Source organism: Tamandua tetradactyla, chromosome 15, assembly GCF_023851605.1.
Source record: "Tamandua tetradactyla isolate mTamTet1 chromosome 15, mTamTet1.pri, whole genome shotgun sequence".
Classification (NCBI taxonomy): Eukaryota; Metazoa; Chordata; class Mammalia; order Pilosa; family Myrmecophagidae; genus Tamandua; species Tamandua tetradactyla.
Genome location: NC_135341.1, coordinates 41,847,655 through 41,991,833, shown reverse-complemented (window position 1 = coordinate 41,991,833; position 144,179 = coordinate 41,847,655). Strand labels below are relative to the sequence as shown.

At 42.4% G+C, this 144,179-nt stretch overlaps 2 protein-coding genes, 1 long non-coding RNA gene and 1 other non-coding gene across 8 annotated transcripts; 3 read left to right on the top strand and 1 right to left on the bottom strand.

Moving 5' to 3' along the window:
* Positions 1-22,812: 22,812 nt before the first annotated feature.
* ZDHHC3 (zDHHC palmitoyltransferase 3) lies at positions 22,813-91,698 on the bottom strand. 4 transcript variants are annotated; one of them, XM_077129579.1, is made up of 8 exons: positions 91,455-91,698; positions 73,338-73,667; positions 54,462-54,586; positions 45,788-45,884; positions 45,079-45,160; positions 44,871-44,966; positions 41,996-42,126; positions 22,813-30,727 (listed from the first exon to the last, which is right to left on the bottom strand). In XM_077129579.1, exons 2-8 carry the CDS (start codon positions 73,641-73,643, stop codon positions 30,464-30,466), a joined length of 1,101 nt encoding a protein of 366 aa, XP_076985694.1. In that variant the 5' UTR covers positions 73,644-73,667; positions 91,455-91,698; the 3' UTR covers positions 22,813-30,463. The 4 variants fall into 4 exon arrangements, with proteins under 4 accessions (XP_076985694.1, XP_076985695.1, XP_076985696.1 ...); XM_077129581.1 differs by lacking the exon at positions 22,813-30,727 and adding an exon at positions 37,930-39,638; XM_077129580.1 differs by lacking the exon at positions 44,871-44,966.
* Positions 86,184-90,771, top strand: LOC143657319 (uncharacterized). The gene is made up of 3 exons (XR_013162801.1): positions 86,184-86,573; positions 87,882-87,935; positions 90,119-90,771. It is a non-coding gene; the product is annotated as an uncharacterized LOC143657319 (long non-coding RNA).
* On the top strand, positions 86,932-87,034 carry LOC143658129 (U6 spliceosomal RNA). Its single transcript, XR_013163151.1, has one exon. It is a non-coding gene; the product is annotated as a U6 spliceosomal RNA (small nuclear RNA).
* Positions 91,699-91,733: 35 nt separating the features above from the next.
* On the top strand, positions 91,734-137,881 carry EXOSC7 (exosome component 7). 2 transcript variants are annotated; one of them, XM_077129583.1, is made up of 8 exons: positions 91,734-91,841; positions 106,395-106,496; positions 106,777-106,871; positions 120,837-121,002; positions 130,969-131,039; positions 132,922-133,045; positions 134,113-134,268; positions 137,648-137,881. In XM_077129583.1, exons 1-8 carry the CDS (start codon positions 91,785-91,787, stop codon positions 137,750-137,752), a joined length of 876 nt encoding a protein of 291 aa, XP_076985698.1. In that variant the 5' UTR covers positions 91,734-91,784; the 3' UTR covers positions 137,753-137,881. The 2 variants fall into 2 exon arrangements, with proteins under 2 accessions (XP_076985698.1, XP_076985699.1); XM_077129584.1 differs by lacking the exon at positions 134,113-134,268.
* The last annotated feature ends 6,298 nt before the right edge of the window (positions 137,882-144,179 follow it).

The window sequence follows — 144,179 nt, the reverse complement described above, 5'->3', positions numbered from 1 at the left end:
TTTGGAAGGGCAGGGTGCCCCAAATGGCTAAAAGTATCTTGAGGAAAAAAAACGAAGTTGGAGGTCTCGCGCTGCCTGACTTTAAGGCATATTATGAAGCCACAGTGGTCAAAACAGCATGGTATTGGCATAAAGATAGATATATCGACCAATGGAATTGAATAGAGTGCTCAGATATAGACCCTCTCATCTATGGACATTTGATCTTTGATAAGGCAGTCAAGCCAACTCACCTGGGACAGAACAGTCTCTTCAATAAATGGTGCCTAGAGAACTGGATATCCATATGCAAAAGAATGAAAGAGGACCCGTATCTCACACCCTATACAAAAGTTAAATCAAAATGGATCAAAGATCTAAGCATTAGGTCTAAGACCATAAAACAGTTGGAGGAAAATGTAGGGACATATCTTACGAAACTTACAATTGGAGGCGGTTTTATGGACCTTAAACCTAAAGCAAGAGCCCTGAAGAAATAAATAAATAAATGGGAGCTCCTCAAAATTAAACACTTTTGTGCATCAAAGAACTTCATCAAGAAAGACAGCCTACACAATGGGAGACAATATTTGGAAATGACATATCAGATAAAGGTCTAGTATCCAGAATTTATAAAGAGATTGTTCAGGTCAACAACAAAAAGACAGCCAACCCAATTACAAAATGGGAAAAAGACTTGAACAGATGACTCTCAGAAGAGGAAATACAAATGGCCAAAAGGCACATGAAGAGATGCTCAATGTCCCTGGCCATTAGAGAAATGCAAATCAAAACCACAATGAGATATCATCTCACACCCACCAGAATGGCCATTATCAACAAAACAAAAAATGACAAGTGCTGGAGAGGATGCGGAGAAAGAGTCACACTTATCCACTGATGGTGGGAATGTCAAATGGTGTAACCACTGTGGAAGGCAGTTTGGCGGTTCCTCCAAAAACTGAATATAGAATTGCCATACGACCCAGCAATACCATTTGTTCTAGTTTGCTAGCTGCCGGAATGCAACACACCAGAGACGGATTGGCTTTTAATAAAAGGGGATTTATTTTGTTGGTTCTTCAGAGGAAAGGCAGCTAACTTTCCACCGAGGTTCTTTCGTACATGGAAGGCACAAGATGGTCTCTGCTGCTCTTCTCTCCAGGCCCCTGGGTTCCAACAACTTTCCCCGGGGTGACTTCTTTCTGCATCTCCAAAGGCCTGGGCTGAGCTGCGAGTGCCGAGATGAGGAATGCTGAGCTGCTAGCAGTGCTACGTTGCAATCTCTCATTTAAGCACCAGCCAATTAAGTCAAACATCACTCATTGCAGCAGACACGCCTCCTAGCTGACTGCAGATGTAATTGGCAACAGATGAGGTTCACGTACGGTTGGCTTATGTCCGCAGCAACAAGACTAGGTATGCTCACCCGGCCAAGTTGACAACTGAATCTAACTAACACATGTCCACCCCTTGTCAACTTGGCAACTTCAAGCATCACCTTACACAGATGTAAAACATTCTCTTGCTGTGGACCTGTGAAACTCAAAACAAGTTGTCTGGTGCCAAGTTGCAAAGGAGGATATTCACAGGATATAGATTGTCATTTCCATAGGGAGAAACTGGAACACAGGTGTAAAACCTGCAGGGCAAGCGCCATGGGATCTCAAAGTCTGAAAGTCATTTATCCGTTGGCTTTAGAAAGTGGCAGTCCCACCCCTTCCAAGGGCCTATGCAGTGGCCGGCCTCTTTCCAAATCAACCTCGGGGAACATCGAGGAGACCACCTATGGGCTCCACTCTCTCCAGGCATCAGGGCCACCCCTGGGCTCTCTGCCATTTCTGGGGCACATGCTCAACCCCTCCACATGGTGGCAGCCAGGCTCTCCCAGTCCCCCAAGGAGCGTGCTCTGCCTTCTCCAAGGCCTGAGGCTGCACAACTCTTCCACTGCAATGAGAGGGGAGACTCATCCTCGCCCTTCAGGGTAAACTCACCCTCTCCATGCATACAGGTGGGTCCAGTCTCCTGGCCGAGGTTTCTTGGCTTCAGACCCGAACTTCCATGGTTCTCACTCTGCAAACTCCAATCTCTCCCTTTTGTGTCCTCCTTTGTCAAGACTGGTAGTAGTTCCATTTACACCAACAGTCTCTTCAAGCCCTCCAGAACTTCTCCATCAATCTCTTCACGGTTCCTCCAAAATCTTCCCTTTAGCCATCCAAAAACTGTTCCAACATATCTGGTATTTGCAAACCGCAGCAGCACCCCACTCTCTGGTACCAAATCTGTTCTAGTTTGCTAGCTGCCGGAATGCAACACACCAGAGACGGATTGGCTTTTAATAAAAGGGGATTTATTTTGTTGGTTCTTCAGAGGAAAGGCAGCTAACTTTCCACCGAGGTTCTTTCTTACATGGAAGGCACAAGATGGTCTCTGCTGCTCTTCTCTCCAGGCCCCTGGGTTCCAACAACTTTCCCCGGGGTGACTTCTTTCTGCATCTCCAAAGGCCTGGGCTGAGCTGCGAGTGCCGAGATGAGGAATGCTGAGCTGCTAGCAGTGCTACGTTGCAATCTCTCATTTAAGCACCAGTCAATTAAGTCAAACATCACTCATTGCAGCAGACACGCCTCCTAGCTGACTGCAGATGTAATTGGCAACAGATGAGGTTCACGTACGGTTGGCTTATGTCCGCAGCAACAAGACTAGGTATGCTCACCTGGCCAAGTTGACAACTGAATCTAACTAACACACCATTGCTAGGTATCTACTCAAAGGACTTAAAGGCAAATATACAAATGGACATTCGTACACCAATGTTTATAGCAGCATTATTTACAATTGCAAAGAGATGGAAACAGCCAAAATGTCCATCAATAGACGAGTGGCTAAACAAACTGTGGTATATACATACGATGGAATATTATGCAGCTTTAAGACAGAATAAACTTATGAAGCATGTAATAACATGGATGGACCTAGAGAACATTATGCTGAGTGAGTCTAGCCAAAAACTAAAGGACAAATACTGTATGGTCCCACTGATGTGAACCGACATTAGAGAATAAACTTGGAATATGTCATTGGTTAACAGAGACCATCAGGAGTTAGAAATAGGGTAAGATAATGAGTAATTGGAGCTGAAGGGATACAGACTGTGCAACAGGACTAGATACAAAAACTAAAAAATGGACAGCACAATACTACCTAATTCTAATGTAATTATGTTAAAACACTGAATGAAGCTGCATCTGAACTATAGTTTTTTGTTTATTTGCTTGTTTTTTTATATATTTTTTTGTATTTTTTATTTTTACTTTTTTCTTTATATTATCATTTTATTTCTTTTTCTGTTGTCTTGCTATTTCTTTTTCTAAATCGATGCAAATGTACTAAGAAATGATGATCATACATCTATGTGATGATATTAAGAATTACTGATTGCATATGTAGAATGGAATGATTTCTCAATGTTGTGTTAATTTTTTTTAATTAATAAAAAAAAACAAAAAAACAGCACACATGTTATTATCCCACAGTTTCTATGGGGCAAGGGAACACGTGCTGCGAGTTGGGTCTTTGGGCTCAGAGTCTCCACCGATTGTTTCGAGGTGTCATCCGGAGCCACAGTCACATCCCGACCCACGGGCTGTTGGCAGCATTCAATTCTTGGCTAGCTGTTGGCCAGAGGCCACCGTCAGTTCCTTGCCATGTGGGCTTCTCTACCACGCAGCTCGCAGCACAGCCGCCGGCTTCCTCAGGGTGAGTGAGGGAGGGCGGGCACCCGAGAGGGAAGCCACAGCCTCTTTGTGACTTAAGCTCGAAAGCGAGATGCCTCATCACTCGGTTGCATTCTGTCGGGGAGAGTTGAGTCACTAGTTCCAGCCCGCGCTCAAGCAGAGGCGACGCCACGAGGGCGCTGGGAGGCGGGGCTCGCCGGCGGCCGCGGCTCAAAGACGGATCTGCCTGGTTGGCAGGGAAACAGGACCTGGGCCATTAGAGGCTGGGCACTGCCCCCCACGGCCCCACCCCTCGCTCTGCCGCAGCTGGGCGTCCCGGAGGCCCAGAGAGGTTGCGGCCTCCACATGGGGCCGGAGGGAAACCTGCAGGGGACCCAGAGCGGAGAGGTGCCCCGGGACCAGCTAAGACGGGACTCTGTGTGTGTGTGTGTGTGTGTGTGTGTGTGTTCAGTGGGGGCCGTTGTCCCTGCTTTGGCCACAACCCTTCTCCGTTCTCCCTTCTGTCTGTCTTGATTCCTTCCGATTACTGCTGGGCATGAGGATGACCTTTGCTCGTTCTGGTTTGGGTAGATGAAAGCGCGAGAGGCCCGTTTTGTGAGACTCCTTATAAACGAAAACGGAACAAAACCCAAAACACAGGGATTGTGGCGTATTGTAAATGTTTCCATTTAACAAACCAACATCTTGAACCCTGGGGAGACTTGAGGCAGTGCAATTGTGCTTTTCCCAAGCTAGGAAGGGATTCTGGAAGACTGTCCACGTAAAGGCCTGGAGGGGCGGGGGGTGTGGTCAACCTGGACCTCCGGTTCACCTGCTTGTGCAACCTTTTTTTAGCGATTAACATCTGAAGTGTAAATACGGGCCCTTTTTTGCTAATTTATTAATTTTTAAATTATATAGCACTTACTATGTGCCAGGCACTGGTCTTTTAAGGTACTGAGCTCCTGTGGCTTTGCCCTCTCGCTGATTTTGAAGAAATGGAAAGGATTGCCCAGCCAAACTTCCCAGAGGCTGAGACAGATGCAGGTCACTGCCAGTTAATTGAAAAACAAAGATACAAAAACGGTCATGTGCTTAACCCATGTCATGAGCAGCTCTAGAAATAGGCATCATTATTATCACTATGTTAAAAGAGGAAACCGAGGCCCAGCGCAGCAGAGCCCCTGCCCCAGGTCCCCTGGCAGCGATGCTCTTGGCGTCCGGCTCCCAGCCTGCCCCGGGCAGAAGCGCCCTCCAGTGCCCCGAGGCGCTCTGTGGCATCGCGCTGGGGGCTGTGTGGCCAGCCTGGGCTGGCAGCGCCTGGTTCACGGAGCCGTCAGCACCACCAAGGTGTGCGTATCGGGAGTTGGCTGGGGAACTGCGGGGTGGCCGCCCCACACCTGTGGCTGGCGGTTCCCCCATCCTGCAGCAGTACTACATGACACAGAAGCCCGCGGCCTTCGACCCGCGCTGGGTGTTCTCCAGGATCCTGATCTCTGGTTTGCAGGAGGGGCCAAGGGGACAGGGCTCCTGGCCCCCACAGTCCCAGATCCCCCTAGTCCGGTATCCTTTCAATGCTGAGAGCCTTGGGCGTCCCAGCTCTCTGTGTGTCTGCTTCGAGGTAGCCCATGGCACAGAGGAGAACCTCCTGGCGGACACCTCCCTGAACCAGGGCAAAAGGGCATCTCCAGTAAGGCTAGAGACCGTCTGGTAGGGTCCTTCCTTCCCTTCTTCCCTCTTCCAGGAATTTTCCATCCTAAGCCCAGTCCAGACCTCCCCATCCTGAGACTCTGCTTTCTTTGGGGTTCCTCTAGCCTCTTTCAGAATGACTCAAATCATAGACAGGTGTCCACTACTCTTGAAAGTCAGGGTTTTTTTCATAATTTGGCCTTGGACACTCTGCACCAGAATCACCTGGAGGTGTTTATTAAAAATGCAGCTTCCTGGACTGGAGCCTTCACCTTTAGAGGCTGAGGCAGGACCTACATTCAAGGAAACCCCCCGCCCAGGAGATTCTGTCACAACAGCTCTTTGAGAACCTTTGACATAACTGGTACCCACTGGCCTGCATGACACTCTAACGCCTTTGTTCTTTGACCCAAAGCACACAGGCTCCTTATAAGCTAAAATTGGCCACGGGAGAGAAAAAGGAGAATGAGAAGTTGCAAAAGGAGTGGAGGGGCAGGAATATCAGGGCCTGGCTGTAAGTCCCTGAAGATTTCCGGTTGAAGTTGCCGCTGGGTAGAGGTGCCTGCTCTCACTACTTTTCTTTGAATGTTGCTCTGGAATTCTAGCTCATGCACCAAGACAAGGAAAATGAGAGTTGAAGCTATTGGAAAGGAGGCTCTAAAACTGTATAATTTGCAGAGGATATAACTGTCTATCTGGAAAAACTCAGAGTATCAACTTAAACATAGCAAGAACTAATATGAAAGTTTGGAGACAGAATTAGTGGTCAACAAAATCAGAATCCTAGCAAGTGGCAGTACACATCTCACAAAAGGATTAAAACTGATATTTCATTCATTCAGCATTTATTAGGCATCTTATCAGGCCTCAAACACTGTCTAGGCACTGCAGATGGGAAGAAAAATAAGATACGGCTCCTGCCTTAAGGACTTCACTGTACTTAGTGGTGAAAATTCTGTGGCTCTTTGGGAACCATAAGCCAGATCAGGGAAGGATGAGAGGTTCCCCAACGCCACACACTGTACCCAGCTCTGGGCCCCATGAAGCTTTCAGAGGGGAGCAGGTGGGACTCAATGATAGATGCTTGCTTGACTGTGCTGATAAAGGTTCCCCACCCTTAGAGCAGCCCCTGTGGGTTCTTGGTGATGAAGATGTCCCTGGCATGTTTATCTTGAACGGTGCTTGGGGTGAGCTGGGGTGGGGCCTCTTCCCAGCCTGCTGCGGGAATGTCCATGTGTGGACAGATGCTGGTTAAAGTGACAGGATCTACCCAAGGCTTGTGAGACCGGCAAACAGTGGATGGGTGACCAAGGTCCGGCTAGAACCGTAGCTCCTCATAGCTAGAAGGAACTTGAGAAATTTTTTGTATGGCTAGAAACAGCGGCATTGGGCTGGTCTGAGTTTACTCGGAATATCTATGGAATCAGGGCACCTTTTTTTTTTTTTTATGAAACATAACCACATACAAACACAAACGTTCTTACAATATGATCATTCCATTCTTGTTATATAATCAATAACTCACATAGTTGTATATTCAACATCATGATCATTTCTTAGAACATTTTTATCAGTTCAGAAAAAGAAATACAAAGAAAACAGAAAAAAATTCATTGATACCATACCCCTTACCCCTCCCTTTCATGATCATTTCAATCTACTAAATTTATTTTAACATTTGTTCCCCCTATTATTTGTTTTTAATCCATATGTTTTACTCATCTGTCGATAAGGTAAATAAAAGGAGCATCAGACACAAGGCTTTCACAATCATACAGTCACACTGTGAAAGCTATATCATTATACAATCATCTTCAAGAAACATGGGTACTGGAACACAGCTCTACATTTTCAGGCAGTTCCCTCCAGCCTCTCCATTACACCTTAACTAAACAGGTGATATCTATTTAATGCGTAAGAATAACCTCCAGGATAACCTCTCCACTCTGTTTGGAATCTCTCAGCCATTGACACTTTGTCTCATTTCCCTCTTTCCCCTTTTGGTCAAGAAGGTTTTCTCAATCCCTTGATGCTGAGTCTCAGATCATTCCGGGATTTCTGCCCCACGTTGCCAGGAAGGTCCACACCCCTGGGAATCATGTCCCATGTAGAGAGGGGGAGGGCAGTGAGTTTGTTTGTCATGTTGGCTGAGAGAGAGAGGCCACATCTGAGCAACAAAAGAGGTTCTCTGGGGGTGACTTTTAGGCCTAATATTAAGAAGGTTTAGCCTATCCTTTGTGGGGTTAAGTTTCATATGAACCAACCCCAAGATTGGGGGCTTAAGGGCTCCTTTATCTTAAACCATGAGTGCTAGTATTATAGGCAAAAAAAGAAGAGAGAGAGAGAGGGAGAAGAAAAAAGTCTGCCAAATAAGGGGAATTACTTTTTTAAAGTAGTCAAACCCTTTCGAAGGAAACTGCCTGACACTTGCGATTAAAAAGCAGCACCCAGGGTGCATGGGTAGTTTAGTGGTTAGAATGCCCACCTTTCATGTGGGAGACCCGGGTTCGATTCCCAGACCATGCACCCCCCCCCAAAAAAAGCAGCACCCTCTAGTTGAGAAGTGACTGAGGTGCAGCCTGTCTGCTATCGAAGTCCCTGAGGCACCTCTGCCTCCATGGGACACAGTGAAGACACCTGAGCAAGTACCTCCAAATAACCTTCTAGGAACAAAATTTTGATTGGCTGTGAATCTTTTCCCACGAATAGAAGTTTGCAAAACAGGAAGATGGAATGCGGGGACCCAGAGACATGAGCATGTAGGGCTCCCCAAGGTGGTCAAAACTAAAAATTTAAAAATAGTGTACTGGCTCCAAAAGCCCTCAGGGTGGGAGCCCTGATTCCTCCAGCCATGTTGTGAATCCCCAGGGGCCCAATGTCAAAAGTGCTGTTAACCGTTAAACCAGTCTACTCATCCCTCCAGGGATCAAGCTTTACTCTTGTAATGGGGAGTGAGGATGGTGGGAGGTGTCCTCAAGAGGTGGGAAGGGCCTGGGAATACACCCAAGCTCCTGCACTTTGTCAGAAGATGCTCAGCTGGGAGGTCTCGGAGGTTCCAAGGATCCAGGGAATCTCGGGAGCATCTGCTGAGGTGTAGCCATGGCAACAGGGTGGCCAGCCGCTGAGTCGCTATGGGCTAAGCGGCTGAGGAAGCCATGTTGCCTGTCCAGAAAAGGGCTTTAGAAGCCCACCTAATCTGCTCACTTTATAGGTAAAGCCAGACAGGTAAATGGAGTGCCCAGAGGGGTCCAACAAGTAGAGCAGAGCCAGCATTAGATAAGGGGATCCAGTCTCCTGAGTACTTTGCTACACTGGCTTCACAGGTTTGGTGATTTTAATGAGGGGAAGGAGAGGCACCTCGTATGCTGACGATTCTATAAAATAATGGAAGCAGCAAGCCTAATGCCTGGGATACAAGGGCAAGGACCCAACTACTACCTGCTGTCACCGAAGAACATGAACCAATAGACTAATTCTCACAAAGTTGTTGATAATAAAGGGTCATCTCTGTGCACGGGTCAGAAATTTAGAAGAGAGAGCTTAGAGCAGTAATGCTAAATACTTTGCATGTATTATTTCATCTAATCTTCATAACAGCCTTATGAGAGAGGTGCTATTTTTAGCCCAATTTTCTAGAAAGTAGAGGAACAAAGCTAAGGCAACTTGCTCAAGGTCACACAGCTTGAAGGTTTGAAGCCAGGATTCAAACCCAGATCATAAAACTCTATGCTCTATGGGGCCCGGTGTGCTGGGATGAGTTTAATGGTGTGGCATTGCAGTCAGTGTCACTTCTTATTACTAGAAAAGAGGTTTCCCTGGCACTTTTAAAGGTAAAGCTGAAATGTGTCCTCTTTTCAGAATAGTTAAGGGCAGTCTATCCCAGGTGCCTCTGTCCTCTGGACCCAGCTTGCTTGCCACCTTGTTTGGATTTGGGAGTTGTTGCCACTGCTATGGGTTTAGGGGTGGCTGCTGCTGGGCACGGAAAGCAAGGGATGAGATGAGGGAATGGGAGACCCTGCAAAGTCTAGGCTGGGTGGGTCAGGACTCCCCTGAGAGTGCTGCTCCCTGGCTTCCCCTTAGGAATGTCCACTGTGGGCTGGCACTGCGGACCGCCACCTGCACAGGCAACATGACACCAAGTTCATTTGGCGGTGAAGTCAGTGAACGGGAAGGAGGAATTCGATAGAGTCTCGGTGGAGACCGTGAGCAGAGGGAGAAGCAGCACCAAGGTGGCGGGCTGCAGGGCCAGGACAATAGCCCCTGTGAGTACAAGTTCCTGGAAGGTAGCCAGTGTCGCCGACCTCCTAACTCAGCCCCGAGTCACCAAGATCCTGACAGCAGCAGTAGTCAGCAAACTTTCTGTAAAGGAACTGATAGCAAATATATCAGGCTTGGTGAGCCATATGGTCTCTGATGCAACTACTGAACTCTGCTGTTAAAGCTTGAAAGCAGCCATAGACGATATGTGAATGAATGGGTATGGCTGTGTTCCAATAAAACTTTATGTACAAAAACAGGCGGCGGGTCAGATTTGGCTTGCAAGCTGTAGTGTGCTGATGTTGTCAAGATGTTGATGATGATTAAGTGTGAGAATAGCTCCCTTGATTATTATTAATAGCTGTAAATTATTGTCAACAACAGTAATCACCATTATTAACCACTTTTTATTTTTAATAATAATTATTACCAATTAGCAGTTGTTATAGCAGCTAATATGCATGAGCATTTACTAACATGCCAAGCTCAGTACTAACCACATTACAAACCTTGCCTCATTTAGTCCTCACAGTAGCTATGACGTTTGTATTCTAATTCACATTTTTTTAAATAATTTTTTTTGTATGCTGTATGGGGGGGGTCACATTTCATTCTTTTTCCATGTGAATAACCTGTTGTTGCAGCACTATTTGTTGAATTTTTCTTTGTTTATCTTTGTTGGTTTCTTTTGTTTGTTTGGTTTGGAAGTGCATGGGCTGGGAGTCAAACTCAGGTCTCCTGCATGGCAGGTGAGAATTCTACCACTCGTACCCTCTTCTAATTCCTATTTTAGGGAGGCAGAGTTGGGGTTCAGAGATGTAAGGTTACTTGTCCAAGCTCACATAGCTAAATGGCTTGCCAGGTTTTGAAGTCAGATTTCTCTGACCCCTGAGCCCCTGGTCATCACCATTGCACAATAGAACCCCCAGAGAGAGACCCTACCCCACGCAGAGATTTCTTAGGAGCCAGGTCTGTCATGGTGGAGGAGATGTGTGCATGGGGCCAGGCAGTTTGTGTATCCTTTGGCTTTCTGGCTCTGATGGACCACTTGATACATGGGGTGCTACTCACAGAGACTGCACACACAAAGGGTGTGGCATAGGCAATTCTGAGAAGGAAGATGAACCTGGTTTGGGACACATTGAATTTGGGGGTGTCTGAAGAATGTCCAGGTACAGATTTCCAGGGGGGCAGTGGATTGAACTTGACAGGTCTTAGTGCACCAGAGGAATTGGGGGCCCAAGCAGGAAGACAGAAGCCCTGGCTGTGTGCAGTCATGGGAGAGAACCTGGCTATCCACGGGCAAGCTCAGAGCCCCATCCAGAATGACCAAGGAATAGATAGGGAGTGTGATCAGGGCTGGAGGAGGGGATCAGGAGTAGCAAGCCAGGAGTTGGGGATTAAACCCGAAAGCATGATAAAGTCACCTGAGGCACAGGCAGAGTAAGACATGCACTAGGTCAGGAAATGCCAACATTTCAAGGACAGGAAGATGAACAAAGAACTCAAAGACACTAGGAAGGCAGGGCCATGTGGGTAGGAAATGAAGCAAGAGCAGGGAGGGTCCCAGAGAAGGGATTTCCCTAGGCAGGAGTGGCCACCAGTACTAGCAGCTGCTAAGAGAAGACTCAAAAAGTGCCCGCAGGTGTGTCACCTGGAAAGGTAACCTGGAGCCACCTTCAAGAATGTTGGGAGAGTGGCAGGGTGAGGAGTAAGTGAGATGTACGGAAATGGTGACACGGGTGCTGCCCACGGGTTTGCTTTGTCACGAGCTGGCCAGCCACCCCTTAGTAGGGACCCCCATCTATTCCTTGGCCATTCTGGATGGGGCTCTGAGCTTGCCCGTGGATAGCCAGGTTCTCTCCCATGACTGCACACAGCCAGGGCTTCTGTCTTCCTGCTTGGGCCCCCAATTCCTCTGATGCAGTAAGACCTGTTATCCCCATCCCGGCTGCCCTTCAGAGGGTATGCTAGTTGTTTTTGCCTTCATCTTTTCTCAGGTAGGGCTTTCAAAACTGGGGACAGGCAAACAAGACTTATGTCTCTTTTAAGAAATGCCCTAATTTAGATCTTTGTGCTGTTTGGTCATCTGATTCATCTTACTAAGACCTTCCACGCCCCCCGGTTTCCACCAGGCCACATATCAGTTTCTCAGCCTGTCCTTCAGGACCCTGCAGTGTCGGCCTCCAGTCCCCTTTCTGAGTTTATCTCCTAACCATGTTCCTGGAAAGGCTGGCTGGACCTCCTTCTCCACACCTCTGCTTAAGCTTCTCCCATCTGAAAACTTCTCTCCTGCAATCTCACTAGCCAGATGTTCCTTTTGATTTTAAGTGAATGATAACAAAAACATAACATACCAAAAATTATGGGATGAAGTAAAAGTATGCTTACAGGGAAATTTATATCTCTAAATGCATACATTAAACACAAAGATAGATCTCAAGTCAATAATCTGACCTTCCACCTTAAGAAACTCATAAAAAAAGAAGAGCAAATTAAACCTAAAGTAAGCAGAGAAAGGAAATAATAAAGATAAGAGCATAGATAGATAAAATAGAGAAAACTAATGAAACCAAAAATTGTTTCTTTGGAAACCAACAAAATTGACCAACCTTTAACAAGAAAGACCAAGAAAAAAAGAGAAGACACAAATTTTAAAATCAGGAATGAAAGAGGGAACATTACTACTGACCTTACAGCAGACTAACAGAAATAAACAGGACAATAGGGGAATACTATAAACAACTGCATGCAAACAATTAGATAAAGTAGATAAAATGGATCAATTCCTAGAAACACACAAACTACTGAAAATGACTCAAAAAAAAAAATAGCAAGTTCACACAGACCTATAACAAGTAAAGGACTGAATTAGTAATCAAATCCCAATCTTTTACTTCCCTTAATTTCTCAAAAGAAGAGAATAGTAACACCTAACTTGGAAACCTTCTTTGTGGGCATGAAATAAGCCTCAGCGCCTCAGGAAGGTATACAGAGCCCCAAGAACCTTGCCAGGCTCATAGTTGGCAGCCAAATGGCACTGGACTAGGTTCTACTCTAATTCTAAGTGTGGGTAAACCTGACTGAGGCTGAAAGTCTGGAGGGCAGGCCCAGTGTACACACTAAGTGAAAATGGATCCCCCTCTCCTTCCCACATACCATGCTTCCTCTGACGCTCTGACTTGGGGTTGGGTAATCCCCCGAGTCAATCCAGACTTTCAGAATTAAAAAAAAACATTTTACACTTAACACCTTAATTTATAACAACCAATTTAATTTCGATAATATACGAAAACTTTGCTCCTATATGGCTCCATTCCTCTCTGCTTTGTGCTATTATTGTCATACAAATAACATCTTTTACACTACATGTGCATCAAGAGTTTTTAAAAAAATTTTTATTAATTAAAAAAAATTACAAGAAAGAAACACAAACATTCCCAACACGTACACTCAGCAATTCACAATATCATCACATAGTTGCATATTCATCATCATGATCATTTCCCAGAACATTTGCATCAACTCAAAAAAGAAATAAAGAGACAACAGAAAAATAAAAGAAAAACAGAAAAAAAAATTTTACATACCATACCCCTTACCCCTCCCTTTCATTGATCACTAGAATTTCAAACTAAATTTATTTTAACATTTGTTCCCCCATTATTTATTTTTATTCCATATGTTGTACTCATCTGTTGACAAGTTAGATAAAAGGAGCATCAGACACAAGGCTTTCACAATCACACAGTCACACTGTGAAAGCTATATCATTATACAATCATCATCAAGAAACATGGCTACTGGAACACAGCTCTGCATTTTCAGGCAGTTCCCTCCAACCTCTCCATTACATCTTGGTTAACAAGGTGATACCTACTTAATGCATAAGAATAACCTGCAGGATAACCTCTCGACTCTGTTTGGAATCTCTCAGCCATTGACACTTTGTCTCATTTCCCTCTTCCACTTTTGGTCCAGAAGGTTTTCTCAATCCTTTGATGCTAAGTCTCAGCTCACTCTAGGGTTTTTCTCAATCCCTTGATGCTGAGTCTCTGTTCATTCCAAGATTTCTACCCCATGTTGCCAGGAAGGTACACACCCCTGGGAGTCATGTCCCATGGAGAGAGGGGTAGGGTGGTGAGACTGCTCGTTGTGTTGGCTGGAGAGAGGGGCCACATCTGAGCAATAAAAGAGGCTCTCTTGGGGGTGACTCTTAGGCCTAGATTTTAAGTAGACTTGACCTATCCTTTGTGGGGTTAAGTTTCATATGAACAAACCCCAAGACTGGGGGTTCTGCCTATAGCTTTGGTTGTCCACACTGCTTGTGAGAATATCAAGAATTCAACTTGGGGAAGTTGAATTTCTCCCTGTTCTCACCATTCCCCGAAGGGGGCTTTGCAGATACTTTACCACTCACTGATCGAATCACTCTGGGATTCATCGGGGCATCACTCTGAACAAACCAGCAAAATCTCATGTCCTACCTGAGATTCCAAGTACTTATGGCATTCAATCAAACTATCTACATAAGTTATGGGAAATGCACTAGTCAAAATATAAATTTTGTAACTAATAAACATTTTTTGCTTTAGTCTCACACAGAAGGTGACATTTTAAAATATTAATTACCATCTATTTTCACTACCCTGCAATAATGACATTCCTTTGTTATTCCTCATGCAAAAACATTTTAAAAATTGTACCTTGTACTTTTCACTATTATTATACACTCTAGGCATTCCTAGATTATACCATCTCAATCTTTAACATCTATCTTTCTTTCTGATTTCATTTATGTCCCCAGCCCTCCTCCCTCTATCATTCTCACATGCAGCTTCATTCAGTGTTTTAACATAATTATATTACAATTAGGTAGTATTGTGCTGTCCATTTCTGAGTTTTTGTATCCAGTCCTGTTGCACAATCTGTATCCCTTCAGCTCCAATTACCCAACATCTTACCCTATATCTATCTCCTGATGGTCTCTGTTATGAACAAAATATTCCAAGTTTATTCACCAATGTCAGTTCACATCAATGAGACCATACAGTATTTGTCCTTTAGTTTTTGGCTAGTCTCACTCAGCATAATGTTCTCAAGGTCCATCCATGTTGTTACATAATTCATAAGTTTATTCTGTCTTAAAGCTGCAAAATATTCCATCGTATGCACATGCCACAGTTTGTTTAGCCAGTCGTCTGTTGATGGACATTTTAGCTGTTTCCATCTCCTTGCAATTATAAATAATGCTGCTATAAACATTGGTGCGCAAATGTCCGTTTGTGTCTTTGCCCTTAAGTCCTCTGAGTAGATACCTAGCAATGGTATTGCTGAGTCATATGGCAATTCTATATTCAGCTTTTTGAGGAACCGCCAAACTGCCTTCCACAGTGGTTGCACCATTTGACATTCCCACCAACAGTGAATGAGTGTGCCTCTTTCTCCACATCCTCTCCAGCACTTGTCATTTTCTGTTTTGCTGATAATGGCCATTCTGGTGGGTGTGAGATGATATCTCATTGTGGTTTTGATTTGCATTTCTCTAATGGTCAGGGAATGTTGAACATCTCTTCATGTGCCTTTTGGCCATTTGTATTTCCTCTTCTGATAGGTATCTGTTCAAGTATTTTTCCCATTTTGTAATTGGGTTGGCTGTCTTTTTGTTGTTGAGTTGAACAATCTCTTTATAAATACTGGATACTAGACCTTTATCTGATATGTCGTTTCCAAATATTGTCTCCCATTGTGTAGGCTGTCTTTCTACTTTCTTGATGAAGTTCTTTGATGCACAAAAGTGTTTAATTTTGAGGAGCTCCCATTTATTTATTTCCTTCTTCAGTGCTCTTGCTTTAGGTGTAAGGTCCATAAAACCGCCTCCAATTATAAGCTTCATAAGATATCTCCCTACATTTTCCTCTAACTGTTTTATGGTCTTAGACCTAATGCTTAGATCTTTGATCCATTTTGATTTAACTTTTGTATAGGGTGTGAGATACGGGTCCTCTTTCATTCTTTTGCATATGGATATCCAGTTCTCTAGGCATCATTTATTGAAGAGACTGTTCTGTCCCAGGTGAGTTGGCTTGACTGCCTTATCAAAGATCAAATGTCCATAGATGAGAGGGTCTATATCTGAACACTCTATTCAATTCCATTGGTCAATATATCTATCTTTATGCCAATACCATGCTGTTTTGACCACTGTGGCTTCATAATATGCCTTAAAGTCAGGCAGCATGATACCTCTGGCTTCGTTTTTTTTCCTCAAGATACTTTTAGCAATTCGGGGCACCCTGCCCTTCCAGATAAATTTGCTTATTGGTTTTTGTGTTTCTGAAAAGTAAGTTGTTGGGATTTTGATTGGTATTGCGTTGAATCTGTAAATCAATTTAGGTAGAATTGACATCTTAACTATATTTAGTATTCCGATTCATGAACACAGTATGCCCGTCCATCTATTTAGGTCGTCTGTGATTTCTTTTAACAGTTTCTTGTAGTTTTCCTTGTATAGATCTTTTGTCTCTTTAGTTAAATTTATTCCTAAGTATTTTATTCTTTTGGTTTCAATTGTAAATGGAGTTCGTTTCTTGATTCCCCCCTCAGATTGTTCATTACTAGTGTATAGAAACCCTACAGATTTTTGAATGTTGATCTTGTAACCTGCCGCTTTGCTGTACTCGTTTACTAACTCTAGTAGTTTTGCTGTGGATTTTTCAGGGTTTTCGACGTATAGTATCATATCGTCTGCAAACAGTGATAGTTTTACTTCTTCCTTTCCAATTTTGATGCCTTGTATTTCTTTTTCTTGTCTAATTGCTCTGGCTAGAACCTCCAACACGATGTTGAATAACAGTGGTGATAATGGACATCCTTGTCTTGTTCCTGATCTTAGGGGGAAAGTTTTCAATTTTTCCCCATTGAGGATGATATTAGCTGTGGGTTTTTCATATATTCCCTCTATCATTTTAAGGAAGTTCCCTTGTATTCCTATCCTTTGAAGTGTTTTCAACAGGAAAGGATGTTGAATCTTGTCAAATGCCTTCTCTGCCTCAATTGAGATGATCATGTGATTTTTCTGCTTTGATTTGTTGATGTGCTGTATTACATTAATTGATTTTCTTATGTTGAACCATCCTTGCATACCTGGGATGAATCCTACTTGGTCATGATGTATAATTCTTTTAATGTGTTGCTGGATTCGATTTGCTAGAATTTTATTGAGGATTTTTGCATCTATATTCATTAGAGAGATTGGTCTGTAGTTTTCTTTTTTTGTAATATCCTTGCCTGGTTTTGGTATGAGGGCTTCATAGAATGAATTAGGTAGCTTTCCCTCCACTTCAGTTTTTTTGAAGAGTTTGAGCAGAGTTGGTACTAATTCTTTCTGGAATGTTTGGTAGAATTCACATGTGAAGCCGTCTGGTCCTGGACTTTTCTTTTTAGGAAGCTTTTGAATGACTGATTCAATTTCTTTACTTGTGATTGGTTTGTTGAGGTTGTCTATTTCTTCTTGAGTTAAAGTTGGTTGCTCATGCCTTTCTAGGAACTTGTCCATTTCATCTACATTGTTGTATTTATTAGCATAAAGTTGTTCATAGTATCCTGTTATTACCTCCTTTATTTCTGTGAGGTCAGTGGTTATGTCTCCTCTTCCATTTCTGATCTTATTTATTTGTGTCCTCTCTCCTCTTCTTTTTGTCAATCTTGCTAAGGGCCCATCAATCTTATTGATTTTCTCATAGAACCAACTTCTGGTCTTATTGATTTTCTCTATTGTTTTCATGTTTTCAATTTCATTTATTTCTGCTCTAATCTTTGTTATTTCTTTCCTTTTGCTTGCTTTGGGGTTAGTTTGCTGTTCTTTCTCCAGTTCTTCCAAGTGGACAGTTAATTCCCGAATTTTTGCACTTTCTTCTTTTCTGATATAGGCATTTAGGGCAATAAATTTCCCTCTTAGCACTGCCTTTGCTGCATCCCATAGGTTTTGATATGTTGTGTTTTCGTTTTCATTGGGCTCGAGATATTTACTAATTTCTCTTGTAATTTCTTCCTTGACCCACTGGTTGTTTAAGAGTGTGTTGCTGAGCCTCCATGTGTTTGTGAATTTTCTGGCACTCTGCCTATTATTGATTTCCAACTTCATTCCTTTATGATCCGAGAAAGTGTTGTGTATGATTTCAATCTTTTTAAATTTGTTGAGACTTGCTTTGTGACCCAGCATATGGTCTATCTTTGAGAATGATCCATGAGCACTTGAGAAAAAGGTGTATCCCGCTGTTGTGGGGTGTAATGTCCTATAAATGTCTGTTAAGTCTAGCTCATTTATTGTAATATTCAAATTCTCTGTTTCTTTATTGATCCTCTGTCTAGATGTTCTGTCCATTGATGAGAGTGGTGAATTGAAGTCCCCAACTATTATGGTAGATGTGTCTATTTCCCTTTTCAGCATTTGCAGTGTATTCCTCATGTATTTTGGGGCATTCTGATTCGGTGCATAAATATTTATGATTGTTATGTCTTCTTGTTTAATTGTTCCTTTTATTAGTAGATAGTGTCCTTCTTTGTCTCTTTTAACTGTTTCACATTTGAAGTCTAATTTGTTGGATATTAGTATAGCTACTCCTGCTCTTTTCTGGTTGTTATTTGCATGAAATATCCTTTCTCAACCTTTCACTTTCAACCTATGTTTATCTTTGGGTCTAAGATGTGTTTCCTGTAGCCAGCATATAGAAGGATCCTGTTTTTTAATCCATTCTGCCAGTCTATGTCTTTTGATTGGGGAATTCAGTCCATTAACATTTAGTGTTATTTCTGTTTGGGTAATACTTTCCTCTACCATTTTGCCTTTTGTATTATATATATCATCTCTAATTTTCCTTCTTTCTACACTCTCTCCACATCTCTCTCTTCTGATTTTTCGTTTCTGACTCTAGTGCTCCCTTTAGTATTTCTTGCAGAGCTGGTCTCTTGGTCACAAATTCTCTCAGTGACTTTTTGTCTGAAAATGTTTTAATTTCTCCCTCATTTTTGAAGGACAATTTTGTTGGATACAGAAGTCTTGGTTCGCAGTTTTTCTCTTTTAGTAATTTAAATATATCATCCCACTGTCTTCTTGCCTCCATGGTTTCTGCTGAGAAATCTACACATAGTCTTATTGGGTTTCCCTTGTATGTGATGGATTGTTTTTCTCTTGCTGCTTTCAAGATCCTTTCTTTCTCTTTGACCTCTGACATTCTAACTAGTAAATGTCTTGGAGAACACTTATTTGGATCTATTCTCTTTGGGGTGCGCTGCACTTCTTGGATCTGTAATTTTAAGTCTTTCAGAAGAGTTGGGAAATTTTCAGTGATAATTTCCTCCATTAGTTTTTCTCCTCCTTTTCCCTTCTCTTCTCTTTCTGGGACACCCACATCATGTATATTCATGCGCTTCATATTGTCTTTCAATTCCCTGAGTCCTTGCTCATATTTTTCCATTTTTTTCCTATATTTTCTTTTTCTTACCAGATTTCAGATGTTGTCTCCCAATTCACTAATCCTATGTTCTGTCTCTCGAAATCTACCATTGTAGGTTTCCATTGTTTTCTTCATCTCTTCTACCTTGCCTTTCATTCCCATAAATTCTGTGATTTGTTTCTTCAGACTTTCAATTTCTTATTTTTGTTCATTCCTTGCCTTTTTTATATCCTCCCTCAATTCATTGATTTGGCTTTTGATGAGGTTTTCCATGTCTGTTCGTATATTCTGAATTAAATATTTCAGTTCCTGCATGTCATTTGAATTGTTGGTTTGTTCCTCTGACTGGGCCATATCTTCAGTTTTCCTAGTGTGATTTGTTATTTTTTGCTGGCGTCTAGGCATTTAATTACCTTAATTAGTTTATTCTGGAGATTGCTTGCACTTCTTTTACCTAGGGTTTTCTTGCTGGATGAATTTGTTTTCTATCTGTTCTTTGACATTAGTTCAGCTTTATCTGGACCTCTAGCTTAAGTTTTATTTAACAGAGGAGAATTTTTCAGTTCTTGTTTTCTTGTTTCTTGCCCTGCTTGTATGGTGGCTTTGCCTCCCCACCCTTAGGAGGGTCTACGTAGGTATTATAGGCCCCAGCCAGATTTTCCTGGACCAAACTGGCCTCCTACCAGGAGGAAAGAGTCACCTGCATCGGTTTTCCCTGAGGGTGTGACTCAGCAGGTTGAAGGACTTTCCTGTGAAGTCTCTGGACTCTGTTTTTCTTATCCTGCCCAGTATGTGGTGCTTGTCTGCCTGCAGGTCCCACCACTGTAAGATGATGTGGCACCTTTAACTTTGGTGGACTCTCCTTGCTGGGGGCATGGTGGAAACAGAGGAGAGGTTGTAGGCTGGTTTTAATGGCTTCAAATTACCAAGCCCTGGTGTCTAAATTCCTTGAGGGAGGGATTCCACCTGAGTTGGGCTTCACCCCTTCCCTGGGGAAGGCACAGGCTCCAGACAAGCCCCCAAAAGAGCTCACTTCTGCCTATGCCTGGGGCAGTTTCAGCCTGAGAATTCCTGCCGCTATATCCAAAGGCAGTCAAGCCTGTGTAGAAACACAGCCACAAAAACCTCTGTTTCCTTCTTTTTTTTTCCCCCTTTTTTCCATCAGCCCTGCCCCCTGCGCCGGGGCAAAAATGATCAACCTCCGCTTTGACCAGGTTCACCTAAGCTGGGGGTCTCTTTTTAGTAGTCAGAATTTGTTAATTAATTCCACAATTGGCGTCTGATTGTGCTCAGTCCCTGCTGCTGGTAAAGTTCCTTTCCTTTCCTCTCTGGGAAGGAGCCTGTGGGGGAGGGGCACTGGCCGCCACAGCTTTGGGAACTCATGATTCTGTGGGTGCTCACAGCCGTTCCAGCTGGTCCAGACTTTGGTACGCTGTGTGTCTGGGCACCGATGTGGCCCCAGGAGCTGTTCTGTACTGTTTCTGGTTATTTACTAGTTGTTCTGGAGGATGAACTAAAATGCGCACATTGTTAAGCCGCCATCTTGACCCGGAACTCCATCAACAGTTTTATAATTATCACTTAATGCAGCGTCTTTAAAATGATATAGGAGAAAAAGACTTTGAAACAAGAAATATGCTCCTATTGTCCACACCCTGTGCAGTGGGAGGTGCAACTGTGGGCCAGGTTGCTCTGTGCCTTACCAGCTTCAGCTTTCTCCCGTGAAAAAGTGGTCCCCTTACTGAGGACTCAAGAGAACTCACCAGGCTGCTACTTAGAGCTTCAGATAATTTGCCAAAAGGCATTGTCACAAAATCCTTCACATCTGAAGCCCTGGCCTCTGTGAGCGCTTGTCCTATTGTTATGGGAGGTGGGGGTGCTTGGCCTTTATCCTGGGCAGGCTAAGAATTTGTCCCCCCTTAAGACTATTCTTTGATATTTCTGTGGAGGCATGACTGAGGGCCAAGAGGGAAGGGTGGGGAAGCTTGAAACCAGTAGTTAATTGGACCCACCCTCCTCTGAAGGCAGTTAAGGCTACCACTGTCACACAAATGTCAACAGTTTCTCTTGGGGGCCTCACTCCTCAACCAAGTGTCTTAGCAAAGTATTTCTTCTAGCTCCTGTGAGTAGTTGGGGAGAATATGCGTCCCTCCAGCCAGTAGTTTTTCCAAAGATGTCTGCGGTATCTTAAAAACAGATGTTCTAATGGCCTGCCCCTTAATTGGCTCTGGCTGTATTTCAGGGATTATGAGATTTTAGAGAATCGGTCCCTGCTGCCAATGGGATGAAGAAATCATGAGGTGCAGGTGGGGATTGGGAGTTGTGTTGGAATAGTTATAGTTGATACTTGAACAAAAATTATAAACTGAGATCACGCCTGAAACATGCAGAACAAAATGGCAGTCTCAGGAATGGCTTGAGGGGTGGTGGTGGAGGGTGGGGCCACCAGCCTGTGAGGGCTATCAGGGCCTGGTGTGGGGAAAAGTGGCTACAACAGCATCCAGTGCTTGAGTCTGAACAGGTTGGGGATGGGGGCTCTGAGGGAGGAGGAACAGCCTGGCTTCAGCCCTGTTTCTTTCCTGGACTGCTCAGTGAGGCAACTTAGCTGGAAAGTGGGACCAATGTCCAAGGGTAGGGAAGGGAGCCCTGCTGTGGGAGGAGCCTGTGCTTAGCACACGTGGAGCATACACATCTGTTTAACCCTGAACTCAGGAAGAGCATCTGTGGGGACCTGTCTTTGTAAACAAGGAAGTCTCTTTGTTTCAAGGACCAGGCTGGGGAGGCTTGCTTGTCTCGGTCCTTCCTTCTAGAGGGGTTCTCTAGAAGGAAGAACTTCAGGCTGTATCTGGGATTGGACAATGCTGGATGGGCCCTTGTTTTATCAAGAGGGATCCTCACTATGGCTGCAAAGCGGGACCAGGACATGGATCAGGTTAGGATCTCTGGCTGGCATGGGATTGTATTTCTTGAGTTCCTTAAAAAGTCATTGACAAAGCTCAGGATGTGAGGCTGCTGTTGGTGCTGCTGTCCCTAGGTAGGGTACAACTCTATGAGATTTTATATATATATATATATAATTCCCAGAGCAATATACACATCAACATGGCTCTACTTCTCTACTGCAGCTTATTATGAAAACATGCATGTGACTTATGTGTTTTCTTTCTCTCTCATCCCTACCCTACCAGAGGTGACTAATACAAAGTTGGTTAGCTGCTTATCTGCACTTGTGTATTCAAAAATTCTCTGCACATCCCTTTAATGAATGCCAAGTTTCTTTTTGGAAAAAAGTCTGTCTCCCCACCACAGACTTTTGACCTAAGGCGAGTCTGCCCAAGGGTATTTACAAATAGGTAAAAATGAACTCTCTGGGTACATCTTTTCACAGGTGTGTAAGATTCCAGAATGAGATTCCCAGAATGGGACTGTAGGATCAAAATGTTGTTACATTTTGATAGTGCCAGTGTGCTTTCTCAAAAGATTGCACTGAGTTATGTTCAACCAACAGATCTTTTAAAACTTTTACTAACCAATGGCTAATTACATTGTTGCTTTACTTTGCATCTGCTTATTTGTGAGTCCGAATATTTTTATGCTAGTTGACTATCTTCTGTGAAATGCCTGTTCATATTCTTTGCCCATTTTCCTACAGAGTTATCTTTTCATATTTTGTGTGTACTCTTTACACAGAAAGAAGTATTCTGTAGCAAATAATCTGTCATAGTCTTTATTTTCTTAAACTCTAAGATGTCTTTCACCATTAGAATTTTAAAATTTCAATGTAGCTAAATTTGTCAGTCTTTTCCTTTATGCACAGTGGATTTCATGCTACCCCAAAATTACAGAAATATTCTCTATGCTTTTCTTAGATGTTCTGGCTTAATTTTCACAATTAGTTATTTATCTGGAATTTAACTTTTTTGGGCATGGAGTGATGTAGAGTTCCAAATTTACTGAATAAGATATTATTTTCCTAATCTTTTGAAATACTTTTATTACATTGTTAGTTTCCATGTATCTCCGATTTTCTGGACTCTATAATTTGCTTATTTGGTTTTTCTCCTAATGTAATACCATGCTATTTAAATTATTATAGTTGGACAGTACATACTGATATGTAGTAGGTACATGCCACCTCATTCTACCTGTCTGTAGAACTTAAATTGTCTTTATCTCATTAAAAATTATTGGAATTTTGGTGATGCATTGAATGTACTGATTTATTTTGGGGAGGATTGCGCCAAATGACAATGAGAAGACAATATTGAGTCTTCTCATTTAGAATGTGGGATATTGTTCCATTTATCCAGGTCTTCTTTATGATCTTTAGAAGCGCTTGACTATTTTCATCACATATAACTCACATGTTCTTAATTGGATTAATTCCAAGGTACGTTGTAGTTTTTGTAGCTCTTGTGAATGGAACATTTTTCATTGTATTTTTAAATTGTTGTATGCTGGATCATACGGGAATCACTGATTTTGGCATCTTGGCATACTTGGCAAAGGACTGATTGAACTCTAATGGTTCCTGGGAGGTTTATGAAGATCTTTTTCTTACAGAATGTCTGACTCTTCCAAGTAAAGAGCAGCAGACTTCTATTTCCCCTTGACCAGGGTTTCTAAAACTTTAATGTCCAAGCAAATGACCTGCAGAACTTGTTTAAATGCAGATTCTGATTCAAAAGTTTCGGCTTGGAGGTAAGATTCTCTGTAACTAACTTCCAGGTGGTGCTGCTGCTACTGCTGGTCCCTGAACCACATTTTGAGTAGTGACCGGCTAGACAACTCATTTCATGTAAATTACATCATAAAACAGATTTTTCTCTTGGACTTCATATGAGACAACTGTTGTTAATACTCATTAAGCAAGATCATCTATAAACCCAGGCAGGGCTCTAGGAGGGTCTATAAAATTCCAGAGTTGGAACTGTACTTAGAAACCAACTGGTGCAACTAATCTATGAAATGGGGATAATAGTGTTACCTGTCCTGTCTCCCTCACAGGGCTACTAGGAGTGTCAAATGGGCCAGATGGGAAGAAGGAAAGAGCAGGAAAATGTTGAGTGCCTAATGTCTGTCTGACTCCAGGAGCATGCCTGTTCCCAGTCCCACATCTTCTTCCAGTGTGAAGATGTTCAGAAAGGAAGTCTATAAACGAGGGTGCATAACCTCAATGGGCCAGCCCAGTTGGTGGTAACAAGAATAAAGTCTGGTGTTGAGGACAGACAGGAAAGGAAGGGACTATGCTGATCACTCCAGGCTGTGTGGGAAATTGGGCCTAACAGTGCAGAACCTTCTGAATTTTCAGGAGTGTGTGTGTGATTTTTTTTATAGTGTAAAGCTCCTGGAACTTAAGTGGTGGCAACTCATTCAAATTGTAAAGATCACCCTGTAGATGGGACACAAATCTGAGGCTGAACTTCATCCTTAGCCTGCCGGTTTGTAAACAATGTCGTCCACAACCAAGTAGCTACTGTGGTCCTTCATACTGGCTGCACATTTCAACCACCAGGGACCTCCAACTCCCAAACAACTGAGTATGAATATCTGGGCATGGGGCCTAGCCATCAACATTCATCAGAATCTCCTAAGGTATTTCAAACAGCACCTAGAGTTGAGGTCCACTGCCATGCCATTGAATGAATGGCCAGGTCTTTTCAAAGAGGCAGAGCTAGGGCTGGGACTCCCGGTTCCTCATGCAGCACACCCTTCCCCTCTCCCCACAGCACTCTTGACTGATTGCATGTCTGTGAATTTTCCAGGATGGTGCAGCCTGATGAGAACATCAAATTCCAAATAAAATGCACCCCGGTGAAAGCTGGACCCAAGAAATTTATCATCAAGTTTAGTTCCAACCAAATGAAAGAGGTTCATACTAAGATCCTTCTCATTACCAACCACCCTCTCCTTGATACTGTAGAAATGGAGGCAGGGGCTCTGATTGGCTCTGCTCTTGGCTGAGCATTTCAGATTTTCTACTTTGCAACTAGCTTTCAGATCATGGATGATTAGATTTGATTTTTCATATGAAGGCAGAATCAAACCAACTGGGTATAAGATCAGGAGTTCAAAGGACAACACAACTAGAGCCACAGGCAGTCAGACTCATTAGGCCAATCATATGGAATTGCCTTTTTTAGAAAGGCCCAGCCTGGGCCATGGAGACCCCTCCCCTAACCATGGCCTCAAGAGTAGGGCCATCAGTCTAGTTTTAGAACCATAAGCATCCAAAGCCATAGAGTCACATTCTGGAAGCCCAGAGCTGCGGAGCAATGTGAGAAGTTGCCACTGCTTCAGGCCAAGGGTTCAGCTAGCCCAGGAGGCAGCTGCCATTTGGTCAACATTGGTTTGAGCCTGCTGGAAATGCATTCACCTCCTCTCTGTTGCCTGCCTGAAATTCAAGGGTTTCCTTTCCTGGAAGCTCTTTCCAGGCCTCCTTGGCTACCTAAAAGGGGGCCAAGTCTGAGGAACAACAGGTGGGCTGGTGGGATGGCTTTTCCTCTGATGTGTGGCACACACACTAGGCCCAAGGCTGGGCCTGCCTGCCAAGCCACAGAAGCAGGACAGAGCTATGCTACGGTTTGTCTTCTACCTTCTACTTCAAATACCTTGAAACTGTATGGTGCCTTGAGCCTAACTCCATAGCCTGTGCTCTTCCCAAGGACTGGGTGAGCCTTTGAGACATCTGCAGAATATAGAAATTTATAACCTTCCACCTTCAAGAATCCCCAGCCCCTCAGTGGTGGTGGGTGACCCAGGTGACTGACCTGTGAGGGATGGCATCGATGAGTTAAAATCATGATCCTTCAGAGGAGTCAGTGCAGGGAAGTCGAGGGATGATACACCCTTCCTGCTAATGGTGCCCAATCTCTCATGCCTGGCCCACATGAGGGATGTTGAGTAGGTGTCCCACCCCAGGCCTGCTCACTCAATGCAGCCCTTGAACCTTCTCCAAGAAAATGCAGGAGCCTTCTCTACCTCAGTCCCAGCCAGAGATCTCACTCTTACCTGAAACATCCCATCTCCTGCAGGCAGCATTCAGTGATCAGAAAACTCCCTCCACCTTCCCCAGTCTTTGCTGAACAACAGGCCAAGCATAGGTTCTTGTCTTGCACAGCACTTCCAGCTCAGGGGCAGTGTCAGGACAGTTAGCCCTGCGCCCCAGGATATTCCATTGCACAGGGGCTTCCCTTTGTGAGGACTATCTTAGATGTGGCCCTTGATTCAGTTTGTGACTTTCTGAGTCTGTTGGTTCTCCTCCCTAACTCCATTTCAGCCCTTTCATGGCCAAGGAAGTAAAAATTTTCCCCAGTCCCACTCTGCCCCAGGATTCATCTTTTCCAGAAATAAAGCTGCCTTTGGGCCTTCCTGAGAGCCTTCACCTCAGGGCACAGAGGGTTCAGGCCAGCTAGAGGGGACCCTGACTTTGGACAGCCAAAGAGAGAAGGGTTTAAAACAAGGTACACCCCCTTCCTGACATTTGGGGTAAAGAAGGCAACTCCAAGGTGGGGTCTCTCATTTGAAGCCTCATCCTTACCACCATCTCATCTCACCAGCACTGGTGGACCCACAGTGCCGGGGGAGGCCTGGAGGACCCACAGGAGACTATTCAGGGATCCCCCAGGCCTGACTACAGGCTCTCCTCCAGGCTCAGCTCTCCCATCCAACCCAGGGAGGAGGAAGCAGAAGTGCTGCTTTCTATTCCTCGGACTTGGAAGTTCCTGAGCAGGAAGTGAGGCTCTAAAACATTTCAAGTAGGCCCAGCGGAGACCCCTCTGCCAGCAGCCTCCTCTCCCCGTGAGTAGGGGGCACATTCCAGTAGGGAATAGCATCATCCTTGTGCCAACCCAAAGCCCTTCTGTTAATTTAAGCCCCTTCTCTCTTATTTGTTCCCCAAAGATCTGCTTAAATGATCAATATGATTTTAATTAAACTCTGACTACTTCAACATGACCATGTGGTCATTTGAGTTACTTTCCTATTTTTGTGTACAAGCTTTTAAATTTCCAGTACTGGGTATCACATTGGTACTTGGGGAGCAGTTGGATTCTTTGAATCTCCCAGACCAAGGGACTATGCCTCCAAGGGGTCAGGCATCTTATTTCTGAGCCTGCTCAGGATGTCTGTAACCCTAACCGACAACACCCTGGGAGGGGCATAGAGGAGGTAGAAGGAGGGTTATTTTACATGTAATTTGCATGACATTTCCAGGCAGAATATGTAGATCAGCCATCCTTCCCCCTTGAGTCTCTAGCTGGGCTGAGTTCTAAAGTAGAAAAAATCAATCCTAGTCACACTTGCCCCAAATGCATTCAGTAGGTGTCCACTAAATGCTTATTGCACAGAAGGTGATTATATCCCTCTGCTGGATGTAGCAGACAGGAGATGAGAGAGAGGCATTTAGTGAGTAACTCCATGGTACAGCATTAAGATCCTTTGTGGCTGCTGGGCAGGGTGCCTGTGTGTGGCACCCACTCTTCCCCACACTGGTCAGTAATGGAAACAAGGTGACACTAAAAGATGGCCCTTGAAGTGATCTGAGAAGATGCTACCCAGGGCTTGGGGCTGGAATCTTCTGCTGAAAACAGGAGACTCCAGTTATTGAGGCCAAACAAAGAACTTTTTATTCAGAAAGGCAAAGGTTTGCAGCCAGCCTTCTCTCTGTAGAACCTCATCTTATTTTGACATCAGTTGCATTTTTTTCAAATGCGTTCTTCTGAGGATAACGTTCTGAGTCTGTTGGTTCTCCTCCCTAACTCCATTTCAGCCCTTTCATGGCCAAGGAAGTAAAAATTTTCCCCAGTCCCACTCTGCCCCAGGATTCATCTTTTCCAGAAATAAAGCTGCCTTTGGGCCTTCCTGAGAGCCTTCACCTCAGGGCACAGAGGGTTCAGGCCAGCTAGAGGGGACCCTGACTTTGGACAGCCAAAGAGAGAAGGGTTTAAAACAAGGTACACCCCCTTCCTGACATTTGGGGTAAAGAAGGCAACTCCAAGGTGGGGTCTCTCATAGAACGTTAGCTATGCTGTCAACAGCCACTGCAGAGAGAAAGCTACTGTGTCACTGGTGTGGGGATGCAAGGCTCAGGGTTAGGCAGGTTATTATCCTCCTGGAATGGGGACCAGTATGGCTGAAGCTCTGGCATGCAGGTGGGTCAGTAATGAGGGAAGGGAGGACTGGGGCTGACTCCTTGCAGGTAAAATGCATCTCATCTCCCACCCCCAACTTCCTTGCCAGAGCAACCAATCTAGGAAGTCAGAATTGACTTGGGTTGGTACCTCTGCTTTTAGTCCAAGCTGGCCCCAAGGAAGAATGATTTCAACCCTAAAGTGCAAGGGCCATATGGTTTTGCACACATCTCTGACTTCAGTACAGAGACTGATATTGTCAGCAGTGACCAATAAACTCTCTTCCTTTATTCTAACTACTGTTTCCTTTGGGGACTCCAAAGAACTGGCACTGAAGACTCTTTGGTATACAACTCACCATACTGGTACCATGGGACTACCTTCTGATGGGTTAAGACAACAAGTAGGAGGTCCCTAGGGTCAGAGAACAGCTCTCTCCCAGAACGCAAGTTAATAGGCTTTAGAGTCAACTTGGGCTTCTTACACTGTCCTTAATAAATTAATTGGCTCCAGAGCTGACTTGGGTTCCCCACATCATCATTAATAAATATTAAAGCTGATACAGATTAAGAAAACAAACCTGCAGTCTGGGTGGGGAGGGCAATATGACTTCTTGGTCCCTCTGTCAATGGTCATCCCTCAAAGGGTTATAACTGGAAAGCTTTGAGTAAGGAATAGGAGATAGGTGGGTTGGTAAACATAGACCACTCTCAGCAATTCTCCCCAGGCCCTGGTGGGTCATCAGTTGTTGCCAGCGGGGCTCTTTGACAGAATCACCATCTTTCAGAGACTGCCCAAGGATACCAACCTGAGAACTGGGCTGCTGCTTGGCTCCCTTCCTTTTCCTATGTTTACCTGCTCTACTTTCTCAATGACCAAGGATTGCATCTCCAAACTCTGATCTTCATCCCCATCTAATTGGGACTCCAGGCCTTTGGGCCAGGACTCATGCTCTTTAGCCCTGGAGTGGAAGGGGCCCTGAAACAGACACCTTACATGGGCAGGTTCTTCCTTAGAGCCTGATTTGGTGCCATCTGATATTGAGGAAAGGGGCCAAAGGGAAGAACAAAGGCTTAGGCTGGGGGAAATCCATTTCTTGTATCAAATTGAGACACAGGCCTTTTGGTTGGATTTTATGTGGAAGATGCTGCTTCAGTGATCACTGGAATAGGGATTAGAAGCCCAAGAACCCCTTCCTGTTCAGACCTTCAAGATGGCAGGCACTTCAGGCTGCAAATGGGGTGATCCAGGGTCCAGCCCATCCTGACAGATATGGATGTGTCTGTCTCTCTACCTCCAGGTTCATCAATCTGCAGGCTCTTTTCTTTATCATCTTTCTAGAGAGTCAAGATGGATGCCAACTTGGAAAAGCTGGCCTAATGCATGTAGGCAGGATTTCTGATCAGCTCTGCCCATGTGGTTGTTAGACTCTTCCCAGGAGGAAAAGTTATATTAAGTCCTCATGGGGGAAGGCACAAAGTCTTCATTAGCTCTAACTAGATCCTGCCAGCACCCATCTCTGAATGTCCTGAAGGCAGGACAGTTCCAAGCTGACTCAGTGCAGATTCAGGTTGTCTACGGAATGGACCACTGGCATAATTTAGGATTATCTACCTGGGCATGTCCTGCATATGTGTGTGTGTGTGTGTGTGTGACCTAGTATCGGGGCCTCTTTCAAACCAAGCCTGACCCCTTGAAGGTAGCTGTGGTAGCCATGTCTTTTTACTAATGTAGGTTGCAGGGGGAAGTCCTTTCTGGGGAGCAGTTGGAATCTCTGGAGCCTTTCCAGTTAGTCTCTCCTGAGATCAATGTCCACAACCAGGTCCTCAAGGTCAGCCCCTCCCTGTCTTTCCGTCACGATGCCATAACCTTAGTTTTCCAAAGCCAGGAGCCAAGGTGCCAACTTTCCCAAGAGAAGGCAGGCATCTTAAGCAATGTCTCTGGGCTGCCCTGTTCAGAACTTCCTTTGAGGGCAGAGGCTATGAATGCTGAGAAGTTTGACTAGCCTTGGAAAATGGTTTCTGAGGATCATGCTTGGGGCAGACTCTTCTTAGATGGACTTATTTTCCTTTGCTATCACCAGTCCATACCCTACCCCTAGACTTGGCCCAGCACAGAGAGGGAGAAGGGGGGATTACCAGAGAGCATGTTATAACCATGAGCTCCCCTTTAACCAAAATCCCAGGATGAAGGTTGATAGTGACTTGAGTGTTTGGTTCCCTCCACAAGGAAGTATCTATTCATTTACCACCTCCACAGAGTCCTTCTCCTCCTCCTCCTTCTCCTCCAGTTGCTCCTCTGTCGTTTCAGTGTTGTCCATATCTGACAGGGATGTCACCTGCTGCACCAATTCCCTCTCACTGGGGCTCTCTGGCTGACATGGTCTGGAGAAGGGGTTGAACCAGTTCAGGGAAAAATTCCCGCCAAAGGTCTCTTTTACTGACTTCCAGCTGCCTGTCCGTTGCCTGGGCTGATTCTTTCGTTTGAGGCGCTCAATGGTCTGGAGGGACAATGGGATAAAGAGGGTCAGCATGGTACTATGCTGTGCACTCTTACACCTACCCCCCCAGTCCTGGCACAGCAGAGCAGTTAGGCCCAGGGGTGGGGTAAAGATGGGGCCTAGGAAAGCACAGCTTGCTGTGGGCCAGGTCAGGCCCGGGAGGCCCTTCAGAGGGCTGGTGGGGGCACATGGGATATGTGTGTGTAGCATGGAGAACAGCAAGCAAGGCCTTCACATGGAACTGGCCCATGTTTCCAACCCACCTCCCAGGCTTTTCCACCTCTCCTTCCACAGGCACAAGGGTATGCCCAGCCTTAACAAGGGAAGCTTCTGGACAAGGTCAGGTCACCAGTGGCATGACTTGGGTCACCTACCCACTGAGACCACTAAAAGAGGTGACCCCTCCCTAAATATTCTGGATCACTCCTCCCATGGGAAGGTGCAGCAAATTTAGCATGAAGGATGATGGGTTAAGAGAGAAGCAGAGGATACAAAAAACATGCGAGGTAAGGAAGCAGATGTGTGTGCAGCTAGTGCCAACATGCAGCATGCAGCTAGGTGGTGCACAGGATCATCGTATGGAGGCGAAGGCTGGAGTCAGGCCTGGCCATGCACTAGATGCACCCTGGGGCTCTCCCAAGTGGCCCACTCACCTGCTTCTGGGTGCCAGCTGCAACTCACCTGCCAGGCCACAGAAAGAGTGATGGGGTAGGGGGAGAAGCCCAAAGGAGTTAAAGGCACAACCAGGCCAGCTCTCCAGGCCCACAACACCCTCCACAAAGGCTTTTGACTCCCCAGTGGGGCCTCCACCTTCTCCATCTCTTCTGGACGTCAAAGGAATTTGCTGTGGGTTTGTCAGGCCAGAATACTGCTCATTTGCATAGCTTAAAACTATATTGGAAAGACTCTGTGTACCTAGGTCTGGGATTCCTCTTCTTTTCCACATAAGATCCTTATATGGCTGGTGTAATCCTTTCTGATATGCAGAAAGGGAAACTGGGTCACACATACAGACTGAGATATGATTGTACCCTGGGCCAATTCTTCTCCAGTACTCTTTTTTCCCATACTATCTCAGAGGTTTAAGTTTCTTGGCTTTGAAAAAATTGTAGGCTAGAGTTACAAAAAATTGTAACTCGTTAATTACAAAAGGAAAAATATCTTTCTAGTGGAGAAACCTTGCACATACCACCTTAACCAAGTGTTGACATTAACATCACCAATAATGAGACGTAGCAACATCATGTGCTCTTGATATAGCATACTTCGGTGGTGTTCTTGCCAATCGAATCATGAGAATCCCATTGAAGGATATTCTACAGACCTCCTCCTAAGATACTTATCAACTGCAAAGGGAAAAACAGTACCTTTACAGCACAGAAACCTTGCAGATACCACCTTAACCAAGTGATCAAAGTTACCACCACCACCGAGGCACATCAACAATACATGCCTCCTGATATGGCTCTTCATTGGTGTTCTTGCCAAAAGGGTAAAACCTCAATCTAACCATGAGAAAATATCAGACAAACCCAAAGTGAAGGACATTCTACAGAACATTTGTTCTTAATCTTCAAGAGAATCAATGCGTGACAAAAATATCTTGGAACTAGATTGAAGTGGTAGTTGCACAACATTGTGAATGTACTAAATGTTGCTAAATTGTACATTTTAAAATGGTGAATTTTAAATTATGTGAATTTCATCTCAGAAAGAAAAGTGGGCAAGGTCATGAAAGTCAAAGACTGAGGAACTGTCACGAATAAGAACAGACTAAAGAGACAGGATACAAATGATGTGATGTGGAATGCTGGAACAGAAAAAGGACATTAGCAGGACAACTAGAGAAATTTGAATAAGGTGTGTAGATTAGTTAATCGTATTGTAGTAATATTGATGTCTGTTTTTTATTTACACTATGGTTATGCAAGATTTGGAGCAACTAGATTGAAGAGTATTTGGGAAACACTTTGCATCATTTTTGCTATATTTTTGTAAGTCCAAAATTATTTCACAACAAAAAGTTAAAATATAATCTGAGACACAAAGATTTATGCAATACAAATTGAACACAGAAATAAAATAATGAAAAGTTGGAAATAACCAACTTGTCCCATAATTGATGACTAAGTAAATTATTCTATAGAGCAGAATATTATGCAGCTATTAAAAATGGCATTTATAAGGATTTTACCTGATAGTGGAAAATCTTGCCTATGTTGTTATAATGGAAGAAGGCAAAGTTGTTCATAATATTATCATAGAACCTGATTATCTTTGGGGATGGGATTTTATGTGATCTGTATTTACTTCTGTTGACTTTCCATACATGCCAAGTTTTCTTGAGCAGTTGCTACTTTTCTTATCAGAAAACAAAGAAGCTGTTTCAGAAACAGAACTTGTTGACACAAATCTTGAGGGATTCTCATGTAGGTCATCTTGAGGATGCCATGCTGTTCCTAAATGGTCTCTTGCCAGCTTGCCCTTCTCAGGAGAAGCATCAAAGCCCCACCAATGTGACTTACTTTAGGGATCCCGCATTCTCTTCCTGGTTGGTCACATACAGACTGTCAGGAGAGGTTCTTTAACCTTGACTGTAGGGGAGCTGGAACACTATGTGGCAAATCAGGCTACACCCCCCTGTGGGGGTGTACACCAAAAAATTCCTGCTGGGCTGTTTCCATACTGACTTGGGCTCATTCAAAGCCATGACTGTGGGTCCTCACAAATGCCCTCTGAACAGGAGGGCGTTAATATTGACACTTGCAGATAGGGACACAGAAGTTCCAAGAAGCCAAAGCCCATCTGGCTGATCATGCATCAGTAAGGGCACAAGAACTTGTGTCTTCTCTCCGATCAATATATTTTGGTTCTACTGCAAATCCCCATCTGCCTGTAAGATCTCAAAGAAAGAGAAAAGCTGTAGAGCGGAACAAAGCAAAAGAACCCATGGGATTACTATTTTCTATTCATGTGGCACATACCCAGATGAGGACTTTGAGCACACTCAACCTCAACAAGCTCATACAAATATTCCAGGGAGAACCTGGAGCTGCCTACCAGAAGAAGTTCCTCAGCACTGACCTCTGGTTTGAAAAGCAGTTTGATAACAAGAATTCATACCACGTGCAGACATTATACTGATAGTGACATTCATCATTCTCATTTAATCCTCACAAAAACCTTTTGTCAAACAAGTGTTTGACGTAGACAAACACTTAAGGAGTGTCAACCCTGAGCCTGGAAAGAAAATATACTGAACAAATCTGATGCATAAAAGGAGGATGAAGGTCTGGATCCTCAGGTTTGGAAGCTGCCAGTAGGGCTTCTTGTTCATCTTTGTGTGCATGTAAAGGTGTCCTGAATACAAAGTTTTAAGCTCAAGGTTTGGGGAGGCAGCAGTAATATCTACCTCAGGCTCAAGAAAGCAAGAACGGTTGATTCTTGGAAAGGAGGCAATGGCCTAAACGAGCACCTCCTCCTCTGCTTGGGTCACATACGAGCCACTGTGATCTCTGCACAAACACCCCAACGCCTCAAAATGAATGCACCAAGGCTAAGGCTTCCGAGTGAGGCAGAGACCCAAGCGCATGCTCTGCACTGAGCTCAGGCTGCCCCCTGCTCCCTACCTCATGGGAAACTCAGAGCCTCAAGCTGTAGCCTGAGCAAACCTGCTCTTTTTGTATCTGGCCAGACACCACAGAATTTGTGGTCTCAGTAGTTGCACAACTTTTTTTTTCATGGGCAGGCACCAGGAGTCAAACCTGGGTCTCCTGCGTGGCAGGTGAGAACTCTGCCTGCTGAGCCACTGTGGTCTGCCCTGCACACCTTTTAATTATGGCCCACAACAGGAAATGTTTTCCCCTGGCAACTGAGTGCACACACACACGTTTCATGAAACAATACTTGTCCCACAATGTTTAATGTATTTTTTTTCCATTTTTTTAAAAAATGCTGGTTGCAAACCAATCAAAGTGATTTCATGAAACACGAACGGTTGTAGACTCCTGGTTTGAAAAGCACAGCAGACATTATACTGATAATGGCACTCATCACTCTCATTTAAGCCTCACAACAACCTTGTGATGTAGTTTATGATGCCAATTTTACAGATGAGAAAACTGAGGCTCAGGGAAGTTGTTGTCCAAAGTCATACAGTTTATAAGTAGCCAAATAGGGATTTAAAACACAGACCAAGGCCAGAGCCTGGACGTTCAGCCAGCAGACTATACTACCTCATGTGTAGAAACCCAGGGCATCCTTCAGGTCCGTATTAGAGCATGTGCTTTTCTCCAGAGGGTTTCTGGCAAAGACTATTCTGTTTTTCATTAATCCTTGGATTGGCTTCCTCAGCTCCAGTCTGTGTCCAGATTTAGAGGGATCCCTTGGCCACTTTGTTTTGCTAGGGCAATTATGCTGCTCAAGCCATTAAACACTTTTCCTTGGGGGAGAAGGTGGAGAAATAAAATGAAGGCTTCCATTTGGGAAGGCAGACTGGTGAGTGGCTTGTTTCTGTTTCACCGTAAATTCTTTATCTTCTATGAGGTGGCTCTTAGGTCTGATAAATATTTAAAAGGTATAGGAAAAAGCTATGTGGCTGCTGAGGCCCACAGATGGAAACCAAAGGTTTGGGCTGCTAAAATGTCATTGGCTCCAAATGATTCAATAGCTGCCATGCCCATCTGGAGGTCATCTGCCTCCACTACCTTCTCCCTTTTGGCCTGGTTCTTCATTCGGTGAATGCCTTGGTCCGGAGACTGGTCAGACTGATGAGATGCACATGAAGGAGTGTTAGGTAGGTTAATCATTTGGCTTTCCTTCAAACAGACTTTGATCATATTCCTCACATTCATTTATTGGGGAGGCCAAGGGCTATGAGGGGACAGGTCTCAGCAGCGTCTCCTGGCAGGAGCACTTGTGGCCTCACAGTCAACATACTGTATTCAGCATCACACTAAGTCCAGCAGTACACAGGACACACATCATCAGCAGGCATCACAGGTCACCTGAAGGGGCACTCCTGTGAGCCCCAAGAAGATTGTGTGTGTGTGAGAATTGCCTAGAGGGCTATTAAAACAGATTGCCAGGCCCCACTCCCAGTCTGATTCAGTAGGTCTGCAGGGGAGGCCTGAGAATGTGCATTTGTAACAAGTTCCCAGGGTATGCTGATGTTTTTGGTCTGGGAACCTTACCTTGAGATCCCTTACTTCACTTTTCCTTCCAACTACCAACAACAATATCCTTGAGAGGGATTCCAGCAAAATTTTCCTCTTTTCATACTTTGATGTCTAAGTGTCTCTTCTAGGCTGAGGCCCCTTTCTTCCATCGGCTAGGCCACCTTTTAAACTGATGCACTTCAAGCTTTGAAATGAGAGAAACTTAAAGCCCAATAATCTGGCTGGGAGGCACAGTCAGCCTCTCAGAGTATTTCCATGTGATGCTAACCTAACATAGGTTAATAAATGTTTGTTAACTTGTGTTATCTAAAAGGTTTCTGCAACATGATGGTGGATTTTAACTATCTAAGCGGCTTAGTCAGAATAGACAAGCACTCCTAAGACAAGATGTCTCATTTTGGACTCTTACAAGAGTCAAGTATTACAAAGATGAAATGGTACTATTAAAAGCAGACTAGCACATACACTTATACCCAAATTCACTTTTTGTGCACAGTGTCACCAAGCTCATGCAAATATGTAAAGATATGTTTGGATCTAAGCATTTTGCATCTTTAGCCTGGCTCCTATGAAAGAAAACCTAAAGTGGACAGGCAGGATGGAACCTGGGGATGACCTAATCCAATAGGTCACGCCAACTTCCTCTTTGTTACCTCCATTCCCCAAAGCCCACCTCCTGAAAGATTGTGGCTACTAATGTTTCATTTTCCCATGAGTGCATCATTCAGAGCTGCCAGAATTCTTACGTGGAAGCAAAAATATGGAGCTGCGTTTGTGTACTCTACATCTGTCATGGAAATATTGAGGAGAGTTCTTCTCATGGGTTGCCAAGCTGGAGGGCAAGCAACTATATTGCAAACAATAGGCACATTCGTCACTGTGTTCTCAGTCTCAACCAAAGTGAAAGAAGAAAAGTATTGGGTTTAGGATATTCCATCTTCTGAGTGCAGCGCTTCACTGTGGCTTGAGAGCTGGGGAAAAGTCATTCTTTCCAGACAAAGGACTTGCAATATTTGAGGTAGAATTATACAGGATGTCTGAAGGAGCCTTTCTCTCTGGGAAAGATATACATAGTATGCTCAGGTTTAAATGATTACAAAAAAAAAAAAAATCAGTACAACTTCTGCACTTTCAACTGCATTCCTAGAAATTCCACAGGGAAAAGAACCAACCTGGATCATCTTTAAATATGCCCTCAAAGATGGAATATTTCGAAGGCATCTAAATTCTTAAAAAATATTTCCCAAGCCCCACCACTCCCTCTTCCTTAGCAGCAGGACCAGAGTTGCAGCACTGTCCTTGAGACAGCCATCCTGGAGGCAGCGGGAGCAGAGCCAGATTCTTCAAAATTGCTCTACAGTTTTTTGAACACAATCATGCTTCTCTGATACACCTAAGTGAACTATAAATAACTTTTAGAAAGCATGTGAAAAATAAACGCTACAAACTAGATCTAAAATTGGCATTTACAAATTATTTAGTCTTTGGCTTGACTCTATAGCATAATAACACAGTAGAGGCTAGTACAAGTTAATTAATTTAGAAAAAGTAGCAGAGTTCTTTGGTTAAACATCTAAAAGAAGATCCTTCTCAGCTGCTCCACAAAGCAATGCTTTGGAATTGGACATGGAGCTTTTCAGTGGCTAGAAAAACCACCTTTCCTCTGGCTCAACTTTGCTTTCTGCTACATGGTCAGAGGAAAAGGGAATCCCTCCACCCCCCACCTCCAGGAGCAATATTAGCTGGCTTGATATCTTTTTCCATAGCAACAGAGAGAGCCCATCAATAAAAGGAATGCAACTGAGGCTGCAGAAAGCCAAAGGAGAAGGCATGGTGGGGAACCTTGTTCAAAAGAGAGGAACCATTAAAGGTTCTTAGAAACAACAAAACCCTCATTCAAGAGAGGAAGCATCAATATCCACTAAAATAATGAAACAAACATCAAGAGAGAAAACTCACATTGACTATGGACAATCTGCTCTCCCTTCAGGGTAAGACCATGAGAGAGCAGAGTTAAATCAGAACCAGTTTTGGAAAAATTTTATTGCATTTTGTTTCCATGTGGAAGCACTGACAGAACTGAAACGATGCAGCATGTTCCACTTACTCTTCTGAAAAATCACATATGGCTAGATTAGCTTTCTCCCTTCCCAGGATTGGATTTAATAAACATTATCCCCTACCCCCACCCCCAAGCAAAAGCTAAAAAAGGATGTTTGTGGCAACTGCTTAAAAAATAAAAACCAAATCAAGGTGTAAGAATTCACAGGCAGTCAGTCAATATTCAGATTTCTGGTGCTTGAAGAGTACTCCCTGCCTCACCTACACAGACTATCTTCAACCTTCCTCCAGGCATTGACCACTCTTTAACATGAGACTAAACATAGGAAGTCCCTCCCAAATGGGAAATGCTATTTAGTCTTGGTGCCAAAGGCGTCAGGAGTCCTTATTGCATGGAGTGGAACAGCCATCTATCAACTTAGAAAAATTGGTGGATGTTATATGCCCTGCATTGTGGTCAACCATGGCAGGCAAGCGGTCAGCCTGACAATAGCCTCCAGGTTAAAATGCAGGTAGGACATGGATATGTGCATATTCATGGGTCTAAAATATCAGAAAGTGAACCCACTTTAGTGATCTATAAAACTAGGAAGAAGGGGTTGATATTATAGCTGGCTGTGTGGGGTCTGGTGCCCAGTCTACCCAGCCCTAACACTAGTTAATTGGCAACTTGCTAGAGAAGGGTGGCAAACCGGTGGCAAGAGAGCAAAGAGATGTAAAAAAGTGTAGATTGCCTGAAACTGCTTAAATTTTTCTGCTTTCGATTGTGTAAGGCATTTTGAACTGGAAAAATTTCTTTCCTTCACACTCTTCCAAATAATCAGAGGGAATATATTTACTGATTCAGGATACAAATAAGAATGCTTTCATCTCTACCCTGACCCCTTGATTCACTCTACCCATCCCAAGCCCATAAGGAGGTACAAGCAAGCAACTGATTTCACAAATTAGGAAGGAAACTGTGTCCACTTGGGGGATGAGGCCGTTGTGTCAAGAGCCCTTCTGAAAGCTCCAGCCCTGATCCTGCCCCTCTCCAGTCTCAAGGGGTAAGGGTCCATCTTCGGTGAGATTTAAAGTCCCATCCGGGAGCCTGCCACTCTTGTTGGGCAGTGGGAAGTCACAGAACCGGGCGTCTGGGACCAGTCCATCCATGCACCAGCGTCATGTCTCACTCAGTTAGTAGAAGTGGGTACAGCCTCAGAGACAGCACCCCTCCATATTAGTCACACCTGACAGACAGCAGAGAGGAAACCAGAGGCCAGAGAAGTAATTTTAAAAAAGAAAAAGGAGAGCAGCTTCCATCACCAAAAAATAGAAAGGATGATCTTTTAAAACAAAACATGGGAACTTTTTTTTTCTCTGCAATGCTCAGCCATTTTACTTGAGACATAAAAAAAAAATTTGTTTTGAGAGTAGGTGCTCTGCTTTTTCGGTTTAAACATTCATGAGAACGGCTCAGACGGTGGTGCTGTGATGTGGTTTGTGTCTGAGTGGCAATGCTGGTCAGGGGTCCTTCAGACCACATACTGGTATGGGTCTGCCTTCCCTTGGTCTGGCGTGGCAAAGGGGCTGGCCCAGCCTAGAGAGAAGGGGTGGCCAAAAACAGCTTTCATGTTCATCCATTTTGTTTTTTTAGCCCATCTTCTCTCTTCCTTTTTCAATTGTTCTATTCCCTGAAAACAAGAACAGTCATACTTTGAGTCAAGCACTTATTGCTGTGGTTTTTGGGGGGAGTTATGTCCATTAGTTTAAGTTGAATGGAATGAATGCTTCCTTTCAGTGATCCTTAAAGCTACTTAGGTAGTAGTTTTTTCCTTTTCCTTCTCTTTTTAATAAATAAGTTATTTAAAAAAATACTTTTCTTTGGTGTGTACACATTTACAAGTCCCTTCAAGAAGGGAATGAGAAATAAGCAAAATCTGGCACCTAAGCCATAGTGCTTATTATGCTGATTCAGTGCATTCTGTTAAGTTAATGAGACCATCTATCCTGACTGAGCCCTTATTTGGGTTCTACAGAGGTACTTCTGGCCTTGAGCTGGGCTGTGTATGTGGGGAACCATGAAGGTTTTGGTGCAAGAAGTCTCCTCAGAGCTGGCAGGGAGCTGACAATCACAATAACTAGAGATGGTCATTAATTTGGGACATGTTCACAGGAAGTGTGAAGCAACTATGACCACTTTGCAGACAAAAAAAAAAAATTAAAGAAAGAAAGAAAAAAGAAAAATCAACAAACCAAATGACTGCTCTGGCGCTGTTTGTTTTGCCAATCTGGGAGGTCAAGAAACACCCCACTTACTAGAGTTGGGGAGACCCAAACTGAGAAAGTCGAACAGGAGTGAGAGGCCATGAGAAAGGGTAGGGAGATGAACACATAGGAGGAAGGAGAGAGGATTAGTATAGGTTAGAGGGGCCTTCCGGACAGACTGGTTGGCCTGAATCACAGCACAAGTCTTTCTAGTGGTCCTCTGGGGAGAAGTGAGATCAGAGGCAAGCCTGCGCCACTCCCCCTGCTAAGTCTCATAGAAGAAAATGGAGATTGTGGGAAAAGCTAGTCTTTCAACTTCTTCAGATGGAGCTGTTCAACTGTCAGGGCCTAAGAATGTGGCCCCTGCCCAGAGGGACAGGAGAGGAGCAGGAGCCCAGCCAGCGGTCAGTCTGCAGTGGTCTCTGGCAAGGTGCGGGCCTGGGCTGCTGGGGACCTCTGCTCAAAGCAACTACCTGAGGAGCAGAGATGGAGTCTGAAGGGGGCCACTCAATTTGAGTCTTCTTCACAGCCTGAGACCTGGGAAGGATGGTGGATAAAGGGGAAACAGCCTTTCCCAGGAGGTGCAGGGTCCTTGATTCTTTTTCTCTGTTCCTTCCCAACACAATCAGGAATGGCCTGGAGGGGGAGAACTAGGACTAGGGTCACTAGAACATCCCCTCGAGCTAGCCAAGACCATGGCCTGCATGGCCAGGCAGTGTCCCAACAGCGAGCAGGACTTGGCAGCGTAGCCTCTGTGGTCCCTGCGAGTTTTCCAGAGAAGCTGGTCATATTTACTGCTTGGGTGAACAGGTAGATCTACAGCAGTGGCTACTGTTTTCACAGAAACACATATGCAATGATGGTTATTTCTTACAGTAAAAGAAAAAAGTTCTTGGGAGTTCCCCCAACCTTCTAAATAGTCAGGAGTCCCCAGAGATTCAGACAGTGGTATCCTGGCAGCCGGGTAGCACCATTCATTCTCTTTCTCTGCCCAAAGGGGAGGTGGTAGTGGGAGAGCTCAGCAGCCAGTGGTAAGGACTCTGCCTTCCTATGAGTCCCCATTGAAGGATGACTACCCTGCAGGCCCCAGATGTCTACTCAGGACCCTTCAGTAAGGTGAGAAGGTGGCACAGTGGCACCAGGGGGAGTGGTTTCCAATCTGGTCCAGGCAGCAACTCTGAAGCTCCAACAGGGAGGTACAGGTAGGATGGAGGGGTGGGGTGGAGGGATGGAGGCAAGGCATTAGACTAGAAGGCAATGGAGCTGGGCCAAGGTCTACAGGCCAGGTAAGAATTTGCTATCCATTGCCCTGGGGCAGGGACACTGTTCCTAGACACCTTCCTCAGGACGTAGTCATGATGTCACCTCCCTGGGATGCTGACCTGCCTGTTAGAGTGGGTTAGGCCACCCTTTGCAAACCACCATATTTCCAGGCCTGTGGCCTCCAGAGGAACAGGGTATCCAAGTGCCTAGCACGGTGCATGGTGCAGCATAGTGTTTAAGAAAGCCACCAGGTTAGGACAGATGGAATCAGGGCAAAGGGAACCTTTCAACCAAGGCAGCTGGGCCCCATTCCTGTGTAATCCATGTGCCCGCCCCATGGCTGGGGGACTTGTATGTGCACACAGAAGATCAAGAATTACTGCAAGCAAATCAAGTAGGTCCTACATACTTGGGCCATCCATTGAGCTCTCAGGTCAGGCCTGTGTGCAGCCCTTCCAGCAGCTACAGACTGGCACCCCACAACCCAGGTGCAGAGGTGGAGGGTGGGGTACCCACTTACCGTCTCATCCGTGCAGATGGAGTGTACCTGGGTCCCAAACATCACTGATGTGAATATGAGGAAGAGTAGGCCCTCAAAGCACAGCAGGATGAGGAGGATTACCGTGGTGGGTGGAGAGAAGGAACTGCATTCTGCAAGGGAGGGAACATATGGAGCTCGGAGCTGTTGTCCACTGCCCACCTCCTAGTGTTCCCTGGGACCCAGACTTGGAGCCCCACAAGGGCTCCCACCTATCTCCAGCCCTGCAGGACTTCTTAATTCTTTACAGGGTGGGACATGTCTCCGGTTTCTGCACAAACCACTCCCTCACCAAGGACCACCCTACCCCATACCTGCCACCTCTCACTCTGGGCTTGACTGCATGGGCACTCCCTCAAGGAAGACTCTCTGGGCCAGCAAGGCCCCTGCCCGGGGCTTCCCTTTCCCTAACACTCGTCCTTGCTCATTGTCTCTTTTCTTGGCCAGACTGTAATGTCTGCATATCAAAGCCAAGCACAATGCATGGCTTTCATGGCTCATGGAAGGACACAGTGATGACTCTGAACAGAGGCATGAAGGCCTGATGACACCACAGGGACACTCCTCACTGCAGAGAGCACAAGGCAGTATCACAAGGTAGAGAGGCCTCCGTTGTCTGGACATTCCTAACTGTGAGTGCTAACTATGATACTCCCACTAATATTCTGTTTTGGTCCCTATGCCATTCCTATATCTTGTATTGTAGAGTTACCTATTGTGTTCTGTATTTATTTGATACCTACCTCACCCACTACACTTCCAGCTTTACGAGGGCAGGGGCTTTGCTTCGTTCATTTTGGAACAGTGCTTGACAATGAAAGAATCTGTGCAAGAAGTTTGAGCTCTCTGAGCTTTAGTTCTCCCTTATGGAAAGTAGAAATGGCTGTACCTACTAGTTGAGAAGTCACAAGATAATATGCTAGGTGAGGCCAAGGCACAGCACTGAGGAGGTACTCAATGGAACCTAGAGCCTTGTCCCTTCCCAGTGCTCCTTCTGAGAGGGTGTCATTCAGCTCCTTATCCATTTTAGCTACCCCAGAGCCGGAGTTGTAGACAGAGCCCAGTGGTCTGTTCTTGATCCCTGCATAGCTGCAAGTGTTCTTCCCCTCCTGGGCTAGGCCCCGTGAACTACAAATGGGGTTTGGGAAGGCAAGCACCTGGAGCTAAAGAAATATGGAACTGCTTCTCTATTCTTTAAACATAACTCAAAGTGCCCTATCCTGTTGGAGAGTGCCCTTGGCCCTGTTACACAAGCTCTCATGGCCAACCAGGGCTGAGCAGTGACACTATTAACTGTCGCATGCAGCCAACTCTCAGGCCTCCACTTTGAGGACTCTCCTGTGCCTTCCCAGCCTTCATTTAATAGGAACAGGGTGCCACAGGAATCTTGACCAAAGATAATCAAGGGCACAGCTAGGATGACCCTGGGCACTCAAGTCAGCCAGATGGGGCTTGAAAATCCAGCTTCAGACCTAGGTTTGAACTATAGGCCCTTTCTTAGCTTTGTGACCTTGGGGAACTTGATCAACTTCTTTGAGCCCTCGTTTTTATCATCTCCAAAGTGGGAAGCATCTTTCTTATCCTGAAGGCTTGTTATTAAGTCCAAACAAGGCACTGCTCAGCAAGCTCCTTTTACCATGTCTGGCTCCTAGCAGGTACTAGGTATTGTTCCAAAGACGGAGACATTTTGCTTCACTGACAGTCTGTGTTACTCCCATCTCCTGCTGGGAGTCTACTATCCAATTATTGGGGGGTGGCGTTTGTGAAGATAAAATTTCCTTGTCAGATTCCTCTATCAAATCACCAAGACTTCATCTGGAGTTGAAACAGCATAATATGTGTACTTTCAGAATGCTCTTCAAGTGATCACAGAACTTGATGGAGACCTACACAGCTCTGTAGAATGTTGCAACCTGCAGATACCCAGTTTCGCTCTCCTCCCTTTTTCTCCCTACTGTTCATCAGCTTGAAACCCCTCTCTTGCTCATGCCAGAACTGTGGTAGTCATGAAATAAATGAGACAGGGTTTCTCTCCCCTAATGACGTCATGGCATGCAGAACTGGTGGGGGGAAAAGGGCAGGTGGAGTAGGTCAAGGTAGATGGGAACTATGAACAGAAGCAGGAACAAACGCTTAACCTCTGACTGGGAGGTTAAAAGATACTATCTTATTCCCATTCTCAAGAGTTCTGAGGTAAAAATAATAGCAAGAAATTGCTTTGAGAGGAAGTTAGCCTATGTGCAGGAAGAGCAAAACTTCTAGACAATGGTGAAATGAGTAATGGGACCCACATAAGATGTTTGTCTCACAGATCGTGTGTGTGTGAAAGCTCTAGACTGCATGTGGCCTCTCTTATTTACAGCATCTATTTTTTTTTCTCAGTGTTGTGCAATCTTCTGACTGGAATTCCTCAGCATTTACTCATTTAAACGGAATAATTTTAAAGCAGAGTGAACCTATCTACAATCTTAATGTAAATGATGACCATCAGTATAAGCAGTTTAAAAACAAGAATCACGAAAATGAACAAACTCCACTAGGCAGAAACTCCTAAGCAGAAAATTAAAAATGGATCTTGGCAAGGCTGGAACAAAATGACTGTTGATTAAGATGTCTCATTTAAAGACATAGACGGTGGGCAACGGTGGCTCAGTGGCAGAGTTCTCACCTGCCATGCCAGAGACCTGGGTTTGATTCCCAGTGCCTGCCCATGTAATAAAAAAAATAAAAAATAAAAAAATTGTATAAAGACATAGAAACAAAAATTCTCCTCTCCCAGCACTTACCCCCTTGCTTGGGACCTGCACTTTCCATGGGTACACTCAGTCTAGGGGGTCTGTCAAACTCACTATTTTACCTGTTGAACTGACTTTAAGGGGCTGCTTTTTTTCATGAAGAGAGATTCGGGCCTCTGCTGCTTCTTCCCTGAAGATTCCATAGGCTTGCAGGAGATCTAATAAAATGAGGTCGGCCCCTAGCACCAGGAAGGGAACAAAGAACCCAACCTTCCCCCCGAGGTAACAACCCCATCCTGGAGCAGGGGGAGGGCCCTCAAATATACTCACTTGTCCAATCTTCTTCGAAGCAATGCAGGAAGTGGAATCCCACCATGATGAGGGCGTGCAAGGAAATGAGAGCTATGTACATCTGAAAGAAGAAAGCAGTGCAGATGCCATTGTTGAGAACCTTCTGACTGTAGACTCCCGAGGACAGGGGTACTTAGAACCTCCTACTCAGGAACACCTATGTCACAGTTTGGCCAAGGCCTGACCAGGATGTCCCAAAGAGGTCCCCCTGTCCCCAGCCCTGGGGTCTGAGGTAAACAGCCCTTCACTAGAGTATGGAATGAGAACAGAAACAAAGCCCTGATACCCAGGTTTGGGTGACCTGGGTGCTCCAGGTCTAAGATTTCTCCACAATGACTGCCAATGGCCGTTCCACTAAATATACTGCAGCTGTCTGCAGCTGAGAGAGGGTTTGAGGTCATCACCCAAATGGCCTTCTTTAGCTACATGGGTCCAACACTTGTGATGGGAGCCCAGAATGGAGCCCTTGCTGATAGCTAATCAATTTGAATCAATTTTCTAAATACCAAGTGAAAGGCTTAGGAACAGGCATCTGCTGAGCTAGGGAGGTCTATGGCAGGAGGTGGAGATCTACATGGCCAGGCAGTACTTGAACAGCAGCAAAGCACACTGACTGTTGAGGGTTTTCAAAGGAATAAAGTATTTCATTGCTTCATGGAGGAAGGGGCAGATTCAGAAGCTGACTTACTGTAAACAGGACGAAGTACTTCTGGTTGTTTTCGCCGACACAGTTATTGACCCAGGGACAGTGGTGGTCCATCTTCCGAATACACCGCTTACAAACACTGAAACGGCCCACAAGTCAGACCATCAGGGGTCTGTCATGTGTTGGGAGGGCTGGGCAGGAGTCCAGCGAGAGGTGGGAGGACCCAGAGAGGAACCCAGAACCCACTGCTCCATTCTAACACCTCTGAAACAGCTTCTTCAGGGCACTGCCACATGTTTTGCTGGGTGAGTGTTGCAAGGGGTTGGGAAGGAAGGGTCTGAACTTCTTGGGGTATAGTCATTCCAAAGAGAGAGTAGTGGAGCCATTCACCTCCAAGGTCTCTTACCTTGTTCACAATATAAATAGGATGGAAGCAACATGACTGAGAAAGAGCCTGTGCCCCTGAGGAAACACTGAGCTTAGAATTTGGCTTACCAAGAGAAGAGACTGAAGCAGTCATTTCAAAAACTTGATTGGGTAGATGGCATACAGAGAACAGCCACTCTTAATTTCCCCAAAAGAACAAACCTGAGTGCCCAACGGGAACTTCTCACTTGCAGCACAGTCTTATGCTCCCAGGGAGGGCGAGACACCCTGCCCCTGAAGAGTGAGAGGAGGAGAAAAGGTGTTCTTTAGAGTGGGATAGTACAAGGGGTCTGGGGCAGCAAGAACTTGCCCACCCCCTAACCTTTCTGCTCTATATTAATATTCACTGAGCCAAAAAAAGCATAAAAGCCATTTGAACTTAACCATTGGTCAGGTAATTTGATTAATTTACATATTACTTACTTTTTATTGGGATAATCTTTAGACTGAAACTGTTTCAAGCTTATCTGATAGGAAACTACCCTCCACCCTCCTCCCTCTCCTTTTCTGACAACCCAAAGGAATAGTATGAAACAAGAGTACGAGACAATTGGGGGCTTGAAAGCAGCTGTTTTCTAAAGCTAAAGGTTAGAATGACCCATTTGCCAACAAGATGTGCTTATCAAAAGTTGTTCTTTCTTAATTCATTCAAATAGGCTATCTAAAGTTTATCTTGGGGGCATTTTTTGTTCAAAACAATATAAAATACTATAAAGACAAGCTTAAAAGCAATACAACTAGATTTCTCTTTATATTCCTCTTTTTTGTGAAAAATAACACAAATACAAAAAACAATAAATTTCAAAGTACACTGCAACAATTAGTTGTAGAACAGATTTCAGAGTTTGGCATGTGTTACTATTCCATAGTTAGATTTCTTTTTAAAATGTTTCTTAGTTTAGGTTGGCTTTCCTCTCTGCTAAGTCTCCATAACTCAGGATTTTAAAAAATCTTAGGTTCTAAAGTTCACAGGGGGTAATGGGTGTGGTCCCTGGAAGAAGGGTGGGCTCAGCGTCCTGCTTAGAGAAGGGGCTGACTGAAAAAGGGACAGGGCAGGCGGAGCTTTTCTCAGGCTGGAACTGAGCTGTTCCTTGGGGCTTTAGAGTCAGGAAGCACAGATGTCTCTGAAGGAATGCTCCACAGTGAGGTTCATGGCCAACTCTGCGTCACAGGGCTCACCCACCCCAAGGAGGAGATGTGAGCTTTGGAGACAAGGCAGACCTGAGTCTGGTTCTGCCAACTTCCCAGCTGAGCTATCTCTGTCAAACTGGCAAAACTCTGAGCCTCAGGTTCCCTACTATACAAAATAAGTGTTGGTATAAGGAACAAATGAGAGCAGATGGTGGGCCTGGCTCAGAGGAGTGGACAATTCACACTGATCTCCCCACTCCAGAACTTCAAAGGGTTTGCCAACATGAATGTGGAGGGAAAGAGTGCATCTCAGAGATACTGTCCCAGCTCCAAAATCTCCCTAGGTGCCATGAAATGAACATGAAGGGAAATATAAACAAAAAGCCAGTACCAGCAAGTCCATTTCCCCAGCTCTTCATCTCTTCATAGATACCAGATAACCATGAGCATGAAGTCATGATCTGCATATCTCCCAGTGATGCCTGCAGCCACACGTCACCCCCACCCCACCCCTCTTGGTGTATTCTTTCCTTTAAAACCACAAGCTGTCAGAAAGGGTGCTGGAGCCATTTTTCCTTTCCTTTTGTTGGCAGGTGTTGCTGGCTCCCACCTGCCTGCTCTCCCCTTGCTCTCACTCTGTTGCTTTCTCTCTAGCAATAAACCTGTTAAGCTTTAACTTGCTGTCTCCTGTGGAATCCTTCAATGACTCCATGCCTAAAAGCCACTAGACTCCCTCAAGCTACCCACTGCAGTCTACTTCTTGCATGACCTTCCCAAGGCAGTCAGCTCTGGGTTTCTTTATTCCCTCCCTGTTTGGGGAACAAACTCCTGAGAGTAGCCACCTGCCTGCTCTAGGCACCTGAGCAGTTTCTTTTCCATTGTACTTATTTTCAAGTAGGTACTCTGAAGTAGTACTTGCTTGTTGTGTAGTAGATAAATGTCAAGTGGCTCGCCATCCTTTAAAAGCTGCCCAAGAGCTTAAATGAGCACTCACAGAAATCCAGTCATCACCTTCCTCCCAGTCTGTTTGAGCATATAAGGCGTGAACAAAGGGAAGCTTAGATTTCACAATGGGCAAAGTCACATTGGGCATCCAAGTTAGAAAATACACATCTTTCTGAAAGAAGGGATAAGTGAGAGCCTCAAGAGTTGGTCTCAAATGCTGGTCTCTGAGTTTTCTGTGTTTAAAGACATGAAATGCCAAGAGGGCACCTACCTCATGGCTTAAGGAGCTGTTTAGAAACAGGTTTCTGGGCTAGGTGGTGGTGTAGTGTGGGTGAGGGGAGGTCCAGCCCAGGTGATCCTACTGTGGTTGGAGACACTGCTTAGCAGCTGACTCATTCATGGTTTCTAAAACCCTGGCCTGAATGGCTCTGGGGCTAGGCTTAGAGAGTGCCAAAGGTAAGGCCTAGAGGTTGGACCTCGAGTGGATCCAAGAATGTTCAGGGTGGTGGCCACCCAGACACAACCTTGCCCTGCTGTATCACCTCAGGCACCATCTGTCAAGAGGAGGAAGTGTGGGTCTCCCACCACGACCCCTGACACCCCACTGGGGAATGAATCACCTCAGAGAGTGATATCCCCAGCATCCACTGCACTCCAACAAAGGCTCATAGTTCCCACAGAGCAGGATCCCGCCCAGTCTTCTAACGTACAGGCAGAGTCCCCTTCTATGTCTTGGTTGCAGATAGCCCTGATGCCTGGAGGGCCCCTTCTCCACTCTTTTCACTTGGTAAAATCCATCTTATGCTCTGAGGCTCCTTCGTAAATCTTTCCTCAGCCTCTCTTCAGAGAATGGGTTGTTCTTTCCTTTACACACTCCTTCCCAGAACTGATTCCAGGGTTTTGTGATCAAGGGTGCTATGGGCTGGCAAGCTCAATGGCTGGCTGGTGCACAAAAGAATGCAAATTATACTCGCTAAAGAAATTAAAGCCTTAAATGGAGCCTTTTTTGGTGTCCCAGGCTTCAAGGTTTCCAAAGCCCCTTCTAAGTTTCTAAATGATTGTATTACAAGCCAGATGTTTCCCCGAGCCCCTTCTTCCAGGTTCTCTACCATTTTTTTCAGGACCCAAAGCAGTTCTTTCAAAGGCTTCATAGACCTCCAATAAGTCCATCAGCTCAAGTGCATTCAGGTTCTTTTGGACTTATGCGTTCACTTCCCAGGGAAGTGAGGGCCGTTCCTTAGTGATTAGCCCCAAAGGAGTTGGTTGAGGCTCTCCTGCCCATGTGGGATGATGGCCAATCCTGGACACACAGTCATGTCCCATGAAGACTCTGTGCCTCTCACTGCAATAGCTCATATCGTAGCATCATGGGGACACGTGTGCCTGCCCTGCCTCAGGCAGGAGTCCCTGGGGTTAGGGCCATGTCTAATCTATCACCATAATCCCAGGGCCAAGGCCAAGACCTCACTTAACAACTGTCTGTTGAATGAAGGATTTGACACTACAGACGAGGGAAATTGAAAGTCTGGGAAATAAGCTCAACCACATCAAATTGGGATGCCCCATGAGGAAAATGAAAAGAAAATAGCAAGAATGTACTAAGTGGGCCACAGCTTTACATAGAGGGTTTCATTTCATGCCTCATTAGCTGTGATGAAAGTTACAAGCAGAAAAGGCATCTACACCACATCTTGGACCCCAATCAGAAATTCCTTTAGTTAAGGTAGTATAGCGGAATGAAGAAGGGCTCTGTGGACATAAGAATGGTGTTGCGGATTGCTAATGCGGCCAGAATGCAATATATCAGAAATGGATTGGCTTTTACAAAGGGAATTTATTAAGTTACAAGTTTATAGTTCTAGAGCCATGAAAATGCCCACATTAACACATCAAGAAGAGTATACCTTCACTCTAGAAAAGGCTGATCACTTCTGGGGTTCCTCTGTCACATAGGTAGGCATATGGTGACATCTACTGGTCCTATGATCCTGAGTTTCACTGCTTTCAGCCCCTGGTTCCAGCGGCCTCGTCTCTGAGCTTCTGTGGGCCTTCACTTAGCTTCTCCGGGGCAAACTCTGGATTTCACCTCTTAGTTTAGCATCTTCACATTTCTGTGTCTTGGGGTCTCCTCTCTGTACAGCTTCTGAATGCTTTCTCTTTGTGAGGTCCTTTAAGGACTTCAATAAACTAAGACCCATCTTGAATGGGTGGGATAACAACTCCATGGAAACAATCTAATAAAAAATTCAGGCCCACAACTGGGTGGGTCACATTTTCATGGAAACAAAAGATCCCACCTTACTGGTCTGTTCCCACAAGATTGGATTAGGATTAAGGCACCATGGCTTTTCTGGGGGTACATAAGAGTTTCAAACCAGAACAAACGGGTTCAAAAATCCCAGATCCCCACTTTGAGATCTGGGCAAAGAAATTTAACTTCTCCAAATCAGCTAAGGAGAATTACCCCTGAATTCTTAGGGTTGCTGTGAGTACCAAATGAGATAATATATTTAAAAATATTTAAAATTGTAATATATTATTTAAAAATAATACAGTGCTTCTTGAACTTTATCAGTAATTGTAATTACAACATCCCTACAAACAGACGAGACAACAAAAATCTGTCAGGGGACCTAAGCAGCCCAGGGCTGTCTCAGCCTCAGTTGATCACTACGTGTGTTTTAAATAATATATTTTATATATTATTTTAAAATAATACAGTGCTGCTTGAACTTTATCAGTAATTGTAACTACAACATCCCTACAAACAGATGAGACAACAAAAATCTGGCAGGGATGTTTCTTGAAGATGATTGTATAATGATTTAGCTTTTGCAGTGTGACTGTGTGATTGTGAAAACCTTGTGTCTGATGCTCCTTTTATCTACTTTATGGACAGATGAGTAAAACATATGGGTTTAAAATAAGTAACGGGGGAACAAATGTTAAAATAAATTTAGCATATTGAAATGCTAGTGATCAATGAAATGGCAGGGTAAGTGGTATGGTATGTATGAATTTTTTCTTATTATTTCTTTTTCTGAATTGATGCAAATGTTCTAAGAAATTATCGTGATGATGAATATATAACTATGTGATGATATTGTGAGTTTTGATTATATATCAAGAATGGAATGATCATATGGTAAGAATGTTCATGTTTGTACGTTGTTATGTTAAAAAAAAAAAAATCTGGCAGGGGCCCTAAGCAGCCCAGGACTGGAAACAGGGCAGTGTTAACTCTGTAGAAAAGAACTTTTGGGCAACCACAGTGGTTCTTTTCTCTCCCCTCCCTGAGCCCTTGACTGCCTCCAATGTCTGGCATTTTCCTCACTGCCACCTCCTCGCTTCCCTCCCCAGGCTGATCCAAGGGAGTTATTCTTGAGTGCTAGTAAACAAATCAGCTTGAACAAAACAAGAGTTGCTGATTCATATGAACTCGGCTGAGGATGCCCCTGAGTTGCCTGTTTCTTCCTCAAGAAATATGTGCTGACAGCTGCTTCTTTGTGATGATATGCAGTGGCCCAAGTATCTGGGGGACAAATGATTTGGGTTATGAACAGATCTGCCCTTTTCATCCTCAGTACAGTAGGCAAAACCAGATTTGTGTGTGGCTGGTTGAGCTGGGAGGCCTGCTGCCTGGTTAGAGAAAGTTGATCGTTGGTCTTACCTGTTCAGGCATAAGTATATGTATATGTCCAGCTTTTTTGGTTCCACTTCTCCAACAGAGTCCATAGAATTCTGAGACCATCTCCATTCTGTCTCATGGGTACCACAGTTACACACAGACCTGGGAATTATAGGTGTTCCTTCCAGGCCTCTAGTGTGTGAGTGAGCCTTTCCTCCAATAAAAGGCTCTCCAGAAATCCAAGCTGCTTTCATCCTGGCTTCCTGTTCATGAGGACCATGCAAGCATTGGGAAATCCTGAGCAGAGAGCCATTTATGCTAATGTGGCCACCACAGTATTGGGCTGATGCCTTACGTTCTTCTCACATGAGGAGGTGGAGACCTGTGGCCTTAATAGGGCCTCATCTCCCCATCCACAAGTCCACTTGCACCCTCATACGCACACACAAGCGACCAGCTGAGGCTCAGAGAGATACAGCAACTGGTCCAAGGTCCCACAATGTGGCAGTGTCAGTGTTGCTGAACTTCCAACACTGACATCTGCAATGTCAAAGCGGGAGCCTGTTCTAACACAGTCTGCCCTTTTAATCCAGGTGATGCTTAGAAAATAGCTAGTCCTCAGTCTCAGGGTGGCAGGAAAAGGCAATCCTGACATTTCCATTTCTGGTACAAGGAGAAAGTCTGGAATTAGTTTCTAACACAGATCTCAGAAATTAATCCAGACACAGAAAACCTCACCCAAATTAGAAGTGGGTCACCCAAAGAAGTAGCCCCCTTGACCCTTAGTTTCAAACAGGTCCATCTAGTTGTGATAGTCTCCAGATTGCTCATTCAGACAGACAGACAGACACATACACACAATTACAGAAAATTACAAGACTCATCCCTAAACTGGAGTTCTAACAGAAAGAGCCCTAGCCTGGGAGCCAGAACCACTGGGACCAAATTCTGCCTCTAGTACTCACCAGCTATGTGATCTCAGAGAAGTTACTTAATTCCTTTGAGCCTTAATTTCCTCATATGGGGAGAATCATTCCTATAGCAATACCTATCTCCAGAGGTGACCACGAGGACTAAAATAAGATGACTGATGATGAAACAGGACAGACTGAGGAGAGTGGGACACAGCAGGTACATAGTGCTCTATGAATCCGAAAGCTGGAGACTGACTGCTCTCCTCTGAGAGGCAGGCCGTGAGGACCATACAGAAATGCCACCTTTCAGATGCTCAGAACTCTCACACAACCCAAATGTCTCAATGGCCTAGACTGACGAGTGTGACCTCCAGATATCAGGAGCACGTTCATTTCTCCACAGCCCTTCCTTCACCCCAAACATACACACCAGTCTGAAATGGAGGCAGTGCTGGTTTGAAGCTGTACTTACCCCAGAAAAGCATGTTCTTAAATTTAATCCATTCCTATGAATATGAACCCATTGTAAGTAGAATCTTTTGAATGAGGTTAGTTCAGTTAAGGTGTATCCTACCTCAGTCAGGATGACTATCAGTCCTATTACTGGAGTTCTTTTATTTTTTCGCATGGGCAGGCATCAGGAATCGAACCTGGGTCTCCAGCATTGCAGGTGAGAACTCTGCCTGCTGAGCCACCATGGCCTGCTCACTGGAACTCTTTTTAAGAGAATGAAATTCAGACAGAGAGAGAGAGAGAAAGCCATGGAAGCAAGAAGCTGCAATCAACAAAACCCAGAAGAAAAGGGAGAAAAGGGCAGACACTGCCATGTGCCTTGCCATGTGGCAGAGGAGCCAAGGATCTCTGGCAGCCAGTTTTTGGGAAGAAAGCCTTGCTTTGATGATACCTTGATTTGGACATTTTTCTGGCTTCAAAACTGAGCAAATAAATTCTCATTGTTTAACCCAACCAACTTCATCTTATTTGCTTTGAGCAGCCTAGGAAACTAAAACAGGAGCTGGGTAACATTCCTGCATTTCTGTAACAGCATTGAAAGATACCCTAGTAATGATAAAGTGCATTTTACCAATTAGGTGTCTTCTAGTTGAAAAGACTTGAAATAACAAAGAAACCTCAAAACCCAAACGGAAAAATTACCACAGGTAAAATGGGGAAATTTTTGTGTGTGTGATGATTTCCACACACTGTCACAATCTCTAGAAGTTTTGTTTTGTTTTAAAGAAAAGCCTTCATCCAAGGGCAAAGCTCTTCATTTCCCAGTAAAATTTAAGTGAAAAAAGCCAAACTCTTAACTGTGTAAAGTACTAGGCACTCACAGAACAATTTTCTGAAGCTTAGTCTCACTGACCTTGTAATAAAGCTGTGAGATATGCAGAACAGGAGTTTTAAAGATATGTAAACAAAAAATGATTCAAGGGCTTGCCCAAAGTTCTACCAGGTTTGGCAGAGCCAAGTCTGGGGACAGGTATCCTGACTCCAAACTAAATGCCCTATTCAATCTAGTAAGCTCACACCCAAGAAAGATTCACAATGGTCACTAGGTCCAGATTACAGGATATTCAGAAGCTCCTTTGCTCATGTGGTACCTGTGGGGAGGAGAAGGAGGTAGGATGGCAAAAGAGGTGAGGAGGTAAACCCCAGGGTGGGTTTGTACCTGCAGTGGTGGGCTCGGTCGGGCTTGATGCTGCAGCATTTGGGACACTTGTATACCACCTGCCCGGGCTTCAGTTGTAAACTCTCAATGAATTCTTTAGTGGCATTTCCTTTGGGTACTGCCCCCTGTAAGAAAGAGGAAAGGCATCAGGGTAGGACTGGAGGATCCACTGGCTCTAACATTCCACAGTGGAGACAGTTATTTAAAAGTAGCAACCTGACACACACAAGGACAGAAAACTTTGAATTTTATGTTCAGAATTGTGCCAACACCAATAAATATTAATTGACAAAGGATTTTCCTGAGGAAATGCCATTCGGACACATTAATTTCTTAATTTTCTATACCAAAACAGTTAAATTGTTCCCATTTTCCACTTCCATTTTATTAAAATCCAAATTTTCATTGAATTAATTCTCTCCTATATAAACATACAATGGAGATTTGACTCACCTACTACTTATCTCCTGGTAACTGCTTCTGCCTTTATGAGTGTTCACTACTAAGTATTCTATCTACAAGCCCAATTTTCCCAGAAAAGAATTTGCAGCTCTGAATTTTAATGGGTGTTTAAACTGCAGTCAAGTTTTTTTAACCAGTATTATTGTTGTGAAGAATTATAATCTGTATATTGTTCTTAATGGATCCACAAACAACTGTGGGCAATCACCCTTAGACATTAGACTGAGATGTTTCCTGATTTGCTATGTAATCCTTCAAATAGGCTTGTGACTACTTTGCATTCTTGTTCTAACTGTCCACATTTTCCCTGCAGCCAAGAACAGAGTCAAATTTTTTAGCAGCTGGGTAAATGGTGACACCAATAAGCCACTAAGAGAGCAAAGAGAAGCAAACCTGGGGAAGAGCTGACCAAGTAGTTCAGTTAGGGTGTGCTGAGGAGGAGGTATCAGGAAGGTGGCTGGAAATATGGGCCCAAGAAGCCAGAGAAAAGAGGGTCAGTAACACTGCACGAGAATTAAGAGGCTGGCTCAGAAGTCACCTGTCCTGGTTTAAATCTGAGTTCTACATCCATGAGTATGTGTCTGTGGACAGGTTGGCCTCTCTGTTCTTCAGTTTCCTCACTGGTGAACCAGAACTAAACTTACCTAATTCCTAGAGTTCCTGTGAGGGCTAAACCAGACAACTTACAGAAAGGGCTTAGGTAATGCTTGTTGGCACAGAAAAAGTGTTCAGAATCTAGCAGCCTCTACTCTTGCTGGTGAGATGAAATCAACTCTGCAGTGTTTTTTTTTTTCCTTGCATGGGGAGGCACCAGGAATCGAACCCGGGTCTCCAGCAGCTTTGTAGTTTAAAAAAAACAGAGGCCTAGACTCCAATGCAGCCCTACTATGTAAAAACTGCCAGGGGGTAGGGTCCAGACACCTGAATTTTTAAAGTTCCAGAGGAACCAACTACTCTATAGCCACAGATGAGAACTACTGTGCTAGATCAGACACTCTATGAAGATCTGATGTGTTCAGCACAGGAGCCGCTGGCCTGGAATATGGTATGAACACATGGCCACAGGTAAAAGACCTAGCAGCTGCAGGCAGAGAGATGAAAGGAGCAGTGAAGGTGTGCAGAATGTAAATGAAGGGAGCCAAGGATGCCATCCTAGAGAACCCTATTTTCTTGGCCTCACTCCTAAACAAGAATCTGCCCAACACTGGGTTGAGCTATGGGATAGGCATCCACCTAACAGCTCCTATGTCAGGTCTATGGAACACCAGTCTTTATTCCTCAGCAGGCACCCACGAGACATTACAATCAGGAAAATTAATGCGACATCAGAACAAAAGCTGAGACTGCCCCAAAGTCAGTTTCTGATAGACCCAGGGTGAGTAAGAGTGTGGTTTATTAGAGTAGGGAGGTGGGGACTGAAGAGCTGAGAGCATCCTTGGTCATCCCAGAGTGGAGCTGATAGATTCTAAGAGGACAAGTGTGGAGTTTCCAGGGCAGAGGGCTGAGGCCTGGGAGTCAGACCCTTTCTTATCAAAGAAGAATGCTGGGAGTGCATGGGAGCAGTGGTTTTATATCTTGCTAAGAAAATGGCCCACAGGGAATAAAGAGTCTCGCTAAGGAAAGCACAAAGATAAATCAATCAACTTTCTCCTGAAAAACTACACTGCATAAGTGCTGCAGGAAGTACAAAGAAGTAATGGGGGCTTGGACCTCAAAAAGCTGGTAGGGCAGACCGACATAGACACAGTGAGGTGGCTGAGACAGAACATCTGGTGAAAGGCATGGCCACCAGTGCTTAGGAGCTAAGGGGATGAGGAAGGGTCGAAGGTTAGGAGTTCAGGAAGGCCAGAAAGAACCAGGGCTGGAAGGACAAGGAGACTTCTGGTGGATGCTAGGTAGGAGAGGGGCACCTGGGAGGGGCAGAGTCCAAGCACTGATTCAGAGGTGGGTCTGTAGAGTAGTGCCTTCAGGGAGGTGACTGACAGGGCAAAACAGATGGAGCAAGAGGGCATGTACAAGGGTCTCTTCCCAGAAGCAGAGAAAGAAATTCAGTACTACTGATCAGTTATGGGAAGATTTTTCAGTTTGTTACAAAAGAGGCATTGGGTGACTCTCTGCGGGTCTCCAAGCAAGCATGTACTTATGATTCTCAGTGCTCTGGCCTCTCTTCCACATCCCACCAAGTGTGCTCTTGGCTGGGTCCTGGTGAGAGAGCGGAAAGCAGAGTCCTGGCCTCTAAGAGCTTGCTGCTCAGCCAAGTTCTTCCCTTTTGAGCCTCTCTGCTACCACCAAACTCTCTGCCCTTAATTCACTCATGACAGAGGTAGCACTTGGCAGAACAATGATGCGCTTCCCCACTGGTCTGTCTTGAGGATGAGGGGCCAAAGGTTCATGAGGGACAGGAAATGGGGGGATTGAGAAAATTCAAAGGATGGTTGTTCACATGTACATGAATGTTCATCTCATTGGTGGAGGCTCAGGACTGCAAGTGGGGTGGAAATGAGGCCCCAAGAGGAAACTTCTGGAGATATGGATCGCAGGCTCCCAGGTACCATGGGCACCAAGATGCTGAAAACTATGCATGACTCAGGATAACGATACCCCTCTGCGATGGCGGGGAGGTTGGGAGAAGAAGGCAAGGAAGGAGTACACAGGGGCTAAAAAGCTTTTGTAATATTTTATTTCTGAAGCCTAGTGGTGAATAGTGGGTCCCTTATACCCTACCAGATGTTTGAAATGTTTCATTAAAAAGTTTTAAAAAGTTCAAAAAAGAAGTTGGAAAGTTGTTTCGCCTGGGGCCGGCGATGGTGCACAGCCTGCCATGCTGGAGATCAAGGTTTGATTCCCGGTGCCTGCCCATGCAAACAAAACAAAACAGAACAAAACAAAAAACCCAGTTGTTTGGCCTGCAAAATGCAATCAGATCTATGCTGCACCATAAATCAGGGAGCTTTCCATATAGGATGGCCTGAAAGTATCCAGGGACTCTGCTAAATTTACATGTTAATTTCAACAGTTTATTTTCAAGTTGCTTTGTATTTCTTTCTTTCTTTTTTTTTTTTTTTAACATAAATTGTCATTATTTGCAAATAGTGGCAGTTACATTTCCTCCTTTTCAACTCTTATAGATTTTCCCCTCAATTAACTCAAGAGGCCCTTCAGCAGAAGTTTCAAGAGACCTGTCAATTGCAGGCACCTTTGTTTCACTCAATCTAAGAGGGTAAGCCTTTTTTTTTATACATCATTTCAAACCAACACAAGTTATAAATAAAATAATGTACTTATTAATGTATGTGCAGCTTTTGTTGCAATACAAACACTAATCATTTGTTAATTTATTATTAAACCACATATTTTCCTAAGAGGGTAAGCTTTTAATAATAATAATTTTATTATTAAATATGTTTGTTGTAAATATTTTGTGGATACCTTTTATCAAGTCAAAGTAGCTTCATTCTATTCCTCGTTTTGTAAGGGTTTTTATTATGATAGGTGTTGAACTGTATCAACCACTTTTAGGTACATATTAAAGTGAGAATATCATTGTTCTTTGTTGTTAGTGTGGTAAAATATGTTGATTAATTTTCAAACATTAATCAAGCTTATACTTCTGTAATCAACCCAAATAAATATGTATTCATATTTTGCTTAAGATTTTTGTATTTTTGTTTATGAATGGTATTGACCTACTTTTCCTTTCTTATAAAGATCTTGTCATATTTTTGGTATCAAAGTTATTCTTGCTTCATAAAACAACTCAGGAAATGTTCCATCATTTTCCACTTTCTAAAAAAGTGTGAGAGAAATTCCTTAAATATTAAATAAAATTCATTTAAAGAGCCTCCTGACTCAGGACATTTCTTGTACAACTGTCCTTAATTATGATTTCAACTTTTTGAATAAATATAAGATTGTTAGGATTTAAAAAAAAAAAAATCAGTCAGATGCTAGAAAAACCTAAGACAAAATTTCAAAAGCAAGCAACCTGGGCGGGTAAGGAAAATATGGTATGTACAATGCAGTCTGGAATATAATTCTTGACATTTTGACATTAAATATGCCACAAATATACACAGCTATTGATATCTGAAACATCTATCATAGTTAAAGGGAAAAGGAGGTTTCCAAACAGTATGTATGAGCTCATCTTGGTAAAGGTATGTATATATAAATAGGAAAAGAGACAAAGATACATGCAAAAGTAATAATGGTTACTTCACATGGTAGGATCACAGGTAATTTTGATTTTTTTGACTGTATTCCTTAAAAGGTCTACTATGAATAGGAGACTTCTACAATAAGGGAAAAAACTGATTAAAACACATGCGAAAATATTAATCTCAGGAAGGAGTTACTCAAAATTGGAGTATCAGCAACTATACTTAAGTTTGTAACCAAAATGCTATTACCGACTCATCCTGAGACATTCAAAGACCTGTCAGTGAGGCACTGATGCAAGGTTAGGGTCTTGAAGTCCACGAAGGTAAGGCAGAGTCCAGCCTGCACACGAGTGGGATTTCGAAAGGGGGTTGGGGACGGCCCTGGCCTGGGCAGAGGCGAGGGTCACACAAAAGCCCAGAGGGCCTAATTTTTAATTTTCTTTAATGTAAAAAGCTGATGCATGGCCTCTTGTGGATTCTACAGTCACAGACCCACAACCAGAAGCCATTATCTTCACACGTACAAAGAAAAAGTGCAAAGGGAAATTGTTTTCCCAAAGAGATAAGGCAATGGGGCTGATTTTTCCTAAATGAGAGCCCAGAGTTTGTTCTTTGGGCCCGGTTTTTTTAATATAACATATACACAAAAAAGCAAATATTTCCAACTACATTTTAACAAGTAATTATAGAACAGATTTTAAAATCTGGTGTGGGTTAAAATTCCACAATTTTTCATTTTTTCTTCTAGCTGCTCCAAGATACTGGAGACCAAAAGAAATATCAATATAATGATTCAGCAGTCATACTCATTTGTTAAATCCTATCTTCTCTGTTATACTCCTCCTTCTCTTTAAATAATATATAGACATAAAAGCAACAAATTTCAAAGTACATCACCATAATCAAATTGTATAACAGATTTCAGAGTTTGGTATGGGTTACAATTCCACAATTTTAGGCTTTTATTTCTAGCTGTTCTAAGGTACTGGAGGCTAAAAGAAATAACGGCGTAATGATTCAGCACTCATACTCATTTGTTAAACCTGACCTTCTCAGTTTAACTCCACCATCACCTTTGATCTTTCTCCCACTCTTTAGGGGTATTTGGGCTATGCCCATTCTAACTTTCTCATGTTGGAAGGGGCTGTTATTAATGTGGGATAGGGGGATGGAACTAGTCAATGTTCAGGAAGAGCTGGCCCCTCTGTATTTCAGGACTTATCTAGTCCAGGGGCCCATCTGAGGGTTGCAGGTTTTGAAGAGTTACCTTAGTGTATAATGTAGAATCTTATGTAATGCCCTAGGTATTCCTTAGGATTGGCAGGAATGGTTTTGGTTGGATTTGGCAAGTTATGATAGGTAGCTATGTCTACCTGAAGTCTGCATAACAGTGACCTCCACTGTAGCCTCTTGACTCTATAACCCTCTCAGCCACTGATACTTTGTTACAGCTCTTTCCTTACTTTTTGTCAGGATGCAGGCCCAGTTTTTAAGAAGGCCCCAGACCCTAGTTTGCTACACACCATTTGCCATAACCCTGAGGAAATCCCACCTAAAGGGGTTCCCTGTAAGAGGAAAACTTCCACACGGTAAAGGGAAACTAGAACTCTCATTCCTTCTCATTAACGCCTGCTATTTCAGACCATGGATAGAGATATCATTTAACAGCTCAGCCTTTTTAAGTTTGCCCCTACTGTGTGATTCCGTTTGTATTAACTTGCTGGAAGGTACTTCTCCATCCAGGCAAGACTCTACCTGCCCAGCCACCTGAGCCAGAGACCAGCTGGGCCAGCCCCTGAGATGGAGGAGTCTGTAACACCCACATTTGCCCCGTCTCCGTATCAGATACATATTTTTTTAAAAGAATATGCTCTTCTGGGCTTATCTCCACAGATTTTGGAACAACCTGTTATTAGTTGATGGTAAGGAATTTTGTTCTGTACAACTCTGAGCAGATGGCAGGGAGTTGGAAGGCCTGGATACACATTTTTGACACTGCTATCCCACTTATATTACTGAGGAACATGCCCTCTCCTACCATTCTTATACATCTCACAGGGATGCCTTGAAGCGTCCACATTATTGCAGCCTAATGGATCAAAAATAACTTTTCCCCCCTCATTTCCAAAGTAGTTCTTGTTCACAATTAGAAAAAATAAAATATAGATGAGAAAATGAAAAGGAAAAAGCCCACCCTATGATTCTATAACCCAAAGTATACTAACATTTTGGAACATATTCTTTAATCTTTTCTCTGTATACAGGAACCCCAAAGCACGTTTTTAAAACCTACAGATTCATAAAAATGCCCAGATGTTTCCAAAATAAATATTAGGTGCTAAAGTGGAATCAGTTTAAACCTGATTTAGAAGAAGTATGTTGAGGTTGTTTTTCTGCTTGGGTTTAGAACCGTCTCTGGCACAAGGCTCTACAAAGGCTCAGTGGGGAAGGAAGGTAATGTGTGTGTGTGTGTGTTTGTGGGGGGGAGGGTGATGTGGCAACCATACCCCTCAGTGGCCAGCTCAAACCTCCCTCCTCACTTTCTTTTCAACTTGAGAAATTGAGGCTGCAAAGTTCCCCCTCATAGTCCTCATCTCGTTGAATTCCTCTCCCACAGCTTCTCTGGCTTCTTCTTCTTGGGGGTCCACTGCCTTTGAGGACTAGGGTCTCAGCTAATTCTGGCCCTCAGGGAAGCCACACTATCTCCTCAGAGCTTTTTCTTCATGCCCTTCGCAGACTCAGTGCTTTCTCCTTCCCTTCCCAGCTAAGCTGTTGCTTGTTGCTTCTTCTTCTTTTTGAATTGAATATATACATATTTTTACTGGAGAAGCTGGTTGTTTACAGAAAAATTATGCATAAAAGTTAAAGTTAAGCTTCTTAAAGTTGTGTGCACTTGCTGTCTTGACCTCACTGCTCTCTTGCACCTGCCCCTCAACTGCACCAGGAACTGCTCTCACCAAGTAACTGAACAATTTCCTGCTGCCAACTCTGAAAGCTGAGTCTTAGCCCTCATTTTCCTTAGGGTCTCCTCTCAATCCATCAGTCTTTCCTTCCCTTCCTGTCTTCCTCTCCTACAGCTGCTCCACAACCTCTGGGGACTCCATCCTGCCTCTGTGGGCTGTGCCTCTTTCTCTTTTGTGATTCTGACCATCTTGGACACTGGTGTTCCTCAGGGTTCTGCCCACAGGTTTCTTCTCTGCCCATTCCACATTCTTCCCTGCACAATTCTGCCATCAGCACTTCCCCTATCACTACCCAGTGATGCTAAAAGTCTAGCTATAACCCAGATCTCTTTTGGAGTTGCAGATATCCCTAACTGGTTGTCCAAAGGGCATTAAAACAAAATAAAACCACCCATCCAAATTCAATATGCAAAGGGGAGCCCATTATTTTCTCCCCAAACTGTTTGTCCTGTTCTCCCTTGCCTGGTCCATGGCATATCCATCTGTCTACACAGCCATCCAAGGCAGAAATCCAGGAATCATCCCCAACCCATCTAACCCTCTGCTCCACCCCCACATACTCTACAAAGTTTATTCTGCCCCAAACTATGTCTTGCATCCTTTGTTCTACCCTCCACGCCATTGTTGTAGGTTCTGTTCAGCCTCATCATCCCACCCACTCACTCTTGGAGAATCTCCCAGGGGGTCTTCCTGCCTCCAGTCTGTCCCTGTACTCTGCAGCTCTACTGCTATCCTTTTCTAGAGTAAATTTTCTAAAATATGAATCTGATCATGTTACCTACCTATCCCTGCCTAAAAGCCTTCAGTGGCTCCACAGGTCTGTGACAAAGAGTTCAAGTTCCTGGGCAGTGTTCTCAAGGCCATCACAATTAAGCCTTGGTCCACCATTACAGTGTCACCTCCCTCCCTCTATAGTTTCACCCTGTGGACAACCTAGAGTTCTTCAAAGCACCAGGCTCTCCAAATATTCCTCTTCTGCTTTTAGGGACCTATATAGTCATCATCCCAACCCTCACTCCCCTCCAGCCTGCCAGGCATCTCTTTGCCCCTTACAACCAAACCAAAACCTGCTCAGGGATAGCTTCCTCTGTAATTCTTCCAGATGGCCTATTTCCAAGGCAGAACATCACTTAGGCTTTGTGCTACAGCAGCTTGTATTTGTATCATAACACATTTCATTTAATTACACACTCTCTCTCCTACATAACTGTAAATTTCCTCAAGTGGAGAAAACATCTTTCAACTTATAGTCCAGTAAACTGCCTAAGGCCTAGCATGGTGCATGTATTCAATAAACCCAAGCTGGATAATAATGATAATATAACAGACATTTATTGAGTGCATGCCATACACCAGGCACAGTTCCAAAGGTTTTGTATGTATTTACCCAATTAATTCTGACAGTAAATCTATGAGGTAGACTATAATTTTCCTCATTTTATAGATAAGGTAACTGAAGCAAAGAAGTTAAGCAGCTTTTAAAAAAATGTGAAATACAACATATATACAAAGAAAAAGCAATAATTTTCAAAGTATACTTCAACAAGTAGTTACAGAACAAATATCAGAATTTGCTATGGGTTACCATTCTACTATTTTAGATTTTTCCTTCTAGCTACTCCAAAACCATAGAGGCTAAAAGAAGTATCAATATAATGATTCAGCAGTCATACTCATTTGTTAAATCTTATTTTTTCCATTATAAGTCCTCTTCTCCTTTGATACTTTTCTCAATCTATAGGGGGTCTTTGGGTAATGCCCATTCTAATTTTTTCATGTTGAGAAGGGATGGTGAAAACAAGTGATGGGGTATGTAATTAGTTGATAATCTTGGAGATGCTGGTCCCTCTGGAAGTCACAAGTTTCAGAAAAGTAAACTTAATGCATGGAACTTGAGTCTCAGAGCCCTAGGCATTCTTGAGTTAACAGTAAGGACGTTGGTTGAGGTTTGGCAAACCACAGCAATTAGTAATACCTAGCTGAAGCTTAGGTAACAGCAGCTTCTGCATAGCCTCTTGACTCTTTGAAATCTCTTAGCCACTGATACGTTATTTTGTTACATTTCCTTTTACCCTTTTAGTCAGAAAGACATTTTTGATCTCACCTTGCCAGGCCAGACTGATTCCTGGGAATCATGTCCCACATTGTCAGGGAGACCCTCACCTCTGAATATCATGCTCCACATGGGGGGCGGGGCATGATTTTCCTTGCAGGGTTGGGCTGAGAGAGAGAGGCCACACCCAAGTGACAAAAGAGGTTTCCTGGAAGCAACTCTTAGGGGTTAGTATAGGTAATCTCAGCTTCTCTACCACCGGAATAAGTTTCATAAGGGCAAGCCTCAAAATAAAGGGTTTGGCCTATGTTCTTGGGAGTCCCCAATGTTTGAGAGGGTAACAGGGGTTTTCCAGAAGGGAAAGTTAAATAGTTCCATATATATATTTTTTAGGTCCCTCAAGGGACTCTACCAATATTTCTAAATTATCAGCCCACCATAGCCTGGGATGTATCTGGATATTATATTAAGCTACGTAGAATTACAAGACCTCATTCCTGTTCCAGATAGGTTGATTTAAATTGTGTGTTACAGAAACATTATGTTGTAAACACTACAAACCTCTCTGCTTTTGGTCTCATTCAGTAAGTGAAGCTCTAGTGTACATTCACTATAATCTTTTACTATGTATTCTGATCTACCTTAGTCCTAGCCAGATTGGCTTTGTTTTAATCACTAATTGAACCCTGATCTCTTTTTCCGTTACTTTAACTGTTACTGAATGCAGCAATGCTAACTTTCAGAGCTGCAGAACTCCAGTTCTGAGTCTTAGGTGTCAAAGAGGTATTCACAGTTACAGGAAAATACCAGCTTATACACATATAGCTCAGTGTCTCAGAATCTAGAAATAACACAACTTCAGACTAAGTGTGGGTGCTATTGTAAGCTATAGCTTACAAACTAGGCTCCAATTTTCTTAAAAAATATTTTCTGAAAGAGACCATAGCATACTTGTTCTTTTTTTTTCTGACTTATTTTGTATTTTGCACAATACATTGTCCCCAAGGTTCATTCAGTTTATTGCGTGCCTCAGGACAACCTTCCTCTTTGCAGCTGTACAATATTCCATCATATATATATATATATATATATCATAGTTTGCCTTTCAGCTTCTCAGTCATTGTACCCTTTGGTCCTCTCCATCCACTGGGTATCATGAATAACGTCCAAAATAAACAAATAATGTCTTATGTTGTCCTTATTTAGTTGTACAATCAGCAGCACTCTCAATTTTAGATAATTTTCACTGGTCCAAAAAGAAAAAGATCTGGTAAGTTCAGCCTCACCAAATATCAAATCAAAATTGCCCCTAATCTCTTGTCCCTCTCCCTCAATTATTTACCCCTGGTATTGCTATGATACTATTGCCGTCTTCCTATTAACTGTTGACCATAATACGCGATACAGTTTTCTCTCCATATCCCTCTATTATTGACTTTTTGTACAAGATCAAACCTTTGAAGTAGTTCATGTGAGAACATATTTATAACTGCAGTTAATCAATGGGACACACGGCACGATACACCCCCTTTCAAGCATATTCACCATCAATATTGCAATGTTACTTATAGCCCCACTAACAAGTTACCATCACTTCTATATGTTCCCTTACACTTAAGTTCAACCTCACTGGGTAACCCTTCCCCAGTCTCTAGCTTCTGTGTACCTCTAGTCCCTTATATTCTACTACAGTGTAAACCTCTGACAGTGAAATCATACAGAATCTATCCTTTTGTGTCTGACTTATTTCACTCAGCATTATGTCCTCAAGGTTCATCCACGCTGCATTCTGCTTTGGGACCTCATTTCGTCTTACTGTTGCAAAATATCCACAGTGTGTAGATACCACATTTTGTTTATCCATTCATCTGTTGATGGACACTTGGACTGTTTCCATCTTTTGGGAATTGTGAACAGTGCTGCTATGAACATTGGTGAGCAAATGTCTGTTTGTGTCACTGCTTTCAGCTCTTGTGGGTATAAACCGAGTACTGGAATTCCTGGGTCATAGGACAACTCAAATTTAGTTTTCTGAGGAATCATCAAACTGTTTTCCACAGTGGTGCTACCATTATACATTCCCACCAGCAGTGAATAAGTGTTCCAATTTCCCCACTTCCTAATATTTGCAGTTTTCTGTTTGTTTAACAGCAGCCATTCTTATAGGTGTGAGCTGATATCTCATTGTCATCTTGATTTGCATTTCCCTCTTAGTTAGGGAAGATGAGCACCTTTTCATGTGCTTTTTGGCCATTTCTATTCGCTCTTCTGAAAAGTGTCTATTCCTATCCTTTCCCATTTTATAATTGGGTTATTTGTTCTTGTTGTTCAGTTGTATAAGTTCTTTAATTGCATAGGATATCAGAACTTTATCCCATATGTGGTTTCCAAATATCTTCTCCCATTGAGTTGGCTGTCTCTTCATGTTTTTGACAAAGTCCTTTCAGGAACAGAAGCTTTTGATTTTAAGGAGTTCCCATGTATCTATCTTTCTTTCACTGCTTGTGCTTCGGGTATAAAGTTTAAGAAATTACCTCCTAATACAAGATATTTCCGTATATTTTCTTCTAGGAGTTTTATGGTACTGGTTCTTATATTTAGGTCTTTGATCCATTTTGAATCAATTTTGTATAGGGTATGTCTTTATAGTAAGTTTTAAAGTCAGGAAATGTTAGTCCTCCCACTTTGCTCTTCATTTTTAGGATATCTTTAGCTATTTGAGGTCTCTTTCCCCTCCAAATAAATCTAGATTTTCCATGTCTTCAAAGTAGGTTGTTGGAATTTTGATTAGTCTCACACTGAATCCTTAGATCAATTTGAGTAGAACTAACATCTTAATGACATTCAACCTTCCTATCCATGAGCACGGAATGTCTTTCCATCTATTCAGATAATTTTTTATTTCTTTTAGCAATGTCTTGTAGTTTTCTGCATACTACAGAAAGAAGGTACACAGAAAAAAATTAAATAACAATCAATTATAAAGTTAAAAATAGCAATCTATTGACTTATTTTGAATGGATTTTTTTCCCTTAATTGTCTCCTCAGGTCATTACTCATGTATGGAAACATTACTGAGTTTTGTACAATTAATCTTGTATCCCACTACTTTGGTGAATGTATTACCTCAAGTAGCTTTGTTGTAGATTTCTCAGGGTTTTCAAGTATAGGATCATGTCATCTGCAAATAATGAAAGTTTTATTTCTTCCTTTCCTATTTGGATATCTTTACATTTTTTTCTCCTGCCTAACTGCTCTAGCTAGGACTTACAGTACAATGTTGAATAACAGTGATGACAATGGGCATCCTTGTCTTGTTACTGATCTTATAGGGAATGCTTTCAATCTATTACCATTAAGTATGATGCTGGCTATGGATTTTTCATATGTGCCCTTTATCATATTGAGGAAGTTTCCTGTGATTTCTACATTTTGAAGCATTTTTATCAAGAAAGGATACTAAATTTTGTTGAATGCTTTTTCAGCCTCAATTTGCTAATATACTGTATTATGTTGATGATTTTTTGTGTGTGGAACCGCTCTTGCATTCCTGGTATAAATCCCACCTGGTTGTGATGTATAATTCCTTTAATGTGTCGTTGGACTTGATTTACTAGTATTTTGCTGAGAATTTTTACATCTATCTTCTTAAGAGAGATTGGTCTGTAGTTTTTCCTTTCTTGTTGTGTCTTTGTCTAGTCTTGGTATTAGAGTAATGTTAGCTTCATAAAATGATTAAGGTAGTGTTCCTTTTTTCTCAAATTTTTGGAAGAATTTGAGCAGGATTGGTATTAATTCTTTTTACAATGTTTGATAAATTCCCCTATGAAGCAATTTGGTCCTGGGCTTTTCTTAGTAGGAGAAGTTAAGCAACTTTTAAGACCACACAGCTAATAAGTGGCAGAACCAGGATTCAGACTTGGGCAATCAAAGTGTAGAACTTATGCTTCTGCCAGAAGACAAAGTGTATATTTATCAGATATTTCTATTGAGTGACTTGGAAGAGGCATTTTTAAAATGGCTTTGATCGCATAATATTATATATTGCTAACAATGATCACAACAATTATTAGGATAATAAGACCTGTTTTGGTAAGTCTCTTGGGTAATACAATGATTTTAAAAGGAAACAAGGAAAGAAATGCGGACAGGTTCTAAAGAAACACCAATGATCTCTAGGATTCAACAATCCTACGGAGTTCAAGCAACTAGATGAAAACTTACTTAAAACAGTTTCAGGGGCTATGGTGCTCCTGTACACTTCCTGGTCTGAACAGGAAACCCTTACAGAAACCCTCTCTGTTAGGGCTCTATCAGAAACACAGGTAGCCAGGCTCCAGGTCTGCTTCTCAAGGTCACCTCGCTCCTTCACAGAAAGGTTAGAAGGTAAGTGATCCCCAAATCAGTTACTTTCCTCTTTCTGAAAATGTTTCCATTGGTTTCTATAAGTTGCTTAGTGACAGGTATATGAGGTTGCCCAGCCTGAAGGATGATGTAGCTCGCTGTTCAACTGAGCTGAGGCAAGTCCCCTATCCTGACTCAGGAAATCTGCCAATAACTTTGGCTAAGAAGGGCAAGGCTCTGCTTTGGCCATACCCAGAACCCACCTGTTAAACTATGTGGTGTGGGAGGACCCATGCTATTCCTCCTCTTAGCTCCTTTGGGGCCAACATCATGCCTTACTACTGGGCTGAGTAAATATTTGCCTACTGGTCTGCACAGAGCAAGTACTAAATAAGGGTGCCAAGACAGATTCTAGGGAATACCAACAGCACCACTGAAGTAAGCTCCATTATTTCCACTGATGAATTTTGGCAGCTGAAAGTAAAATTGGTGGCCAGCAGTAGTCTGTGATCTGTTATAGCAAGATATTCACAAGGTAGAAATCAAAGGGAGGGAGGGGCAGTGGCATGTAGGCAGTTTTTTTCTTTTTTCTTAACAATGTGGCTATACTGAATTATGATTTATATTCAAATCCAAGATTTGAGATAATTTACAATAAGTTTAATAGATGATTGGGACAGAGGAAAGGAGAGGCAAAAATATGCTTATCATAAAGGCTTACACAATAGCTGTGATTAAGTATAACATTCAGTTTTGAGCTTCCTGGCAGCCAGGACAAAAGGAAACAAGCTCTGTCTCTCAGTTCTTGGCATCCTCTGAAGACAGACATTTTTCCAGGTCGAAATCTTAAAGGGGATTTCTCACACGGGATTTTATAGGATAAGGTATTAAAAAATATTTTTAACTGGAACAGATAAGGTGGTGATCAGAACAAGGAGAAAGAAATAGGCTTCCGAGTCTGGGTTGTGTTTAAGAAGCTGCTTCCTCAGGGTAAGTGGAGCCATTCTAGATCTTTAAAGAACTGGAGTGTTTTAGGAACACAATGCTCTTTTAATGATGTGACACAATTTCAGAGCGGCCTGGGATAGGGACCATGAGATCAAGCACCAGTGTGACTTAAGTTCCTTCCCACACACGGCTCCAGCCCAGCCTGCTGGCCTGGTGCTGTGCTTCCCCTACTCCTCTATCCATCTGTCCTTTACCCTCTATTTACAGGCTAGCCCTTTTGTCTGATTTCTCAAATGGGAGTTTCCCCTCCAAGAGGGCTGCTTACACATTTGTGAGTCATTTCCCTCTTTTCTTTTCTGCTCAAGTTCCATATGGACCTATTTACTACTGCAGTGGAGTAAAAGACTGCTAAATGAGCTAGAAAGTTGGGGTCATTGCAATTGTTCTGATGTTATACTTGGAATAATAATTGCAAAGCTGGAAGCAGGAAAGTAACTATTTGGAGTGACCATATATATATATTTTTACTACTAATGGTTAAAAAGATGACATACAATGCATATGCTGTTTGTAACCTTAGGATGCATATTTTCCTGAAAAATTACGTACAGTACAAATTCTTAAGATACAGAACATTATAATCCCACTAGGGAACGCTTTAGTATCCTGCAGTGCATCCCTTCCAAACACAGACTCCCTCCACAGTGTGAATAAGGAGCCCTTAATTGCTCTGCTTTGTAATCTGGGACCAGTAAGCCAAGAGTCCCACAGTGGTGTCTCAGAGCTCCCACAGTTTCATTTCTTACTGTTTTTCAGGGTGAGTTTTGCACAAGATGTCACATGCTTGGGGGGGGACAGGGAGAGGCTGGTGGTGACCTAGAGAGTCCACAAGAAGTTTGAAAGTCCTGAGATGGGGCACTATATACTGTAGAATATATTTTGAGTTTATCGCCTCACTCATAGCAGATATTTGATAGATGTCATTTTTTTTTTTGCCCAATTTTCTTTAGGGCTACGAGCAAAACACCTCTATGTAAAGCTGACTGGTGTTTGAAATATAGCCTTTGGTTTCACCCACTTCAGAATGAAACCAAGTCACATACCACTGTGAGAAAAGTGTTCTACCACATCTGACTGCAGGGGCCAGAATGAAAGAGGCCCCTGGAGACTGTCACATGTGTCAATGCATGTGCGAGGGTAGCAGGAATGCTGGGGCAATCGCCTCCCTTCATTCAGATGCCTGGTTTCACGTGCCTGCTATAAACCAACAACCTCTGCCCTCCACTCTGATTCTGACCCTCTACAAGTTCCAGATGTAACTTAACTATCCTCTGCCCATCTGCATCTCTGCTTACACATAATGCAGACTTGGTTTGAATAAGCAGAAATCTTGATTTCTCCTCCAAAATCTATTCTTTCCTAGACTTTCCCATTCAACAAATGGCATCACTAACCCCCCAGTTGCTCACGCAAGACTCTGGAAGGCACACTCTCTGTACCCATCTCCTTTCTGATAGCTCTTCTGAACAGTGGTTCTTGGGCCTGGCAGAACATGAGAGTCACCTGAGAGCTTTAAAACATCCCAATATCCAGGTCCTGCCCCCAGTACATTTCAAATACTCCCCAGGGAATTCTAATATGCAGCCAGCTTGAGAACTATTGACCTAAAGTATACTCCAAACCCAACAGCTTCTCTCTAGCCTCACCGCTTCCACCTTGGTCCAAGCCACTACCATGTGTGGACCACCGTAATACTTCAACCTACCTCTAACTAGAGGAAAGCCTCTCTGATGGCTTTCCACTACACTCAGAATAAAGACCAAAGTCCTCGGCTTTGCACAACTAGCATCTACTGTCCTCTCCAACTATTCCAGCCTTTGGTTTAGTTCTCACCCTCATTTATGACCCAGCCTACTGCTCTTAGGAAATATGTTTCTGTTTCTCAAATACGCCAACTCTTCGTACCTACTCTTCCTCTGCCCTAGGATTGTCACTTGCCTGGATCACCCTGTTTTTATTGTCTTTAAAGCATGTACTACCTTCTGAAATTATATTGTTCAAGTATGTCTTTATGAATGGTAGATATCTGACAGATTTATTTTTTGCCCTGTGTTACAGCAAACACACCTCCCTCTACTGTCTACCTCCCTCCACTAGAAAGTAAGCTTCAGGATGGCAGGGATTGTGTCTTGCTCACTGCTTCCAGAAAGGAACTTCTCACACAGTAGGTACTCAATAAACAGGGCTGTTCATTTTATTCCATCCCCCAGGGCTCCTCCTCACCACAATACTATCCTCATAAAATGATAGTCCAATCTTGTCACTCTTCTGTTTAAAATTCTGAGGGACTCTGATCCCCACACTACACCACCACTTCAAACAACTCCTGGCTCCCCAAGACGAACCATACTCCCATGTTTTTCTGTGTCTTTGTGCCCGCAGCTCTGTCTGCCTGACACGTTATGAATTTCTTCCTGCCCTACCACCCCCTACCTTCCCTGTTACCCTCCATCTTTCTGACAAGAATTGCCTTGGGCTTTACCTCCATCAGGTAGCCTGCCATCACAGCAACTTTGCTTAAATTGGTTAATAGCCCCTCCCTTGGTCTCTAACAGCAATTTGTACTTCCTTCTGCCATAGCCTTAATCACATGGGGCTATCCTCTAGACTGAGGGCATCTCAAGGGCAGGAACAGTGCCTGGGACTTGGTAAACACTAAACTATAGGCTAGGTAAGTAAAATAATGTCTTTTACTAATCCCCAGTAGCAAGGGCACCATAAAAATTTCTGAATAAATCCTTAACTTGTTTTTAGCATGACCAACTTGATGCTGCTGGGAAAACCCTTTCATACTCTTGCGTTTTGCAGCACCTACAACTAAAACCATGGCTGTTCAGTAGACCCGTCAGGGTGCTAACGCTGGGTCAGTAGGCCATGCCCACCAGTATGTACGATCTCCCTGAGGCACACGCATGCATAAGTAGAAGCACTGTCTGGACCAGCTGCTGACATGTAATAGAGCTGGGAAAACTGCTTTCACTTTGGACAGATTAAAAATCCACCACCTGAACCAATAGGTTGCCTTGTGAGAAGGGAACTAGCTCAGGACCCCATCATCTTTACTCTGCTCTCCCTGGGGCACACAGAAATGAAATAAATCTGTGTGGCCAGTGCCATTAGCAGTGCTGGCTTGCTTTCCCTTTCTTAATTTAAACACATACATCCCACACACTGAAACAATTAAGCCACAGGAGGTCTTTATCAAGAAACATACCCAGTTGTTTTTTGCATACAAGATAATGAACAGGGATCAAGGATCTAATACCAGGGTGCACAAATATTCAAAAGCCACTTGCACAGCTTGGTATATTTAGCTAAATCATTGGGCAGAATATCACTGCTTTACCCATAGAAATCTACCAAGAGGCACTTGCTGTGGCCTAAAACAGGCTTGTCCAGCTTTTTAGGAAAAGATGAGCCTTGCCCAAACAAAGTGAAGGCCATATTAGTGCAGGTTCCTGAACTACAAAGGGCTTTAATTTCAAATCTACCTGGCCCCAGTTATACCTTGACTGGGAAATACCATTCGGACCCAACCTCACCCACTCCCCAGCATATTCTCTGCTCTGATCATTCTGGTCCCAGTCTCCATGACTATCTGACTGTGTTCTGTGTATCTGGCTGATCTTCTCTAGACCAAACCCATCCCATAGCTGCTTCAATGAATGTATACATCAGGTACATACAGTTATCACTCAACCAAGACAGATGGTTGTGGTATGGATGCAGTCTCCTCTTCTCTAGTCAGAATTCCACTTTCCCACCCCAGCTCTGGCCCTACTGTTCTGTAAATTCCCAAGGTTCAAGGGGAGCATGCAGGCTGTGGCCATAATAGGGCCAAAGGAGGAAAGTGTGGGCTGGTCAAAACAAGCCCCGACATACTCACGGGGTCCGTCAGCATGGCCCGGCAGTGCGATGCCAGGGCCAAGAAGGCCAGCAGGTTGAACACAATCCCATTGATGACGCTGTACACGTAGTCTCGGGATGGAATCAGCATGACAAAGAGGACTACAAACTCAGCATAGAGGACCAGTATCCAGGTGACAATGGCACAGGCAATGCCACAGCCATCACGGATAAACCACATGGTTCCCACAGGGCCGGGGTGGGGAGGTGGGACACACTTCTCTGGCTGGAGGTATTCTGGTTTCCGCTCAATGTCTCGGAAGTGGTGGGCGGGGATAAGCATCATAAGCTATTCTGTCCATACTGGCATCTGAAAGAAAGAGGAGAGAATTAAAAAAATTGGTAATATCTTATCATCAAAGAGACCTGAGCATTCATCCTTCCAAAGTGAACCAAGAGTATTTATGTGTGAACCCCTTGCAGAAAAGCTGCTTAAACATTTTGTTCATTTAAAATGTGAGTTCTGGGCGGGCCACTGTGGCTCAGTAGGCAAGAATGCTCGCCTGCCATGCCAGAGGACCCGGGTTTGATTTCCAGTGCCTGCCCATGTAAAAAAAAAATAATAATAAAATAAATAAATAAAATGTGAGTTCTCTTCCCCACTCATGAGAGTTAACTTGGAAAGCAGGTCCACCTTGCCCAAAGCCTTCATATGACACTTAAAAAGGGGGTCACGAGAGCAGGCCACAGTGGCTCAGCAGGCAGAGTTCTCGCCTGCCATGCCAGAGACCCAGGTTTGATTCCCGGTGCCTGCCCATGTAAATAAAATAGGGAGTCACCAAAGGCTAAATGCCATGCCCAAGGTCAGCCAGAGCAATAGTAGCAGATACAGCATGCCAACATAGAAGGAACCCTGTCCTCATTTATTAGGGATGCTGAGCAGACAGTGCCTCAATAGACATACTCAGATTTTAATTTAAAGACCAAGAGGAAGGAAGGAAGGGAGGGAGGGAAAAAAAGGGAGAGAGTGAGGGAGACAGATATGTTCACCAAGCCTTCTGGGAAACCGTCTTAAGCAGTAATACCACTACCTCTACAACGTGGACAAACCCAAAAGACTGATGTTGGGGCTGTATGGGATTAACAGGGATGAGTAGGAGGAAAATTAGCAGTTTCCTAGGCCCAGCATTAAGTAGCAACTTTAAGACATTATAATTTGCTGCTCTGTATTAGCTAATGATAAAGACAAAACAGTCACCAGAATGGGGAAACTTCTTGAAACAAGCCAGTTTTTTAGCTAAATAGGTACATTGTCCAGGGATAAGAGATACTCTGAGCTCCACTCTCCTCGTAAGGGATGAGGGCAAAGAGTAGAGAACATTGGACAATGAACGCAGAGACATTTCCCTACCACCTAGCCGTGGAGTTTTCTGAGCCTTCGTTTTCTTAGCCATGAAAATATATTCCAGCCCTGGCCACCTCCTCACCAGGGCTGGCGTTAGGGTCGAGGGAGTTAGAGGAGGTGCTCATGATGTAGATCATGACATCCTGTACACACTACACACTGTACACATGCTTGCTCTCTAGGAAAGACAGCCATTCCTTCAGAAACAAGTACTAAGCAATGCATCCTTTCTTCCTAACAGTTGCAGCTCAAGTTTCTGGAGACAGCAATGAAATAACTAAGAATCATAACTAAACCTATCTGCCCACAGTATATACTACAAGACACAGTAAGCACAGATTTCCCTCCTTTATCTTAAATTCTGTGGCCTGCTGCATCATAAACTAAGTCTCAGAAACTGTGATGGTTTAAGTTCAACACCAGCTATAGGTGTCATGGGAAAAAACTTGTGGCAGAGGCAAGTAACATCTCAGATTTTGAGAACTCGAATCACTACACAGCAGAGGAAATCATTCAAAAGCAACATTGAACTATGTGTGTTTTCCCAAAGACTGCAGCTCTGAAGGAAAGGGCAAGCTTTCAATGGTTGTGTTGGATTATCCTTACCCTTTTTGCCCAATTTTTCTTCTCCCCCTTCACTTCTTCTATTTTCCAAAAAGAAAGATTACAGTACAGTCATGGATAGTAAGGATGCGACCAGAAAGCTGAGAGAGAAGCTTTCCAGAATGACATTCTAGAGTCAAAAGTTGTACAGTCTAATAACAAAAGAATAAGGCCAGCACCTCCCTCCCAGGGAGGCTAAAGAGCATTTAAATGTATACCATGTACTTGTCCAAAGGAACACTGACTCAACAAACATTCAGAGTGAATACCACAAACTGGGCATGCTGTGCTTGGAGCTGGGGAATAAGGAGTCATGACATATACAGAATAACCATCCCAAATAGAGTCAAAGTGGTGGAACCTGATAGTCCATCAACCAGAATCTATTAATGTAGGGACCTTGTGCTCTCTCGAGGACAGTGGCAATTAGTGATGCCAGTGACAACCTAAAAGCATTAAAAGACATGGGCTTATTTGAAGCAGAAGTATAGTAGGAGATTGCAGACCAGTGATGTCTGGGACTTGATCTATGCCCAGCAAATTTCAAAACTATGAACGCTGTTCAACCAAAATCAAACAAAAGCTGAAGTTTCACAGTAATTAAAAAGATGATCCAGGCTAAACATTTGACGATCTTGAGATTCTCGTTTTATGATGCTGCCATAGATATTTGTATGACTATCACCTATGCTTCCACAATTATTATTTAATGCTCTAAACCAATAAAGTTTTATTGGCTCACAGCCAGGCCATTCAATTATATGTTGTCTATGGCTATTTTCATACAATGGCAGAGTTAAGTAATACAGGACACCTAGCCTTTATAAAAGAGCTTGCCAAATCCTTGGCCTAAACAGTTGTTTATTCACTAAATAAATAACTAAGAACCACCATAACTCCTACTTCCCCTGTGATGGAGATGTTCTGTGGCAGCATAACCTCCCACTGCCTACAGCCTGAGAGCAATCGCACCACAAATAGTGTACTTGATCAAATTGTTCTTCAATTATGATAAACGGTGTGGTTTTTATAAATGGCTGATCACCACAAATAAATTTTAAATGATTTTCCTGCTTAGATACTTTCAATGATTAAATTATGCTCACTATACATTCAAATAGTTTACTGCATTCTATCCTTTGTCAATTGCTCCTTCCTGAGTATATATGGCAATGACTTGATGAAACTAGTTATGTTTCATCACACATCTGTGTGGTTTTGCTGAGGAATAAGTTCTTCCAATAAGTGAATTTCCCAGGTAACTGTGGCTTGTTTCTCAGCAGAAACACAATATTTTAGCCATTTGTTGGAAATATTGAAATAAAAGAAAAAGGGGGGGAGGGATATTATATGGTCCCTGCCTTATGTACAAAACCATTTTTTTTTCTGGAATGATTTAATCATTACCAGGAAGATAAATTACTGGAGTATGTTATGTAATGATGTCCTCAGGTGCTACCAAGATTCACTGGGCTCTCTGCCTCTACCACCTGGCCTGCTCAGAATATTTTAATTATAACTCTGGCATCTTCTTTGTATGGCTCTTTGTTTTCCTCCTCCACTCCAAGCCACTGTCATTTCTGCATCTACAGTAACCAATCTGCCCAACACACTCTCTATTTACTATTGCTAATTAATTGGCCATGGGCTGGAAAAACAAAAACTTAAGGTCATTAGATTTGTTTATAAATAAAGTTACTTATTTTAGGTAAGAGGTTTGATATGCTCTCCTGACATGGTCCTTGTGGGCTGAAGCCTGTCTTTTTATTACCTCAGTGCCTGGCACATATTAGCCAGTCAACAAATGTGTTCATTAAATGACTGCATGAGCGGTGCAGGTGTGTCCCACCTTGGGGAGGCCTCACTGTCTTACATGCAAGGCTCCAGCCATATGCTAATGGTGGAGGGTGCAGTGAATAGGACCATGAAGTAGTTGGGATGGGACTCTCATTCCATTAGCCACAGTGTTCTGCTCTTGAACAACGTGGGTCTGAAGAGTCACCCAGAGGAGCTCTGAGTCTCACAGCCTCTCACTGGAATTGGGAAAGTTAAAGGCACACCTGTGCTGACACTTAAGTGTGACCTAAAGAGCACATTTCAATCCACAATTAAGAGTTTCAGAATACCTAAAATTAAGACCAAGAAAGGCATACTTTAAGAGTTTACTTAACTCCTCGGCACAAAAGTGACAGATTTCACTTTCCAATAAGTATTTGTTCCTTAACCTAGCTAATAGAACATCTGAGAAGTATTTTTTAAAACCCCACCCACAAAAGCAAATATAGATCCCTTTACCTTTTCTACTTTGAATGAAGGAAATTCCAGTCTTTCAGGTCGAGCAGTGGCTCTTCTGCCAAGGACTCAGGCCCACACAAGCTCTTGACTTTGTGAGGTGCTGGGCAGACCTAGCTGCTCAGGGCACAGGGGCAGCCCTAGAGGAGGACAGTGAGTCCCAGAACCCCTAACACCTCCCACCAGTCAGCTCATGCCCTTCCAGAGGCAGCTACTTCCACGTACCCTCTCCCTGCCTTTTTTCATCTGTTTCTTTGTTCTGTTTGTTCTCTAAAGTCTCCTCTCTTCAATTCAATCCAACTTCAAAAGACATTCATGGAGCAGGCATTAAGTGCAAGGAACTAGGCAGGGGGCTCATGGACCAGGGCTGAAGAGGCCAATAATGTTTGTGTACTGTCCTGTTCAGGCCCTGCTATCCCTCCCCACCCCAGCTCCTAAGCAGGTAAAGCTATTCTTATTTGCATTTCTGTATTAATCAGCACAACTGAGAGGCAAACAGTGCAAAAAAGAAAACAGAAGTGAGATAAATAGACTTTTTTGTGGTCAGATCTTCTGGACAGGTGGCATCTGAGCAAGGTATGGAGCCAGGATTAGTGTAATGTAGATAAAGGCAAAGGGAGCAGGCAGACGTGGCAGGGAGAGTGATGGGGAATGTGAGTGAGGGGCCTGGGATGTCCATGACCTTTTCTGGGAGTGGAGGTTGTGTGGAAATGAAGCTTTAAAGGTAGGAGGAGGTTATGTTTTAGAAGGTCTTGGATTTCATAGTTAGTTGGGATTTCACTGTGGAAGTACTGGGGAACCACTGAAAGTTTCTGAGTAAGTAGTGAAGTGATCAGATCCACACTATAGCAAGGCCATGCTGGCAGTGACAGACCAGAAAGATTGGAGGGCTTGGAGTCCAGAGGTGAATGAGTCCAGTGAGGAACTAAGCTAACAGGTCTGAGTACCAGTTTGGTTTTCTGTTCCTCTAAGTGGCTACCACTTCTCCAAAGAGGGATTGAGAAAAATTAAGATTTTGCAATTTTACTTATAGTAACTGTACTTTTGGGCCAAGGTTTTTATGGCATTAAAAAGAGTTAGCGCCTCCCTATGTTAGTGATCCATGTGCAAAGTAATTATTATTTACATCTGACGCAGGGGTACACTGACACCTAGCAAGGCAAAGGGATGCAGTCCTGGGATTAAGGAAGTCATAGGAAAAAGGATTCACAGGATAAGAACCTCAGAGCTAGCAATTTCAGTGGATGTGGTATCAGACTGATGATCTAAGCTCTGTGGGGAGAAGCTCGTGGTAAGGCTAAGGAGATCATCTAATCTTTCTTCCTAGAGTTTCAGAAGCAAAAATCAAGAAAAAACTGAAATTAGTGATAATCTTTTAAAAACGGCTTCTAGTCCAAAGAACCGCCTCCAGATCTATGTACAATGCATGTGCTTCATTATGCCTAACCGTCAGTGTGCCCTTCCACTAACTCAGATAGATAGACACGTATTTGGTGAAGCTCTGGAGCCCCATCAGCCCCAGGGGTGGGTTTCTGGGTCAGCCTCGAGGCATACCATTTACTATTCAATTATCATGCTGGGTAGCTCAGAGGATTTGAAAATAGTGGTGATAAACCAAGCTCACAGGCTCCACCCAACTGTGGGCCATCAGCAGATTGGCCAGATTGGACTCCTGCCCTGGCTAAGTGCTAAGCACTGGTGATGGGGAGAATTCAGTCAAAAGAAGATGCCTGCAGTTAATTACCATTTGTTGAATGAGGAGCCTACAAATCTATCACATGGCCTGAAAAACCCAACCCCAAGTCCATACTTTACAGGCTGGGGTCAAAAGCATGACTGTCACATAAACCTTAAAAGGTCTGTACGGGATACATCAGAGCCTCCAAACCCACTGTCCTCAATCTAGCGAGTCTCCCCAGGACCCCAGATACTCTCAGATTGCCAATTAGTCCTACTTTACCAGTTTTCATGAGACAAGATGCAATAAAGAAGTTAAGTTAGATCTAAAACCAAATCCTTAGAAGGACCTTAAAGTACCTTCTGAACATTACTTCCTTAAAACACCACACCCACCCACATTATCACATCCATGCAAGCATTCACACACAGTATACAAGTAGACTATGGGACCGTATAGATTAAAGTAGCATTAAGAAAGGGCAACAAACACAAATCATTAAGCCTGTATGAAATATCTGCACACAGACTGGTGTAACAAATTCAAAATCAGGTGGAATTATTTTCTCTTGACTTAGCACTAAGGTCATCGAAATACTTACAAAATGATAATAATAATGGATTGAATGTTCTGGGTCCCTACTAGTAAGGACTATAATAGTTGAAACTCAATTTCCTCAACTCTTTACCAGATGCCATGAACATCAGTAAGGTAGGAGAAACCTTTAAATAGATTTCTGACTTTGATCAAAATTCATTTCAATTGAAAATGGTGCCTAGAGAACTGGATATCCATACGCAAAAGAATGAAAGAGGATCCATATCTCACACCCTATACAGAAATTAACCCAAAATGGAGCAAAGACCTAAACATTAGACCCAAGACCATAAACTTATAGAAGAAAATACAGGGAAATATCTTAGCAATCTTATAACAGGAGGCGGTTTCCTAGACCTTACACCCAAAGCACAAGCACTGAAGAAAGAAAGAAAGAAATGGGAACTCCTCAAAATTAAACACTTTTGTGCATCAAAGATCTTCGTCAAGAAAGTAAAAAGACAGCCTACACAATGGGAGACAATATTTGGAAATGAAATATCAGATAAAGGTCTAGTATACAGAACATATAAAGAGATTGTTCAACTCAACAACAAAAAGACAGACAACTCAATTACAAAATGGGCAAAAGACATGAAAAGACACTTCTCAGAAGAGGAAATACAAATGGCCAAAAGGAACATGAAAAGATGCTCAACTTCCCTGACTATTAGGGAAATGCAAATCAAAATCACAATTAGATATCATCTCATACCCACCAGAATGGCTATTATCAATAAAACAGAAAACCAAGCGCTGGAGAGGATGTGGAGAAAGAGGCACACTTATGTACTGCTGGTGGGAATGCCAAATGGTACAACTGCTGTGGAAGACAGTGTGGTAGTTTCTCAGGAAGCTAAGTATAGAATTGCCATATGATCCAGCAATACCATTGCTAGGTATCTACTCAGAGGACATGAGGGCAAGAAGACAAACAGACATTTGCACACCAATGTTTATAGCAGCATTATTTACAATTGCCAAGAGAAAGGAAACAGCCAAAATGTCCATCAACAGAAGAGTGGCTAAGCAAGCTGTGGTATATACATATGATGGAATATTATGCAGCTGTAAGACAGAATAAACTTATGAAGCATGTAACAACATGGATGGACCTTAAGGACATTATGCTGAGATTAGCCAGAAATAAAAGGACAAATATTGTATGATCTCACTGATATAAACTGACATTAGTGAATGAACTTGGAGACTCTCAGTTGGTAACAGAGTCCATCAGGAGATAGAAATACGGTAAATATTGGGTAGTTGGAGTTGAAGGGGTACAGATTGTGCAACAGGACTGACTGTAAAAACTCAGAAATGGATAGCACAATACTACCTAACTGTAATATAATAATGTTAGAACACTGAATGAAGCTGAATGTGAGAATGATAGAGGGAGGAGGGCTGGGGGCACAAATGAAATCAGAAGGAAAGATAAACAATAAAGACTGAGATGGTATAATCTAGGAATGCCTAGAGTGTATAATGATGGTGATTAAACGTGCAAATTTAAAAATGTTTCTGCATGAGGAAGAACAAAGGAATGTCAATAATGCAGGGTGTTGAAAATAGATGGCAATTAATATTTTTAAACTTTAACGTATGTGTGAAACAAGCAAAAATTGTTTATTTGGTACAAAATTTATATTTTGACTAGTGCATTTCCTAATATAACTTATGTGGACAGCTTAATCGAACACCATAGTATTTGGAACCTTACGTAGGGCATGAGATTTTGTAGGTTTGTCTAGAGTGATGCCCAGATAAATCCCAGAGCGATTTGAACAGTGAATAGGGACGAATTTGCAGAGTCTCTAGGGGGAATGGTGAGAAAGGGGGAAAATTCAACTTCCCCAAGTGGAGAATTCTTGATATTCTTACAGGCAGTGGGGACAGCCAAAGCAATAGGCCGAGCCTCCATTCTTGGGGTTTGTTCATATGAAACTTAATCCTGCTAAGGATAGGCTAAGCCTACTTAAAATTAGGCCTAAGAGTCACCCCCAAGAGAACTCTTCTGTTGCTCAGATGTAGCCTCTCTCTCTCGGTTGGCACAGCAAGCAAACTCACTGCCCTTCTCTCCTCTCTACGTGGGACATGACTTCCAGGGCTGTGGACCTTCTTGGCAACGTGAGACAGAAATCCTAGAATGAGTTGGAACTCAGCATCAAGGGACTGAGAAAATCTTCTCGACCAAAACAGGGAAGAGAGAAATGAGACAAAATAAAGTGTCAGTGGCTGAGAGATTCCAGAGTCGAGAGGTTATCCTGGAGGTTATTCTTACACATTAAATAGATATCACCTTGTTAGTCAAGTTGTAATGGAGAGGCTGGAGGGAACTGCCTGAAAATGTGGAGCTGTGCTCTGGTGGCCATGTTTCTTGAAAATAATTGTATGATGATATGGTTGTCCCAGTGTGACTATGTGGTTGTGATAGCCTTGTGTCTGATGCTCCTTTTGTTTACTTTATCAATAGACAAGTAAAACATATAGATTAAAAATAAATAAAAAATAGGGGGAACAAATGTTAAAATAAATTTAGTAGATTGACATGCTGGTGATCGGTGAAGGGGAGGGAGGGGTAAGGGGTATGGTATGTATGAATTTTTTTCTGTCTTCTTTTTATTGCTTTTTCTGAATTGATGCAGATGCTCTAGGAAATGATCATGATGATGAATATACAACTATGTAATGACACTGTGAGTTACTGATTATATAACAAGAACGAAATGATCATATGGTAATATTTGTGCTTGTATGTGATTATGTATCATAAATAAAAAATAAATTAATTTAAAAAAAGAAAGGAAGGTATAAGGGGTATGGCATGTATGAATTTTTTTCTGTTGTCTTATTTCTTTTTCTGAATTGATGCAGATGTTCTAAGAAATGATCATGATGATGAATATGCAACTATGTGATGATATTGTGAATTACTGATTATAGATGTAGAATGGAATGATCATATATTAAGAATGTTTGTGTTTCTTGGCTGTCATATTTAAAAAAATTTTTTTAATTAAAAAAACTTTAAAAACTACAAAAAAAATCATTTCAATTGAATACTTAATATTTTAACAAATCCAGTAGTATGGTAAACTGCTGTGGGAGGGCTGACATGGTATCCTTGAATATGCCCTAAACACTGAATTGCTACCTAAATTAATTCTGCCATAGTTAAATAACTCTGCTCGTCCTTAAGCAATCACTTGCAATGTTCACTGAGAGAAGATGGCATCTCTTTTGATATTGCTATACCATTTCTGAATTGAAAATGCACCCTAATGATGATAATGTTAACCTTAGATGGTTTGTCTTAAGAATCCAGCATTTGCCTCTTTTAGGACTTCTCATATCTTAGAGTGATAGATAAAAAATAAAAATGCATTTACAAGCCAGGCCTGCAACTTCAAAGAATACACAGTTCACACCCTGGCAGCTTTAGAAAAGAATCTGATCAAGTAGGAAATTAATTTAACTGAGTTCCAATTCCCTTAATTTAATTTGTGTAAGGATTCAACAGATTTTTAATTTTATGACCATTTTTAGATGAGTCTCAGGAAAACAAAAAACAAACCATGAATCACTGTATGGTTGAAATATTTCAGAAAACAAAAACAAAACCAACAGAATGAGTCACTAAACATTTTCATAAAAGGGTGTGCTTTCAACCCTTCCAGAGGAAAGGTGCCTTATCTCCTACACCACACCCTGCTAACCAAGAAGACGCTCAGACAGGTAGAGTGAACTGGCCTGTTTTACAAGATCTTTACTAACAGGTTCACAGTTTCTCTCTCCTTTTACTGGCCTAACTGTTGTTCATCATATTCAACCTTCAACAAAATCTTAAAAAAAAAAATTTTTTTTTTAAAGAAAAAAATCACACCTCCTCCTCAAACCAAACCCCCTATATGTTAAGGTTCATTGAGGGAACCAGAAAGTGGCCACAGTAAACTGTGGCACAAATTTGTCATCTTGACTCAACTGAATATCTTTTTGTAAATCAGTGAGTAGTGCACACTCAGATTCTTAACAATGGATCTTCATTTCAGAAAAAGTTTGGGATTTGTACAGTGCAGGGAGGCTAACAGTGCTTCCATTTCCCACAAGAGATTATTTTACTATGATCAGCTATTTTACCACTCTGGACTTTACAGATCTTTCTAAAAATCATACCATATAGTGTGACAAAATATACGTCACAAACTCTGGGGATAAGAAACTACCACTTGTTTGGGTAAGAAGTTCTACTTTCCCTTTTTATGGGTGTGACTGAGCATATGGTACAATGAGGAACACTAATGAGACAGCTTTAAGAAAAGACTACACATAAGATTAACCGGTTTAAAAAGATTTACTATTGGAATCAGAATTCCAAAGCTAGAAGGAAACCTTTAAGACTATCAAATTCCCTTGTTTTGCAGATGAGGAAATCAATCACTTGAGATCTTAACTAAGATATAAAAGTTTTTGCATTGCTGTCTAGAGGAAGGGGATGGTACCATTAACTGAATGCCTATTAAGCTTGAGGACTTACACAAAGCAGTGTGTTTAATTTTTACAACCTGACACGGTGGCTATTATTCTTGTCCATTTTTACAGATGGAAGGAATGAGGCTCAGCAGTGTAGTAATCTTTGGTGTAATAATCTTCATAAGGTCCACAGAGAAAGGGAGTGGTGGAGTCAGGATTCCATCCAGCTCTGCTTGCTACCAGCGACCACACCTACAGCCATAACACATTTTTTTTTTTTTTTTGCAAAAGGGGCGTGGGGAGGAATGACCAAGCAGGAAACATGAGCTCTACTACCTGCTCCCTCACACATATCTGAGGGACCTAAAGTCACTTTAACTCACTGTTACTGTCTCCATCTCTAAAGTGATGGGAATGAACTAGCTCTCTAATCTCTGCGACTCCTTTTTTAAATACCCAAGAAATGGCTTCTAAGCACGACTTTCCTTCCATTAGCTATAGGGAACTGATAATATCTATTTTTAAAACAAAACAAGAAAACCCACAGCATTGCTTCTTCCATGAACCTTTTTACTTCTGGCCACTCCCTTTTGAACAGAGCTTCACCCTCACTGGACTAACACATCTTTTGGCCCTCAAAAATACAGCCTTTTGGAAAGAGACAGTGAGGACTAGCTGCCTCTTCCAAATTCTGATCCAGCCAGTTTTCAGATGGGTAAAGAAATGAAGGTCAAGGAATCTGTTGATCTTCAGATCAACAGAATGCTCAGAGATGGCTAATTTGCTTTCTAAGTCTGTCATATGGTACCCACTGCCATCTAAGTAGTTGCTATGTTACTACTTTCTTTCATTAACTCTTCCTTGCAGGAAGTCAGTAACCCAGCAGGAAAATCTATTTACAAAGGCAATAATAAATTACTGTCCAGCTACACATTTAATAAACATGACAGACTCATATTATGAGTAGCCATTTGTAATTAAGTGCATGCTCTCATCTGACAGTGAATTGCCTTCTGGCCCCTGTCAGGGTAGACGCTGAGATGGGCATTTTGCATGGCAGATGCCTCAGTGTGGGGCATGCTGAATTCAGGACGGGGCCTTGACTCTTCCCAAGCTCTTACTGAATGTCTGCTGCCCTCCAGGCACAGAGTTGAGTGCTAGACATGCCCCATATTGTTTGATTCTCACATTCACTCTATCTCATGTCTCCACTTTCCCATCCCCTTTAGAGATGAGGATACCGAGACATGGAAAAACTTTCCTAAGTCATACTTGCAGAAATAGTAGAGACAGGATACACCCCCAAGCTTGCTCTCATTTCAGAGCCTATTATCACTCCAACCATTAAATTTTGCCCAATAACTAGAAAATAAAAGGGGAAAGGGTATAGCTGTCTCCACCAGTGACCCTGGGTTACTTACATCTGACTTTCCCACATATGGTTATATAGAAACAGTGCTATTGGGTGACCGCACTCAGCCTTACACTTGGGACATTCATAAGGCATGGGCCTGAACTTAAGCATCTTGGATTCTAAGGTCAAGCCCTTGCTGATCACCAGCCAACAGTCAGAAGACTGATCCTGCCCTAAGCTAGAAGGCAGGAGGGCTGAAGCCTCAGCCAGAAGAATCACTCTAAGATTTAGCCCCCCATATACGCTTGTGCTGAGGAACAATTCTGTGGGACTGTCTGTGGGGTCAATTAACAGGATGCTGCTTTTTCCAAGAAACCAACCAGCTAAAGGATCCCACCTGAGGGTGTTGCAAATGGCACTTGGCCCCACATTGTGCCATGTGCAGATACACAGCCACTGTGACATCACTTAGGCAACAGTTTAGCTTTTTTAGTGACACAAAGCAAAAGTGCTTGAAGGGATTTGAAAGAGTAGCTAGGGAAGAGAAAGAGAACCTGGTACTGCAACTGTATCCAGGATTAAAAATGGGAAGCCATTAGGCCTTCAGGTCTCCACTGATTCCACTTATCCCCAGGCACTATAAGTGGCCATGCAAGAAGCAGAGACTGGGGAGGAATCTGGGACAAGGGAAACAATTCGTATTCGACAAGTTCACTGTCCCTCCCCTTCAGGCTGGAGGCTCTCTGGAATCTGTTAGAGAGCTTTGGAGATAGATGGGAAGCCAATGTTAAATGGAATGAAGACTGGACTTGGAGTCAAGAGGCCAGAGTTCTACTCACAGTCCTGCCATTCTAATCTCAAGATCTTGGGCAAGGTATTCACTTTCCCTGGGCCTGTTTTCTGTAAAACAAGAGGGATGGTCCAGCTGATTTGCAAAGGTCCCTACCAGAGCTGAGTCTCTGACTCCTCTGTTCTCAGGAGCAAATTTAACATCTTTGTTAATGTCTTCAATTTTATAATATTTTTATCAAAAGCTTTCCTTAACTTCTTTTCCCCATTCTTTGCTAATATTCAAAAGGGATATTATTTTTATAAAGTCAACAATAACTGTAAATGGCTGCTAATTTTCTGAGCATGTTCAGTTTCTTCAATCAAGTAGGGAATGAAATCTCCTTTTGCTCATTTAAAATTTCTTCAGAATGGAAAAAGCACTATTAAAATACATCAAGTGCTCGCTTCAGCAGCAAATATACCAATATCGGAACAATATAGAGAAGATTACCATGGCCCCTGTGCAAGGATGACACGCAAATTTGTGAAGCGTTCCATACTAAAAAAAAAAACAAAAAAACATCAAACACATGCCAAAAAAACCCAAACAAACAAACAAAACACTGGTGCCTGCCCATGCAAACAAGAACAACAACAAAATACATCAACTATTATAAATGGTAAACTTGAGCAGTCTTAAAATCCAAAGTTAAAACATGACCATTTTCCAGTGTTTAAATACTTGTATATCCAAGATCTACTCTGAGTTTTATAACCTGGCAAGTTATGCATTTTAGGGTAAAATGAGGCTTAGAAAGTCCAAGCGATTTGTTCAAAGTTATAAGGCAAGTTAGTTTCAAAACCCAGATATTTAGACAGACATCCCTACAATAGATTGTTACTACCCAACCAACCTGCTCTTCTAACTTCCCGGCAACTATTTCTCCGTTTAAAGATGCATGCTCTGTACACAGCAAAGTCAAAACTTATTGGAACACAACTATGGCCAAAACTGTACTTGCCCTACTAGGCTCATCTTCCTAGGACATGAAATCGATCCCACTCAAAGGCATTCCATCTCCACTGACCTTGAATAGGAGATATTCATGTCTTGGGTGGCACAGAAAATCTAGAGTTCTATTGCCAAGTCTCTTTAGACCAAGAAGACTGTGATTTGGAGGAGACTATGAAAGACAGAGTTTTTGCGGCATTTCAGTTAAATTGTGAAAAATGACTGAATTAGGTGGGACATGCAACTAATAGCCTTCTCACCTTCACAAAGAAGGCCAGGGATGGCTGAGCCATTTGTTGCTGGAATTCTCCGTTTAAAAAGAAAGTACATGATTTAAAAATGCAAAAATGGAAAGAAATAAGAGGCAGCATAGCAGTGGCTTCCTTTTTTTTCCAACAGGTCAATATCCAGGCATTTCTACTTCAGACTCAGTTACCATCTATGGCTCTCAGGGTATGTATGCATGCCTAAATACTTCCAGATTTAACAATCAGTATACGTGACCCCCTTTTCTCATAAACACTGTAATGAGAGATGTAGGAAGTATCCTACCACCCCCTCAAAATGGAACACCCCTACAGATCTTTTCTTCCAGTGGGAACAAGCTTTACCCATATATTCCTATCAATTTTTCTATCACTGCATTTCCAAGAATGTCTAGAACAGAAGACTGACACAGACCTGCCGGCCAGTCTATGAAAGGTTATTTATATTGAGTATTCTTTAAGGCAAGGTATAGGCAAGACAAATGCAAAGTGTTTAAAGAAAACAGCTCTATAAGGAAAATAGATCACTTTGCACTTTCCTGGGGTGCTGGGCTTATGGTAGAAACGCAAAGAAAAGGCCTAAAATTTGGCCATGCCTAAGACCAGGAATAAAATGTTCCCCTGCTGGACTAAGAAAGCTTTCTCCAACTACAGCACCAAGGGGTGGATGGAAGCACCACCCCATGCACTGCCCCGCAGCAATTCTATTACTGGTTTTTATTGCTTTAATTAACCAAGGCTAGGTGGGACAGATTTACTCCATCTTCGTAAAGTTATTGTTGCCCACTAGTATCTAGTAGTAGCTCATCACCTCTTACACATGATGTCTGGCCTGCACAATTAGTACCTTATTACAGGCTGGCCTCTATTCTAATTACCATGCGTCTCAATTGAGCACTTTATTTTATTGTCTTATTCATGTCCTAGTTCAAGTGCCCAGGCCCCTCAACTACAATAGATTCCTAATTCCTTTTTGGCAAGTGCTATGGTTTGGGTTTCTTTTATCTTTCTCCACACCCATGAGAACGCAAGGGAACTTGCAGGCATGCAAACAACACTTCCTGATCATTTGAAGAGTTTCTAGATGCCTACTCTGGGAGCGTGACACATGGTTGGAATCTGTATCAAATCCATCGGCCTCCTCTGCTGGTAAAGGCTCTCCGAAGCTATTTGGCTTCAAGCTCTACTTAGTTTGAATCTAACTAACCTTTTGCCTATCTAAAAGAGTGGGCTGAAACAGACATAGGAACTTCCCGTCAGCATCACATTCCATGTTTCTCTAGAGAAAAGAATTCAAGGGGATATGAATTTATGTCTGAAACAGACTCTTCACTTTTGGGATTAAAGCTAACTATAATTTATAGGGCAAGTGCCAATTTCATAATATTGGTCTCCTTTACCAAATACTCTGGTGAATAAAATGGAGCCTGGAGGGAGACCACATAGGTGATGGTTAGGAGTGCAGGCACAGGAGCTAAATTGCTTAGGCTTGAATTCTGGCTGTGCCACTGACTAGCTATGTGACCTGTGACTTTGGTAAAGACACTTAACCTCTCTGCACCTCAGTTTCCCAATCTGTAAACTGGGGATAATGATAGCACCTGTCTCATAAGGTTTTAGTAAGGTATGAATTAATTTTTGTAAAATACTTACTACAGAGTATGGTACATAACAAGTGCTATGTAAGTCTGTGTTAAATAAAATAGAGTACAGAGTTTTAGTATAAACAGACTTCAAAATGGTATGCCCCAAAAAGGGTTAATGGAACTATTTTCCATTTTTGACTTTTGATTTTTTGGCTATTACACATTCTTTGAATTGCTTTAGTAAAGTAAAAAGAACTCTGAACTTGTGAGTTTTAAAAATGTTTTATTATCTCAACAAATGTGGTAAAAATTTCTGAAAACATTTAAGTTGAAGCATTAGGGAAGATGTCATTATTTTAATATAGAACTTAAAATTAACATTCTACTATTTACACCTCTCATACCTACTTACCCTAACGTATCAGACATTGTTCATGACATTATTTAGCAAATACTGCCAACCCCTCTCCAGCAAGGAAGCTTCTGGCAGTTTATGTTCTATATATTTAACTCTATAATGAAAGACTTTTATATAAAGATGGCCACATGGTATCCAAGTTCAGATTTTTCTTTCTCTTTTTTCTGATCTGTTAATTTGCTGCCAGCTTTTAAGTCCTCAATCCCCTCAAATATCCTCGTTATTAAAATTCCACATCTAAGATCTCTCCTTTGTAGCAATATCTAGCACAAAATATTGCTTCTAACATTGTTATCTCATCACAGAGGTCCTCACATAGAATCCAGCTGTCTAACTATACAGGCAAGCATCTATGTTCCCCAACAGGTGGGACACCTGTGCCTTCACAGGGAGGAAACCCTTCCAGCTTTACCTCTTGCAGCTTTCCTGGAGGACAAAGCCCAACCCTGCAAGATGTCTTCCTTGAAGGTGAACTTGTAGAAAACTATGTATAGACATAAGAAATAACTAACGTCCAGCCTACTAAGAAGTGATCATCTATTATGGGGCTCAGCAATTAAGTGCCTAAGAATGTGGGCAGACACCACTTCTCTGTACAACCTCTTATGCACCAATTGATGATACCATCATAGCTCTAACGACCATATTCTAGGGTTATGTTGGCCCTGGAGCCTCCTGCTCTCCTTGGGGTACTTCTCCAGGCAGGAGTTGTTTTTTACTTGTCTTCATGTTCCAAAGCTAGTGCAAGGTTCATCCATAGTAGTTTCCCAATAGTAGAGTGAGAAAATACACTGAAGACAATATCTGAGAATTACCAACTATTCTTTGGATGATCAAGCTATCAAAGGTTATTTATTTTCACGTTTGAGAACAGAGAGTTTCCTCAAAAGTGGGACATCAAGAAAAGTCATCAGACTTCATCCTTCTACAATCAGTTTGGGTCAATTCTCCTCCATTTATCTGCATGACCCCTTTCATACTTGTACAGTATGTCTGTACAAGTATGAAAGTATGTCTCTGCCTGTCTTAAAGGGTTCCTACGGTGACCCCAGCTTCACCTTGCAGGTATCCTCTGGATATCCAAGGCCCATACTCTGACTCGGCCACACGGGGCTGGCTCCCACCCGTACCCTCCCGGGCAGCTGTCCACAGCTCCTAGCTATCAACTCCATCAATTTGAGGCTTTCAATCCCCACTGGGAAGTGCAGGGGGCATCCTGGCACTGCTTCCTTTGCCAGCGCGGGTTGCCTCCCCACTACTCTCTATGAGACAATGGTTTGGCGATCGCCCAGAGCAAGGGGACCCTGCAAAGTTCTAGGTTAGCATTCTGTCCCCGTGGGGGTGATGGTGAGATAGAGTGAGGATCTCTCAGGACTAATGTCTTCCACTATCAACCCTACCCACTGAGAACCATCTAAAGAAGGATTCATTGCCTCTTAACCATTCTAGGGGCCGGGGAAATGGAACTGAGGATGGGGAGAAAGGAAAGGACAGCAAGGAGACAGCCCCGGGCCAATTACGACGCCCAGCTTTCCAGACTAGGGGTCTGTCTCTCTCTCTCACACACACAACCTGCTACTTCAACTCCAGCTCTGGGCCAACCACGCCGTGCGCCTCTCCCACTGCGAGTCTCCTGGTCCCTGCCCGCGCCCTCGCCTCATCCCAGCTTCTTCACTCCAACCCCCGCCCCCTCCCAACTGACCGTGAAGCCGGTGGCAGTTTCCCAGTCCCAGGCCCCCGGGGGGTTCCGTCCGTCGCCGCCGTCGCCTCTCCCTGGAGTCCCACACCCGGGACTCTTTTACGGGCTGCGGCGATGGCTCCACGCCTCGAAGTGCCACAGCTCCCTGGACTCCGCCAGTTACCGGACAGCGCGCAGGTGAAGCCCATCGAGCTCCCGGCAGCTACGGCGGCGGCAGCAGCGGCTGCAGGAGGGGCCGCCGCGCAGGTTGATGACGCAAAAGCGCGGGGAGGGTGCGATCCGCGCGGAGTTGGCGCGGGCTGGTGACGTATCTCGCGCAGTGCAGTCGGCAGCATGGCGTTCGTGTCGTTGAGTGAGGCAGAGAAGGTGTATGTTGTGCATGGCGTCCAGGTATCTGCAGTAGTGGCGTCGGGGGACGGCCGCCAGGTTCCGTTGGCCTACCCGGAAGGAGATTAACTCAGCTGCCGCGGGTTTGGCTTACCTTGTCATTAAGTGGCTCTGCGGCCGGTCTTTGCAACCTAGAGCCTGCAACGTAGGCTTTTTTAGGACTGGTGATCCGTTTAGGACTGTTTGCGTTCTTGCCGGTTTTCAGGTCTACATGGTTCTGAGCCCAGGTGGGAACCGGTGGGCGCTCCCGGAGACTTGCTTTTAGTGAAGGAGCACTACTCCCGGGACCATCTCTTTGGCCTTCGCATGTCACTTTCCGTGACTGGGCCTTAGATTTCTCCTATAGGAAATGGATACGTGGGGGTGGGTGTTGTGGAGCACACTGAAAGAGAGACCGCATAATTCGAAACTGCAAGCGAATTTGGAGTCTTTATTAGCCAGCCAGCGACTGCCTCAGAAACTTCCAAGGAGGAAGATTGAGAGAGCAGCACCCGGGGGTTTTCAAGGTGTGCTTATAAAGGCTAAAATCTTGTTGTGGTTTTGCAGTTGCTAGCAGGCAGGCATATCACAGAAGCAGAAAAATGCCGTTAGCTGTTGCCAAAACATATCCTGTTCTCTCAGTTTCCTAACATTGGTTATTGTTAAACTCTTGGGGACATTCTGCCCCAATGTTGTGGGGACTTTCCCTGCTTGGGCCTGATTGATTGCTCCTGGCCCTCCACAGTGGGGGGTTCCTGGCCCACTTTTCCTCACCTAGTAGTTGGGAGGCACAGAGAGAGCGTGCACCCTAGGTGAATGCGCTTTGAAAATATAAGTGTCTTGCGAATAAAGGGGAGGAATATTTAGGTTTATAAAGCGGCTCTTTAAATCGATAGCATAATTGTTGCTGTTTCCCATTTTGCCAGTGGAGAGCTAAAATCCCTAGAAACAGTTAGAACCAGGCATCTTCTGTGTTCATTCATCAACACCTGCTTTTGACCACTCCAGAGGACTGGAGGACTTTGGACTTGGTAATGAGCCACCTCAGTTCCCACTTTGGCTGTTTCCCCATTTGTTATGTCACTGTGCAGCCCTCCCGTCCAAGTTCTTCATCCCACTCTTTGCAGAGTTCTGGTGTCAGCCCCTTCCCCTTCCCTTCCTGAGCCGAGGCCTGCTACTACAAAGTTAATGGTCCCGTGGTGTGGCCATCAGGTTAAGCGATCAGCTATGATCAGCTATCGTTAAAGGTCCACAACGGTGAATAAAGCTCATGATCTTTTTGAAATTGTGCCGTGCTGTTATCCTCGGTTGTTATAGATGAAGAAATGTCAACATTTGGCTTACAGGTTACATATTAAATCTGAATAATAGAGTCAACAGTTCCATGTGCTTTTAAGTTTATGCTTCAGATCAGAAATAGTGGGATATGTGTGTGTTATTTGTTTGGGGGCGGGATATATAAATCCTCACAGAGCTATTAAATTTATCCTTCTGTCTTAATTTTGTGCCATTCTTCATGTGATTTTTATTCTCAGAGATGCTTCTTGGGGAGGCATTAAGGATAACAATTTGCCTCTAAATGTAAAATCCTTTTTATTTCTTTCTTTGCTACCACAGTCATGAAATATTGATTTCACTGTGCAGTCCATTTTTTCTCACATTCCATTTCTGACAGTGGGACCAAGGGACATAGGTTCCTTGTCTGTTACCTCCCAAGGCTAGACAGATCATGTCCTAAGTTCCAATGGCAACTCATTAGCTATCCGGCAGTATATTAAGGACCCATTTTATTACACATCTATTATGTGCTCAGTGCTGTGAAGAAGTAAAAAAAAATACAAGCTATGTTTCTGGCCCTTGAGATGCTCAGGATCTAGTTTGGGCAAAATTAGTTGTTTATTTTTCATTATTGAATATCCAGCCTGTGGCATATTATGTGAGAAGCAGTAGGGGCACTAAAATATTTGTGAAATGCATAAATGAAAGATAGGTAAGACAGGAAAAATGAATAACGTATAGACAATGGCATATAAGGTATATGCCATAAGATACATACCGAGGGAGTGTAAGTCAAAAAAGGAACTGAAGATTACTGGAGGCTGTAGTGCTCTGGAAGACATCCTTAAGACAGAGGATTTGCTTCCCTAAATCCATGGCAGATATGTTTCTACAGCACTCAGTATTTATTCTTTCATTTAACACATAGCTTAACCTGACTTGGGAGATAGGAAGGAGCTTGCCCTTATATTGTTCACATGCTAGAAGTAAGATAAAGAAATTTCAAATCTAGTTGTGTGTTTATGTTTCATTAAAAATTGTATTGAGTGCTATGAAGGAAAAACCTGAGAACTCATCTAGTCTCTTCAGATTTCCCTGAAGAAATGGCTTTTGAGCTGAGCTTTCAGGGTGACTGCCAGTTAGGCAGTAGCATAAACATTCCAGGGGGTGGGATGGTGAGTCCCCAGTACCTCAGGTGGAGGAAGCATGGAGCCACAGGAATGAGCTGGGAGTAATGGTGGAAGATTGGCTTACAGAGTTGGGCAGAAACCACATCATAGGGTCATAGAGCCTCAGCCAGTCTCCCATCATGGGTCTTGATGTGTAATCATCTGTTGATTTGTTTGTATGATATCCCTAAGGCCTAGGGAGCCCTTCGACCAAACCCAACAAGAAGGCATCTAGGGAGTCTGGGTGATACATTTTGGAAGGGGTTAACCTACTAGTACACAGATTAGGGCAGAGAAAGACAAAATGGATCTGAGGAGGTGAGGGTAGGGCAAAAGGAAAGTTTGATAAATCACTATTTTGATATATGATTTGATTGCTTTCTCTTAAGGCCCCAATTAGCCTTTGAAGACCAGTATGCTCGCCCACTCTTTTTTAGGTGCATACCCACTCTTTTTTAGGTGCATATTGTATCATAGTTTTTATCATTGCATCTAAACAACTATTCTGAAGGTAAATATCATTAGCTGTATTTTATAAATGAGGAAGTGATCTCAGAGGTTAAGTCACTTGCTCAAGGTCACAAGGTAAGTGAGTGGTGGAGTGAGGATTTAAACCCAGATTTGTGTGATTGATTGCAAAGCCCATACTCTCATGTCACCTTCCCACAGCAGTGAAAGTCAATGCCTTTCATTCCTTAGAGATTTAGAGGCAAGGGAAGGGAGGATCTCTGCTTCTTCTACTTCTCTTCCTTTCTCCTTTCCCCTAAAAGCTTGTAGGGAAACAAGAAGGAGAAGGGGAAATTCTGAAACATATACACCTCCCCCAACTTTTCTAGACCTTTAAATATTATATGATATTTTCTGTTATTTCTTTAGGTAATGTTCTAGTTTGCTAGCTGCCAGAATGCAAGACACCAGAGATGGATTTGGCTTTTAATAAAAGGGGATTTATTTCATTAAAAACGTGTAGTTCTTCAGCGGAAAGGCAGCCAACTTTCAACTGAGGTCTTTCTTACACAAGATGATCCCTGCTGGCCTTCTCTCCAGCCCTCTGGGTTCCAACGACGGGGTGATTCCTTTCTGCATCTCCAAAGGCCTAGGCTGAGCTGCGAGTGCTAGATGAGGTATGCTGAGCTGCTTAGGCTGTGCTACGTTGAGCTCTGTCATTTAAGCGCCAGCCAGTTAAATCGCACATCATTCATTGCAGCAGGTACACCTCCTAGCTGACTGCAGATGTAATCAGCAACAGAGGAGGTTCACATGCCATTGGTTCATGTCCACAGCAGTAGAACTAGGCATTTCACCTGGCCAAATTGACACCTGAACCTAACTACCACAGGTAGTATATTCCCCAAGTCGAGTTCCTTTATAACCCTCTTTTGCATTTCTTTTGTTTTATTTTGTCTCAACTGTTTCTTCTCTGTTCACAAGAAGAAACCTGGAGACAGATTTCAGAATTTCCAGAATCTATGTTTTATCCTCTTTCCTGGCTTGCTTAACTGGCTAGATGTGTACTTTCTGTCATCCATGAGAAGACATTACTAACCTTCATCTTAGTCCAGTGGTTCTGAAGCCTCAAAGTATATTTAACTCACATTTAAATTCATATTCCCAGACTTTACTCCAATCTTCTAAATCAGAATCTCCAGGGCTAGGGCCTGGGATGGACATTTTCATAAAGTATTAGGAGATTTTGATGCAGCCATCAGATCTGACTCAGGAACTGGTAATGGGAAGCCACTGGCCTGGTACGACCTTGAGCCTGGTGCAGAAATCTATGCTACTCCCCTGCCTGAGGTCACATGGTCTCCCACCTCTGTTTGAATGAGTATTTGGTGTCAGACTGAGTAGTTTCTTTCCTAGCTCTGCCGCTCACAATGTGAGTGATTTTTACCTCAGTAACCTAAGCCACCTCCCCCTGTGTAAAATGAGGATATGTCCACTTGGGGAGTGGGTTGTGAGGAATGATTGGAGAAGAGATGTCTAACACTTGGCATGTGTTAAATACTAAAGAAAAGTTGGCCCTCTTTCAAGTTTGTTTCTTCTGTTAGAAGTATGGCTTTGTCCTAAATCATCTGCATTCTATCTCCAGCCTTTATAGTGACTCCATTAAAGGTTCACCCTGTGACTTTGAGATTTAAGAGCTTTTGTTTGGGAGAGTTAGAGATTCTTAAATTATTTCAAGAAAAAGGGGATTTATGGCAAGGGCTAGAAAGTTCCCCGGGAGTTATATGGTACCACCTCTCATGGATCACGTGGTGTGTGCAACTCTTTACATCTCTTGTGATACCTTTGCTTCTCTGCTGAAGTTTATCCCTTCCCCCCAGCCACTTGCTATCTAGCTTCCCTTCTGCTTGCTGAATTCTGCCTTGGGCCTGGGTCTGCAAAGCTGGACCAGATGTCATCCCTTTCCTAAGGGAAGTTGTTTTCTAGTAGGGAAGGTGGTTTGACTTTCAGTTCTCCTGCAAGCTCTGCAGTTTTGGACAAGTCAAAGCAAGGTAATGAGGGGATGAACGTAGCCTCAGAGGACCATATTGAGCCTGAAATCCCCCCAGGTGTGTTGGATTAGTAGCACAGCCTTGTCCGCTTCTAGTAGAGAGTATAGGCTGGGTTACCTGAGTGAAGAAAAGAGAATGAAGAAAAGCAGTTCTGGGCTAAGTTATATATACTTCCTCTCTATCTACGAACAGGGTATTGAAACTTGTTGCCTCAGTGTCTTCATCTGTACTTTGAGGGTACTGCTCTCTCTCTGCATGATTTTTGAGGATTCAGTGAACTAAAAAGTCATGCCCCCAGAAACAGAGGAAGGGAACTTGGTAAGATTGGCGTTATTCCCACTCTCTAGACAAGGGAACTGGCTGAGACCTGCTGAGAAACTTGCTCTAAGTCACAGCTGCAGTGGAGATTTAAATGTAGGTTGGAAGGTGACTCTTTCCATTACTCCACACCCAACTGGCAAGGTTGTGATCACCTGGGTAGCAACACTGTAAAACTTTAGTAGCTATCCCAGCATCCAGAAACCCTTTATCTAGAAAGCTGCTTCAGTTTCCTCTGCTCGGGACAGGGTTCCACCCCATGGTTTGTCTGTCGACTGTTGACAGCCCTTTAGTTATGTATTTATTTATTTTCTTTTTGCATGGGCCGGCACCGGGCATTGAACCTGGGTCTCTGGTATGGAAGCCAAGAACTGTCATGCCAGGCAAGAACTCTGCCACTGAGCCACCATGGCCCATCCCCCAGCCCTTGATTTTTAAAATGTAGTTTTCAGTTCGGGGCAGCCCCTGCTTAAATGGATGAATTATTTTCCTCCTGAGTACTGCAGATAAATAAAACTTGTGGTAGGGCACCAGGCTCTGAGCCAGGCCAGGCAGGCTTGGACAATATCCCAAGACTTTTATAAGGAATTTGGATTTAAAAAGTTGTTCTGGGTGCAGTGATTCATGGACCAGTCGGTTTGGTTTTCTCCTATTCTTTGGGATGCTATTTTTCGATGAAAAAAATGTTATGTTTTATGTGGTCTTTTAGAGGCCAGTTTGTAGCTTTTCATTCATCTCCTGCTTGTCCCCAGAATCTTTCCTACTGAGTCTTCCCCAGGGAGCAAAGGGAGTTATTTAAAGGCTGGAAAGACAAGATTTAGTGAGGCCCAGTCTTCTGACCCACCTCCAGTCCCATCCATACATGGTTTATCACTACAAAGGATTATGACCAGGCCTTTCCAGAGAGGAAGATATTCTAAAAGCAGTAGTTGGAAACCCTGTGACCCTGTGGCTTCCTGCTTTCAATCATTATCATTATCATCAGGAGCATCTGATATACCCAGCCAGTTTCTTCTTTGAGAAGGCCTGTGCTGACTCCCTCTGTAAAGTGAAGAGACCCTTTGGAATGCAGGAGGCTGTGTGGAATAGTGGGCCCTGGCTTGGAATTTAAATCATAGCTTGCCATTTATTGACTGTGTGACCTTGGGCAAATCCTTTAGCATTTTCAGCCTGTTACTCCATTTGTAAAATGCAGTGGTTCAGTGGTTGAATGCTTACCTTCCATGTGGGAGACCTGGGTTCGATTCCAGACCATGCACCCCCACCCCCAGCCTCCCAAACATGCAATAATAAAACTTATCTTACGGGGTTATTGTGAGCATTAAATGAGTAAATTGTGTAATGTTGCTGGCACATTGTCTGAGACATATATGCAGTAAAAAGCAGCTGCTATTTTTTTTTGTAAATAATTGCTGTCAACTTAATTTTTAGTTCTGTAGAATTACAGAAGTACATTTAAGTCCATCTAATTCAGTCTCCATTGTTTATAAATGAGGAAGCTAGTCCAGAGAGAGAAGGAAGGACTTGCCCTAGGTCAAACAGCTAGTTAATGGCAGGACCATGAGTTATGTGCCTGGTGATCTTTCACAGATGCACTGTACTTGCACCCACAAAGGATTTCTTGTAAATGTAGATGTTTCTGAACCAAATTTTCACTTTCTTAGCTGAGCACACCTGCAGGCTGGGGCAAACTGGGGCATCAGAGATTGACCTAGAAAGCTTTCCGCTTCTCTGGGTAGGGTAGTGATATAGTTACAGGATCCTTCAGGAAAGAGGGATCACTTTATGGAGTTCTGCCAGGCAAGCTCCACGTTCCTAAACTTGTAATCCTGTTGATTTTCAAGTACATGTCACTCTATCTCAAGATAGGTATTGCCTTGAGGGAAAGAATGGGCTGGAAGCGAGTGGGCTGCAAAGGGGACTTCAATGTAATTTGTGATGTTTATTTTGCTCTCAAAGCAGGTAAGAGTAAAAGAACTGAAACAAATGTAGCAGATGGTAGGTGTTAGTACCTGGGTGGATGGGAGCCTGCAGTATTTTACTTAATTTCTCAAAGTAAAAAACAAGTCAATCATATATGTGATTAGGCAGACAGTTTAAAATAAGTTTCTGCTAGTTACATACTTTAGAACGGTGTTTTTTTCCCCATGGTATTGTTTTTGTTAACTTTTTTATTGTATAGTATAACATATATACAAAGCAAAGAAATAAAAAAGCAGTAGTTTTCAAAGCAGTCTTCAAAATGTGGTTACAGAATAGATCCCAGAGTTTGTAATGGGCTACCATACCCTCCACTCACATTTTTCCTTCTAGCTGCTTCAGAATATAGGAGGCTAGAGGGCTTAAATACTTTTTTCATCATCACGATCAACTTTTTTCCCTTCTTTTGTGAACAATAACATATATACTAAACTATAAATTTCAAAGCACAGCACCACAATTAGTTATAGAACATATTTCAGACTTTGACATGGGTTGCAATTTCACAATTTTAGGTTTTTACTTCTAGCTGCTCTGAAATACTGGAGACTACAAGAGGTATCAATTTAATGATTCAGCATTTATATTCATTTGTTAAGTTCTGTCTTCTCTGTATAATTCCACCATTACCTTTGATCTTTCTGTACCTCTCTTTGGGGTTGTTTGGGCTATGGCAATTCTAAATTTTTGATATTGGAAGGGTCTGTCACTAATATGGGGTAGGGAGATGGAACTATCTGATGTTCTGGAGAGGCTGGCTAGGTTTCAGGACTTATCTGGGCCAGGGACCCATCTGGAGATTGTTACTCTAGTGCCTGAAACCCTGTGGAATCTTTTATATTGCCTTAGGTGTTCTTTAGGATTGGCTGGAATGGTCCTGGCTGGGGGTTGGCAGGTTATGATAGGTAGCAAGGTCTACCTGAAGCTTGTGTAAGAGCAACCTCCAGAGCAGAACAGTGTTTTTTAACCTTTTTTGGGGGTGGGAGTGGGGTGGGCATTAGCCCCTTTGAGAATCTGATTAAACCAATGATTCTTTTTCTGAAAAAATAAAAAGAATGAGGAAGATCTCTAGTTGCTGATGTGGAGCAAGTATTTCCTGGATATATGTGTTAAAAAAAAGAAAGTGCAAAAGAGTATCTACAGTATGCCACCCTTCCTATAAAAAAGAAAGGATATTAAATATCATTTATCTTCTCATTTGTGGAAAAGAAATACAAGGTTATACCAGAAACTAAAGAGATTGATTCCATTTCTGGGTGGGTGAGAAAGGGGAGGAAAGAAGTCAAGCATGAAGACAGGGCTAAGGAGAGTGGGAATTTCTCTGAGCATACTTTTTCTGATAGCCTTGACTCTTACACAACTATAGTGATGGTCCACATACCCCCAAAATAAATAAATTAATTAAAAGTAACCAGACTATGGGGGAACCCAAACTGGAATGCAAACAGTTACAAATGAGCCAGTTTTACAAATGAATAGTACAGCCACACTGTAGGGCATGGGTAATAAAATAACTAACCTAAATAACTGGTAAACAGTATTTGGATTGGGTATTGCAAAGCTCAAGACAAAAGAACTCTACACAAATACTGCACTCTTTTAGTAGATTTGTTTCCCACAGCAGTATAAGTTAGCAATTCTGAACTACTTTATGTATATGCTAAAACTGTACAAGTAAGTAAATTGTAGATAATGAGAGCCATATTTTTCTCTTTGTCGGAGAAGGAAGTTACAAATAAGAAAAGAAAGTAAGTTAAAATGAGCTCTTTGGTGTTAGATTGGAATTGTCAGCATGTATTCATGGCTTTTAAATATATAAGGAGATAGAAACAGTAACAAATTGTGCGTATGTGTGGATTAATATACATACATGTATTGTCTAGCTCTATCTATAGGTGGATTAATATACATGCATTTATTTTGTAGCTTTATCTGCTGAGGGTCTAGAAGAAGTTGATAGCCCAGTAGCAATTAGCATACTTAGCACCCAGATCCTGGTTTTTAATTTCCATTGCCCAGTCAAAGGAACGAGGGCTCCTGGGAGAAATAGCTGATTCTGGGACTGGGGCAGGTTAAACACAAAAGTCTGTTATGTCTGATAGTGCTAGCAAATAAAGAAGTGCTCATAAAAGATTAATGACATGTGGAAAGAACACAGGAACCAAACTAAAGGAGCTCCCAGTGGCTAAATCTAGACTACTTTAAGCAACAAAAAAATAATGATAGCACTGAGTTACAATCCATAGCTTAAAATAAATATGAGTTATGTTGATGTAAATAAATAATTGGAGAAGTAAATAAATGGGGGGGGAGGGGGTGTAGAGAAGGTACAGCTCTTCCACAGAAGAATTCCAGTGAATAAATGTCAAGGGAATGAGGGAAATAGGGAATCACCAATAGGCAAACATCATAGTAATATTGTTGCAGGCCAGGGCCACTGGTGGATGCTGAAATTAATAGGGATACATTTGAGGAGAAACGAGATATTTACATAGTCTCAAAGTATTTCCCCCCAAGACAGGAATGCTGAAGAGAAGAATGTTAACTTTACAATGGAGAAACCTGGCAGACATCTCCTAAACCAAGTGATCAGTCACCATCATCACCAGTAATGAAACACTGACATTATGTAGCCCTGATAAGATTCACTGAAATGGCCCAACCTCACTCTTGCAGTGTTCTTGCTAACAATATCTAACCTCAGTCTAACCATCAGAAAACATCAGACAGACCCAAATTGAGGGACATTCTGCAGAATAACTGGCTAGTACTTTCCAAAAGTGTCAAGGTCATGAAGACTAGTTGCTGTCCCAGAATAAAGGGTGCTGAGGAGACAGGGCAACTAAATGCAGTGTGTGGATTCCTGGGTTGAACCTTGGACCAGAAGACATCAGTGGAAAAACTGATGAAATTGAAATAAAGTCTAAGGTTTAGTAAACAGTGCTATGCCAATATTAATTTCTGGTTTCTATAATTTTATGGTTATGGAAGTTGTTAACAGTAGGGGATGGTGATTGAAAGTTTATGGAAACGCTACTAATTTTGCATCTTGTCTATATATCTAAAATTATTTAAGGATAATTTTGTACAGAATTAACATTAGGCAGTGCATAGACCGTCCTGAAACCCATCTTCTACAGCAGGGGTTAGCAAACTTCCTGTGAAAGACTAGGTAGTAAATATTTTGGAGTTCATGGGTCATACAACCTCTCTTGGAACTGCTCGACTCTGCCTGTAGTGCAAAAGCAACCATAGATAAAATGTAGATGATAGGTGTGGCTGTGTTTCAGTAAAATTAGTTATAAAACAGGTGACCCAAGGGCCTCAGTTTGTTGACCCCTGCTTAGGACAAAGCCTATTTTAGAAGATATAATCGAGGTTTTGTTTAAGCTGTTTATAGAGCAGATCTTTTTGAGTTATGAAAGTAGAAGCACTGCTGATAAGACAGTTGTACCTTATTACTCTGACAGCATATACTTAAGGCGGTTTTAAAAATTGCAGATTCAGAGAGAGGTGACTTTTGTCTCTTTTTTTTTTTAATTTTTTATTAATTAAAAAAAATTACAAGAAACAAACATTCCCAACACGTACACTCAGCAATTCACAATATCATCACATAGTTGCATATTCATCATCGTGATCATTTCCCAGAGCATTAGAATCAATTCAGAAAAAGAAATAAAAAGACAACAGAAAAATATAACAAACAGAAAAAAAAAATTTTACAGGCCATACCCCTTACTGATCCCTTTCATTGATCACTAGCATTTCAAACTAAATCTATTTTAACATTTGTTCCTCCTATTATTTATTTTTATTCCATATGTTCCTCTCATCTGTTGACAAGGTAGATAAAAGGAACTTAAGTACAAAGTTCCATGTACTTAAGGTGTTCAATCAACTATCTACATAAGTTATATTAGGAGATGCACTAGTCAAAGTATAGATTTGTACCAAATAAACATTTTGTGCTTTAGTCTCACACATTAGTTGAAATTTTAAACTATTAAGTACCATCTATTTTCAGCACACTGCAGTAATGACATTCTTTTGTTCTTCCTCATGCAAAAACATTTTTTAAATTTGTACATTTAGTCACTATCATTATACACTCGAGGCATTCCTAGATTACACCATCTCAATCTTTATTATCTATCTTTCTTTGTGATTTCATTTATGCCCCAGCCCTCCTCCCTCTATCATTCTCATATGCAGCTTCATTCAGTGTTTTAACATAATTGTATTACAGTTAGGTAATATTGTACTGTCCATTTCTGAGTTTTTATATTCAGTCCTGTTGCACAATCTGTATCCCTTCAGCTCCAATTACCCAATATCTTACCCTGTTTCTATCTCCTGATGGTCTCTGTTACCAAGGAAATATTCCAAGTTTATTCACTAATGTCAGTTCATCAGTGAGACCATGCAGCATTTGTCCTTTTGGTTTTGGCTAATCACACTCAGCATAATGTCCTTAAGGTCCATTCATGTTGTTATATACTTCATAACTTTATTCTGTCTTACAGCTGCATAATATTCCATCTTATGTAAATGTCACAGTTTGTTTAGCCAACTGTCTGTTGATGGACATTTTGGCTGTTTCCATCTCTTGGTAATTGTTAATAATGCTGCTATAAACATTGGTGTGTAAATGCCCATTTGTGTCCTTGGCCTCGTGTCCTTTGAGTAGAGACAGCATATAGATGGGTCCTGTTTTTTAATCCATTCTGCCAAACTATGTCTTTTGATTGGAGAGTTTAATCCATTAACATTCAATGTTATTACTGCATGGGTAGTATTTTCTTCTACTATTTTGCCTTCTGGATTTTATATGTCATATCTAATTTTCCTTCTTTTTACCTTTACTCATAGTCTTCCTTTCTCCACTCTTCTCCACACCTCTCTCTTCTCTATTTGTATCTGTCTCTAGTGTTCCCTTTAGTATTTCTTGCAGAGCTGGTCTCTTGGCCACAAATTCTGTCAGTGATTTTTTGTCTGAGAATGTTTTAATTTCTCCCTCATTTTTGAAGGACAGTTTTGCTGGGTATAGAATTCTTGGTTGGCAGTTTTTCTCTTTTAATAATTTAAATATGTTATTCCACTGTCTTCTTGCCTCCATGGTTTCTGCTGAGAGATCTGCACATAGTTTTATTGGGCTTCCCTTGTATGTGATGGATTGCTCTTCTCTTGCTGCTTTCAAGATCCTCTCTTTCTCTTTGACCTCTGACATTCTGATTATTAAATGTCTTGGAGTATGTCTATTTGGATCTATTCTCTTTGGGATACGCTGCACTTCTTGGATCTGTAATTTTAAATCTTTCGTAAGAGTTGGGAAATTTTCAGTGATAATTTCCTCCATTAGTTTTTCTCCTCCTTTTCCCTTCTCTTCTCCTTCTGGGACACCCACAACACATATATTCGTGTTCTTCATATTGTCTTTCAATTCCCTGAGTCCCTGCTCATATTTTTCCATTTTTTTCCCTATAGTTTCTGTTTCTTGTTGGATTTCAGATGTTCCGTCCTCCAGTTCGGAAATCATATGTTCTGTCTCTCGAAATCTACCATTGTAAGTTTCCATTGTTTTTTTCATCTCTTCTGCTGTGTCTTTCATTCCCATAAGTTCTGTGATTTGTTTTTTCAGACTTTCAGTTTCTTCTTTTTCTTCATTCCTTGCCTTCTTTATATCCTCCCTCAATTCATTGATTTGGTTTTCGATGAGGTTTTCCATGTCTGTTCATACATTCTGAATTAATTGTTTCAGCTCCTGTATGTCATTTGAATTGTTGGTTTGTTCCTTTGACTGGGCCATATCTTCAATTTTCCTAGTGTGATTTGTTATTTTTTGCTGGCATCTAGGCATTTAATTACCTTAATTAGTTTATTCTGGAGATTGCTTTCACTTTGTTTATCTAGGGTTTTCTTGCTGGATGAATTTGTTGTCTATCTGTTCTTTGACAGTCTGTTCAGCTTTATCTGGACCTTTAGCTTAAGTTTTGTTTAACAGAGGAGAATTTTTCAGTTCTTGTTTTCTTGTTTCTTGCCCTGCTTGTGTGGTGCCTTTCCCCCACACACACTTAGGAGGGTCTACTTAGATATTATAGACCCCAGCCAGATTTTCCCAGACCTAACTGGCCTCCTATCAGGAGGAAAGAGTCATCTGCATAGGTGTTCCCTGAGGGTGAGACCCAGCAGGTTGAAAGACTTTCCTGTGAAGTCTCTGGACTCTGTTTTTCTTATCCTGCCCAGTATGTGGCGCTTGTCTGACTGCAGTTCCCACCAGCATAAGATGATGCGGTACCTTAACTTTGGCAGACTCTCCCTGCTGGGGCTGTGGTGGAGACAGAGGAGAGGTTTTAGGCTAGTTTTAATGGCTTCAAATTACCAAGCACTGGTGTCTGAATTCCTTGATGGAGGGATTCCACCTGGGTGGGGCTTCACCCCTCCCCTAGGGAAACAACAAGCTCCAGATAAGCCGCCAAAAGAGCTCACTTTTGCCTATGCCTGGGGCAGTTGCAGCCTGAAAAGTCCTGCCACTGTATCCAGAGGCAGTCAAGCCTTTATAGATACACAGCCACAAAAACCTCTGTTTCCGTCTTTTTTCCCCCCCTTTTTCTGTCAATCCTGCCCCCTTGGCACCAGGGCGAAAATGAGCAACCTCCACTTTGATCAGGTTCACCTAAGCTGGTGGCCTATTTTTAGTAGTCAGAATTTGTTAATTAGTTCCACAATTGGCATTTGATTGTGCCCAGTCCCTGCTGCTGGTAAAGTCCTTTCCTTTCCCCTCTGGGAAGCGGCCTGTGGGGGAGGGGCTCTGGCCACGGCAGCTTTGGGAACTCACGGTTCTGGGGGCGCTTGCAGCTGGTCCAGCTGGTCCAGACTGGGGTACGCTGTGTGTCCGGTCACTATCGTGGCTCCGGGAGCTGTTCTGTACTGTTTCTGGTTATTTAGTAGTTGTTCTGGAGGACGAACTAAAATGCACATGTTGTTAAGCCGCCATCTTGACCCGGAAGTCGACTTTTGTCTCTTGTTCACGTTTTGTGTGCCTAGTCTAGATAGTGATGTGTAGTATGGATTTCACGGTCATACAGACCTGAAATAGAAACTTACTTTTGCACTTAGGACCTTAGACAAGTTGCTTAATTTCTCTGAATCTCTGCTTTTTCATGTTAAATATTATTGTTGTTAGCTATGGGGGTAGAATTTCATATAATCTACCAAGAGAAAAGGAGATGTTGTACTGCATATATCCCAGGGAATGAAAAAAGAGTGGATCATTTCAGGAGTCTGCTCTTGGTCTAGTACCACAGCCTTAGGATTGTGGTTGTTGCACTCAGGAAGACCTCCGCGTGGATGGCCGTGGCTGTGAGGACTACCGATGTGTTGAAGTAGAAACTGACGTCGTGTCCAACACCAGTGGGTCTGCCAGGGTCAAACTGGTGAGTACAGGGGCCATACCCAGGTGGAGGAGTAGGTAGTCTTAAGTGACCATGTGCAGGTCCCTCTGGGCTTTGGGAGGGCAAATAGCTCCCAAGGAAATCTGAGCCATATTCAGAGACGGCTTCTTTCCAGATCTGAAAGACGCTCACTTCTGCATTGGGCCACTTTCCCACACTGCTCCAGAGAGGGGCCCCTCAGGGGTGTATGCCTGGAAGAGGAGGGAGATGGTGTGCTTGGTTGTGTGTCCTGAGTGAGGACCCTTCTTTTATCTGTCTGTAGGGCCACACGGACATCTTGGTGGGAGTGAAAGCAGAAATGGGGACACCAAAGCTGGAGAAACCAAATGAAGGCTACTTGGAATTTTTTGTTGACTGGTCAGTACCACGCAGGTGTTTGATAGATGAAACAATTTAAAAGATAATGTGTCAAAAACTGAATCTCTGATATCCTATTGAACCCACTTTTTTTTTTTTAATTAAAAAAAATGACAAAGAAACACAAACATTCTTAACATATGATCATTCCATTCTACATATATAATCAGTAATTCAAAAAATCATCACATAGTTGCATATTCATCATCATGATCATTTCTTAGAACATTTGCATCAATTCAGAAAAAGAAATAAAAAGACAACAGAAAAAAAATTCATACATACCATACCCCTTACCCCTCCCTTTTTTTAATTAATTAATTTTTTTATTTATGATACATAACCACATTCAAACATGAACATTCTTATCATGTGATCATTCCATTCTTGTTATATAATCAATAACTCACACTATCATTACATAGTTGTATATTCATCATGATCATTTCTTAGAACATCTGCATCAATTCAGAAAAAGCAATAAAAAGAAGACAGAAAAAAATTCATACATACCATACCCCTTACCTCACCCCTTCATCGGTCACCAGCATTTCATCTACTAAATTTATTTGAACATCTGTTGAACCCACTCTTAACTTTGTATTTATTTAGTCATCCTTCATCTAGCCAGCAGGTATTTACCAAGATCTTCCTATGTGCCAGGTACTGGGAAATGTATAAGGAGATCTTGGCTCTAGTCCTAATCACCAGGCCATCTCTAGCCCTGTTACCCTGTCTGAAAAAGGAGGACATTTCCCAGACAGTCCAGGACATGGTGAGGGTTGGATGAGATGTGTGTTATGGTGCTCTGAAAAACACAGACGGTAAGAATCATTTGGTCTAAGAGACCCCATTTCTCTTCCTGTTCTAGCTTTGTAGAAAACTTTTCATAACTTGCTTGGCAGAGTGATGTGTGGAGCAAGCCAAGCAATTTGATAGGCCAGAGCCTGAGATAGCAACAACTCAGCAGGCAGTATGGGCTGTGCAGCTGGATACCATTAGGCCAGAATCTTAGCTCCTTTCTGGTTACCTGTGTGACCTCAGCAGATTATTCAGTCTCTCTTCAACCTAAATGTCTTCATTTATAAAATGGGGATGATAATGTTGTGATGATGAAGAAATGAAATACTAAAGATAGAGCGCCTAGCACACCAACTGGCTCCTAGAGGGCTTTTGATAAATATTAGTCCTCTCTCTCCTACTACTTCCCTCTTCTAGGGATTGGAGTTTTTTGGGGGTTACTGGCCTGGTCTTATTTGTTACCTTGCTTCTAGCCAGGTGGTGACATCAGACCTTGAGATGGCTTAGGGTCTTTATGGGCACATGCCAGGTACAGGTATATAATATTGGTGCTGTATCAGGGTTTTCAAGATCATTGCCCCATTTGGAAATTTGCTAGAAGGACTCACAGAATTCAGCATATAGTTGTACTGATGTCTAAGATTTATTATAGCAGTGAAAATGCAGCAACATTTATGTGGTGTTTCTGCTCAAAGAAACCCATTTCTAATGGCCCAAGGATTTTACTGGGGGTGGTCACATAAGCACCTTCTGCTTAGCACTTGCCAAAATTCCAGACTCTTAGAAGGAAACCAGTATTCATCATAAACCATATAGTTTGCACAAACAGCAAAGATACACCGAACCACTCTTATCAATGAACTGTTGATTAGGAACACTCTGAGAGCCAAGTTCCCAGGTGCCAGTAAAGGGCCAACCTTGCAAGTGGGTCCATCTAAACATAGCAGCCTCAGGCCTGCTCTATCAACCCTTTACTGTACAGATGCTAACTTACATCTATATAGTCTTTCCAGTTAACACTGCCAAATACAGAAGTTAATCTTCACAATATTCCTATGAAATAAGTATTATAATCTGCCCCATTATAGAGATGACAGCTGGAGCTCAAAGAGGTTAAGTGACTTTCCCACGGCCACACTGCTGGTAATACCAGGGTCAGTTCTGTTTAACTCTAAATCTTTGCTGTTTCTACTTCCTACAGCCTACAGAGGCCAGCTGTGGAGGGGTGTTGTGCTTGGTGATCCTTTTATCTATATTCATCTTTCTTCCCAGTCTTCCTTGCAACCCATTCCTGCCCTCTGCCCTGGGTCCCTAAGCAATCTCCTCTTTTGGTTCTACTCAGCTACTCTCACCAAACTAGGCTGAGCTGTCTGGTGGAAGTGGCCCATCCTTGAAGTTACTGTGGTTCATGTAACCTTGTTCAGGCCCCCAGCTTGTCTCTTCCTTTGCTGTGGGAGAAAGCAAAGTGCCTCTCCTGGCTTCAGATTTCCTAATTTAGTGCAATAAGCCTGTCTCCAAGGAGCAGACATACTGTGTGAGAAACCAATTTGGTTTCCTTCCATTTCATTATCTTCTACCTCATTCATCTTAGATAGATCAAAGGCACTCAAGTCCAAGTTGACTGGATATTGAAAATACTACAATTTTTTTTATGTCGTTTTGTGTCAGAGCACAGATAGCAGTAAACTATGTGGTAATAGCTCCTAAGCATAATGAATATAAAATATAAAGACAAGTGGGTTATTTTGGAGTAATCCGTACAACCACACCAGAGAGAGGGTGTTGCACTTAGATGCTTGTATGGGGCATACGCTTCATTGTGGCTTTCTGTCTGACCCATCACATGACTCCAGGTTAGCCTGCTACTCTTGTCTCTTTCTCCATGTGCAAAAGGAGAGCAACCCCAGGGTAAGGGGAACCTCTAAGCTATCTCTTCTCAAGATCTGACAACTGGAATTGCTCTTTCCTGGCCGAGTGGCTATCTGCTGGCCTCTTACCCTCCATTGTAAGTCTCACAAGACTCCCACAGGCCCAGAATCTCTACTTCCCAGGTAGTTCTCCTGAATCTGTTTCTCAGACAGATGGTCCCTAGGTGGCATGTTTTAGCTTCTTTAAATGGCTCAGCTAGTGTGACTGGTCCAGCTAGTGGAATTGTCTTGTGAGTCTCCCAAAACCCCATTCTCAGGAATGATGAAAAGTCTTGATGTAAGTCTCCTAGCCCTTTGGAAAGGTGCCTGGCTACACTGTCCCTGATCGCCATTATCAGTGGAGCAGATAAAGACTCAGGGTTCCTGGGCCCTATTCCAGAAATGCCTGTCAGCATTTTTATTAAACTGGGAGAAATCCAAAACTTTTAAACCCCTAACTTGTGTTTTTGGTCTGCTTGTATTAGCAAGAGTAGGTCATTTAAAATGAGAACTTTGAAACTTTTGGAAAAGGCTTCTGTCTAAATCCCAGTGGAACAAAAGAATTTTTTTTTTATTAATTAAAAAAAATTAACTAACACAACATTTAGAAATCATTCCATTCTACATATGCAATCAGTAATTCTTAATATCATCACATAGATGTATGCTCATCATTTCTTAGTACATATGCATCGATTTAGAATAAGAAATAGCAAGACAACAGAAAAAGAAATAAAATGATAATATAGAGAAAAAATAAAAATGAAAAATACAAAAATATATAAGAAAAAAAAACAACTATAGCTCAGATGCAGCTTCATTCGGTGTTTTAACATAATTACATTACAATTAGGTAGTATTGTGCTGTCCATTTTTTTTAGAAACCATACCATTCTACATATGCAATCAGTAATTCTTAACATCATCACATAGATGCATGATCATCGTTTCTTAGTACATTTGCATCGGTTTAGATGAACTAGCAATATAACCGAAAAAGATATAGAATGTTAATATAGAGAAAAAAAATAAAAGTAATAATAGTAAGAACAAAACAAAACAAAACAAAACAAAACAAAAACCTATAGCTCGGATGCAGCTTCATTCAGTGTTTTAACATGATTACTTTACAATTAGGTATTATTGTGCTGTCCATTTTTGAGTTTTTGTATCTAGTCATGTAGCACAGTCTGTATCCCATCAGCTCCAATTACCCATTATCTTACCCTGTTTCTAACTCCTGCTGAACTCTGTTACCAATGACATATTCCAAGTTTATTCTCGAGTGTCGATTCACATCATTGGGACCATACAGTATTTGTCTTTTAGTTTTTGGCTAGACTCACTCAGCATAATGTTCTCTTTCTCTAGGCCCATCCATGTTATTACATGCTTCATAAGTTTATCCTGTCTTAAAGCTGCATAATATTCCATCGTATGTATATACCACAGTTTGTTTAGCCACTCGTCTGTTGATGGACATTTTGGCTGTTTCCATCTCTTTGCAATTGTAAATAACGCTGCTATAAACATTGGTGTGCAAATGTCCGTTTGAGTTTTTGCCCTTACTTCCTTTGAGTAGATTCCCAGCAATGGTATTGCTGGGTCGTATGGCAATTCTATATTCAGCTTTTTGAGGAACCGCCAAACTGCCTTCCACAGTGGTTGCACCATTTGACATTCCCACCAACAGTGGATAAGTGTGCCTCTTTCTCCGCATCCTCTCCAGCACTTGTCATTTTCTGTTTTGTTGATAATGGCCATTCTGGTGGGTGTGAGATGATATCTCATTGTGGTTTTGATTTGCATTTCTCTAATGGCCAGGGACATTGAGCATCTCTTCATGTGCCTTTTGGCCATTTGTATTTCCTCCTCTGAGAGGTGTCTATTCAAGTCTTTTTCCCATTTTGTAATTGGGTTGGTTGTCTTTTTGTTGTTGAGTTGAACAATCTCATTATAAATTCTGGATACTAGACCTTTATCTGATATGTCGTTTCCAAATATTGATTCCCATTGTGTAGGCTGTCTTTCTACTTTCTTGATGAAGTTCTTTGATGCACAAAAGTGTTTAATTTTGAGGAGTTCCCATTTATTTATTTCCTTCTTCAGTGCTCTTGCTTTAGGTTTAAGGTCCATAAAACCACCTCCAATTGTAAGATTCATAAGATATCTCCCTACATTTTCCTCTAACTGTTTTATGGTCTTAGACCTAATGTTTAGATCTTTGATCCATTTTGAGTTAACTTTTGTGTAGGGTGTGAGAGATGGGTCTTCTTTCATTCTTTTGCATATGGATATCCAGTTCTCTAGGCACCATTTGTTGAAGAGACTGTTCTGTCCCAGGTGAGTTGGCTTGACTGCCTTATCAAAGATCAAATGTCCATAGATGAGAGGGTCTATATCTGAGCACTCTATTCAATTCCATTGGTCGATATATCTATCTTTATGCCAATACCATGCTGTTTTGACCACTGTGGCTTCATAATTTGCCTTAAAGTCAGGCAGCGCGAGACCTCCAGCTTCGTTTTTTTTCCTCAAGATGTTTTTAGCAATTCGGGGCACCCCGCCCTTCCAGATAAATTTGCTTATTGGTTTTTCTAATTCTGAAAAATAAGTTGTTGGGATTTTGATTGGTATTGCATTGAATCTGTAAATCAATTTAGGTAGGATTGACATCTTAACTATATTTAGTCTTCCCACCCATGAACACGGTATGCCCTTCCATCTATTTAGGTCTTCTGTGATTTCTTTTAGCAGTTTTTTGTAGTTTTCTTTATATAGGTTTTTTGTCTCTTTAGTTAAATTTATTCCTAGGTATTTTATTCTTTTAGTTGAAATTGTAAATGGGATTCGTTTCTTGATTTCCCCCTCCACTTGTTCATTGCTAGTGTATAGAAATGCTACAGATTTTTGAATGTTGATCTTGTAACCTGCTACTTTGCTGTACTCATTTATTAGCTCTAGTAGTTTTGTTGTGGATTTTTCCGGGTTTTCGACATATAGTATCATATCGTCTGCAAACAGTGATAGTTTTACTTCTTCCTTTCCAATTTTGATGCCTTGTATTTCTTTTTCTTGTCTAATTGCTCTGGCTAGAACCTCCAACACAATGTTGAATAATAGTGGTGATAGTGGACATCCTTGTCTTGTTCCTGATCTTAGGGGGAAAGTTTTTAATTTTTCCCCATTGAGGATGATATTAGCTGTGGGTTTTTCATATATTCCCTCTATCATTTTAAGGAAGTTCCCTTGTATTCCTATCCTTTGAAGTGTTTTCAACAGGAAAGGATGTTGAATCTTGTCAAATGCCTTCTCTGCATCAATTGAGATGATCATGTGATTTTTCTGCTTTGATTTGTTGATATGGTGTATTACATTAATTGATTTTCTTATGTTGAACCATCCTTGCATACCTGGGAGGAATCCTACTTGGTCATGATGTATAATTCTTTTAATGTGTTGTTGGATACGATTTGCTAGAATTTTATTGAGGATTTTTGCATCTATATTCATTAGAGAGATTGGCCTGTAGTTTTCTTTTTTTGTAATATCTTTGCCTGGTTTTGGTATGAGGGTGATGTTGGCTTCATAGAATGAATTAGGTAGTTTTCCCTCCGCTTCGATTTTTTTGAAGAGTTTGAGGAGAGTTGGTACTAATTCTTTCTGGAATGTTTGATAGAATTCACATGTGAAGCCGTCTGGTCCTGGACTTTTTAGGAAGCTTTTGAATGACTGATTCAATTTCTTTACTTGTGATTGGTTTGTTGAGGTCATCTATTTCTTCTTGAGTGAAAGTTGGTTGTTCATGTCTTTCCAGGAACCCGTCCATTTCCTCTAAATTGTTGTATTTATTAGCGTAAAGTTGTTCATAGTATCCTGTTATTACCTCCTTTATTTCTGTGAAGTCAGTAGTTATGTCTCCTCTTCCATTTCTGATCTTATTTATTTGCATCCTCTCTCTTCTTCTTCTTGTCAATCTTGCTAAGGGCCCATCAATCTTATTGATTTTCTCATAGAACCAACTTCTGGTCTTATTGATTTTCTCTATTGTTTTCATGTTTTCAATTTCATTTATTTCTGCTCTAATCTTTGTTATTTCTTTCCTTTTGCTTGCTTTGGGATTCGTTTGCTGTTCTTTCTCCAGTTCTTCCAAATGGATAGTTAATTCCTGAATTTTTGCCTTTTCTTCTTTTCTGATATAGGCATTTAGGGCAATAAATTTCCCTCTTAGCACTGCCTTTGCTGCGTCCCATAAGTTTTGATATGTTGTGTTTTCATTTTCATTCGCCTCGAGGTATTTGCTAATTTCTCTTGCAATTTCTTCTTTGACCCAGTCGTTGTTTAGGAGTGTGTTGTTGAGCCTCCACGTATTTGTGAATTTTCTGGCACTCCGCCTATTATTGATTTCCAACTTCATTCCTTTATGATCCGAGAAAGTGTTGTGTATGATTTCAGTCTTTTTAAATTTGTTAAGACTTGCTTTGTGACCCAGCATATGGTCTATCTTTGAGAATGATCCATGAGCACTTGAGAAAAAGGTGTATCCTGCTGTTGTGGGGTGTAATGTCCTATAAATGTCTGTTAAGTCTAGCTCATTTATAGTAATATTCAGATTCTCTATTTCTTTATTGATCCTCTGTCTAGATGTTCTGTCCATTGATGAGAGTGGTGAATTGAAGTCTCCAGCTATTATGGTATATGAGTCTATTTCCCTTTTCAGTGTTTGCAGTGTATTCCTCACGTATTTTGGGGCATTCTGGTTCGGTGCGTAAATATTTATGATTGTTATGTCTTCTTGTTTAATTGTTCCTTTTATTAGTATATAGTGTCCTTCTTTGTCTCTTTTAACTGCTTTACATTTGAAGTCTAATTTGTTGGATATTAGTGTAGCCACTCCTGCTCTTTTCTGGTTGTTATTTGCATGAAATATCTTTTCCCAACCTTTCACTTTCAACCTATGTTTATCTTTGGGTCTAAGATGTGTTTCCTGTAGACAGCATATAGAAGGATCCTGTTTTTTAATCCATTCTGCCAATCTATGTCTTTTGATTGGGGAATTCAGTCCATTGACATTTAGTGTTATTACTGTTTGGATAATATTTTCCTCTAACATTTTGCCTTTTGTATTATATATATCATATCTGATTTTCCTTCTTTCTACACTCTTCTCCATACCTCTCTTCTGTCTTTTTGTATCTGACTCTAGTGCTCCCTTTAGTATTTCTTGCAGAGCTGGTCTCTTGGTCACAAATTCTCTCAGTGACTTTTTGTCTGAGAATGTTTTAATTTCTCCCTCATTTTTGAAGGATAATTTTGCTGGATATAGGAGTCTTGGTTGGCAGTTTTTCTCTTTTAGTAATTTAAATATATCATCCCACTGTCTTCTAGCTTCCATGGTTTCTGCTGAGAAATCTACACATAGTCTTATTGGGTTTCCCTTGTATGTGATGGTTTGTTTTTCTCTCGCTGCTTTCAAGATCCTCTCTTTCTCTTTGACCTCTGACCTTCTAACTAGTAAGTGTCTTGGAGAACGCCTATTTGGGTCTAATCTCTTTGGGGTGCGCTGCACTTCTTGGATCTGTAATTTTAGGTCTTTCATAAGAGTTGGGAAATTTCAGTGATAATTTCTTCCATTAGTTTTTCTCCTCCTTTTCCCTTCTCTTCTCCTTCTGGGACACCCACAACACGTATATTTGTGCGGTTCATATTGTCCTTGAGTTCCCTGATACCCTGTTCAAATTTTTCCATTCTTTTCCCGATAGTTTCTGTTTCTTTTTGGAATTCAGATGTTCCATCCTCCAAATCACTAATTCTATCTTCTGTCTCTTTAAATCTATCATTGTAGGTATCCATTGTTTTTTCCATCTTTTCTACTTTATCCTTCACTTCCATAAGTTCTGTGATTTGTTTTTTCAGTTTTTCTGTTTCTTCTTTATGTTCAGCCCATGTCCTCTTCATGTCCTCCCTCAATTTATCGATTTCATTTTTGAAGAGGTTTTCCATTTCTGTTCGTATATTCAGCATTAGTTGTCTCAGCTCTTGTATCTCATTTGAACTATTGGTTTGTTCCTTTGACTGGGCCATATTCTCAATCTTCTGAGCGTGGACAGTTATCTTCTGCTGCTGGCGTCTGGGCATTTAGTCAGATTTCCCTGGGTGTCGTACCCAACAAGGTTGTAAGATTTTTCCGTGAAATCTCTGGTTCTGTTTTTCTTATCCTGCCCAGTAGGTGGTGCTCGTGGCACACGTTTGTCTGCGGGTCCCACCAGTAAAAGGTGCTGTGGGTCCTTTAACTTTGGAAAACTCTCGCCGTCCGGGAGGTTCGCTAGCCGAAGCGGCTTGGAAGAGTGCCAGCCGGCCCGGGGTCCCAACGCGGGGAGGGTCGCTGGCCGCCGCAGCCCGGGAAAGCGCCCGTCCGAATTTCCTAGTTGGGCCGGGGCGCTAAGCTTGGCGGGAGAGCGCCACCCGCAGCGGCCCGCCCGGGAGAGTGCACGTTCCCGGGGAGTCACAGGTTTGGAAGGGGCCCCCCCCCCCCCGTCGCCGTTCTCCGTGGCCTGGGGATTTCCGATCCAATTCTCTCAGTTGGTCCGGGGGGCCGCGCGTGGTGTGGGCGCCAGCCACCGCGGTTTGAGGGGACCGCCTGTCCAATTCTCCCAGCCGGCCCGGGGAGGGGGAAGGGAGTGACTCCGGCCGCTTGCCGCCCCGCCCGGTGAAGCCCGCGCCCCTCGGCGATCTCACCAGAGCAGGTTCTCTCAGCCAGCCAGCCGTTCCAGGATGGGGTACGCTGTCTTTTTTTATCTCTGTTGTGGCTTTGGGAGCTGTTCTGTATCATTTCTACTCCCCTAGTAGCTGTCCTGGAGGAGAAACTAAGATCTGCGCGTCTTACTAAGCCGCCATCTTCTCCGAAAGTCCCCACATTTGTTTTTAACAACTGCAATGTTGGAATTTGCAAATTTGCTCATCACTGTAGCCTGAAATATCCAGCACCATATGCCTAGAATATAGCTAAGTCTTCCATAAATACTCATCAGCAATCATGTATTGAATGTGAATAAGGCAATCTTTGCCCTTGAGGAACTCATGGTCTTCTGGGGCACTGCAGCCACGCTAGCGCCATTGTCTGCAAGGATCCATGCCAGAGCAAAGGGCGTTCGGCGAAGGTCGCATGCAGACCCCTGTGTTCCCACGGCGGGGCGCAACTTCAAGCCGGCCCTTGTTGCCTGCTGGTGGAGCAGGAGTGGAAGAAAAGAATTTAGTGAGCTGCTGTGTCACTTTGAAGTACCACTAGGTGGTGGTCCATCAAGTCCTTCCTCAATTCTGATCACTCTGCTGAAGGGTGTAAGACTGTGGTTTGTCCTCTTAGAGAGACTTAGGTTTTTAACTGGGGGAATTGAGAATGTTTCATTCGTAGATGTTTCAGTGTACCTAGCACTTGTCACTTCCCTTTGGGATTAACTACTTTTTATTGTGAACACTTGTATTTTACACTTGTATATTTACACTAATTTTGAACCAAAAGAGACACTCAGCCTCTGTTCTGTGTCTGCATGGGGCTGCTTGAAAGGGACTGTTCTTGACTAAAGGGACTGAGACTAAGGCCAAAAGAGAGGCAACCTGTAGAAACAGTTTAAGGCTGGCTATGCACTAAAGGTCTCCAGAATTGATGAGGTGAATCTTCTAGAAACCTCAAAGAAGGGCTGGCAGGGAAAAGCAGCTCAGAATGTGCCACTGTTCCTGTACTGATCTACAAGTAAACTTCCAAAATGCTCTGAAATGAACATGTCTGCAGGGAGGACTCAGAGCCTTGGTACCTGCCATGCCTCGGAGCTAGATGACTAGCAAAGGGTAAAGCTATGAGTTAGTTCTGCCCCAGGTTCCCACTAAATCACTTTTTCTGTTGTTGGCCTGGCCTGATCTAGCCTGATCTTAAGACTCCATGGTTTGCAAGCCAGACTGATTACAAGATAAGCAACGGTGGATTTAGTGTTGGGAGACCAGGTAACATGGACTCCACCCTTTGATCCCACCCTTTCCTATTTAAACCAGAGATGTGCCAGGCTGGAGGAGTAGAATGGAGGTGATGAGTCAGGAGGGGTGGAGAACTGGGAAGGGCAGTGTTCCCAGGATCTTTATTAGTTTAGCCAGCTCAGTAAGCGATTTCCCACTGCTCTGGAAGAGGAACTGGGTCTTGCTTTTTGAGAGCTCAGAATTGGTTTTGGTAGCTGTAAATATAGAAAGCATTTGGTTTTATGCCAAAAAACTAAGTGTATTCCCCTACTGAAAGAAGACATTGTAATGCGTATGAGCAGGGGGCTAGGATTACCAGTCTGTGTTCTCTCTCCTTTTAAACTTTTTACTTAGCTGAGAAGCTTTTTATGTGGGCCTCTATCTCTTAGAGACAAGCCTTTATCAAGCCTAGGAGCTAAATGACCTCTCTTGTCTGCATTCCTTGACTCCAACATTTGTGGTCTAGTGATAAAGTCCTGAGACTAGAGCACCCATTCATCAGGCCCAGGGAAAGCTAACCTGACTGACTGTAAGCCAAGTGTGCAGAGTCACACATTCAGGGAAGGTTCAGTGAAGTGGAGCAGATAAGGGCCAGGCTGCCTGGCTTAGAATTTTAACTCACCCAAACAGTAGTTTTGTAATCTTGGACAAATTATGTAACCTCTTTGAGACTCAGTTTCCTTACCTCTAAAATGGGGTCAACAGTAGTAACTTCTTATAGAGTTGTGTGAGGATTAAATGAGTTAATACATCTACAGTGCCAACAATGGTGTCTAGTAGTAGTAATAACAATGCTCAAATTGTTGTAGGTTCCCTCCCTGTAAAATGAGAGTGTAGGATCATCTGAGGTCTCACATTGTCATCCTTCAGGCCAGCTCCCACTAGATTACGAAGTTTTTTAAAAGGTGAATTGAAATGCCTTTAGTCAGGGCTGGAGGCATTGCCACAGTCTCCACCAGTCCCTACTATACATGTGACCCTTTGCTCAGATATGTGTGTTTACCTGCTTGAACCCTGAAGGCATTTGGCTTTTTGTCCTCTGGAGATGACCTCTACCATGCTTTCCAGGTCTAGATTTCTCTCTGACACTGTCAGAAAGGGTCCATGTTCTATGAACACCCCTAGTGACAAGGTGGAACCCTGATTTCTCTACTCTTATCCCCCCCTCTTCATCCTTTGGCAGAACACAGGGTCTTTTGCTTTCTTTACAAAGCAGAAGTACTCAGAGTACTGTAATCCTGGAAAATTGCCTTCCACTTTGCCAGCCTCCTCCCCGGAGTTATCCTTTTTCAGGGCACCATTCAGATACAAGAGCTTTCCATGATCCCACGAGTCTCTAAACCTTTGCTGCCTAATGGCCAGCTATGCTGAAAGAATGATGTGTTTAAAAAAAACAAAAAACCTATTTTAAAAAGGTTAAAATTTCCACTTTAAATTAACCTAGTGCAAAACAAACAAAAAACCAATGGAGCATGTTTTTAGAGGTAGATTCCTTTAGACAGTTGGACTTGGAAGGTTCTGTAAACCATTCCCTAGGACTGTAGTAGAGTTTACACATTAATCCCCAAGTAATTTGTCATACCCAAGAGGATGTGGCCCACTATATTCAGGAAAAGGTAAAGGGTTTAAGCATAAGCTTTTTTGACTGGATTTGTGAACCCAGAGATCTGTATAAAGGTGTTTTTGAGCCCTTAAGACATGCGACTTAACATTGATTGCTTAATGTTTAAATGAGACCTCGGCTATGTTTTGCTGGTTGCACAAAATAAACTTGATCCCTGGTAATTTGATTATTTCACCACAAATGAGCTTCTTGACTGAGTCAGGCAGAAGCAATGAAGGAACAGCAAGGTTGCTATGGCAGTAATGAAGTTTCTCTTGGGGATTTTAATTTGGGCTTCTGCTAGCTTAAAGTAAAAAGGGAAAACTATAATTAGAGAAGCAAAGTTATTATACAACAAGTTATTACACAACTGATTGTTTTAGGATTCCTTCTTAACACCTGTAGTAGAGAAGGCTAGAAAAAGGAATTTTTAAAGTTATTAAGTGAGATTTCTTTTAGTATTACACAAGGCCTTGGACCTTCTTACAGATTCATACAGGAAGAAATCCCCCTGCCTCTCTGTGGCCTGACTAACTCCTATTCATCTTCAGATCTGAGATCTCCTAAACTCCCAGCCCTAATTGGTACCCCTCGCTGTTTGCTCCCTATTGTGAAACTTCCCTTACTTTACTGGAATTGCTGACTTAGGCTGTGCATCACCTTGCTTAGCCTCTAGATCCCCTGTGCCTAGTACTGGCCTCAGTACCTTCCAGATGGATGTATGGATAGAGAGTTAGGCTTAGGATCAGAAAGCTTTGCTATGTGATTTTGTACAGCCCATCCTGAAACAGTTGGTTTCTCACCTTTCTGAGCCTTTATTGTTACAGTAAAATGATTGCTGAAATGTTTACTTATTTACAGGCATTGTAAGGGTTTGTGTTAAGCCAAAACCTGCAAAAATTTCCTCTTAACCATTTTTTTGAGTAGTGCTTATGGTGGTGATGTTGAATCCTCTTTGTTTTTTGTTGGTGTAAGTGGGGCAGTCAGAAGGCCAAAAAGGACATTTTTTTCTCTTGAAAAATATCAAAGTAAAAGCAGTAACTTAATATTTAATGAGCTAACAGTCTCTTTAATTTTCCTGCTTTTCAGTATAGCGATAGAATAAAGTTTATGACATAAGTCTGGCATGTACTGTCAGACATATCTTCTTAATCAGTCCAGAAAGATTATTGTACTTACACTGTAGTTTTTGTATTGAGAGTATAATAGTGCATCGTAATGCTGGGCAGGCTGGGGATGGCATATATAAATAAGGTAACCCCTCTATAAGCCAGACTTTGTCTATTTCTTTGGGCCTCCCAGCTTCCACGGCCTGCCAGAGGACAGTATTTATTATACTCTCAAGATAAGTAAGTTAATTATTACCAGCCAAGTTTCAGTTTACCATTGCTCCCGTTTCTCTTTGGATAAATGTGGCTTCTCCTGTCATATGCGCTGACAAATCAAGGGCAAAATGCTGGCCTGGATCATTGTGTGTGTCTAGAGGATACAGAGGTGAAAGCTGCCATCATCTTCTCATTTAATGACTTTCCTTATAGCTCCTGGCTACATTGCAGCGTTGCACAGGGAAACTGGAGTAAAATCTTGCACCTTTGGTGATTATATTTGGAAAGACTCATCCAGCTTTTCTGTTGCTTTTCTGTTTAGTTCAGCCAATGCCACACCTGAATTTGAAGGTCGAGGAGGTGATGACCTTGGCACAGAAATTGCTAACACCCTTTACCGGATATTTAACAATAAGAGCAGCGTCGACCTGAAGTCTCTCTGCATTAGTCCTCGGGAGCACTGCTGGATTCTCTATGTGGATGTGCTGGTACGTATCATGTTGCTGTACCAGCCGCTTTCTAACTTTGTTGGAGACCAGTTTGCCTACTCTCCTCCCTATGCTTTGTTTGTGACTTCCAGAGTGAGATTAGTTAGGAAAAGAGAGGCTCCTGTTTTTTCAGGTATGTCATGCATATGTTATCCTATAATAAAATTGTGTGTATGCAGTAGCATGCACATGTCATCCTGTAATAAAATTATAGACAGTCATATCATGATAGTACTTACAATTACTACAAAAGTTGTCGGATAAGGAGAAAGAAAAAAGTAACACATTCTACATGGTGCCAGATAGAGTTGATGGGCAGAGTTCAGACAAGTTGACACATTCTTCTGCTTGGAAAGATTATAAACTCTTTACATGCATTTTCATTTAACCTGAAAAGCCCTTTGAGAGTGGCCACTATTCCCCCATTTGCTAGCAAAGAAACGGAGATACAGAGAGGTTAAGTAACTAGCTCAAGGGGTCTCAGCTTGTGAGTGGTGGAATTGGGCCTCAAAGTTGGGTCCATTTGACACCGACATCTGCTCTTGACTCACTATTGCCACGCCTCCCTTGAAAGCATCCTAGAGCCCATCTGTCTGAGCCCCTTGTTTCTCAACTGAGGACTCTGAGACCTTGACTCCTACAGAGTCTGCTCTTCTGGGAGGCCTTCCTGTCTTGTACTGCATTTCCTCTGTTGTTTCCCTCCCCAATACTCCTTTCCCTGATTTTTTTTTTTAATTCTTTTATTAATTTTTAAATTTTTAAAAAAATATAACAAGAAAGAAACACAAACATTCTTAACATATGATCATTCCATTCTACATATATAATCAGTAATTCACAATATCATCACATAGTTGCATATTCATCATGATCATTTCTTAGAACATTTGCATCAATTCAGAAAAAGAAGTAAAAAGAAAACAAAAAAATTCATACATATCATACCCTTTACCCTTCCCTTTCATTGATCACTAGCATTTCAATCTAAGTTTATTTTAACATTTGTTCCCCCTATTATTTCTTTTTCTATGTGTTTTACTCGTCTGTTGACAAGGTAGATAAAAGGAGCATCAGACACAAGGTTTTCACAATCACACAGTCACATTGTGCAAGCTGTATCATTATACAATCATCTTCAATAAGCATGGCTACTGGAACACAGCTCTACATTTTCAGGCAGTTCCTCCAGCCTCTCCATTACATCTTGGGTAGCAAGGTGATATCTACTTAATGCGTAAGAATAAACTTCCAGATAACCTCTCGACTCTGTTTGGAATCTCTCAGCCATTGAAACTTTGTCTCATTTCACTCTTCCCCCTTTTGGTTGAGAAGGTTTTCTCAATCCCTCGATGCTGAGTCTCAGCTCATTCTAGGGTTTTTCTCAATCCCTTTATGCTGAGTCTCAGCTCATTCTAGAATTTCTTTCCCACGTTGCCAGGAAGGTCCACACTCCTGGGAGTCATGTCCCACGTAGACAGAGGGAGCATGGTGAGTTTGCTTGTTGTGTTGGCTGGAGAGAGAGGCCACATCTGAGCAACAAAAGAGGTTCTCTTGGGGGTAACTCTCAGGCCTAATTTTTAGTGGGCTTGACCTATCCTTTGTGGGGTTAAGTTTCATATGAACAGACCCCAAGACTGGGGACTCAGCCTATTGCTTTGGTTGTCCGCACTGCTTGTGAGAATATCAAGAATTCAACTTGGAGAAGTTGAATTTTCCCCCTTTCTCACCATTCCCTGAAGGGGACTTTGCAAATACTTTTTTATTCACTATTCAAATCACTCTGACTTTCCCTGATTTTTGGCACTTGACAGTAACTTCTGTCTACAGCTGTAATTAATTTTCCTTTTGTGTAATCACGTAGCAGACAACTGCTTGTTAGGTCTGTTTTATTCCTTTTCATTAAATGTTATGAACTTTGAGATTAGGAACTGCATGTTCCACTTCAGATTGAGATCATATGGTTAAGCCATTGATCAAACAAATTCTTTAATGATCCTGGAGATAAAGCAGATTTTATGGACTTAGAGTGAACTTCCTGAAGAGGAACAGCCTGGCTGTCTCTGATTAGTGGCCTCATATGGAACAGAGTAGGGCTTTATGGATAAAATTAATGTGACAGATATGGATAAAGCACAGTCAGAAGATAGCAGTGGTTACTACTGTCCAACAGGGTTTTATTGGGTTTTTTCAGAATGCTAATGCTAATGGGTAAAAATAATGAAATTGCAAGTCCAGTTGCCTTTTTAATCTCTGGTAAGCAGAATGTACCTTGGTGTATGGTTTTCAGAAGATAGGAACTGACAGCCTGGGTATAACCTATAAAGAGTCAGGTTCGTGCAACCACTGTGGAAGGCAGTTTGGCGGTTCCTCAAAAAGCTGAATATAGAATTGCCATACGACCCAGCAATACCATTGCTAGGTATCTACTCAAAGGACTTAAGGACAAAGACACAAACGGACATTTGCACACCAATGTTTATAGCAGCGTTATTTACAATTGCAAAGAGATGGAAACAGCCAAAATGTCCATCAACAGAAGAATGGCTAAACAAACTGTGGTATATACATATGATGGAATATTATGCAGCTTTAAGACAGGATAAACTTATGAAGCATGTAATAACATGGATGGACCTAGAGAATATTATGCTGAGTGAGTCCAGCCAAAAACTAAAGGACAAATACTGTATGGTCCCACTGATGTGAAAGGACATTCAAGAATAAACTTGAAATATGTCATTGGTAACAGAGTCCAGCAGGAGTTAGAAACAGGGTAAGATAATGAGTAATTGAAGCTGAAGGGATACAGACTGTGCAACAGGACTACATACAAAAACTCAAAAATGGACAGCACAATAATACCTAATTGTAAAGTAATCATGTTAAAACACTGAATGAAGTTGCATCTGAGCTATAGGGTGTTTTTTTTTTTTTTTTACTATTATTACTACTTTTATTTCTTTTCTGTATATTAACATTTAATATCTTTTTCTGTTGTGTTGCTAGTTCCTCTAAACCGATGCAAATGTACTAAGAAATGATGATCATGTATCTATGTGATGATGTTAAGAATTACTGAGTGCATATGTAGAATGGTATGATTTCTAAATGTTGTGTTAATTTCTTTTTTTTTTCTTTTCGTTAATAAAAAAAAAAAAAAGAGTCAGGTTTCGTAGCTGAACTTTCAAGTTCCATCCTGTGCCTGAGGGTCACTGTCTCCACCCCACTCCCATCCCCAGCCTAGAAGTTAAAAACATGAGTATTGCAGTATGCTACAACTGTCCCTTGGTTATCCTGCTGAATCTCCCATGGTATTTGTGCACTCTGTGACTTTGTAGGAGAACAGCCCAGTGAGGGGAATTGGTATGGATTTTTTGTTTGTTTGTTTGCTTGTTTTTTTTAACTTATTTTTTATTTTTTTACATGGGCAGACACCGGAAATCGAACCCGGGTCCTCGGGCATGGCAGGCAAGCACTCTTACCTGCTGAGCCACCGTGGCCCGCCCTGCTTGTTTTTTAAGAACAGTTTTAAGTTTACAGAAAAACCATGCAGAAAGTAGAGTTCCCATACCTCACCCCTACACGCACACAGTGTTCCCTATTAACACTTACATTAGTGGGGGTACCTTTGTTATAATTTATGAAACACTATTATAATTATACTGTTAACTATAGTACATAGTTTACATTAGGGTTTATTCTTTGTTTTATACAGTTCTATGATTTTTGTTTTGTTTTTTAAAAATTTTTATCGTGTAATATATATTCAATCTAAAATTTCCCCTTTTTTATGTTTAAATTAGTGCAAATGTTTAAACGTAAACATTCATTACCAAAATTTTTCCTTCATCTTGAACAGAAATCTACCAAGTAAGCAAAAATTCCCTTTCCCCACAAGGCCCCTGGTTACCTGGATTCTAATTTCTTTCTATGACTTGACATATTCTAACTGTTTCATCAGTGGGAGAATACAATATATATCCTTTTGATGTTTTCAAGGTTCATCCATGTTGTCACATGGATGAACTTCATTATTTTTCATGGCTGAATAGTACGCCATTGTATGTATGTACCATGTTTTGTTTTATCCACTCACTTGTGGTTGGACAATTGGGTTGCTTCTACCTTTTGGTTAGGGTGAATAATGCTCCTATGAACATTGATCCACAAATATATCTGTTCAAGTCCCTGCATCTGGTACACTTTTAGGTGCAAAGTCAAAGCAACAAAAGCATGTTCTATTAGTGAAGGCTTTTACAAAGCTGAAGAATGTAGGGACATTCAATTCAGAACATCACTTTCTCTCCATGAGCAGAGATATGGAGAGCAGGAGTGTCGGGTGGCGAATGTGCACTATGTCTAGTCATCTGTAGACCTTTCTTTTTTTAAGGCTTTCATTTAGATTTATTCTCTAATGTTAAAGTTTTGTTTTTGGAAGAAGGCATGAACTTTTAAAATACTGTCATCCTCAGAAAAGTTTTAAATGAATTTTAATAGCATTAAAAATTCAAATTAATAAGGAGATAGATCAGTTTTTATCATTCACGTAATTCTGTCTATGGAGGGGTTCCTTTATGGGCTTGTGCTCTGTGCACGTGAGGTAGGGGATAGACTTATTTGGGGAGAAGGTTTTTATCCTAAATCTAAAATTATACTGAATATGCTGAATTCATGTCTGAAGCAAGGTAGTCGCAATCCAGTCTTATCACCTGGATTCAAAAAGTGACTCTCCTATGATTTATTTTTAGTAACTGTTCTGAATAGTCCTTAGGCAGAGTCTACCTTTTAAACAAATATTCAATGTATACTCATCTGTGTTTTTATACTTCTACTAAAGACACATTTACTTAAAAAAAAAAAAAAAACCAATCTGTTACTGTCTGATGATCCACCTTTTTCCAGTATCCTCCTGGCCCCCAACTGGGTTATGAGAGTAGACATTTTTTTTTTAATTTGTAATAACTTTAATGCATTCATTTTTTTTTAATTTAAGAAAACAAAACGTTAGACCCATCAAAAATAGATGTCTTAGTTAGCTTAGCCATAGGCATATTTAAATAAAGTTTCCATATAATCATTATAAAGCCTGTGTTTTGTGTTTGCACAGTATGTTTCTGTTCTAGTTTGCTAGCTGCCCGAATGCAATATATCACAAATGGAATGGCTTTTAAAAGGGGGAATTTAATAAGTTGTTAGTTTACAGTTCTAAGGCCAAGAAAATGTCCCAGTTACTACAAGTCTATAGAAATGTCCAATCAAAGGCATCCAGGGAAAGGTACCTTGGTTCAAGAAGGCCGATGAAGTTCAGGGCTTCTCTCTCAAGTAAGAAGGCACATGGTGAACACAGTCACAGTTTCTCTTCTCGGCTGGAAGGGCAGGTGGCAAGCAAGGCATCATCTGCTAGCTTTCTCTCCTGGCTTTCTGTTTCACGAAACTCCCCTGGAGGCGTTTTCCTTCTTCATCTCCAAAGGTCGCTGGCTTGGGGGCTCTCTGCTTCTCATGACTATGTCGTTCTTCTCTGCTCTCTCTGAATCTCTCTCACTTTCTCCAAAATGTTTCCCCTTTTATAGGACTTCAGAGACTAATCAAGACCCACCCAAGTGGATGGAGACACGCCTCTAGCTAATCCAGTTTAACAGCCACTCTTGATTAAATCACATCTCCAGAGAGATGATCTAATTACAGTTTCAAGCATACAATACTGAAATGGGATTAGAAAAGGCTACCTTTACAAAATGGGATCAGGATTAAAACATGGCTTTTCTAGGGTACATACATCATTTCAAACCAGCAAAGTTTCATAAACGAATTTAAACTTAAGACAACAAGGTAAAAATTTGCATATTCAAATAGCAAAGTTCTTAAATTCTAAATATTAAAAACTTATTTAGATACCATTTGATCAGCCGACAAAACTGAATGTTCTCAAAATATCAAGTAGAAAGTTCTTACAATTATCTGCATTGCTATAGTAATGACTTATGCTACTAAATGTTTTCCATATTTCAGGAAAATATGAAGATAGAAATATTTTTACTATTAACATATGGAAATCTTAACCACCTAAAATGGATATCTTAGTTAGCTTATCCATAGGCATATTAAAAAATATATATCTAAGTAATCATCATAAAGCCTGTTTGTGCAATATGTTTCATAAACCAATTTAAAATCAAAGCAAGACAGGCCACGGTGGCTCAGCAGGCAGCGTTCTCGCCTGCCATGCCATAGACCTCGGTTCGATTCCTGGTGCCTGCCCATGGAAAAAATTAAATTAAAGGAAGGAAGGAAAAAATTTTACTAACACGGATATCAGAGTTACTGGAACTCTAAATATTAAACAATATCTTAAATACCATATGATTAACTATCAAAACTGTGCATTCTCAAAATATCAAGTAAAAAGTTACTACAAATATCAACCTTGCTATAATAGTGAGCTATGTTACTAAATATATTGTCTAATGTTACTATAACTGCCTATAGTTTTTTTAATTGTTTTTTTAGTTGTAAGATATATATATACAAAGATAAGAAAGAAAAAAAGTAACAATTTTCAAAGCACACTTCAACAGGCAGCTACAGAAGAGTTCCCAGAGTTTATGGTGGGCTACTGTGCCCTCAACTTAGATTTTTCCTTCCAGCTGCTCCAAAACACTGGCAACTTTATCAGAGTCATAATAATGGAATCATACAGTATCTGTCCTTTTGTTTATGACTTATTTCACTCAGCATTATGTCTTCAAGGTTCATCTATGTTGTCATATGTTTCAGGACATCATTTTGTCTAAATGCTTCATAATATTCCATTGTATGTACATACCACATTTTGTTTATCCACTCGTCTGTTGATGGGCATCTGGATTGTTTCCATCTCTTGGTAATTGTGAATAGTGCCACTATGAACATTGGTATGCAAATCTCTGTCTGTGTCACTGCCCTCAACACTTCTGGGTATATACCGAGTGTTGATATTGCCAGGACATAGGGCAAGAGAGTAGAAATTCCATTTCATAGAATATTCACTCCCTTGGCTTTTCATATTTTTTCAGTGGCATCAGTTTTTACCCCAAATGGGGTAGCTGTTAGGACTTTTTCACACTGACTATGTAAAAGTGCCCTTTGGTAGTTAATAGATCACAAGGCTGTCTTGCAATGGGCCCTGGGATTGGATAACGAGACCAGAACATGGTTCATGGCATTGTGCGTGAGAGAGACAGCAAGGAGTCATTGCAGCACCTGGCTCCTGGCTATATGTGGTGACAGGAAACTGAACCTGGGTGTCTGAGGGGACAGTTAGGTGCATCCAGGAGGGTTTTTGTAGGCACTTGTTAGGCTGTATTTCCTTATATATGGTTTGAATGTTTGCCTTATGAAACAAACCTCTCATCCCTAAAATGCCATCAGAATAAGTTATACTGTTCCCCTAAAAGGACCATTCTTGGATGTGTGCATCTGAAGGGGGAGGTCTCCAGTTTCGTTCTCCCCACCACCACCCCCATGATAAGAATTATCTCTTGGAGAGAGTGGTGGATACCCACAACCTTCTCTGGACCACAGCCTGGGGTCTCTCAACGAACTGTGTCTCCCATTCTCTGGGCCTTTGTAGACATCCCAGTATCCCCATATCCCACCTACTCTCGCTCCTGGTTCTTGGCTGTACTAATGTTTACAGAATGGTTCTTGCTAGGCTGGGCCTGACTGGCAGCAGAGAGAGAAAGGTAAGATCTGTGAGTTCCTATTGTGTGCCAGGAATGTTAAGAATGTGATCTCCTTTAACCCTGCCAACCACCCTCTAGAGAAGTATGGCTTTGCTTTGCTGAGGGGGAGAGCATAGCTCAATGGACACATAGCCAGAAAGTGGCAAGGGTGGGTGTCAGACCCACACTGCTGAATTCCAGAGAGCATCATGAGGAATCAGGATTGCAGACCCAAGGCCTGGAGGCAGACTCATTCCTTCATATCCTGTAGAAGGAGGCAGGCCGATTAGCCACCTGTCCTTCTACGGGGCTCCTCAGTGGTACTCGGGGTTTAGTATTTGGCCTTCTTGATCTCATCAAAGGTAATAAACTAAAAGGTTGGAATTCAAAGTTTGTGTCCAGCCTTAATGGGACACAGTGTAGGAAAGCAGAAGAAGCACTGCACAAGGAGTCGGGTTGCCAGACGAGAGATAAAAGGGCTTCGCATCCTCACCTGTCATGTAAGGTTTGGGTGAGGTGCTCTCTGAGGTCCTCTCTACCTGCCATAACAGATGTCAGCATTTCTTTGCGTAAGGCAGTACTGTGGAACTGCAGAGTGTAAAAGGTCCAGGCTGATCCTCATCACCGCATAGGGACTGGAATACAGCACAGATTCTAGGGCCTCACTTGTATCACCTCACCTTGGTGATTGTTATGCACAGCCAGGGTTAGGAACCTCTGCTGTCACTGAGAACATGTAGCACACATCTTCAGAAAGTCTGTGAGAGACAAAAAATGGAAAGTGAAAGAGTGATCAGTATTTATTTATTTTTCTTTTTTATCAGTATTTATTTAAAAACACTTAGCTAATGCTTACTCCATGCCAGACATCCTGAATACAGATAATCACTCATTCAACCTTTATAACAACTCTGTTATATGAGATAGGTATGATTGTTATCCTCTCCAAGGCACAGAAAGGTTAAGTAACATCCTGGGTCACATAGCTAACTGGTGAAGACAGGAATCACATTCAGGCAGCCTGACTTAATCTGGCCTGCAGTCCCTTCACCATGTAGCAATCTACACCTGAACAACCATTAGAATAGAGAAGAGCTAGTCCAGTTGCTAGGTAGGTGAGCTGCATTCACAAAGCTAGGTAGTAACCTAGCAGGGAAAGGAACTGATGATATGCAGTGTTTTGCAAGGATGTAGGAGAGAAGGCTTGTGGACTTGAGATTTGCTTGGAAAGTAGTTCATGCTCTGGGCATGAATGAGGTATCTGAATGAGGTGTTCCAGATTTTATGTAAACACTAAATTAGTTGAGTTAGGTCTGCCTGTCTTCTACAAGTAGTTACCAGGCTCCTCCTGCCTGTCAGCTCTTCTGCAGAGCTTTGGGGATAAAGAAATGAACAAAACTAACAGGGTACTCGCTCTCAGGAATTCAGTTGAGGTAAAGAGGAGACAGACTCTAAACAAACACATGCACAAAGAAATACAGTACTTTTTTTTCTTCTTGTGGCTTCCTCACATTTTTTTACTTGGGATAGCCCTCTTGATTCTTTTCCATAACCTCAGGGCACATCTTCTCATAAGGTCAGAGCAATGCATGCTTTTGCCTTAGTAATATGTTCCAACCTTCCTTGCTAGGAGAGTATGTTTGATTGTGATCAGTGCTTTTCCTCCTGGCAAGCACATGTATGAGAGATCTTAGTTTTTATTATAATTTATGTAAAAAGTGTGGTGTTACAAGTTTAGACGTCAGATGTATGTTGATAATTATATACAGTAGGTAACTACAAAGCCTTGTTACACTAATAAATGTGAATCTGGAGACAGCTGCAACATCATTGGACACCCTTTTTTCCTTGTTTGGAAGCCAGGTGTATATCAGGTAAGACTTGCGATACAATCAGGAACTATTTGGAGTAAAATAAAGGTGATTAAGCCTTTGCAAAGGGCCCATATGACTGGAGGAATATGAAAGATTAGCTGCCAAGGCCTCTAAGTGGTGGCACCAGCACAGGGGCCAGCAGTGACCTTGCACATGTGGTGCGCGTGAGCAGAGCTATAAAAAAGGCGGCACTTGTAGTTAGGGTGAGTGCCAATGACATGCATCTACTGATTGACTAGCCACAGAGCAGTCACATGTACTGTTTACCTTTGTTTTGTAAGTACACACCCCATCAGCATTTCTTAGAAATTGATGTCCTTTAACTTGAATAGTATCTAAAGTAATAACTGATGCCTGCTGCTGCTTCTCCCCTCCATTCTTATCTCCTTCAGCTGCTGGAATGTGGTGGAAATTTGTTTGATGCCATCTCCATTGCTGTAAAGGCCGCTCTCTTCAGTACAAGGTAAGCCTTCCTGGAAGTAGCCCCTTGGGACCTTGAGAACTTGAGCCAATGCTCGTGATGAAACACTGAGGAGATATCTACTATAGCTCATAAGGTGAATGTAACAAAAAGTTTTGGTGTTGAAAATGGTGTTATCTGATGTTAGACTCGAGGAGAAAGAGATTTCATTTCATAAGTTAAAACTGTGTATTTCTGTATTTATTTTTGTACTGTTATTTTCATAAGTAAACATGTACCAAGTAGAAAAATATTCAAAAATTGCAGAGAAGCAAAAAGAGTAGAAATCAACTACAGACCAACTGTCTAAATACTATTGCTGGTTAAATGGGCAGGGAATTTTGCCTGTTTTGTACTCTGCTATATCCCCAGCACCGTGAACAGTGCCTGTCACTTAGTGAGTGCTCACATATTTCTGGTTTTTTTTTTGCATGGGCAGGCACCAGGAACTGTCATATATTTCTTGATTGCAAAAATGAATGTTCTAAAAGCAGAGTAGTGCCTGCTCTTTGGTTTAAGTGAAGAGCTGGAAGTGGTTATATCAGTGTGGTTCAGCTTCTTCCATGGGCTATGTAGCAAGGGACATACTGCTAAGCTATTTTGGAGTCAGCATTTCCTCTGTTTGATTATAGAGCTTTCCCCTTATATGCACCAGGTACTTTGAGGGACATCTGCAGCATTTGAAAATGAATGGGGGGGGGTGGTGCGGGGGGAATACATTCCATGAGTTTACACTAGGATAACAGGGAATCTTGGTATTAGAAAGTGAGGTTTAGAAACTTCTTGGGATATATCTTAAGAAAATAATAGGGTAAGTGAGCAAAGATGTTCATTCTAGGATGTTCATTACAGCTTCTTTGTAGTGATAAGAAATTGGAAACAACTTGAATATCCCAGGATAGGTTACTGAAATCCAGGTAGTGGCATATTTAGAGTTATTAATATGGAAAACCATTTACTAGATAATAAAATCTTCTCATCCTTGTTTGTTGCTTATTGGTTTGCTTTGTTGTGTTTTGTATTTGTAATTCTTGTATTTAATATGTCTGGCTGTGTGTGTGTGTGTGTGTGTGTGTGTGTGTGTAACACACACACACAGACACATACACACCAAAATGGTCATTATAATTCTCAGTGCTTGTATTATGGGTGATGTAACGTTTCCTTTGTATTTTAGAATTTTTGCATGGTGAATTTTGACAATCTGTGTAATTTAAAACAAAACAAACAAAAGCAAAGTAATACATTTAGGTCAGAAATCGTGGGATGGAATATTTGCTGAAAATGAAAATTGTAGACTCCCCACCCCTAACTGCCACCAGACTTTTGGCTGAGACTAGTGAGGGTGTGGGTCCGGCGCTCCTACCCACTGTTAAGGGCTGGCATGTTGGGGCCTATGTGCCATGTCCCATTAGCAGCAACCTCTGCTTGGGCTGTGCTGGAGAAGGAAAGGAAGTTGCCATCCATAACAGAATAGTAAGTAGTGTTTGCATCCTTTTCAAACAATATTTGACTACTCCAAGGTCTTGAAAATGTTCTCAAGTTTTCTTCTAAAAACTTCCTTTTATCTTTCACCTTTACATCTGAACTCCATTTTGAATTAATTTGCGTGTGTGGTATGAGGTAGGGATCAAGATCCATTTTTTTCATGTAGCTGTCTGATTGACCCAGCATTATTTTTTTAAAAACTGCCTTTCCCCACTGCATGGCAGTGTCACTTGAGCACTTTTAACAGGTGGTGACAATGAGGATGATAAGTATAGACACATTGTGACTTTCTGTTGTGAGATCAAAGGATTCTGACTCCTGTTTTCCAGCTCAAGAAAAATAAGTTATCTTTCTTTATCTCAGTAAATGGGAATTTTAATTGTGTTCCTGCTTACAGGATACCAAGGGTTCGTGTTCTAGAAGATGAAGAGGGATCAAAGGACATTGAACTGTCTGATGACCCTTATGATTGCATCCGGCTAACTGTTGAAAATGTCCCCTGTATCATCACTCTGTGCAAGGTATGAACTTGTACTTTATGGTTTGTGTCTTCCCTGTGAGTGTGTGGGTCCCCTACATCCCAAGCCATTGAGGTTACTTAATAACCTCATGAACTATATAAAAGTAACTTTACCCCAAATCCAGTGATTTGGTCATATTAGAAACCATGAGCAGCTCCTTTTCCTTTTCATTGGAAGATGTGGTAGAGACACAGGAGTACATATGTGGGTCCATAGTAATAATAGCCAGAATTTGTTTAGCTTCTTCCTAGCAGGCACTTCACTAAAGCACCTTTTGTACATAGTTCCTTTAATTCCCCCAGCTCTAGGATGATTGAGTTAAGGGGTCAGTCCTACCACTAACCCTGCCCCCAGTAAGCTTCCTGATACGGGTCCTGATATCCACATTGATGAAATGAGGAGGTTGAAGCTGCTCCTGGGTTTCTAATATGTCAAGTATGGTTTCTATGTTAGCACAAAGGCCTGTGGGGCCTAACTTCATGCTGATGCTAATACATAACTGGCACTGCACAAGGCTGTCCAAACAGGCCTGAGTCAGCTGGGGTTGTTGATTCCACACAGAATTCATCTTGTAACTTTGAATGGGTCAGATCTAATGGCACAAAGGTCATGTCATGAGCCTGGGATATGGTGAACTCTCAGATAGAAGGATGTTGGGACTGACCAGTGCCACCTGTGCGTGGCTTGTGCTTGAGCATGTCCCTGAGCATGGGCCCTCTTGATTCACCCTTGTTGTCAGTTAGATGTCTCTTGTGACTGTGTGTGAATTTGTCCCTTATACTCCTCTGTTGGAAACCCTTGGTGGTCTCTGACGTGGATGGCCTCTGAAGTACACACGCCCATGTTTCCAGTCATTTTTCTGTTATACTGTTCACACCGTGGCCTGCGAAGGAATGTTGCACATTCCTTTATGATGTTTTCCATATGAGCAGACTCTGACATAAAATCTTGAACGGACAATAAAAATCCTTTGCCTAATATAAATATTTCTACTGAAAGGCCATACAGGGGTGGGGATCTTGGATGTGCCTTACCCACGAGTGTACTGGGCTCCCCTGACTTTGCAGATCGGCTGTCGACATGTGGTGGATGCCACTCTTCAAGAGGAGGCCTGTTCCTTGGCCAGCTTGCTGGTGTCTGTGACCAGCAAGGGGGTCGTGACATGCATGAGGAAGGTGGGGAAGGGCAGCCTGGACCCAGAGAGTGTCTTTGAGATGATGGAGGTGAGTCTCTAGTTCTGAGGCAGATGCTGAGAGAGCCAGTTGCTTCCTATCTCCTAGACCACACCATGCGGTTTTTCCCCACTCATATCCTTGACTCTGGACTTGGAGCTGGGAGAATGGCTGATGTGAGCTGGACACCTGCCAATGATTGTCACTTGTCTTCAGTGGGTCCCTTCCCTTCTAGGATCCAAAGTTCCTCATTTCTAAACGAGTGCTGTGGACTTTGATAACATAAAATCCCATGTAACCCCTAAATTCCAAGCTTTTGTTATTTGACTGTGCAATTCAGTTCCTGGATGACCGCTTCCTGTCCCTTGAAGGGAATAGATAAAGATGGACCTAGAAGGCTGATGGGTGATTGTTTCCCCTATTCTTCACAGGTCTAGGAGTGTTTAAACAAAGACACACAGGTGTGATGGGACAGCCTCTGGCAGAGTAGATTGCTCCGTGGTGATTAGGCAGCACCTTTAGGGTACTTCTCCAGCTGCTCTTCTCTGATGGGTAGATGTGTCTGTCTTCCTTGTGGGGCAGGGTATACCGAGGCCTTCCCTGCCCACTGGACTTTTCCAGAAGTCTTTGAGGACTGAGTAACTGACTGAATTGCCAGGAACAGATTATCCGGACCTGATTTTTTGTGTTATCTAATATTACTTATAATACATGCTCAGAGATCATTATTTGGTAGCCTCTTCATTCATAGAAAAGAAGATTGTCCCCTGGAGAATCTAAGCACTTTATGTATACTTTTAAAAAAACAAATCATCTTATTTAAAAGAACAAAATAGGCAGGGTTAGAACATGGGTTCTGAGGACCTTCTCTCCAGGCAGTAAATGCTGACCTGGGGCTTTGTGTTACTAAGCCTTTCTGCTACAGTCCCCTCATCCCCCAAACAGGGATAATAGTAGCAGTCCCTGCACTGAAATTGTTGTGAAGACTAAGTGAGGGTGTAGATGTGAAGCACATGTCCGAGTGTCTGACACATCGTAAGTCCTCAGCCATGTCACCTCTTGTTCTGGAAGCTCTGTTAGGTGCCCTGAGTGCAGTGTCTACACCTGTGCGTGGCACCCTGCATCCTTCACATTTTGGTAGTTGGTTAAATTTTTTAAACAAAAACCCTTAAAGTGTGACAAGTTCTCCCACAGACCTCTCTAGACCACTGACTCTGAAACTTCGTTTTAGAAGGAACCCTTTTTCCAGAAACCTACAACCTCCAGATGGGTTGGCTCTTAGGCTAGATGAGTCCTGAAACCCACAGGGGCCAACCTCTCCAGCAAATCAACGAGCTCCATCCCCTACTCCATATTATCGACAGCCATTTCCAACATGAAAAAGTTAGAATGGTCATAGCCCAAATACCCCTGAAGATTGGGAGAAAGATCAAAGGAGGAAGTGGAGTTATAACAGAGAAGATAGGATTTAACAAATGAGTATGACTACTAAATCACAATACTGATATTTCTTTTAGTCTCTAGTGTCTCGGAGCAGCTAGAAGGAAAAACAAAAAATTATGGAACTGTAACCTGTACCAAACTCTGAAATCTGTTCTATAACTAATTCAGTGTGCTTTGGAATTTATTGCTTTTTTGTATATGTTACTTTTCACAATTAAAAAAAAAAATTGTGCCAGGACCTGCCATATTGGAGACCTGGGTTCGATTCCCAGAGCCTGCCCATGCCAAAAAAAAAGAACCCGTTATTTTTTTGCCCAGCAGGAATTTTATGAGACTTCTAATAGCTAAACAACAACAATAAACAAATAATAGCTAAAAATGTATTGTTAGTTTACTACGTGTCAGACATTGTTTTAAGTGCTTTAAATATATTTTCTCATTTAATCCTCAACATTCCTGTCACATAATTATTATTATCTTTATTTTTGCAGACAGTAAAATTTGAGGCACAGAAGAAAGAGTAATTTGTCACAGGTCATAAATGCTCGACTAGGATGCAAACTTAAACTGTGTGCCATTCTTAGCCACAGTGCTAGTTTAACCTTATAAACCAGGCCTTGGTCTTCTCTGGCTACCATGGGTGAGGGAACCAGAGTTTTCTCCAGTGAACCTGCTCTCCCCTGGGGCTCTGGGGTTGAGGTCCAGAGAACATGTTTAGGGGGACCGCAGCCCTGTCTTACCCTTTGCCTCGTGATTATTGTGCAGGCCTCCACCCCCAGTCTCTGCAACTCTAGGGTCAGAGGTGTTCAAGACCTCTCAAGCCCTGTGTCTCACATGTCTCTTCTCTCTTCCTTTCTCCTTGCCTTCATTTATATGAATAACCAGTAGTCGCTATTTGGTGCCTTTGACATTTTTTCTTTCTCTTCTGATAAAAATCTTTCCAGAGTCATTTTGGACCTTACCCTGACTTTCCATTTCATAGAATCGATACTCCCAGCCTTTGGATGGAGATCCTCTTTTCATAAGAGATTTTAGTAATGCTTATAGTTTCATCCCATGCTACAGTGAGGTGTCAGGGGAGAAGCACAAAAGTTGTTGCTCTGGGAGGACTGGGGCAGGGGCCTGGACATGGGGTTCTTTCTCCCCAACATTCTCAACATGTTGAAAATAGAACCAGTGGCAGAACTGAATTAAAACTGCTTTGGGAAGGTGGAAGACTTGATGGGATTACTGTAGGTTTGTAATTGATTAAATGCATTCTTAAAATGATTCATGAACCTAATGGCAAGTAGAGTAACGGAAAGGATTTCGTGTATTGGTTTTTTTCCAGGGCCCCCTGTTTCTGTTGTGTAGGGACTGGTTACTAAATTTGTCAGTGGTTTGGCCTCTTGATGTACCTTAATTTCAACACCCCCCTCCCGCACCCTTGGCCCCTCTCTTCATGGGAGTAACAAAAGACCCCATCCACACATACTTTGATCACAGCTGAGCAGTTCTCCCTAGAGGCTTGGTGGGAGGTGAATTAGAAACTGCTTGTTAAATGTGTTCTTGGTACCATCTGTTTCTTCATCAGATGACTCTGATTTTCTGTAGTGTCCTTCTTCCTTCTCAGTACAGAACACTGTGACTCGGCTATAAACTCAAGTCCAGATTTGGTTGACAGCTTTCCTGCTTGCCATAATGGCAGCAGGAATGCTGCGCATGAACTAATGGCTGTGGTGGCCTTTACTGCTTCCTGCTTGCTGCTTGGGGTCATTGTCTTTTTTTTTTTTTTGAAGGAGGTGTTTCCAGAATGTAACCATTATGTTGGTAGGGTTTGGGGTTTGTTTTTGTTCTGATTTGTTTTAATCAAAAAACTGTCCTCTAAGGCAGATGGAATGTATAAAATATTGGAATGGCTAACCAGCAGAAAGGTAAGCTTTGCTTAGTCAGTGTGTACTTCACAACTGAGCATGTTCTCTCTTCGCTCCCTTCCTTTGTGCTGCAGACTGGCAAGCGAGTGGGCAAGGTGCTGCACACCTCCTTGCAGAGCCTCCTATACAAGGAAGAAAGCCTGGGGCCCAAGAGACAGAAAGTCGGATTCCTGGGATGACTTGCACATCACTTCCTCCATTGTGTATTGTTTGTTTTTCTTTTAAACCAGAGTTTGTATATATTTTTCTATGTCTTGTGAATTTAAGGCAATATTTGTACCTGTAATATTAAAGTCTGTTTTCTGGTCTGGTTTGGAGTGGCTCCAATTTTCCAGCTGTCTATCAAGATGCCATTCAGTGACCCCCTGGAAAGTCTGGCCCTTATCTTATAAAAGACAACCAAACCTGAAGATCTCCTGCCAGGGGATGGGATTCTGGTCACCGGTCTCCCCCGGGAGACTCACTTAGCTCCGACTACAGGAATTCAGTACAGCACCAACAAACAAATGTGAATAAAGATCAGACAGAAAATGACTCAAAGGAAATTCTTATGCTGTATTTTTTGTGAATTTTCCTTTCCGGAAGGACTTTCAAAGTAAGAATCAGAAGGAAAAGTTCAATCACCTGGTTTGTTTGTGGACTTATTGGGGAGGGGAAAGGAGGAAGCCCTCTGCCCTGGTGCAGACCCAGGGCTTCTGCCTGGCTGGTGAACCTTTCCTGAAGTCTGGGAAAGCCCAGTTCTTGCTTCCCGCCCTCCACGAGATCCAGGCCACTTTAGCCCTTTAGCCCACCTTTCTTATCACTCATTTTAAAACTTCTTAGTGTTTTATAACAACTCCCTGGTGTTTGGTAAGATTTCCTTGTTTTATCAGCATTAAGAAGACTGCTTTAGAGATGTTATTTGATAACTCAGCCTTCATGCTTTGGGAACAAGAAGGAATGCCATTCTCCATAACCCCAGAAAGCTCTTATAAACCTTTTTTCTACTCACAGTGAATTGTGTTGGGATTGAGTCTATTCCTAGGTTGAGCAGTCATCTTTTTTTTTCTACGAGTTTAAACCAAAACTCTACAAGTTTCTACCAAAACTCCCAAACCAATCTTAAAGCATCCTGGAGAAGGAGCTGATTCATGAGAGAGAATATTTCAGCTAGGGCATTTGCTCTGTGCATTCCAGTTAGACAAAGTGGGGTAAGAAGTTAGGAATTTATCACCTAGCGGAAAGAACATAATTTGAGCTGAAGTCCTAGCCCACAGGTTCCAGCGGTCCTGGTGTGGGGCATCTCCTCCTGGCATAACCAGGTAAGTCCTTTGGAGAGAAGCAGCTCCTGGCATGATCTTGATGAGGAAGGCTTCCTAATGTGTTCAGAACACATTAGGTTTTTTCAGTTTTCCTTTTACGTGCTCTGTAATGATTGTCCCTCCAGGTGGCGTGATAGTCAGTCCCCCTGACAAGACGGAAGTCAGCCTTATTCCTCCTCCCCTGTTCCTGGTTGATTGTCCACATTGAAACATTGGTGATGGTGATGCAGAGATACAATTAGAGTTTGAATAAGGTTTAAGCAACCTTGGCTTTTGGTTAATTTCAGTGGATCATTTTTAGGTACATAAATTAAAAGGGATAGTATTGTAGAGTGAAACTCAGCTGAGCTGAACTTCCCTTTAGACAGACCAGTTGTAATAGCAAGTTACCCAGCTGTGTTGGCTAGCTAAGCAGTTATAATTACTTCACAATAATAATTAGTAAAAATGAAGGAAAGAAGTAAAGGTCTGCATCTATCTCTTATCACAGCATACCTTTCAGTGAAGGCCACCCATACATGTAAGGAGTACATTACAAATGAAATAAAACACCAAATGGGAAAGTTGTCTCCAGGAGAAAAATTTATTGGAAATTTTTCCAGCTAACAGAATAAGGGAAAAGAATACAGAAGGCAGAAACTGACAGACTTAGGAACACAGTGTCCTGGAGAGACCCATGGTCATCTAGCAAAACCAGAACTGTCTTTAGTGGCCTTTAAGTAAACATCAAGAGAAGAACATTAAAATCAGCCAAAAGGCAATTAACCTTGAGGATGAGGGTGGAGGGTCAAGTTTGGGGGAGGAAAGGGTAAGGAACTCAATGTTATGTAATATTCAAATTGGTTTCTGTGATTCTTTGTCTCCCAAATTATGTAAGTTCAAATCTGCAAAGTTTTTGAATTTAGAATATTAATGGTAGCGTGTGATTTGCTCAGTAAAGGAAGTAGTCTCAAATATTAACACTAGTACTGCACAAATAAGTACTAACTGGAAACAACCTTTACAAAAAGCTTTAAATTATCCATAACCCTTAGGCCTAATAGTTCCACTTCTAGGAAAGTAAATAATCTAAAAATACAAAGGAATAAAAATGTTAAAGAAGTTCATCCCAATATTATTTATACCCCTAACATAATGGCTATAGCATAAAGGCCAATCAGTAGAGAAATAATGAAGCTCCAAGTGTGTTGGATGCCTCTGGTACTCTGCCTCTCATCTTCAGCCTCACCTTCATTCTAGCCACAGCTGCAGGATAGCTCCTTGCAGGCTTCAATTCACTTCATGTCAGCAGAGTCTTGACTTCTGTGCTTTCCATGGACGTTTTGCCTTCTGCTCGTAGGCATCTCTGGCACCATGTCATGGAACATTGACAGGAGTGTACTCAGCATGTAAGTGTGTGCAGGCCAGAAGTGCTGGAGATCTATCCCTTACTAAGGCAACCCACAACCACTGGGGACAGAGAGATGTCGCCTCTTTGAACCTTGGGTGGATGGTTCTGAGAGGCACTCGGTACACTCCTCAAAGCATGGGATCATGCTTCAGTTGCGCATTGCTGCTATCGACTCTTTTCCCTCCCTATTTTACTTTCCCCTGTCCCTCCCTCCTGCTTCCTGCAGGATCACCTCCAAAAATAAACTACCAGAACACAAGTCCTTATTTCAGACACTGTTTTTGAAGAGAAACCCAGGCTAAGCAGTTGGCACCAAAGGTGGCTCTAGAAAGCAGATCCTCTAAATGGGATTTGGGAGCTGGCTCAGTCATTGGCTAATGGCAGCAAAGACTCTGTAGGCAATAAAGTGGTTTGGAAGTAACCTAGGCTATCCTGTGGTGGGTTGAGATGACCCCAGTCAGGAGGAGAGGGGTTATGTGAAGCTCTACCACATGATAATATGGGGTCAGTGGTAATGATAAGGATTGTAGAGTTGGTGGACTATGAAAAGCCTTTAATGATGACAGGTTGTTCAACTATCAACTTATGGCATTCTATAAAAATGAGAGGGCCTCCATGGCTCAGTTTAAAGAGACTGGTTACCAGCAACTATTGAAGTTCAGACCCAGGATTTAGCTGTGCAAAAATGGCAGAGCTGTGAAGAAGGAAGGTGTATCCTTAGCAGGTTTCATTTACCAATGTCAGGGCTTTTACTGGGAAAGAAAGAGACCAGGATAAAGAGGATCTTAGCCCTCCATATTCCCTTGAATCCTCTGGGCAAACAGAAGCAGCCCCCTCTATTTAAAGGAGAGCAACCTTTTGTGGAGGTCATGTAAGGACCATACCTGAGGCAGATGCCTTATGAAATTATACATGTCAACATCATGATCTGCCACCATCTTGGCTCATTGTCTCTAGACTAATGACTAGGGTCAGGTTATGGCCCAGCCTGAGCAGGGAAATACAGTCCTGCTGTGAGGAAAAATAGATTACTCACCAGAATAACTGCAAGACTTGGAATATGCCAGGGAAATAGGTGTGGGGATGGATCTTTAGGGCTGCGATGGATGTGAGTGGAAAGGATAGGACTGGGAAAACGGGATTTCAGTATTCTGTTAAGGAGATCTGAAGTTGGTCCTAATACACTGCTGGAATATCCTCTGAAATTTGACCTGGCAAATCACCCGAATTGCCTTGGAGCAGAGTACTGAGAAAAGGGCTAAAGGGTTCAAAGAAATGAGCATGTTAGGATGGATTTATTGTGTTAATCTGGAGAACATGCCACTGACCATGATCCCCAGGATGGCCCAGAGGGCACTCCCTTAACTAAAGCAAAAAGAAGGCACTAGTGAGGGCTCTTGGCAACCTTGAGAAAGTCAATAGTAGCTATCATCTGTAGAATTGTTTAACAGCATAGGATGTTACCATGCACCTGTAATCTCTAGTATTAGTGGATGGATAGGATTCCAGAACATTATGGGACAGGTGGCAGCACTTAGCAACCAGGGACAAACTTAGTATAATTTCCAGAGTGGCAGTGTAGGGATCTGTGGCAATGACTAACAGTTCCTGGCGTCCTGAAGCAGATAGACATCTGATCAGGGTTTGCTCCACTTGTAGAACTTAAAAGAAAAAGGGGTTGGAGCGTAATAGCCTTAAGTTAGTCACCATAATGGAAAAATCAGTTCTTCACCCAGTTTCCACATTAAGCCATTTCATAGACCCAAAGTCCATTGATTAAACAGGAAATTGGTTCCTTTCAATAAAAAACCTGCAATATCACCTTAAGTATACACAGCAAATACTTCCCCAATCTTTTCTCTAAGAGACCCATGGTCATTTACCAGAGTAATTGAGCATTGGAGAAAAGTGATTTTAAAGGCTTTGCTATGGATTTTGAGTTGATGCTGATACCTGAGAACCTGAAATACCATCAATCAAAGTCCTCTAGATAAAAGGGGAGTTAATGGAGGCCAGGTGATAAATAGAGTTCTGGCCCAAGTCTGTCTCACGGGGGTGGGGTTCATTGGTCCTAGAATTATTTCTCTGTCCCCGAATGTAAAGTAGGGATGGAGATGATAAACTGGTATAATAAGGTACAAATGTGTCGAATGATAAGAATCACAATGATAGGAAGGATCAAAGCTGGAAACTGCCTCACCTCCCTGGCCAAGACAGCAAATCAGAAATAATAATGTATCCTGGGAGAAATCGTAGATATTAGCATCAAAGTCAAAGACTTAAGGGGATGCAAGAATGGTTGTCGCATCACATTTCCATTTAATTTACTTCTGGCCTCTAAAAGCCAGATGGATTGTGGTGGACGATGAAGTACCACCATAAACATGAGGTAGTCTTGGTTGAAGTTGCTGTACCGGATGAAAGTATTGACTGGGACAAATTGACATAGCCACTGGCACTTGCTATAGATTAGGCAAATGTTTTCTTAATCCTCTTCATCAAGAAGAATCAAAAGCAGAGTACTTTATGTAAGAGCGATAGCAAAATGTGCTCATTGTCTTGCCTCTGGGCTATTTTAATCACTGCTTTGTATCACTGTGTAGTCTGCAGGACCATCATACTGATCTGTTTATTTTTAATAATCATGCTAATTGAATCTTTTGCATTTAAAAACTTTTTATTGTGTAATATAACATATATACAAAGCTAAGAAAGAAAAAAGCAATAATTTTCAAAGCACTCTTTAACTAGTAGTTACAGAACAGATCTAATTGGATCTGGTGAACAGAAAGAGGAAAGTTCTTTGGAAGGTCTGGTAAAAATGTTTGTAAGAAAGTGGGAAATAAACCCCATGAAGATTCAGGAGAGCACTACATTGAGGTTTTTCAGTGCCATTGAGGCATTTTCAGATTGCCCAGTGGTGTAGGGCATTCTGAGACATCCCTTCTAAGATAAAGGACATGTTGAATCTTGCATCCCCAGCACCACTAAAAAGAAGCAGAGGTCTTGGTGGGCCACTTTGGATTTTGGAGGCAAAAAAAAAAAAAGCTACACTTGAGCATACTGCTTCAACCCATTTATTTAGTGACAGTCAAAGCTACCAATTGTCTTTTGTTCTTTTTATTTCTTTTTCTGGAGTCATGCAAATATTCTAAAAATGACCATGAATACACAACTGTGTGATGATACTGTGAGCCATCGATTGTATACCATATATGGACTTATGTGTGTGGAGATTTGTCAGTAAAACTATTAAAAGAGAAAAGAAAGAAAGAAAAAAGCTGCCAGCTGTGAGTGGGACCCCAGAATAAGGTAGGACTCTGAAGCCCATCCAGACTGCATTACAGGCATTCCTGCTGTTCAGGTCATATGACCCAGAAATTCCAGTGGCGCTAAGGCTATCTGACATAGATAAGGGTGCTGTGTAGTTTCTGACAATTCTAATAGGCAAGTTCCAGCACAGACCTCTAGGATTCTAGAGTAAGGTCATACTTGAGAAACAGCAGCAAAATACTCACCTCTGAGTGAGTTTGAAAAGCAGTTCCCAGCTTGTCACAGGCCCATTCAGAGACTGAGTACCTGACCCTAGGATCTTCCATGAACTGATCTCCTCAGGAACTAGTTATTGTCAGACCCACCAACTCATGAGGTTGGGCAGACGCAGCAGCAATCCATGGTGTGGTGAAAGTGACACATTCAAGATTAGGCCCAAGCAGGTCAGTGGGCACAAGTAACACAAACAGGTTGCCCAGATTCCTCCGTCACCTACACCCATCGGACCCAATACTCTTCACTCATACCTACGGCTTAATGGACAACCAGCTACTGTAAGAGGAAAATCCTAGGCCTGGTTTGGGGAATGAATCAACTCTATATATATATGCAAGCCCAAAAAAGGGGTGCTGACACATTTTA

Coding starts and splice junctions, on each gene's coding strand:
- EXOSC7 (XM_077129583.1), top strand. CDS start 91,785: ATGGCGTTCGTGTCGTTGAGTGAGGCAGAGAAGGTGTATGTTGTGCAT. Junction 106,497..106,776: donor GGTCTGCCAGGGTCAAACTG/GTGAGTACAGGG, acceptor ATCTGTCTGTAG/GGCCACACGGACATCTTGGT. Junction 133,046..134,112: donor GTATCATCACTCTGTGCAAG/GTATGAACTTGT, acceptor CTGACTTTGCAG/ATCGGCTGTCGACATGTGGT.
- ZDHHC3 (XM_077129579.1), bottom strand. CDS start 73,643: ATGATGCTTATCCCCGCCCACCACTTCCGAGACATTGAGCGGAAACCA. Junction 54,587..73,337: donor GGGCCATGCTGACGGACCCC/GTGAGTATGTCG, acceptor TCTTTCTTACAG/GGGGCAGTACCCAAAGGAAA. Junction 45,161..45,787: donor AGTACTTCGTCCTGTTTACA/GTAAGTCAGCTT, acceptor TTCTTCTTTCAG/ATGTACATAGCTCTCATTTC.